We start from the raw sequence: 122,209 nt of genomic DNA, 5'->3' as shown, positions 1-122,209 counted from the left end.
CTCTCCTCCCCTGTCTCTGATACCCTTGTCAAAACTATACCAGATATGAGTGCGTGCGCGCGCAGGTGTTTACATATCTAAGAAGCAACACAAGTTAGACCACATACTGCATACTTTCACTCGACTATAGCAGACACGCACAAACAGAAGGCACACAAATCACTCAGCTGACAATGACTCTGGGGCCACAAACTCAAAGGCCCTCAAAGCCCCAGGTTCCTTTTTTTTTTATTGGCAGGCTAATTTGATGACTCGCAAATTAGTTCAATGAAGCAGGTCCTTCAAAGTATACCTTTTTTTGTGGCTCTGTCATCTCCAGGGACCCTGTGTTCCACTGCCACTAATACAGTCAACACATATTATGCCGTCACTGCACTGGGATTACAGGGACAGTTTGACATTTTGTGAATTTGCGTTCTTCTCCAGAGTCAGATTGATATCGCTCTCAAGTCTGTGTGGTAAAAAATATGCAGTCAGCTGTCTGTGAGCTTAGCTTAGCATGAGAAAAGATGAGATGAGGAAGTGTTGTCCTTATACTGTGACGTTGCCAAGACTCCAGGAAGTGACTTCTCTTCAAGGAGCAACAAAACCAGAAACACAGCCCCCCACGACTAGCATTTGAAGTTCAAACTTCCCCCGAGCAACTCAAGCAAGATCTCATGTATTATTTGTGAGGTTTACAGGTTCTGGTGGGCAGAGTTTGCTGCCTTCAGACAGCTGCTGTTTCTCTAGTATTTATGCTAAACTCAGATAAACCAGCTGCTGGCTGCAGCCGGGTGTTTATTCTTCAGAACTGAGAGTAATTAATAGTATCAGTCCTCTCATATGGCTCACGGTAAGAAAGAGATAAGGCTGCTTTATTATCGTGTATAAACTCAGGCCGGTCCTGCATTGTATGTGTATGGGATAATGTAATCTTGGCTGCTTTCCAGCCTGGGGGGGGGGGGGTCGGGACCTTCGGGAGCGGCATCAAGACAAATCAGAGAGGTCTTGAGAAGATCAACAACAATCAAAACAATGTGTATTTTAACTCAACTTTCTCAAGAGTATCTCTTGTACATGCATCTGTGAGAGGAACATCATTCTTTGGTTGAACTGCTCGCATCTCAGCGATGACATTTGTCCTAAAAAGACCGTGACTTTGGACGATTTCAGTCGTCTAATTCAAACTGCTGAAACCTCATCAAATCAGCTTTAGATAAACTGTGAAATATAGTTTTGCACAGAAGGAGGGTTGTGGACGTGGTAGCTCTTCCCATTGTCGTACTGTATACCTGTACGTATGAAAAGCAGGAAGGACGACAGCATCTAAATCCATGTTCACGTGGGCTCATGATTATTGTTCCAGAACATAAGGAACCTTTATCCTAATGTGAGTAAACTATATATGAAACATAAAAGCACAACATCAACTGACATAATAAGGGCTTTAAAGTGAGCTTAATGTTCTAATGTTGGCACTTTTGTTTTGAAGAGGGGTTGGTATGAAAAGTGTTAAGAACTGCTGTTATTTTAGGTTTCCAAATAAGATTCAACGCAACTTTAAAGCAAGAATGCACACAAGATGCACCGGCTCAAACTCTTTGCATAGGATTTCTTCCACCATCATTTGTGCGATTTCAAATTTGTGTTGAATGCATCAGGCATTGTTGCTGGTGTGCTTGTAGCCGAGGTCTGGTGACAGATGACGAACACCTTTTGAATCCCCTTCCTCACACTAGACCTGGAACATAACAGGTTCAAATCTTTGTGTCTGTCATTCACACGCAAACCTCCTACACATAGCATGACCGTCCCAGAGGAATTAAAGGCACAATTTGTAATGTACGTGGAATCCAAAGGGACACCCCAGCAACTGAAAGCAAATTTTATGCTTAAACAGGAAAATCTAGTCGTATTTCAGTTCAATACACTCGGGGGTTTTGCTTTATTTTTTTTCCCGGTGCTGCTGATCTATCATGAATTGATGCTGCGTGTCCTTGTTGATGACAGTTAGGCTACGGATTGTGCCTTTAATTCCTCTGGTCATGTTATGTGGAGGAGGTTAAATATTTGTAGCTGTCACGTTCAGGTTTGATGGCTTAAAAAGCTGCTGCTCGTCATCATCTCCCATCTGTCACCACAGAGGATGGTGGAAGAAATCCAATGCAGATGTTTGAGTTGGTTCACCAAACACACAATTACAACTTGAATTAATGCAGTGAGTCTGTCAGGAACATTACAGCTATCGCAGCTAAATGCTATTAACCATTATGCAGTATAATCTTATTTTACTGGCATTATTTCATAAAGCTTTATGATGCCTCTTTGGATGTTTTACTAATATTTGTTAGGATAGTTCTTTTTATAGTTTGGATATTTGTGGTAATTCTACGGTATTTTAGGATATTGTATTAATATTTTGGTGGATATTTATACCCGATGTAGTTTTATGATATTTTAATTCGATGGTTTGGTTGTTTGAATTATGTTTTTAGTATATTTTAGCGGTAACTCTTGGATATTCTGTTATTATTTTCAGATATTTCACAGTTTTTTAGATATTTCTTCTTTTTTTTTTCAAACATTTAAATATTCCTAACATATTTTTATTGGAATATCAGGAAAGCACTCCACAAAATGTGTAAAACATAGGATGAAAATTGTATAGTATCTCACAAAGTATGATGATTTTATACAGAAATTCAAGGGTTGCATTAACAGAGTGCAGAGGAGTTGAAACTCTGGGCGGACCTGTGCAGGTTGTTGTTGTTGTTGTTTTAAGCGGCACACTTCCTCTTCATAGCTGCCAAGTGAGAGGTGACTGTGCAGTTCAGCAGTGAACATGTAGCAGAAGAAAGAAATGTCTTCATGCATGAGCACAAATGATAAATCTCTGCAGAAAAGGGATCGGGCCGCTAGTTAAGTTCAAATAATGCAAATGATCTTCTCGCTGCTTCTGACCTGCTGAACAGTTTTCCTCCTTATGTATCGGTTTGTCAGCCCATCGGTGCAAATTCTCTACAATACTGACTTTAAAGTCATCAATAATATGCTTTTTTTAAAAGTATAGGTAAAGATGTTTTCGGTAATAATTAGAAGGAAATCAAGAGGGTCAAGTTAACAGTGTCGGTCAGTATTACTCATCGTCATCATAGAGTTTTTCCTTATCAGCAGTTCAACGGAAATCTTGTGGTGTAGATTTGTGCTAGCCGTTAATATTAATATCTGTGGGAAAGAACTTGAACTGACTGAACTGTAACTCACGTAAATCATCCTATTATGTTCTAAATATGTGTCAAGTTTAACTGTAAGTCCTCTTGAGAATTACAACCACACTGCAGGCCACATTTTAATTTGTGTGTGTCACGTATGACACTTTATTAAGTAGGCTAGTGTGTACTTAAAATGTATAGTGTGTACTTAGAGTGAGAACCATTTGGAGGCACTTGGATTTTACTACCCCACATAAATGTTCCACTTTTATTTATGACTACATTTATTAAACAGCTATAATTACTTAAAACAATTAAGATGTTAAAAAAATAAATATATGAATAGCTAATAAAGTAGCAGCTAATAAAAACTGTGTGTGTGTATATATATACTTTTAAGCATGAAATGCTGTTAGCATATGAATATAGTGGAACTAATAATAAACAATGGAAAAAATAACATGTTCTATAGTTATGTATGGGGTATAATTAGTGATGCTTTTTTTAAACTAACGCATTAATAAATCACTATCACAAATGATTTACGACTTACATTTTGAGATCCACAAATTGCATTTTAAAATATCTACAGATCAGAATTCTTATTTTAGAAACATAAAGGTAGTCCGCTATGTTCAGGTTTCCTGTGTGGACAACATGGAGCTGTTGATCAGCGAAGTACGAAAGTAAAAGTAATAATACCACATTATAAATATCGAGAGAAAAAAGTATTGCGTTCGAAATGTTACTTTATAAGTACAGTATTGTATTTTACCAATGGTAGAGATATCTTTATATGCAGAACTGAACCTGTCAGTGTTTTATTGCTTGATTATCATTACTGCAGTATATGTGAGTGACACGTTAGTGCAGTTGTTTGAGGTGCAGCTAGTTTTAACTACTTCCTCTATTGTTGGTAGTTTACACTATAACAATCAGGGCTGAGCTCATGTTTGGAATCAATAATTATAGTTGTTAAATAAATGGAGTGGGGTATAAAGTTAATTTCCCTCTGAATTGTCAATGAAACAGTTGTATAAAATGGAAATACTAAATTAAAGGAAAGTATCTTTAAATAGTACTTAAGTAGGCCTACTTGGTAAAATGTATTTCATAAATTTTGCCATGGCAAAATAAAAAAATAACCTGCATTAAATAAAAGTACATTCACTCTATAATTGAATAACATTTTAAGGTACTTAGACTTTGGGACTAGTTCCACTTTGTACTTCTTAATAGTTTTACTTCATGACTTAAAGTTATTAGTATACAGCTGTTAAAGAAATGTAGTAGAGTAAAACATAACATTTCTTTTCTGAATTGTAGTAAAGCGGAAATGCAAAGTCTTGCATGAAATAGAAACAGTGTAAGTACCTCAAAATTGTACTTAAACACTTAAGCAACAGTAGTTTAAAAATAATGTATTTTTAAATTCAGCCTGAAAAGTAGTTTTGCCTGTGTGCGAGGGGGCATATCTTCTTTTAAACTTGAATATAGCGCCCTCTTGTGGTTGAATAAAAGAATGACAGGACAGGTAGCATTTTAGATACGGTTGTGTAACAAGCAACAAGCCCCGCCCCCCTGCCCGCGTCCTATTGGTCCGCGTAAGTTGCGGACCCGGAACTGAATGTACACATGAAAATATTGTATAAGTGTCCTGCCTCCATCCTACAAATCAGTAAGTACAAGTCTTCACCCGCTAAATGTTCCTTCAAATCACGTCTGAGGCTGATGAGTGACTGTGTGAGGCGTGATAAACATTTTCATTCAAACTGTCTGCAGTTATGCCGACGTCTCCCGTTAATACGCGGATCCCCCTCACCAGCTTCGGTCATCTCATAACAGAGGTGAAGGTAAGGGCAGGGCTTGATTCATGCATGTCCAGTCCGCAGTGGTGGGAATTAAATTAAATAAGCATTGGTGGATGGACGAAATTCAAATGTGTCTGTTTTGATTTTCAAAAATCGATTAATTTAGCACTTTTGATTATTTGCACAAAGGTTTATTGACACATCCCTTTTTCTCTTTTTCCTTTATTTTTTTTTAAAAACATTTTTTCTCTGATAATGTGACTCATTAGGTGGAGCACCTTTCACCGCCTGAAACAATAACTTGTTTGGCTTGATCATAACAAATAACATATATAAGATGGAGGTGATATTGATCTCCAAAGTCACTTTTACAGCATTACAAAAAATTTAAAGTATAAATATGTGGAGTGTATAACATGTAAAATAGCAAATTGCTACAATCCCCGAACCTGGCTGGAGTTTTAAGTAGTGGTGCAACAAATACTCAGATATTATACTTTAGTAAAAGTACTCCAGTGCAACTGAATTAGAATTAGAAAAACTGTATGGATCCCCGGAGGGGAAATTGTTGCGTCACAGTTGCTCTGATTTAAAGAAATATGCTCTCATTTGGAATTAAAATTAAAGTACTAATGTAAACGTTGTACATGATAAATGTAAATGATGCAATATACACAATATAAGATAAAGAAAAAAATATGATATCCCAATTGAATTGTTGACTTAAATGTATTGAAGTAAAAGTAGAATATGTGCTACTGAACTGTATCAGAAGTTTATAGATAGCAGTTAATAGAAATATGCATGATGAAATACAATTACCTCAAAATTGTACGTAGTTATTTTCCACCACTGTTTTTAGAGCCTTTCCACTGGAAACAGCTGCGTCCTATCTCATCTACACAGAACCCTCAACCCGTGATCTCATCTGTGTTTAAGAGTCTTAACAGAGGTGTCAGATGTGCTCGTTATGACATTTTTATCATTGCTAAATTCTTAATAGAATCAGGTAAAAAAAAAAACAACAAGTGCACCAGCTGCTCATTTCTAAATGATTTAAGCTGCCATCCTCCACCACTCCATCATGCTCCAGTCAACAACGTGGTTTCACTTCGTTAAATCTCTATCAGGCTTAAGGGGAAAGAAAGGGTTTCCTCTCTACTCGGCTAATACCAGGAGCAGAATAAATCAGCGCTCTACCGAGCAGAGCAGCCTCGTCAGCACTCTGCTGTCGCCCCCGGCACACTCCATGCAAGTGTAATGTTCATAATGGCAATTATTCCCCCTCATGGAAACTGGAAACCAGATGTTCCATATGAACACTTCACTTCATGGATTTCAGTGTTTTTGAATTGAAAGACACAATGTAAGAAAATGACCACGGCACTTTTTAAAGGGAGAATTAATTTTTTACTGTCATGTGGAGCACAGATTAAAAAATGCACCTTTTTGTTGATGCCACTCTTATGTCTGTAGACAGTTAGCTTAAAGCAGGAGGAAACAACTAAAAGATAGCTTTGCACACAACCTCCTCCAAAACTACAACTTTATTTTACAGGAGGTTATGTGCTGAGCTTTTTTATTTACAGTATTTTTTTTATGCATTTACCAAACAAGGTGTAATGTGTTAATATTGAGGTTTGGAGGTGCTAGCCAGGCTAGCAGTTTTGTCCTGTTTCCACTCTTTATGCTAAGCTAGCTGTCACCTAACATGAAGGCGGTATCAATCCTCTCCTCTAACTCTTATCAAGAGAAAAATGACATCTATTCCCCAAATGTCATCGTTTTCCTTTAAATCTGAAGCTAGGTTAAATGGTTAGCTTAGCTCAGGATAAAGACGCAGAAACAGCTGCGCAGAGCTGCTAATAGTTAAATGTATAGCCTGCTGTGAAACCACAACTTAGAATTGAACACTTTGTTTCTTTTAATGAATTAAACACTTGAGCTTTATAGGTGCTCGACAGAGCCAAGCTGGCTGTTTCTTCCTTTTCTCAGTATGTATGCTAAGCTAAGCTAAAGGTCTCCTGGTGCTAGCTTTATATTTGCGGTGAGTGTGCTCGTCCATTATCTGAATTTCTCAAAATGTCAAACTATTTCTTTCTCTGCCTCGTTATACCAAGCCAGTTTTAAATGTTTGCTTGAAAAAGGCGTGAACTTTAAGCACGACCATCGTTTGTAACATCATTTAGATAAATGTGTTTTCAACATCGTGAAAAAGTACATTTTCCTGTCGGTATGTGCAAACAGCCTGGCTTTCATGTACTTTGTTGCAGCTATTTGAGAATTGGGATATTTTGTTAATACATTTCAGCATATGCATTAAGAGAAGAAAAAAAACAACATTCAAACTCTTCAGCCCAAAGGGAATTACAGCTAAGCTTTTACACAGTTAAACTCTCGTGAAAAGAAAAAGACCGTAGAGTCTGTGGAGAATGAGTCCAGCTGATTAGCTGGAGCTCTAGCTGATGAATAATTCAGTTTCATCTAATTCAAAGCTTGTGTTGAATGTGATTTGCATCCCCATAAACCAGTTTTGTTACCTCGGTCCTGCCTCATCATGCCACTCAACAAACCGCCTTTTTGAACATACAAAAAGTATTTTGTGTTTGCAACAGTCTTTGGCACATTTTGTACCTCCTTCCTGAAGTGAGTGCCCTCATCAAGATTAAATTAAGCCTTATTAATTGTTATTGTTGTAATTGTATACAGAGATTGCATGTTTCCGTCTTATTGTTTCACATTTGTTTTGAACATGCAGGTTACAGGCGATATGAGCCGGGCAGTGTCACATTTCTTTCCCTTAATTAATGTACAATTATTTGCCCGATGGCACACAGCGACGACAGAGAAGTCTGCTGGAGCAGTTTGAGGTTCGGTGTCTTAATAATCAAACAGTCGACCCGACGTTTTTGCTTTCATTTTCATTTTGACGCGGTTCATTCTATTTACTTCTTTTTTTTTTCAAATATCTTTGAATGCACATTGAGTTTACTTGCAATGGAATGCTACAGTATTTTATCTTTAATCTCCTCAAACACATGTTCTGTATAATGTTGTTGTCACGATATCCAGCAGTGTGGTTGCACTGCTTCCTCTTGTTGTTTTTTGTGCATTTCAGAAGCAGCTGTTTGGCATCGAAGCCCCGGCTTCTGTGAAACTGACTGGTTTGAGGAAATACTTTAATAGCTACACTCTGCAAGGTCGCAGAAATGTACATAAGACACACACCCACGCGCACACACACACACACACACACACATCTATATACACACAGGATGCATTTCATGTGAACATTGATTTAAGTCAAATCAAATGTCTTTCTCCGCTCTCTTGCAGTGTGTCTTGGTTACTTATGGGATCGTTGCTGTGACAGCAGCGGCCTACTGGATGCACAGACAAAACAAAAAAGAAAACCAGGCGTCCAGCTCCACGGTCTGAGACGTCGGCCTCTTGCAGTCACGTTCATGTTCTCTGAGGACGAATGAAGATGAGAAGAGTCCGAAGGAGACGATGTGACATTTCCTCCGAGTGGGAGAGAGCGTTCAGCTGAAATGTACTTCATGCCAATAAATGTTTTGTTAATGTTAGAAGCCGACTGATCGTTGCTTTATGATATTATGAGAAGTCACACTGGTTACCATCACAGAGTGTGTGTGCAGTTTGATTATTTCCCCACAAGGTGTCCATCTGCCTCTGATTGAAAAACTGTAACCAAACCAAAATGATATATTCCATGTATTTATATACAATATTATATTACCCATATGAAGTACATGTCAATCACTAAAAACATACAATTTTGTTGTTGCTTTTTCACATTTTGGAATGCAACCAAAACCATATCTGAGCTCGTAGACATTGTTTTAAGTTATGATCTTTTGGGTTGTATGCCTTTTGGTCGTGTGTGTGCGCGCGCGTGTGTGTGTGCGTGTTTGTATGAATGTGTGTGTGTGTGTGTGAGTGTTTTCTGCAACTTTTTCTTCTTTCTCTTGAATAAGCTTCAGAGATTTTTGCATTTTAAGGTAAAATGCATACAAATCCAGTAATCTGTCACATTTAATGTATTTCTGCATTCAGTTCTACCCATGAAGGAGCTCAATACATTTCATTTAGCTGACGCTTTTATCCAAAGCGACTTAATAACTGGATTAAACCGAGTAAACTCGGAACAAAAAGAATCAGAAAAGTACAATTTCTTCAATAAAGTCAAACTACAAAATGCTATCGGTAAGTGCCATTGTAGTGCTACAACTGTGCTACCTTCCTTATTCAAGCTTAAACTGTATCAATAAGTTTATAGCATATAAATTAGGTTTAAAGATATGTTTGTTAAGTTTGAAGTGTGCAGCGTTTCACCTCTTTACAGCATGTATATTCTAATGACATGTACTAGATATTGATGATCATCAATGTCTGATCATTTACTGTTTCCCATTCATTTTGGCGGAAAGGAGCAGTCTGCATAGTTCAAATGATTTACTATCAAGTTAAACGAATGAAAAAAACAAGCATTCAATGCATGTTTGCTTTCTTTGTCATTCGGCATTTGTATGCCACAAACGAGTCGAAAGAGGTGCTAGTATCAAGTGAACGGTTCTACACGCACAGAGACACACACACACACACACACACACAAAAAAAAAAAAAAAACGCGCACGGGCTGCATCACGTGATTTAAGAGAATTCGCCTGCAGAACGAAAAGCGAAAGTAAAAATCCACAAGTGCGTGTTTTGTTCGCGCGCGCGCGCGCGCGTATGCACGCCTGTCAATTCAAAGTCTCGTGGTTGAGCAGGCGATAAGATGTAGAGCTGTCACAGAGCCAACATGTCAGACCGTTTGAAACAGCGGTCCCGCCCCCGTTACCGGACTTACCTGAACCGAAAGTAAGACGAGCGCAGTCATGAAGAGCTGCGACCTCCAGCAGGGAAGACGCTGACTGCCTCTCCTGCTGCGACTCCTCACGGCCAGGTTGGTTGTGCAAAGTAAGTGAACTCTGTGCTTCATGAAAGCATATTTTACTGGAGTCGGCATTCACCTGTACTCAAAAGATACGAGACTATCATGACACACACACACACACACACACACACACACACACACACACACACACACACACATGGGCAGGTCTTGCTGTGTGTAACTTTAATTTCAATAATTCATTTCATTTAAACCCCTGCGAGGTCAGCTCAACTTATATGTTTACACCCGTGTGACTACCACTTCATATCACCTTATTCACTCAGGTTTCAAATAACAGGAAGTATTGCTCATGATAGATGCAAAATATTAGTTTGTTTCATTTTTTCTGTGACATTTCTTTTTTGTTCTGAACTCTTCTGCGTCAATATTTGGACTCATTGTCACACATTGTGAATGTAGTTGTGATGTTTCTAAACTGCGGCACATTGGCCCTCATGTGAAACCCTTATTATTTCATGTTTATGTTTGAATAACTTCACATTTAATGCGGTCAGTGATATTAAACTTCTGGGTTTTGACATCCACGTTGCACGGCGGCACGGCTTCAAACGTGTGAAACTTCAAACTGAAAGTTAAACTTCAGAGTCATTATTTCATTACAAAGTGGAGCACAGAATTAAAAAAAACACAATGTGCTGCTGTTATGCTGCCTGCCCTGTGGGACACTGTGAGAAAAACACGATCCCAGAGTGACTCAATATTCTGTAAACTGATAACAGTTAGACGCAGACTTCCTCCACACAAATAGACTACAATCATAAGATTTGAGCTGAAATTGACATATTCAGTAAAGCAGTAAGATTACGACTCGGTAAGATATTTAGAGTACAAATCAATTTCCATCGTTTGAGCAAAGAGGTGAAACAAAAGCAGACGTTAAGAAGTATACTAAGTGACACAACAAAGTGAAAGAAAGAACACAACATTTGTTGGAAACAGTCCATCTTCTCGTAAAATCATCCACATTGAACTTTATTGGAACAGCACGTCTCCAAACAAAAGTTTGAAAGTGCTTTTAAACATAGAAGTAAAAACAAGAAAGAAAAACAAAAGACAACAAACTATACTTATATCTTTATATACTTAAGTTTAAGTATTATTAGGACCTTTTTTTGTACTCATGTCCTCATTTGTATTTTAAATCTGCTTATTGTATCGTTTAATTCAAGGCCCTTTGTTACTTTGCACTGGAAATAAGCTTCATAAATACACTTGAGTTACTTTTAATGAAAACTAAAGGCTGTTGCATACTAACGTGTAGGAAAACTTTTATACAAATGATCTTGGAGAGCGGCACTCGTATTCGTCTCGCTTCACTGTGAAAGTGAAAGTGCGTTTTTTTTTACAAACAACTATTTAACAGCTGTCCTTCCCAGTGATTAATGATAACGCAACATGTGGTTTACTGTCAGCCACACCACCTGAATAACACACACACACACACACACACACATTGGATTGCATGTGTCCAGTATGCAGCGAGGTTAAAGCGCCTCAAAGAGATATCTTCACAGTGACACTGAATCAGATGAAAGATGTGAAAACAATGTGAAAGAGGTTGCTCATTGTGATGAACCTACAGCGAGTAACTCATTGAATCTGCAGCTCCCCTCCGCTTTACGGAGATTTATAGTGAGCTCATTGTTAAGCTGTTCGGCTCGCAACTTTTAAAAACCCACACAATAATACCCGCTCACACAATAGTGTCTCTTGCTGTTGGACTTATGGAGCCTTTAGCAGCTGAGGAGCCAGACCTTTTCCTGAGGGGTCGCTGGAGGCCCAGCACCGAGATGAAAGAGAGCGAATAATTGTTTATTTTTTAAACTATTACATTAATCTGCAACTTTTTGGACCGACGAAAGTGATCTTATTGGAGCTTCTTAAAGCGGCTTCCTCAAAGATCTTCCAAAGAGGCAACTCAATAATGATTAAGCCTATAAAAGATTTTTAAAAAACGCCAATATTTATATATTTGTGGTTTTCTGCATTGTATTCACACAATAAAGAAAACTATGCACACAATTGTGAAACGGAAATCCTCAGGGTGCACAATTAGAGCGTGAATATTTTGTGGTTTCTTTGCCCCTCTGTGTCAGTAAACTGAATATATTTGAGTTGTGGACAAAAAAAAAGGACATTTTGAGGACGCCATCTTGGGATTCAGGAAACACTGATCCTCACTTTGTTAAATCTTATAGATCCAACAACTTGATTGAGAAATTAATAGAGAGATTAGCAACTGCTCGATGTGTAAATAAGCTGTTAATATGTCGATGTTGGGATGTTTCTGCTGCCCTCTAGTGGCCAGACACACATCAAGCCTATTGCAGGTTTTAAGGTCAATTCGATGAAAGTAAAATGCAGTCCAGTGGAATAAAACATTGACGCTGATTGTTCGCTTTTCTGTATTTCAGCTCATCACATTCTTCAGTGACACGTTGGACAGGTCCTGACTCCTCTCCCCTCCGGAGGTTGGTGATGACGTTGATGAATCTTGACGCTATCCTCAAAGTGGCTATCTGAATTAGCATGGAGTCTGAAAGAGGACCGAGCAGCGGATGACCGGCCAGAAAGGCCTCAGTGATGGAGGATCTGCCAGTGAAAAGTGGAGGAAGCGGTGCAACGGGTGGACAAGAGGAGGATTCTCCTCCTTTGTAGGATGGTTAGAGACAATCTGGATAAAACAGTAGTGCAGAGCAGAAAACAGAACCGCGCGGCCGAGACGCAAAGTCAACCCCCCGAGGAACCCGCAGAACCAGAACCAGCCCAGAGGCCCGAGAGCCGAGAGCCCACAGAGAGCCAGCTCGATGTACTGCAGTGGAAAAAACTGAACTTACACGAAGAGCCTGAAACCTGGTGCCAGGTTAGAGCTCACTGTTTGCTCAGTTTGTGGCTTTCATTGCTTTGGGATATTGTTTTTTGAAACAGTGCACAGATGGCTGGAGCGAAACAGTCGAAATCAAACACCAGGATTTATTTTTAAATTGTGCATCCATCAGTGGAGGAAGTACTCAGAGCTTTTACTTCAAGTAAAAGTAAATACACAACAGTGTATATAATACTCTGCATTCCCAGTCGGCTGTAGGCATTAAAATAAACGTAAAGTGCCAAAAGTAAAAGTAGTCTTTATGCAGAATGTGATTAATGTGTAAGCATCACTTTGATGTTGCAGCTGCTAAAGGTGGAGCTAATATCAACCCCTTCATATATAGTTAACGCTCCTTTAAAAACATTGGTATCACAAATGAAGGACTTTACATATTTGGGCTGAGCAGTAAGAGGTTTTTGTTTTAGCCTAACACAACATAACAGCAATAATTAATACTATTGATTTGTTATTATGCTGTGTTTTGTATATGAATGGAGAGCCAACACACACAAAACCTGTGGTTATCAGTGTGTCATCGTTTTGTAGCTCAATTTAATCTGCAAACGTTTATCAGTTCTACATGATTATGATGTATACACTTTAGCAATCCTATAATAATAACATATTATATATATATAAACTTTAGTGGGATAACTACAAACATTTGTATAATACACAAACTTTACTTTAAATGTTTTTTTCTGATCGTTTTGTATTTATTGAACTCTGCTCTGCTTCTCTGTGACTGTCGTCATCGATAACTTGATTTATTTTAACACCACTCGTTTCCGACGACTTCTCTGCTGCAGCCGATCACTGGAGCCGACGCTGAGGGCTTCCCCACGCACCTCCGTCCGTTCAGCAGCGCCGCAGAGTACAAACTGGTGAAGCGCACCTACCAGCAGCTCCAGCACAGTGGTTACTACTGGGGATCGATGGCCATGGAGGAGGCACACGACATACTCTCACGGGCGCAGCTGGGGACCTTCCTCATCAGGTAAATCCGCCGCTACAAGGCTTTGGTGTTGCCCTATCTGTTGCTTTCCCTTGTTATACTGTTCTCTTGGTTTAAAACATGAACGGATTGTATTTGATTATGCATAAAAATGTGTATGTCTTGCAGTTTCATTCGTCACAACCTTTGATGAGTCATATTTTGTGAAAATCAAAGTCTGATCATGACATAAATCTATTCTATTTCCCAACATTGGACACACGCACGTAGACATAGTCATCTTCTACCCTTTTCCCTTCACTGCACACCCGATAAAAAGCACTGGACACTAAAATAAACCACATCAAGTGTGCACAAAGTGACCGTACGTGCCGTGTCGTTGCAGAGACAGCGGCCAGCCAGATGTGTTCTTCACCCTGAGCTACCAAAGCGACGACGGCCCGACCAGCGTCCGCGTCCAGCTGGACAACCTGCTCTTCAGCCTGAACGGCAGCCACCGGACTTTTGCGTCACTTTTCGCTCTGCTCACTTATTACACCGGCTCATCCTGTAAGCTGACGTCGCCGTATCGCAGACAGCGTCCGGAGCGCCTGAAGCAGATGTGCAGGAGGGCCCTCGTGGGCTCAGACGGAGCAGAAAAGATAAGCACCTTGCCTGGACTTAGCACTCAAGTCAAAGACTACGTTCAGGCGTACCCTTATTGTATATAGAGGCCTGTGTGTCCGTCGCTCTGTCGGCGTGTCGTTTGTATTTTTAAGTTAAACAAATACTCTCCATTTGAGTGTTTGATCTGCGAGTTGTTGAAGCCGTATTTGCTTTATTTATCTATTAAACTATTCATCTGCATCTCAAATAGAGATACATGTGTAATATACTTCCTGCAGTCCTATGGAACAACAGACAACTGTACGAATGTGTGACGCTTTGCAAAATGTTGTTGAAGTTGAATAAATTAAAATCTTGAAGTTGACAAGTAATAATGCATGTACACACCATGAGGCTGAACCACTAAGCAGGAAATTGTCCTTGTAATAAAAACAGTGCACTGTGGTAACACTCCGGCTCGACGTCGTCATGATATCTGTCGCATGCTGACATTACCAGTCAGCTCAAAGCACCGCCGTCCCCATAAACGGCCTCATCGAGCCGCGATATGCTGCGAACGCCAAGTCTGTATCATAAACTCATCTTTATCGTCGACTGATTTTGTAGCTGGCGCACCAGAAAGCAGCTCACTTTAATGTGTCACACAAACAGGAAACTACACAGTAAGTGCGCTTTTGGATGTCAATCGAAGCGTGACTTCCGAAGGTCGCTGCTTTCCAATTGAACCTCACGAGGATAAACAATATTTGGTTTCAGGAGCTGCCTTTTCTTTGGCAGAACACTTAGAATCAACCCTCTTTTTAGTGCTACATACATGCACATTGACTTTGTTTGTATACTTTCATAACACTACACTCAAAAGCTGGCATTGGGATGCAACTCTACATTTTTTACTCTCAAATACAAAGTAAATTGTGGGGCTAAGAAGGAAGCCCCGTAGCGGGTTAAACCGGCCATGTATGAAGCTGACTCTTAACAAAAAAGATATCTGCCATTTCAATTAGATATGTGTCATTACACACATAAAACTTGCTCATATACACAGTTTGATTAAGTACCATCCCTCTGTCATCCACTTCCTGTCCTAAATCTGATTGTCAGTGGCCCCTTTAGTCTAAATTAGCCCTTCATCAGGGACACACACACACACACACACACACACACACACACACACACGCACGCATACACACTTTTCCTGTCTTTAAATTATCCCTGGCTCATTAACCTTAAACAATGTTGATGTAAAAGCATCACCACAGTGACACATATTGGGGCGAGGTCAGTTTAATTGTGTAGCACCTTTAAACAATGAAGCAATTACAACTTCTTCACGTTCAACGTGTGTAGGTTAATGAAGAACATAAAGTAAAAAATAAAATGCACACGCAAAAATGGAAAGAAAAGAATAACTTGAAGGAAAGAAAAATAAAGGGGAGGATAGAAGAAAAAAAAACATCTCCAGAGCAAGATGTGAATGAATAATTCCAGTTTGAATTGAATTCGTGAAGGACAGCGTCAGTGTTATGGATCAGATGTGTGCATCTGTCTCACGGGTCTGCGCGATCCCGTCCCTCCCACTGTCCCGCGCACTGATTGCGCCTCTTGCACGCGACTCAGTACAATTTGTATGATGTCAAACGACCTCTCCTGACTTGTCCGCCCGCACGCGCGCGGAAACACGCGGACTGGGATTACCACAACTGGAGTGGCGCGCGCGCACAAGTATAGCTCGTGTTTATGTAATGCCATATGTGACTGTGGATGTGCGCGTATGTGCGTGTGTCTCCGTGTGTGTGTGTGTGAGTGTGTGTGTGTGTGAGTGTGTGTGAGTGTGAGTGTGTGTGTGTGTGTGTGTGTGTGTTTGCACGCCGGAGCTGGCGCGAGCTGGTCCAGCATCGCAGCGGCGACAGCGGTCACACGTTCAAACATCCGCGACCCGCGCGCGTTATTCTGCGGATTGAGGGCTCGTGAGATTTCAGGGGTGCGGATTTGACCCGGTGTGTGTGTGTGTGTGTGTGTGTGCGTGTGTGTGTGTGCGTGTGTGTGTGTGTGTGTGTATAGGAGGGCGCTCGAGCTCCACCGGCACGCACACGGAGACCCGGTGAAAATCGTCACGCGGAGTGGAATCTGTCACGAGTGTGTGTGTGCGCGCGCGCGCGCGTGTGTGTGTGTGAGTGAGTGAGTGCGTGCGTGCGTGCGTGCGTGCGTGTGTGTGTGTGTGTGTGTGTGTGTGTGTGTGTGTGTGTTCCAGCGCGGCCGGAGAGCATCTCTGCAGAGAGCGAGGTCCTGTCGGGCGGGCGGTCGGTCGGTTCGCTCGGTAAGCACCGCGTGGAGGGGGAGGGGGAGGGAGGGAGGGTTTGGGGGGGGGGGGAGGGACCGCGGGACGTGCGCTGGACCCCTGGCCGAATCGGAAGCATCCCACTCCCGGCAGCGTCAATCCCTCCGCGCGCCTCAGCTCCAGCGGGAGGCCCGGAGCGGCGGCAGGATGTAGCAGCGGATTAGCGGAGGAGAGAGGGGCGCTCAGAGGAAGAGAGCGGGACCGAGAGGACCGAGGCGGGACGGAGGGGACATGGGGAAGGACCAGGAGCTGCTCCAGGCCGTGAAGACCGAGGACTTGCTGACAGCTCAGCGGCTTCTACAGAGACCTCGGCCAGGGAAAGCCAGTCAGTATCCCTCCATCCTCCTGTCATACACACAGACACACACACGCACGCACGCACACACACACACACATACACACACCCGTCATTACGAGGTCAGGACAGTGCAGGCTAAATCGGATGTGATGCCATTTAACCTAAATGTATGTATGTATGTGTGTGTGTTTTTATTTTTCCTGCAGGTGTTTTTTTTATGTGTGTTCAGCTGTGTGTGTTTGTGTGTGTGTGTGTGTGTGCTATGACGTTGAATGTGTGATAGTGATGACGTTGCACATGTCTGAGAACAGTCATCAGAAATGAATTAGAGATCAGGAGGATGCTCGCCACCCATTTTCCTCCATTGACGTTTCTGTGTGTGTGTGTGTGTGTGTGTGTGTGTGTTGCTGCATGAATGCACGGAAATGAAAATGTGTGTATGTGTGCACACCAGAGAGGATGTGCGTACTAGTGCGTGTGAGCGTGTGTGTGAGTGACAGTGTGTGTTGGAGAGAGAGGGAGGGAGAGAGAGGGGTGCAGTTTAAGGTCCTGCACCGCTCTCGGGACAGGCGGATTAGTGGTGTGTGAAGATGCCAGATGTTAGTGATAATAATGTTCCTACGAGTACACGTGCGGACGTGTGCACCAATGTGGCGCTCATGTGTGCACATGTATGTGTGTGCGTGCGTGCGTGTGTGTGTGTGTGTGTGCGCGGGTGTTTGACGTGGAGTCAGCTGGGACTTGAGGTGATAATTAGATTTCAATTACAGCTTTGAAACAGCTCTCCTCCTCTCCGATTTCATCACCAGGCCCCTCTCGATTCTCTGCTCTGAATTTATCTCCTCCTCACTACTCCTCTCCTCCTGTTTCCTATCCTCTCCCCTCCTGTTGCCTTTTTTTCTCTCTGTTACTCTGTCCTGCCTCCGCTATTCCTCGCCTCCTCTTTGCTCCGATGTCCTTTCACGTCTTCCCCTGTTTTTCTCTTCCTTCCTTCCTTACTTTCTATACTTTTTTCTTATTTAGCATCTCTTCCTCTCCTCTTGTCTCCTCTAGTCCCTCTTCCTCTCTTATCTCCTTTATCTTGTCTCCTTTCCTACCCTCTCCCCTCTTCTCCTCTTGTTTCCTCTCCTGTCCTCCATCCGTGTCTCCTCACCTCTATCTTTGCCTCCTCTCCTTTCCTTTCCTCTATATCCTTGTCTCCCCTGCCCATCATTTCTATGTTCTATCCTTTTCTCTTCTCCTCCCCTCTTCTCACCTATTGTTTCTTCTCCTCTTTCCTTGTCTCTTATTCTTACCTCTTTCCTTGGCTCATCTCCTCTCCTTCTCCCTCTTCGCTCCTCTATCCTTGTCACCTCTCCCCTCCTCTACTATCTTGTCTCCTCTCTTGTCCTCTCCTCTTTCCTCGTCTCATTTTCTCCTCCCTCTACTCTTGTTTCTGCTCCTCTCCTCTATCCTTGTCTCCTCTTCTCACCTATATCATTGTCTCATCTCCTCTCCCCTCAACTCCTCTCCTACCTTCCCCTCATCCTTGTCTCCCTTCTTCTCTTCCTCCCTCCACTCTATCGTTGTCGCCTCTCTCCTCCTCTCTCCTCCTCTCGCCTCCTTTCTTCTCATCTCCTCTCCTTGTCTCCTCTCGTGTGTTTGTCTCTGGACATTCCAGCAGTGCCATGAAAAAGAAAAATGCTTCTCCTCAAATGCCAGAAGAGATCAGCTCTGAGTGCTCAGTCCACTGCACACTGACAAAGAGAAAGGGGGAGGAGGGTGGCGGGTGAGGGACATGAGGGGTGAGGAGGAGGGTCGGCATGGGAGAGTAAAAGAGTGAGAGTGCAGAACAGAAGGAGGGAAACGGCGAGTTATGAATACAGGATGTAAAGAGACAGGAAGTGATGGAGAGAGGTCAAAGGTGAGCTGTGGAAGGTGTGTGTGAATCAGAATGAGTGTGTGTGTGTGTGTGTGTGTGTGTGAGAGAGAGAGAGAGAGAGAGAGAGAGAGAGAGAGAGTGTGTGCGTATGTGTGTGTATGTATGTGTGTGTGTTCGTGTATGTGTGTGAGAGAGAGAGTGTGTGTGCGTGTATCTGTGTGTGTGTGAGAGAGAGAGCGAGAGAACGTTTGTGTAAGTGTGTGTGTGTACGTGTGTGTGTGTGTGTGTATTTATGTGTGTGTATTTATGTGTGTGTATGTGTGTGAGTGACTGCATGAATCCAGGTTTATGATTGAATAATTAAACAGGAAGCCTGGTTTCTCTGCTGGAGAATCTCACTCTCACACACACACACACACACACACACACACACAAAAAACACCTCGAACGCACACAATTACAGCCAAGATTGCACGGAGACACACCCGACACATCAGGTGTTAGCCATGTGCCTGACTGCGTTTTTCATTATTAACAGTAATGATGTTCAGAGCAGCAGGTGAGAGGAAGTTGCCGTAGCGGTTGTTTGCTAAATGTCACATTTTGATGGAGGAGGGTTTTAGGACTTGAAGTGGTGGCAGGACGACGTGAGGCCACTTCACTTCCCTGTCTGTCTCGCGTGTCACGCAGCAGAGCGTCTTCTCCATCTGACTGAAGCATTAGTGCAACATGGACGCCTCTCTCATGTTCGTAGATCTCCGGCTGGAACTAGCAGTGGGCTAGCTTAGCTTAGCATGAACACTGGAAACAGCTAACTTGGTGTTGTCTGTAATCCAAATCTGCGTATAAGCAACTTTGCAGTGCAGAACTTTAAATACCTTTAAATCCTTCAAACTTTAAATCAGTCACCTCCTGTCCAGATACTTAAAAAAATGGGGCAAATCAAATTATTGTCAAAATATGTGAGAAATAAGGTGAAAAAAATGTCTGTAAATACAACTTAACTACAGTTCTGGCACCTCTACAAGAGAAAGGAAACACAAAGCGTTGCCTGTCAGCATACAGGGTGTACTACTCTTGTTAGCAGCACAAATAGGTCCAGAAGTTACAAAATACACACAAATAAACATATTTTAATTACGTGGCCCAGACTACAACTACTGCCCCAAGGAATTTGTAGTTGCCTCAAAACTACACCAAATGGCTCAGTCTGAAATTATATTTCTTTGATTTGTCAACAAGATCTCATGAACTACAGAACGTTGTTCCTCCCATAATAAACCCACATTAAAACCCAATTAATCTGTTAAATAGAAAATCCGGTTGAAATCCCTTCCTCGTTATGTCGAGGGTAATGTTTTTGTCATATATTTTGTATTTCTAACTCATATTTTGGAAGGTGTGCGTTATTGAAATAGCTTTGAAGATTATGCTAACGCTATTCTTTGTACTCTAAACAAATCCCGAGAAGAGACCACGAGCAGCAGCGTGTTCGTCCGTCTCTAAATACCTCCACTTCTGCGTCTTTGAGGAATAAGCTGCAGCGTTATCAGCTTTGCAGACCACACTTGTAGACCGATCAATGCATTGCTGGTTTGGGACTTTCTGTGGGGTTCGTTGACAATGAGAAAACTACAGATTGTCACCAAATCCATCCGTTAAATTCATAATCCCGCTGTAATCAACGGGCTCACTGATTTTGTTGAGCAAAGTTTGAACTCGTCAGCTCAGACCGAGCTTTCCGGTTCACTTTTAAGCCGAGGACTTTAAAAGCCAGTGGCTTTTTAAGGCGTATTTCTAAACCAATTGGTAATGGTTCCCTTATCTTCGGCACAGTCGCAATAAAGCTTTTCATCTTAGAGATACGAGAACGTGCTTATCATATTTGTACTTCTTTAATGTTGTGGTACGCGACTGTAATGGACGCTAAGTCATTACGGAGCTGTGTCTGTTGTGCCTGTTGATCACGGTTTGGACTCAGCCCGATAGTAATAAGGACCGGTATTCCCACAACATTAAATAAACAACTGTATCTCAACAGTCTTGCAATAGACCAACAGTAAAGCAGATGAATTATTAAACATTACTACTTTTCATTTGTTTTTGTTCCTCGGCTGGGGAGCAGCAGGATTTGCACATTGATCAAAAACACTGAGGTGGTCTGAAATAAAAGTAAAAAATGGAAATCTCAGTTATCAGTGACTCATCAGCAGCACAAGAGACCATAATAATCCCCAACAAGTGCAGTATACTGTAACCTTGGGGCCGTACAAAATGTGCAACTATATTTTAAAAGCGAATGAATCACTTTTCAAGCAAAAAAGCTCAAAAGAAATGCAGTGATTCCAGATATATTCTGGTTTGGGGCTGTTAATAACATGTCAACTTCTGGGAAATCAGTGTCAATCTTAATTCTTATGACATTATTTAGATAAAAAATGATCATATTTAACAGGCTAATCAACACCGAAAGTAATGTACGCTTAATTGTGTCCTATCCGTAGCCACAAAGATCAAAATGTAGATGAAGGATGTGACGAAGAAGAAGAGGCATTGTCCATTGTTACATGTTTTGTTTTTTGATCTTTGAAAAAACAAATTGCAAGTCCAGCTGTTACAGAGGAAATAACAATATCACCATATATTAATCCGGCTCTTGTTGGATATGTGCTGTATTCTGTGTGCAGGAAGAGGCTTTTATGAATACTCGCGTTTTACAAAAAGTAGTTCTGCAACTATAAAGGTAGAGTTGTGTCTTTTTTACCCAAGCAAATGTTTGTAAGTAAATTATCTTCAAATCTTTGCTCTCAATTAAAAAAATTGCTCTCCAAAAAAAAAAAAAAAAACGCTCTCAAAACTAAAATAATTTTTTTAGAGCAAATTCTAGTTTTGAGAGCATTTTTTAGAGCTTTTTTTTTTTAATTTTGAGAGCAAATTTTAGTTTTGGGAGTTCTTTTTCTTTAACCGTTTTTTTTTGTTTTTTTTTAAGAGTAATGTTTTCAATTGAGAGCAGAGATTTGGAGATAATTTACTAACAAACCAGAAATTTGCTTGGGTAAAAAAAAAAAGACACAAATCTACCTTCATATGCAACACAAACACTAGATACACGACAAGATAACACCATTTTCAAAAATAGCATGTTTTTCCTGATCACTGCCCCTGCACCACTCGTCACATTGCCGCGTCGACCTGTCGTTGTGTACTCCTGGTGAAAGTGTGGCGTCGCTCCTGCACCATCAGCACGCTGTGACCTCTGAGGCCGCTGAACACACGCGTGCAGCCGTCTGGAAGCCGAGCGGCGCCGAGTTTGTTTTAAGGCGACGCGTTACACTGAAACTCTGGATGCGTGATGGCAGGCGGAAGTCAGCAGAGGGGAGCCGGGGGGGGGGGGGAAACTGGACTTCAGAAGATTTCTGGTAATGAGAACCCTCGAGAAACCCTCCACTTCCACCCCGGCTCCTCAAAACCAGAGGGCTTTCAGATCAAAACCTGAACGATGAGGATTTCACGTCGACAATAAACTTAAAATGAACTCTTTAAACGGCTATTTTGTGGGAGATGCGGCTAACATAATATCATAGTAATCCCTGCCGAGGGATTGACAGTCTGTGAGGATGGCACATTGAGGGGTTACTATGGTAACAGGGGCTCGGTTGCAGTGTTACGCCTAAAATGATCATTGATGGAAAAAAAAATGAGAAAAAAAGAGGGGGGGAAATGAACCCTGCTCCAAGGACACCATCAGAGAAACATTATGGTAATGCGCCTAAACAAACATGCCAGAGAAGGAAAATACACACAGAGAAAAACTCACATTTAGGGTTAAAATAAAATGGAAGTAAAGTGTGAGTTTTGAGGATGAAAATCAGTTTTGGAGAGCGATCACAGAGGGCAGAGCTGTAACCAGTAGTTGACAGCCGCATCCAAGTATTTGATTAAATATACCGTGTGGTTATTAAGTGATGCCGTGACCCAGACTCCGTGTCAGAGGAGACGGATATTCCAGTGAGGAACACACAGATATATATATATTTTTATATATATATATATATATATATATATATATATATATATATATATATATATATATATATATATATATATCAATGATAATGAAAAATAATGTGTTCATCCTCTCCAAAATTGAATGGGAATTGAATCAAGTTTTTAGGCGATTACTTGATATAATCAGACAGAAAAACTAACCGGAGCTGGTTGTTGTGGCTGTCGGATGCGGTGGCGTTGCCATAGATGTGTGCTCGGGTAGGCGGGGTCATGTGGCGCCCTGATGGTGACACAGATATCTGCACTCATTGATTCATCTGCTGTGGCGGGGAAGGTTGGGAGGAGGGGGGTTAATCCAGATAGATAGATGGGTGTGTGGGGGGGGGGGGGCTACACATGCACAAACACACACACAAACACACACACAAGCAGCAGAATGATGTCAGCTGCAGAGTGTAAACACAAAACAGCACAGCTACCAATCATCAGCACGCGCTCTTTAGCAAATTACAGCGAAAATTAGAGTGTGAGAGCAGGATGAGGGGATGAAGTGCAGATAGAGCTGCAGAGAGAAGGAGAAGCTTTCCCCCAGATTACAGACCAGCTACAGATTACGGTCCGTGGATTATGAGGGTTTGACCAAAAAAAGAAAAAAAAAAAATGGAGACAAACAAGCCGCTTTTTCTGTGTCCTTTTCTGAGAGTTGTGTGTTGGTTTATGTGAGTGTTTGTGCCTGTGTGATTGTTCCCGCTGTCTGATTCCTTTATCTTTCTGATTCACATTCACATAATCACAAACACAGGCGCACATTTACGCACATTTATCTACGCAGGATTTACCCCAAAATACTAAAAACATGCTCCACGTACATTCAGTGGAAGTGAAATCAATCTTTGATCTGAATCTTTTTCCCTAAATAATATTCCCTCGAGTGTATTTGTTTGCTCAATAAACCTTGCAGACATGAAATGCAATATTTAACACACACGCATGTGTCTGGTGCGTGATGATAATTATATTTTTGATGACGTGACAACAACTGGTGTCCAACCTCATGATCAAAACCCACCGACTCACTCAAATTGATTGACAGGTCTTTTAATAAAAGACATCAAACATCTACTTAGTCAACGTTATTCATGTTTAGGGATGTAATAGTTTTTGTTTTTTTTAAGATTAGAGACACCGGAGGACTAAAAGCTCATATTGTAATTATTATCAATTGAGAAATGTCTAATATTTATCTTAAAAAACATACTTTTGCCTCTGCACTTCTTCTTGACCTCTGCTGTTTGAGCTGTCACAGGTATAACAGTGTAGCTGTCTCCTCTGCCAGCGGGGAGTGAATTATTATAATATGTACAAGGAGAGAGAATACATTAATCACTGGATTCTGCATAGATTATATTTTGGACTGTTTCTGCCATGAGTGTGTTTCTCTTTGCTCTCTCATCCTCTCGTCTCTCGTCTCTGTTTCAGAGCTCCTCGGAGCAGCAAAGCGAGTGAACGTCAACATCCAGGATGCAGATGGGTGAGCGGCTGCAGCTCTTCTGATTCACGTTGTCCTTGCTTCTATTCCACATTGCCACCATCTGTTTTACTTTCTGTTTTCCCCCGGTTCTTCTTTTTACCTTCTTTCCCTCGTTGTTTCCTAGTTTCTTTGCTTTCTTTCTGTCCCCTTGACATCACCTCATGACTTTGTTGTTCATTATGTTGCATTGTAGCTGAAGGAGGTTTGATTGATATCACATTTTAGATTAAATTAAGATTCGGGGGAAATAAACTCTGTGCCAAACGTTTCAAATCATATTTACACGTTTTTTTGTTCAGCAACATATTGATTTTTGAAGCTTGAATGCAATCAGCAGATGTGAAAGCCAATAATGTTTAGCTATAAAATAACTACAACCACGGGAGCACGATGGCAATCAAAGGCGGACTAGACGGCATGAAGATGTTTCGTTGTCTCATTTAGCCACTCAGAATTCACCAGAGGGGTATTTTTTACTAACAAAACTTTAAAATATCTTAAGCTCGCGTGAGAGACATACCTTATTTAAGTCATCCAACCAAAAGCCCACAAAAAACAACCCACTGGCTTTGAGACAATGGAACTGTAGGTGCACAAAATCCTCTAAATGAATTTACGTATTTTAGGGCTCTTTCCTGCGGCGCTTACAATTTAGGACAGCGCTTCCTAACTTGGAGGTCAGACCACCCCAAGGGTTTATAAAACGTAACTTGAATCCATATTTTTATACAAAGGACTAAATGACGATGTGAAGCGGTCGCTCGTATTGATGAACCGAATTATCGCCCAAATCTGCAGCTCCCGTCTGCTCTTTGAGAGCTTTAAGTTTCAGCTCGGTGTTGATCTGTGAGTCAGCTGTTGGTTCACTCTCACAGGTCTCACAGCAGAAGGCAGCTTAAAAAAAATAATAACAAAGAAAGTTAGCAACTATAACCGGCAGCTCGATATTTCCCTCAGGAGACCAAAAGCGTTAAAGTTAAAAGAGTGACTCACAGCAGGCGGTTCACTAATAAGTTACTAATAAAGAGCATCTGGGAGATCTATTGCAGGATGGCATACAATATGCATGATATGTTTCCTTTAGTGTATAATCAGAATCAGCTTTATTGACTTCTTTTCTTTTGGCAATATACAGAGAAGTAGAAATATAAATAACAGCTAAGGACTCAGGCAATAAAAGGACAGATAAAGGTAAAAGGAAGGACTGTTAATCACCTGAAACTAAGACTCAGTTGTGTTTTCACAGAGCGCGTCCCGCTCATGAAGGTCCCCATGTCTCAGTAGTTCATTCGAGGCTCGATTAGAAGCCCAGAAGAGACAAACAACTCTGGTTTGAGAGAGGGCCTTTCACGTTTTCATGTTACCCGAAGTCCACCGTAGCTCTCCGGCGCCGCTAGATGTTAGCGCGCGACCGCGGCTCAGTCGATAGCAGATCTTTCCTTCAATCAGAGGCTCGGTGGTTCGGGCCCCGGCTCTGCTAGCCCTTGAGCGAGACACTTAACCCCCGAATTGCTCTCCGTTGCTGTGTCTTCGGTGTGTAGAACAACGTAAGCCTCTTTGGATAGAAGCGTCCGCTAAATGAAATGTGGATGTCACAAAATCTATCACCCGGTTCCTTTTACACGCTGTGAAAAGCTAGTTTGTGCTGACCTCCTTGTCCTGAAGTGCTGTACCTGTTAACTCCAGCACCCCGTGACGCCCAAACTCCTTCAAGCCTCTTCGACTTTATTCTGTAGCTGACATGCAGTTTGATCATCCAACCCATGAAGGAAAGCAAAAAGGACATAATCAATCTCTCTTCTCTCGACACATTACACACATTACGCTCATCTTAAATCTAACTTTGAAACATATATCCAGCGGAAGGCTGTAATTGCCTTCATTTCTCGGCTCTCAATTTGCTCGGAAATGTTCCCTTATCAACTCTGAATGTACAGCTATGGATGTTTGGCTATATTTAGACTGGTGAGTGGTTAAGCTTTTTATGTGCACATGCTTGGGTTGCGATTGTGTTGCGTTCGGCTCCATCAGATACCGAAGATCATTTTATGATGTTGATTGAAATCGGATAATTGGACTCAACTCCTTGTGTAATGACGAATGATTCGTTGACTTGACTCCAGGGCCCGGCCCTCATATTCACCAGGGATCCATTAGACACACACACACACACACACACACACACACACACACACACGCGGGTGAGTTGTGTGTGCGCTTGGCTCCGGGGTAGAGAGATTGCTTATTAATGGAAGTAGGTCATTTGCCCCCTCCCGTCGCTCAGACAGAGCTGAGGGGCGGAGCTGCACTACGCTGAAGATTATTTCAGTTATGCTCCGGTTTCACACTATGTATGTGAATATGTGTATTTTTAACCCTAATCTGTGTCTGTGTGAAGGTTGGCACCGCTGCACTTTGCCGCTCTGAGTGGTAACAAGGAGCTGATCTCTCTGCTGCTTGAGGCCCAGGCAGCAGTGGATATTAAAGACCATAAAGGTGAGGACACACACGGATTTCACTGTCCTCACAAGTCGCTATGTTCACATGAAACAGGTACAAAACACACACACGCACACAGATGGCCAGAGAACAATCACACAGGAAAACAGAAATATTTCCGGCTTTCCCTGCGTGACCAGTGATACCGTCTCGTGTAATAACGTGGAGCTCGTTTGAAATTGCAATAAACATTCTCTCCGTGTCGTATACGGTGTTTATGAGAGGTGACAGATTTGTATGCACAGCAAACAATTGACAATAGAAGAAGCTTCACGGCTGCAGGAACGGGAGCCAAGTGGAGGCAGGGCGGCAAATGTCTCCCGTCTTATACTGGCAGAGTCGAGAAGAAGAAGAAGGAGAAGAAGAAATCTCAGGACAGATGGGAGATATAATCCCTCCAGGATGTAGGCCTACTGTCTGCACACTTCCAGTCAGCTCAGTCGTCCCCAGTATGGCTCTAAGTAGAGGAAACTGCCAGGAATCCCGACCAGGTGGTCCCACCCAGTCAGCCAGCACCCTCCGGTTCTGAAAAGCCAAGCCTTGAACTTGCCTTTTCTCCGCTGGTTGCAAAAAGAACGTCAGATTGTATGGAAGTCTGCGAGAAAATGACCGTACTCCTCACTTGATTTATTACCTCAGTCAACAGTTAACTCTCCATCGCTGTCCTTGAACGTCTTCTTCAATGCATTCATTTAGTAAATGATGGTTAATTCACAGTAAAATACATCCGGTTTGCTTTAGAGCGAGCTTAATGTGATTGACAGGTCGCTAACAGGGCCAGGGTCAGTTTCGTTCACTGATGGTTAAAAAAAAAAACAGATGGCGGTTTCCAAAATGTCACCAAATGGCAGCTCACAAACCTCTTGGGGACGACGACTGTGTTCACTTCTGAAATGGAGACTATGGTCAAACCTTCTCAACTCTTTCCATGGAGGACGAAGGGAAACCTTAAATTATTCCTTCGGTGCCCAACGAGCTCATGGTGAGGACTAGAAACCTTGACTCAAGCTAGATATGTTCCTCAGGAGTTGTTGTGGACCCAAATGGAGCAAAAAGGAGAGAACGCTAACGTTGCTCTGTGTCTGCTGGATGAGTAAAGAGGCCATTCAAATGTTGTGCGTGCAGATGAATTATTAGAAATGAAAACGTGTGACGAGACTCAAAAATGAAAGTAAAGTCACGGCGGTGCACTTTCGCTGCGATGGGGATGTTGTTTTGGACGCGCCTGCAGCACACCGTGATGGAAAAACACAACGATTTTAGATTGCAGCAAGCACACCACAGGTCACGTGACAAGAACTAACCAATCAACAACACACACTTCAAAATAGGATGTCTCGCTACAAGTTTGGGTTGCTTCAAGGACACAAGGAGGAAAGCGTCACAGCTGTTTTCCAAGCGTTCATAGGCGCAATATGCTCAAATTTGCGATGTAATATGTTGTTTCTGCCGTACTCAAGTAGCCAATAAATGTGTTATTGCAGGTTGTGGATGCATCGCTCACTCCGATGGGACACGGGGAACTGTTTACTTGGAAGTTCTGATCCTCATTTAGACGTCACGTCCGTCTACCAACTGTTGTTGTGCAAAGATGCCAACTTAAGGTCACTGACCTGGACATCCTGCAGGCCTGAGCCGCTGGAATTGATATCCTGTCACACACAAAAAATTGCAAATAGAAAAAGGGAGCAAGCAACTCTGTGTTAAACAACTCTGCCCGGATACTTCTGGGAACACAGTTCAGGGAATTTCCAAAATCAGAAACCTCACTTGATTGTGAGTTTCAAATGTCGGTGAGGCCTTTTTGATCCTCATGGTCCACTGTTTTTATGATCCGCTCACACGTTGAATAGAAATGGGCTCATATCAGATCCGGCAACTCCCTAAAAGAACCTCCTGAGTTGAGGCGGTGTCAATTACGTCCAAAAAGTTTCCAGAGTGCTTCCCCCGATGTTCAAACGAGTCCGGCGTCTCTCTTTCCCTGCGCAGTGAAGTCCTCTCTTGTTATTTGCACACTATCTGGAAGATGTTTGAGGCGGCCTGAGAGTCATTTTCCATCACATCTCTTCGTAGACTCAGGCTTAAGCTTCTGTAACTCCTACAGCTGCTGTATCTCTTTATCCTGCCAGCACCTCTTTTCTGAGTCAGGACTCCCTCATGCCAGCCAGGCCTGGAGGGCCTCTTTATTCAGCTCGACGATGTGGCTCATCGCTGGTATTAGGACTGAGGGTCTTGGGTCGCTGCCACAAAAACATGCTTACTGGTCCTTGCAGCCACTAATAGAAAGTGGTGTTTAAGGTTTTCTGGTTAGAGGCGCTAATAATGATTCAACGGTGGTTGTTTCGTGCTGTGCTCAGCCAAATTTGGCGTCACCGCGCAGCTCCTGCGTGGCTCGCAATGTCCAGTTTCCAGCATTGTTCTTTTAAAGTCTGGTTCAGGGGATTTTTTTTTCTTCCTTCTTTTTTCTTTTGCCCTTTCGTCTGAAAGCAGTTTGTCTGTGACGTCCCACGAGTACGACGTTCGCACAAACAATTCTCCAAACGGTCACGGGAGGTCACAAGCATGTCACCAGCAGTGCGAGTGCATGTCCAGGCAGCGCACGGAGAGACTGTGCCTGAATCTGTTGCTACAGTGAAACCGGTATTACAGAAATGGTCGCCGAAATTGCATTCGCATTAGGCCTAAAATTAACGACTGACATTATTTTATACCCTTTTGATTGTTTTCTTGATTAATCTATCCATCATTCGGTTTACAGATTCCCAGTGCGCCCTCCAAAAAATGTCTTGTTTTGTTAAACCAACAGTGCAAAACTAAAAGATATCTAGTTTACCGCTCCACTGCTCGGTTTGGTCGTGAGTCGGTTTAGATTACAGGGAAGTCGGCGCCGCTAAAACGGTCGCAATGGCGACACACAAATGTCAGCCGCTCCGATCACCATGCTGTGCTGGTTTGAATGGGAATTTCCCTTCTACTTCTATGTCATTTCTATGCAAATGACAAACAATTAGGTCACGATTATCGGTCTAGCTGCTAATTTCTTTTCTGTCAGTTGACTAATTGTTTCAATCTTTCAATATTAGCAGCAACACTTTAGTGTTGCGTTTGATGGACTTTAAATGAGTTTAGTGATGCTACTAAAGGGGATTTTCACCTGCTGGACGGCCTCTGACAAACTGGTCTGTCTGGAAACAACAAGAACAGAATGTGTGCGTTCACATGCATTTATGTGTCTTTATATCCTCATGTTCTTGTTTATATCTGTGCACACGGTCTGTGTTTGATTGTGCTGTCAACTTTGTGTGTGTTTGTGTGTTCCGTGTAGGGATGCGTCCTCTGCATTACGCCGCATGGCAGGGGAAGACCGAACCAATGAAAATGCTGCTGAAGTCCGGCTCCTCAGTCAACGGGCAGTCAGATGAAGGACAGATCCCTCTCCACCTATCAGCTCAGCACGGACACTATGACGGGGTAACTGTCTTTGTGTGTGTTTTTAGTGCGTATAGTAGCCCTGTGTTTTGGTGTGTATAGTATCTGTGTGTGTTTTAGGAGCCGAGTTATGTGTGCCCGAGGATGAACGCATGATTTGTGGTTGTTCCAAGCTCGAAAATTCAAAAGCGCCAGTAAGATTTGTATGTGTGTGTGTGTGTGTGCGTGTGCGTGTGTGTGTGTCGGATGCAGTCGGAGATGTTGCTACAACACCAGTCCAACCCGTGCATCTCAGACTCAGCTGGGAAAACCCCGTTGGACCTCGCCTGTGAATTTGGTCGCGTCGGAGTGAGTAAATTTATCTGAAAACCAAAAGTTACATAAATATACTTTTTTTCTTTTTTAACCTTTGTGTAACCAGGAAAGCCTCTCTTACTGTGACCGTGATGCTTAAACGCACTACCAAAATAAAACACATGCAAAGAGACAAAACACCATCGTGTTCATGAGGTTTAGAAAAAAGAATCGCAAACTAAAGAAAACACACCCAATACAGACAAGCTGCAACAATGGCTTTCAGACTTACAAGATAGATAGATAGATAGATAGATAGATAGATAGATAGATAGATAGATAGATAGATAGATAGATAGATAGATAGATAGATCATATATATACAACATAAGACAGTCAACACAAAATATGCCTTAAAATTAAACATCAATTCACCTGTAAAATCATGAACAAATTACCTATCAAGGATTGCCTTAAGCAGCACCTTTAAACATCCCATCATGCTCTTAAACCACTAAAATAAGTGTGGCTAATTTAACGTTGAGATCCTAATTTATTCCATAACATCGGCAGCCAGAAAAGAGAGCCACATTTTCTGCAGCAAAACAAATTTGAAATGGAACTTGGCCAAATTTTGACTCTTGTTTATGTAGTTCACAGCAGCATTTTGGGAAACTGTTAAGAGAAATGAGTGTGTTTGTTCGCCTGTATTTTTAGGTGGTCCAGCTCCTGCTCAGCAGTAACATGTGTGCAGCCATGCTGGAACCGAAACCCTCCGACCCCAACGGAGTGTCACCTCTTCATCTCGCCGCCAAGAACGGACACATCGATGTCATACGGTCGGAAAAAACTTTGAGTCTCAGTGTGTGTCTGTCTTCAAATGTCAATCTGTCTGTCCATCTGACTCGCTCATCTCATCTGACTTCAACCCCAGAATAACAATTGTACTCGGAAATCATCCATCACGCTTTAAAGCACACATCGCTGGGTTGAATTTCATCCGTGGGGACGTTTTTTAAATTCTACAATGCCTCTTTGCATTTTCACTTAACTGTCTTTTATTCTATGTGAGCACTTTGATGAAATAATGTCACAGAAGCTGCTCTACTAACGAAGGTTAATATTGTCATCATTCTGTGCTGCAGGTTGCTGATTCAGGCGGGTATAGATATCAACAGACAGTCTGAGTCTGGCACAGCGCTGCATCAGGCGGCCCTCTGTGGGAAGACAGAGGTAGTGCGCCTGCTGCTGGATGTAAGTCCATCTGTCCGTCACTCCCTCTCGCTGTCCGCCTGTTTCATGTGTTTACAAAAGCACCTATTGTTAAAGCTGCCTCGCTCTCCTCAGCCGAGCAAGTTTTACACCTCGGCGCTCGGCATTCATCCCACCGAGCTGTGTGATGGCGCCCGTGGGATACGTTGGCTTGTTACATAAGTGGAGCAGAATGGCCAGCGTCCGACCTGTCATCCAATATCTAAAGCGGTATCCGCTTTTGTTTGGTAACCCTTTCTGATGTTGCCGCTGCGGCCGGCACGCACAACAAATGTTAGCGGCGGGCGTGCACGCGCAGCCACGACGCAACCCTTTGCATCCCTGGTGTGTGAACGTCGCATCTTCTCCATTCCCATCCAGAGTGGCATCAGTGCAGGGGTGAGAAACACGCTGAGTCAGACTGCCCTGGACATCGTTAACCAGTTCACCACCACGCAGGCCAGCCGAGAGATCAAACAACTACTGAGAGGTGAGAGGGAAAACACAAACTGACACTCAATTAAGTCTCACAGTCCAAAACCAACACATACCAGGGCCGGAATCACCAATACAGACACTTTTTTAATACAAGTTCATTCACCAAATAGTCAAATTATTCCTTATGACTTCATTCTGTGGACCTTTGCTGCCTTCCTCTCATTGTCTTCTGCTCCCTCTTGACTTTCTGCTCTATTGACCTACATGTATGAAACTTGGTACGCATATGTAACACATCTAAACATAAAATAAAGTCTCTTGGGACCATGCTCTAAAACGTACAGGAAGCGGATAGCGCCTTCTAAAAAAAACTCCCTTTTTTTTTTACTACGCTAGCCCACAACTTTCGCACGCTATGACCGATTGACCTGAAATTTGGCACACATGTTTGGGTGGCTCTTCTCAACAAAACACGGATCGAAACCCTTAAGCTCCGCCTCCTTAGATTTTCCGCCATTTTGAATTTTGTGAAAAACAATTTCTTTCCCCCCCAAATCTTCCTAAACGCTGTGTTCAATTCTCACAAAATTCTCTGTGGATCATTACTGGTTCAATGTCATCAAAACATATCAAAAGCTTGTCGACATGCAGGCGTCCCCGACGAGGGCCCGCTCACAGCTGCTCGCAGCTTTAATACTCTTCATACTCTTGTGCCGCAGATGCCTCGGCTGCGATGCAGGTGCGTGCATTGAAGGATTACTGCAACAACTACGACCTTACCAGCCTCAACATCAAAGCCGGAGACATTATCACGGTACGTAGATCTGATAATCGGAACAAAATATGGACACGTTTCTCAACTTGGTCTTCGTAGATGTACGGTACTGGACATAGACAGTTACAACATATCTTAATAAGTTTGAAGTTTAGCCAAGTTATGATGCAACTAAGTGATTCGCATCACTAAATTAAAACGGTTTGCACCACACAGACCAGTTCTAGAAAGACTTAAAACAGGTGCAACTGCTGCGTAGCTAATTAGGCTAACGTTAGCTTGCTAATATGTGACTCAATTAGATTGTACAATACAATGATATAATATGAAATATGGTCAACCTTTCTGTACATAGCTATGAACATAAGAGGTGCAGCACAGTTACAACAGGTTATAATCATATGTGTGTGTGTGTGTGTGTGTGTGTGTGTGTGTGTGTGTGTTTTCAGGTTTTGGAGCAGCACGCTGATGGCCGATGGAAAGGCTGTATTCATGACAACCGCACAGGAAATGACCGGGTGGGCTACTTCCCCTCCAACATGGTGGAAGTCGTCAAGAGGGCAGGTGACCACCCACATCACAGCTGTATGCGTGCGTGTGTGTGTGGGTAGGAGGGTGTGTGTGTGTGTTTTCGCATGTGTGTGTGAATGCAGCAGCTGTTCTGCAGCTATAGCTGATCATTAGCCGTAGCTAGCTGCAGCATCATCGGCCTCTTTAGTCTGTTTTCCCCCGACCTGTCAATCATCTCCATTGATCAATACTGTCCCCTATCGGCTGTCAACCTTCCTCTATATTTCTGCTCCTTCTGTCCCCCTTCCTTTAAAAAAAAAAGTCCAACCAACCCACTCCGCTAGATCGTGATTCTTCTGTTCATTTTGTTTGTTTGCTTTGTTACTACCTTAGTGATATCATAATTTAAAGATATATATATTCCCCGTGGATATATGGATGTATTCTTTTCTCATATTTTGATTTTATTCAGTTATTATTTCGTACATTTTCAGATTTGATTAGATTTGTTTTGTTTCAAGTTGACTGATCAGTTGTTGTTGTTGTTGTGTTGTTGTTGTTTTGCACCTCCCCCCTCCTGGCTCGTGTCCAGGTCACTCCCCCTCCCAGCAGTGCCACACCCTCCTGCTCCGCAGGCCCAACCCCTGTCCCATTGCCACGGTCAACGGACATTCATACCCCCCCTCCAAACTCCTCCCCCTGCATCTGCCTGCCCCTCCTCCCCTTCACCCCAACACACTGTCCCTCCCTCGGTTCTCCTCCTTCGGGTACGTTCCTTTTCCCATCTCTCCTCCTTCTCTGTCTACTCCTGCTCTGTCCACTCCTCCTCCTCCCCCTCCTCTTCCTCCTCCTCCTCTCTCCACTTCTCAGGAGCAGCAGAGTCAGACAGGTACATACTGTAGTATCACTTTAAATCACAGATAAGCATCCTTTCTACGCTGTTTGACAAGACCACATATACAATATATCATGTATCTGCCTGTTATATTTATGTGTGAAATGTATGTAAATTATATATATATATTATATATATACATATATATGTTCTATATATGTAAATATACATATATATCCTCTCTATATATGTGTATATATATACATATATTTATATATTAAAGGATCAGTTCACCCTAATGACAGAAGATTTATGTTTTCCCACTTTCTCCTCGTAGCTTTGACAATAGAGTTCTGCCGCCACTTTATTTATTATTTATTAAACTATTTGGATAATGGAATCCAGAGATACATCTTTTATCATAATCAACATTTTCTTTTCAGTATTTAAAACATATGTTTTCCATGTGGCATCAGTTTACTTTCACTGGACTGTAATAGCTTTCTTGTAATTTGAGTGAACTGACCCTTTAACTTAAATATTAAATTGAAGAGCACCATTTATATAACTTCAAATTCTGACACATCACGGTGTATCAAATCAGAGCATTTTTCCAAATGTAAAAACATGGTCTTATCATTTAGCTTGAATAATTTTATGTTTAATATAGAGTAAAGTAATTCTGTTTTTTCACAATGCTTATATAATTGTGGAGCTTTACAAGTCTCAACATCATTACACTTAGAGGTGGTGCAGACTCGATGAATAATTACGTGTTTATGAATGTGGAAGTGAGTGTGTGCATCTATGCGACTGTTTGCTGGTGCTAACCACATTTACAGACATAAAAGCCTTCATATATGGAAATAAACAACACATACAGCATAATCATATAATCATATGGGCTGTGAAGCTGCATAGTTTAGATTAGTTTCTACATTTTGGGGGTTTTAGGAACTTTTTCCCCCCCGAAAATAGGGTGAAATAGCAGCAGTCGTAAACATGTGTGTGTGTGTGTGTGTGTGTGTTTGTGTGTGTGCGTGTGTGTGTGTGTGAGATAGGTTCGCGGACCGCAGAGCTGAGTCCTCAAGGGTCTCCAACTCTGGGACAGCAGAGTGGCGCCAACGAGGACATTTGGGTGCTACGCAAACCGCTGGGAGGTAAACTCACACGCGCGTTGTTGAGTAACTGTGTGAAACTATGTCTTTGAGGAAAGTTCTCCAGATAATAAATACTGCATGCTGCAATGTGTGTGTAGTCGGCGAGCGCAGCGGCAGTGTGGGGAGCATCGGCAGTATTCGGTCAACCAGCAGCTTGCAGAGTTCTGGAAACACACACGTCCTGACCACGCCGGCGCCCAGTCCACACCCGGCGTCCACACCAGGAGTCAACACACACGGGCTGAACGCTCCAGGCCTGCACGCGCAAGCTGAAGGGGTGAAGGTAAAGACACGCTCTGCAAATGTGTGTGTGTGTCATCAGGTGCACTTGCTTCCGTTACGTTGCTGCTGGATCTTTACAAAACAACAAGCACGCCGTTTCTGGGAAACAGCCAAACATTGTCAGGAAACAGGTTTGTTTCCTGACAATAACCAGGTTAACCACAAAGATGCTTCCTGCTCAGTTTGTTCTTCCGGTGGAGAGATTAGTATTTGAACAGTATGAACAGGTGCATCAAGATGGTGGCCTCCTAGTTTGTCTTCTTTTTTTTTAATCAATCACACAAGGAAATTAAGCCTCTCAGTGCCAATGTTAACCTTTTCTGCCTGGATAAGCTGTAACAGCTAGACTCTACGTTTTTTCCATGAATATCTTTTTGCACCTCCAGGTGTATGAACAGTATCTTAAAATATTCACGTGAAAGTTATTCTTGTATTCTTGACTACAAGCTCAAACATGATGGGCTTAGCATCAGCTACACAGAATGTAATTATACTTTTGGTAACCTTATACTCTTGTATTTCATATTAATTTGTCAGATATATGCAAACATCAACTGTTGTCATGCTTATTTATTTTTTTAAATGTGCATGGTATTTGAGCAGAAGTATTATTTTTTTAAAGAAACAGATTAATCAATATCACATGCAGTTGGTTCCCAAAGCAGCATAAAACTTGCCCGATAGGTTGAAGTGTCTTTAGTGTATTTTATCACCGTACAGGATGTTTTTTTTTCTTCCATTGTCTGGTGTGCTTTCATTTTATAATCTGTGATGTCACCCTGCAGGTCTGCTCTCTAACACCTTTAGCAGACTCTACATTTTATTTTACCAGCGGAAATAACTCCTTTATTTTTAGCTGGCACCTTAAAAAAAAATAGTAAATCAGCAATTAGCCAAATTGGATGGTGTTTCCACATCACGCTGGAAGGACATCGTCTATTTTGAGAAGTATTTATTCAAGGATTTCTGTTTTGCTAAACTGCAGGAAATGCATTCGGAAGAGGTTCAGAAGCCAGAATCTATGTGCACTTAGTCCACTGAGCTGAGTCACAAGCGACATCTTGGATAGGATTGATTATGCTTGAGTAAATGCTTCATTTTGAGCGTGTGTGTGTGTGTGTGTGTGTGTGTGTGTGTGTGTGTGTGTGTGTGTGTGTGTGTGTGTGTGTTTTAGCTGCTGGCCACCGTGCTTGCCCAGTCGGTCAAAGCCAAGGAGCATCTCTTGGAGCAGTCGCAGTCTGTTGAGCAGTCGGCCAGTAAGCACACAAACTCTTTAAAAAAACACCTCATGAAAAGCTTTGGTTTTACTTGAATTGATGATTTGTGCCATTTTCCATTTAATGTAAAAGTCAGTTGAACTGCTGCCTTGATAAAGGACAGCATTGACTCAAACATATCCAGCAAAGTCAGTCTTTCTTTCATAATACAAATAATTATACCACTTGTGATACTTTTGTGAAGCACTGTGTTTGTAGTACAGGTACAACACTTGAACAAGATCAAGGCTGTGATCAAACAGACGCCTCAGGGATTGTTCTGATCGCTGCTTTTATGAATCATTTCTTCCTTCATTTCATTTGTCAACCCGGCCCTTTAAAGACCACCGGTCTGTTCATATCAAACACAATCGTTTTTTCCCTCAATTCTTGGGATTTTATTCATCTCACTTTGACAAAAGCAAGAAATTAGCATATTTTAGTCTGCTGTCATTCGACTGCTTTAAGTGATACGTGGGAAGTGTAGTGTTCAAACAGCGCCGCAGAGCCAGCCAACTCTGCACACTGCCAAAATGATTATGACGGACTACACAGGCAATATGAACCAGGCTTAATCTAAGTCCTCCACTGCTTCTCGTCTTAAAAGACTGCAATTGATCGCTAGATGACTTAATTACTTGGCTTTGCAACCGGGAACCAGTTCAGTTTCTTTGTTCCTCAAGTTGTTAGTCATTTACTATATCTAATAATTATTATTATTTTCAGAGGAGCACAAGTTCATACAAAGTTGTTCATTTTGCAAATATTTAACTGGCATTAACTGCAAAGGTTTGAGCAGAGAATGACATGAAAGAAATGGTGAACAAAGAAGTACATGTTTCTTTAGGGAAACTTTGCTCTCAGACTTTGCCTTTGGGCAAAGCAGGCGACCTGAGCCTGGGGCACCAACTGCAGATGTATTGATGCTTTCATTTGAAAAATACTGAACGTTATGTACACTGAAGAGCATTGTCCTGATAATGTCTCTCTTTCACTCTTTTCTTGAAGTAAAGACTGGAAATCAGGACTTTAACTGAGCTGTATCAAAAGTTGTATTATTAATAGTTAATAGTTAATTAGTATTTCTTTCATTAACAAGAGTAGTGATTGAAAGTACTTCTTATATCACTGCCAATACATTCCCAGTTAAAGAAAGTCAGTTAATAAATATGTAACTGTGTAGTCTGCACTTTGTTCTACATACACCTGTTAATGGTTATGGTGCAGATTTAGATTAAAAAAGAAATATATATAATAATTAAAATATGATTAATTATTATTCATTAAACTATTCAGCATTGTACGAGAATTGATAGCTCAACCTTGAAAAGAAATTATGTAAAGGCAAGTGAGTTATATTGGCTGACAACCTAAATCTCTATTCTCTTGAAATAAGCATTTCAATGCAGGACTTTTATGAGGTAATAGTTTTAATAATAAATAAGCCATTAGCTATCCAGTTGGACACCCACGGCGGGCTCAGCTGAGTTATTAGCACTCATATTAGCATTAAAAATGAGTGTGTCAACAGACCTACAGTTTGCATTGCAATGGCAGTTCCTGTGTAGAGTGTCCGCTGGTGACTCCAGAGACGTAAAGAAAAGTTTGAATGTAATATTTTCTATTAGCAATGCAGCCGTAGCATGCTGTATCCAGCATCCAGCGGTGCAATCAAGGAGCCAGGGTGAAGCTCACGACATGCTCGAGCCAGGAGAGCCTGAATTATGCAAAGGACACACACACACACACATAGACACACACATAAAACATTTTGCTATATGGTATAGATAAGCCATGTGGCATACTGAGGGCTGGAGTGCATTTATACAAATTGAAACCAATAGACACGCTACATACAGAGTAATAGCTAAATGGTTATGGAAACATGTATTTTAACAAAATTACAAAAAAATGAAATCACAAAATTCTACTTTACTGCTGAAGTTAATATATTTTATTCTCTCCCCTCTTGTCACCGTTCCACCTCCACCCGTAGGCTCTTCCAGTTGCACGGCTCATGAGCAGCGGTCCTTTGAGCGGAAGGCAGAAGAGGATGATGGGAAAGTGAGTTCTTGGATGGCAGCTCGGTTCACTCCGGAGCGTCCTCTTTCCGTCGCACTCGTTTCCTCTCAACCAGTTGCTTTGGCTTTGAGAGAAAGACATCCGCAAGGGTGTGTTCAGGGGGGCGCAAGTGAGGTCGTCCGCCAGGGCGGCCGCGTCGAACCTGAACAGATGACACCCTGAGGATGGGCATGCAAGTGTGTCACCATGGAGACAAGGCAGAGAGACAGACGCGTCGAGGAGTCGGTCTCTGTCTCGCCGTCTGTCCCTCCACCCACCCCCCTTTTCCTCACGCCACGCTGAGACACCACGCCCCCACATGCTGCCGCTCTGTGCGCTAGAACCGGCGCTGTGTGATCTGTGAAGCCGAGGGTTCAATTCTGTGTGTTCTAGAAGGAAGCATCCACTGGTTGCCAGGAAACAGCTTTGTTCTGTCAGAGAAGAGACAGCAGTAGTGCGTCTTGATTGGTTGTTCTCATTCAACATTTTTTTTTTTTATACTAAATTAATTCACAAAATATAGCAAGCATGCCAGTGGTTAAAAAAAAAACATCAACCCAAAAATATGACTTCTCACTAACTCTTAGTGATGGAAATTCATTGACAGTGATTACTACTGAAGACCCGCGAGGAATATTACTGCGCTATGTTTGAAACAGTTATGTTTTGGAGCATAAATATCGGTAGTATTGTTCTTGTGCTGGCATTGTGCACCTTGGTTATTGGTCTGTACGCTACAGGAAAACTGACATGTTCAACAGGTCTGCCATTACGTGTAACAGGTTCCCTTTCCGGTAACTTCTCTACTGACTTGAAAAGAAGAGGCTGCTACGTTATGTTCTGGAACAGGATTCTCTCCCATGTTCTAGAACAGGCCGCTTTGTTGAGTCCTACAATAGGATTCTCTTGCAAGTTCTAGAACAGGCTGCTCTCCTAAGTTCTAGAGCAAGTTATGTTCTACAATGTAGAACACATGATCTGCTCTACAGTAGTCTTCTCTCATGTGTTCTAGAGCAGGCATTGAGGTCTATAATAGTGGAATATGTTGAGTTCTAGAATAGTCTTCTCTCATGTGTTCTAGAGCAGGCGTTGAGTTTCACAATAGTCTCCTCATGTGTTCTACAGCAGGTGTGGAGTTCTAGAATAGTCTTCTCTGCCGTGTTCTAGAGCAAGCTGCTATATTGATTTCTGCAATAGTCTCCTCATGTGTTCTAGAGCATGTGTTGAGTCTAGAATAGTCTGCTTGTGTGTTCTAGAGCAGGTGTTGAGTCTAGAATAGTCCCCTCATGTGTTCTAGAGCAGGTGTTGAGTCTAGAATAGTCCCCTCATGTGTTCTAGAGCATGTGTTGAGTCTAGAATAGTCCCCTCATGTGTTCTAGAGCAAGTGTTGAGTCTAGAATAGTCCCCTCATGTGTTCTAGAGCAAGTGTTGAGTCTAGAATAGTCCCCTCATGTGTTCTAGAGCAGGCGTTGAGTTCTAGAATAGTCCCCTCATGTGTTCTAGAGCAGGTGTTGAGTCTAGAATAGTCCCCTCATGTGTTCTAGAGCATGTGTTGAGTTCTAGAATAGTCCCCTCATGTGTTCTAGAGCAGGTGTTGAGTCTAGAATAGTCCCCTCATGTGTTCTAGAGCAGGTGTTGAGTCTAGAATAGTCCCCTCATGTGTTCTAGAGCAGGTGTTGAGTCTAGAATAGTCCCCTCATGTGTTCTAGAGCAGGTGGCTATGTTGTGTTCCACAATAGTCTCCTCATGTGAACAGGTCTGTGTTCCGTGCTCTAGAAGAAGCCTTGTGGACTCTTCTAGAAGCAGGCAGTAGTGTTCTGTGTTCTGTGTTCTAGAAGCAGGCAGTAGTGGCGTGGCTGGGTGAGTTTCAGCTGCAGTTCTACACCACCCACTTCCTCACCGCGGGATATGATCTAGACACCATTAGCCGCATGACCCCTGAGGTAAGGTCATGACCCCTGACCCCCTCACGCCCCGCCCCTTGTCTGTCAAGGCTCCGCCCAGCTCAGCTCTCAAATCAGCTACCCACTGACGTGGATGATGTCATCATGACCCTCCTGTCTCTGTCACCTGACCCCCGGTGTGAGTCCTGAGCCTCAACCAGTCACTTCTCATGCTCTGTCTGCTTCATTTACATACCTGTGTTCACACATGGCCGTGTGTTCCAGTCTGTGCTATAAACGCTACCCTGTGTTTGTCCTTGAGTGTGTTTTTAGTGCCAGTGTGTGTGTGTGTGTGTTTGTGTTTGTGCATCGATGCGAACACAGTGGTATGACATAAACCCCCTAGGGGCTGGGGACACTCATCAGAGATTATCAAAACAAAATAATCCTGCAGGCATATCACACGCAGCTCCTGTACAAATGTCAAACGTACGCATTAAAATGTTTTTCTATTTAAGAGACAACAACAAAAAAAAACACCAACTGTTGTTGTGATGAATTCCTCATGTGACTAAGTGTGCTTTGCGTTGAAGGACCTCACGGGAATTGGGGTCATGAAGCCTGGACATCGAAAGAAGTTAACATCAGAGATCAGCAAGCTGCCCTCCACAGACTGGCTGCCTGACCACAAGCCTGTAAGGTTCTCCAAGTATTACACAATCAAGAAGAAAGGGGAGATGTTGAGCTTTGGCAACTGCAAGAACAATGTTTTTACACATTCATATACACATATAGACATGCAGCTCGTGCCAAAATGCAGTGGAATTCTTCTCTGTATCTTAAAATCTGTGCACAAGCTTTCTACATTGTGCCCTTTATTGTGTGTCCCTGTGTGTGTTTTAGGCTAATCTAGCAGACTGGCTGTCTCACCTCGGTCTCAGTCAGTACTACCAAGTTCTGGTGCAGAATGGGTACGAAAACATTGACTTTATCTCCGACATCAGCCTTGAAGATCTGCAAGAGATTGGAATTACTAAACTCGGTAAGACACAGCCACTTTATTAAGATGGGGAATATAATATTAAAATGACACGGCATGTAGAGATACAGAGCCTTTGATTTTGTTAACTGATGAATAATAAAACAAATGTCCATCGTAACATCGCCCTACTTCTTAGATGACGTGTTGCTATAAAACACATACAATAAATATAAATTCTGTTGTATCCGGAATATTTGGACTGAATTTATTTAGCTGTTGTTTTTTATCAGCCACAGAACATATTTTGCTAACGTATCAAACCTTCATAGTACAAAATAATAAATACAATGTATTTATTTACAATTAAAACTTCCTACCAAATGAAACTGAATCCTATTATTGCGACCCAGTAGCAAATGTTCTGAGGGCGAGTATTGGTACCCGGGTATTGGGAACCTCTGTGTTAGATGTTCTCATTATCGCTGCTAGTGCAGAATGGGTCCCCATTATTTTTCCAGGAAATGTAAAGGTTCGACTTCATGGGTACTTTTTTTTAATATAAGATAACAGTAACAAATAGTCTCTTTTAGCTTTAAAGTCTAAATATGCTTTTATTTTCTTCATATTGCACAAAAAACGTCCCTCTTCTTCGCCCCGCTGCCTCACCTCAGGCCACCAGAAGAAGCTGATGCTGGGAGTGAAGAGACTGAAGGAGCTACAAAGGGGAGAAAGAAGCTCAGAGTCTCCTCAGAGCCCCTCCACACCTCCATCCAGCCCGGGTGGCAGCACCGACTCGGAGCCCCGGAAGGAGGCGAGGAAGCAGAGGGACGGCGCCCCCAGCCCGCTGGCCAAACCTCGCCCGGGTCTCACACATTCACAGACCCCTCCCAACACGCCGACGCAGACGCCACCGCAGACGCCCCCGCACGGCCGGAACCAGCAGGCTTCTCCCAGGGCTCGGCCGCGCCCCTCCACCCAGATGGCGGCGGCGGATCCCTCGGTGCCGCTGCTCCGCCTGCCCAGCGTGGAGGAGGAGCGACGGAGAACTCACAGTCTGATTGGCTCAGAGTCAGACTCCAGGTACGCCACTGTGTGCCGCAGCAGCTCCACACACGCCGCCCCGAACGACGTCACCGTTAACCGCAGCCAATCGTCCGTCACCCTCCGCCCCCGACGGAAAGGTCGACCCCCGACGCCACCTAAGCGGTCCTGTTCTTCCATCACCGGGGGTGACGGGGAGGGAGAGGGACAGGTGGAGGGGCTACTCGGCCTGCCGACCTATCGAGAGCGGCGAGCCAGTGACTGCGGCGGCCTGGGATCAGCGTTAAGATCTCAGGAGTCAGCGGGCCTGGAGAGATCAGAGGGGGCTTCCGGGAGTGTTCGGAGCCTCGCCGCCATGCTGGAGACATCCATGGTGGGTGGAGCCAAAACCTTGCCCAAGAATCTGGGAGGCAGCACCAACTACCTGCAGGTGCGTGTGTGCGTCTTTGTGACGGGTTGGTTTCAAAATGTTTGTTATTATGTGTAACGATCATGTGACCTCCAGGTGAGTCCGCCCGTACTTCGCCGGCAGCCAGGTGCGGGCGGTCTTGGATCGGAGGAAGACGACCTCTTGAGTCGGCGCCGGACCATCAGTGGACCGGAAGGCCTCCCCGCTGAGCAGATCGACCTCTTACCCCGGCAACCAGCCCAGCAGCGTCCAGAGCCTCGGCCCCGCTCCACCATGGTCACCGCGGCATCAGAGGTCACAGACGGCACAGCGACGCTCCGACGGAGGCCGCGTCCCACGCCGACCGACTCCGAGGCGCCTCCGTCCGGGGACGCCAACGCGGCGACCGCGCCGACAGGCTCCGACACCGTACGCAGGAGACAGCGCGCCTCCGACCACGCGGAAAGTGTCCTTCAAAGCAATAACCAATCGGGCTCTCCCGGCAGTCAAACGGACGGTAGCCGGAAAAACGTCTGCGACCCGCAGCAGAACGGCGCCGTGGTCCTGAGGCGGAGGCCCGTGTCGGAGGTCTCCGACAGGACGGAGGCCAACAGAGACAGCTGTGAGTGGATGGAGGCCAGGAAGTCTCTGAAGCCGCCGGTATCGCCCAAACCGTCCACTGTCACCACGAGGAAGGCTCAAGCTGACCCCCCAACCCCAACTCGCAGGGTCCCCATACCCGGGCCGGATAGTACCGAAACGGCACAGAGCCCTGGTGAGATATACACACACATGTACACACTAAACTGAGGAGTTTGCATGTAGTCATTGAGTTTAGCTTCTCATGTATATGTGGAGAGGGGGGATAACATGCAACAAGGCATGCGTTTTATCTAGTGGGGCCGCAACTAATATATTAAATTACATTTTTAAAGTTGTTTGGTCCTTGACTCGTTGGGTCAGTGATGTGATGCAGAGGCTTTTACCTGATGAATAATCATTTATTGTCAGTATTAGTGATTAGCCTGTTGGTCTGTGAATCCGTTGATTAATTGAATCATAATCAACAGATTGTCCGATTATCAAAATATTCATGAGTTGCGGCCCAACTTTAAAGCAATAATTTGAAATGAGTTATCTGTTGTGATGTAGTTCAGTCAAGCTGGTTTTATCCAGCACTCGTAGCTATACCTATGCAAAATAATGTGCCGTAATTCGTAGATATCCCACAAAGGCCACATCTAGGAGAGTTGAAGGATGTAGGAAAGCGGCCAAAAGAAATGGGGAGTACCTTTTTTCTGACATATCACACGAACCGTTGTCAGAAGATACGTTGAGTTAGTTTGTACCCAAATGCAGGACGCAGACTCGGAGGTAGGTGAAGGCTGGGTAATGGCTAGCTGAGGGCGCGGGGCGATGGTGGAAGACAGACAGGTGAGGAGCATCAGCAGGCCGAGGATGATCCTGAGGCACAGGTTAGAAAAAGTAAGCCATCGTCAGGCAAGAAAACCAACAACACGTAGGGTCACACTGCAGCTGAGTCAGTGAAGAGCTGGGGGTTGATGAGTCGATGGGTTCGAGTGCAGCAAAGAGGCGGGAGAGTGAGTGGAGGAGCCTCGCCAACACACACAGACATGCTGCGATGCAAATTGCATACTGTTTCTTTTATCGGTTGGAAGATGCTGCAGCTGGCCTTACAAAGTACACGCTGTTGAATGCAATGCTTTGTTTTCACATGGCACATTGAACTATGACCCATTTTGTTCAGAGAGGATTGTGTGTCTAAGAATAGTCAGAAAAACAAGCCCAAAAATGCAACCAGATAGCCGAACTTACATCCTGGTATTTTTGGAATTTGACATGTTATGTATCGGGACATACATTTGCACTGTTGCCTCAACTAAATATTACTTACCAGAGCTCTTTCTTTGACCGAAGATGATCTTCATTTGGGAAATGGATACAACTGACATCTTTCTCTCTCCTCATCTCCTTCCAGAGCCGAAGCGTGTCCCTCCTCCTATATCCCCGAAACCGCGCGGGCCTCCAACGGCACCTAAACCAGGCAAAGCGGCGTCGGCCGCCATGAGCCCGAGTCCAGCAGCGACCAGCCCGGCTGCAGCCAGCCCCACCCCGGCCACAAAACCCTCCTCTCCGCTCCCTGCCTCCCCTCTCCCAGCCCCCGACACCTCCTCCGCTCCCTCCCTCTCTCCGGGACTCCCCCTGACTTCCCCCTCTCCGGCCCAGAGTCCCTCCACGCCCTCGCCGCACCCCGTCAAACCTCCACGCTCCTCCATCGCCGGCCTCTCCATTGACCTGCTGGGATGCCGGGAGGAGGAGGAGGAGGAGGAGGAGAGGAAGCGAGAGGAAGAGGAGAGGAGGCGAGAGAAGGAGCACAAGAGGCACAAGGCGCAGGAGGAGAGGAAGAAAGCAGAGGAAGAGAATCTAAGGGAGCTGGAGAGTCAAGTAGAGGAAGCAGAGCAGGGGGAGGAGGTGCAGCATCGTTTGGAGGAGACCAGTGCCTCCTTGGCTGCAGCTGTGCAGGCTGTTGAACATCAAATCAAAGAGGAGGATGCACAAAATGAGTGAGTATTTATGAGGGGAATCATGGGATTTTGCCATAGAGAGTACCATTTACATCCAACTACAATCTCTCTGGGACATTTTTTGGCATAAATATAATTAAATTTTATATAGCGCTTTTTTAAATACTCAAAGACATACAAAAGACACATAAATGGGCTTTTCCTCACACAAATTCGAGTTGCAGAGTGAGAGGAATTTTTTGAAGTGTTTCGTGGGATGAAGTTAAAGTCCTGCTCATCTTAAACTATGTTTTGTGACTGGCAGTAGGAGCACCTCCAACATTAATAATAATTATTATTATTATTATTAGGGCCTTCATGAGAATGCCACACTGTATTTTGCAGCACATATTGTTTGTGTGTGTGACAAATACAATCTAAAATCATAAAGCAGAAGTGTAAACTAAAAAGGTGTATTTTAGGAGAGAAGGGTAATTTTTATGGGGAAGTGCAACTGTGGCTTCGTGACAATGGAAAGAAAAACCTTTGTCCAGCAACAATACATATATTTGTGTTTTAATCTCCGCCTCAAAAGGAAGCAAATAATTGAAATAAAACTCCCTGGAAACAATAAATCCCTGAGTTTAAAGCCAAAGAGGACACTGTATAGAGCCCTGATGAAACATGCTGTGTTTCAGATCACGTTCTGGGTCAGTGGCTCAGTGTTTTGTCCTCGTTTAAAACCATTTTCTCATCGCCGCTCTGTGATTTGTTCCTCTGGCTGGCGTCTGTGCCACAGCAACGGTTGCCAAGGCTGGTGCATACTGTTGTATTTAAAGCCCTGTGTCAAAACAAACAGACGGATACAAGGTTGGGGTATTTATAACGACTTCCGTGTCGTTAACCATGGTGCATTTTGGCAACAAAAAAAAAAAGCCTTAGTTGCTGTGGTAACCGCAAGTGCGTTTTAATACTATGGCTCTGAACCCATCTGAGCTGCAACAGAAATACAACTGAAGAGCAACGGGTGTGTCTGTTTACAGCACAAACAAGCGAATACATGTCAGTAAAAGCCTTGAGTGTGAAGCAGCGGCAGCCGGACTGGTATGAGCGGTGCTTTCGTGCAGCTGTAACGCGTCGTAAAGAGCGGGAACAGGAAGCTGCGATCGGCCCTTTCAATTCAGCGTGGATGGCTGCGCCGCCTCCACTCAAAGCGACCATTAACAGAGACATTAAAGCCGATGGATGCTATCAAAAAATGAGGTTGGATTTCGTGTAAATTGTTGGGATAATGAGTTTGACAATGTGAACGGGGGTCTCTCGTGGTGTTGAACCTACAAAGAGTTATTATCTCAATCTACAGATCTCGTCGGCTTCACTGAGCTTTAGAGGAGGTTGCGTGTCATTGTTGGGATTTCCGGCGCGTAACTGTTTAGGTTCCCTCACTGTGGTTCAAAGCTCTAAAAACCCGGCTGTACAATACCGGCTCAGCCCCGAACCGCAGACAGACACCGTCATCACTAGCTGGTGAACATAGTGGAGCATTTAGCTGCTAAAGAGCCAGATATTACTCTGAAAAACTGAGTTAAAAGAGTGGAAGGCCAGACTACAAATTCATGATGATGTTTCTCGATAACTGCTGCAAGCAAGTGTTTGCAAACAAAATTGCCATCTCAACTTAAAGGCGAACACTGTCAGTTAATGTTGTGTCCACTACCTGTTTCCACTGCCGCAAAGCAAGTAAACAAGTATTACTCATATGTTATTACTCATACGCTATTTTAATTACTGCTGTGCATCTGTCTGGAGGAACATTGAGGTCATCATTAATCATAAAAATATCTCTATAATGCTAACTAATAAAACCATCTTACGCTTCACTTCACTTCACGTCTCTAATCTTCTTCTGTGTCTGCCTCATTCAAAACTTGACTCTTCCTTTTTTTTATCATCTAATCCCCAGCTCTCCTTCCAGCAAAAAGGCTACAGTCTCCATCTTGGACGACATCGGCAGCATGTTTGACGACTTGGCAGACCAACTGGACGCAATGCTCGACTGATCCCCTGCCCACGTCTCATCTCCAACAAGCCCCCTCCCCCCTCCTCATCATGTGTAGGTGTATCAAGAAAACTCTCCCAAGGCTCGATGCTGGCGCTCACAGAGTGTGTGTGTGTGTTTGTGTGTGTGTGTGTGTGTGTTTGGGCGCGTGTCCCTCCTGCGTGAGCGCTTCTCATGTAGCCTTGTACAGTAATACCGAGGAGTGAGTCCTCTTCGTCTGGTGCAGTAGCTCTAGAACGCCTCCCGGTGCGAGGAGGCCGCTCCCACACAACCTCTGACCTCTGCAGCCCAGCGAGTCGCCGGCGCCCAAGCCTCAGACGGCTGCGTGGACCCAGAAGCACAATCCTTCTCCTCATCCTTTTATCTCTACAGACTCTGACAGAGATGCTAACTCGGTCAGAAAGGGAGGCAAACAGATAAGCATATTGCTTGCAACAAAAAAAAAGAAAAAAAAGAATAAGCACACAAACTGACGGACAGACAGGCAGATAGATAGCTGGATAGATAGACAAGATGCAAACAGGTGAGATACAGGGGAGAGTTTTTAAAAGCACATGGAAAGACAGGCCGCTTTCTGAGTCTGTCCCACTCCCTGCGATGTCAAAAGGATGCGTTTTTCCGGATGAATCGTAGCCTCTATTTCTCTTCTGTATGAGTGGAGGATTGTGGTTAGCCGGACTTCCTGACTTGTGTGTTGTCTTTCTTCATGTTGTTGTTGTTGTTGCTGTTGTTGTTATCGTTGCCGTTGTTGTCGTTACGAGTGTGTGTAGTCCCTGCTGATGCTCATGTCAATGTCCTCCCACTCGTACAGTAGTTATTCTAATGATCAGACCGACAATATAGATGTGTGTCCATGGATTTTGAGACACTTGCATACACACACACACACACACACACACACACACACACACACACACACACAAACGCGCACCCACACTACATTGGTTTTAATCTTGCTGGTGTTCTGCTTTGTTGGTGTTTAGCTCCATCTATGGAGGTTTGCTTGGAAATGAATCTCCACATTTACATACATACATTTACATACAGACACATATACAAGCACACTCATGCTGTGTATCCTTTTGTCCTGCTGCAGTGAACAGTGTTTTAAAAAGATAATCCTATATTTCAATGCTTTATATAGTACATCCAGTATACATAGAGTTTATAATATACCTGGGTATTTCAGCTGTTAGAGCTCCCTCTAGTGTTGGTTAGTGAAACTGCCTCTAATCTGCCCACCTTCTATCTTGTCTCACCTCCGTTTTATCTCCCTCTGTGTCCGTTTTGTTAACTCTGCATCTATCTGTGCCTTGGTAGTGTTTGTTCATATATTCAAAATATTTTTTGATTTTATTTATTTATTTTTCATTCAAACATCTTTAATGTTTTTTTTTCTCCCCAGGTTCCTTATGAAACCTCACTCCTTATGTGTCTGTTATGTCAAAAGTAGCTTTTACGGTTGAGTTGTGAGTCCTATGTGATCCCCAAAAATCATTCACCCTGTCTGCAGTCCTCCTGTAACCATTGAGAAGCCTTGTACGAGCCCATAGAAGCCTCCTCTGTAAGCTGTAATAAATTGGCTCTGCTCCTCCTCGGCTCCCCAGTTTCCAGTGGTCCCCCATGTAGGCCAGACAGTGGATCAACCACCAGTGTTCATCATAATGAAGAGTCCAATTGTATTTTTATGCTCTTTAAAAAACAAAGATATATTTGAGAGACAGATGGTTCTATGTGAATAATAATAATGATGATAATTATAGACATTGAATTGAGGTGAGCTGATTGAGCCTGTACATTTATGGTTGAGTTCTGAATGTGTTGTGACGGCTGTTGTGCCATGGTTGGGTTTAGGTTGTGTTTCCGCTGTGACGATGCATTCCTGTACAGCTGTGATCGGAATAAATGTATAAATTAAACCTTACACGTCTCTTGAAGTGTTGTTATTTTAGACCTAATCTTTCATTTTAGACATTTTCTCTTTCGCAACCCTAATTCTAGATGAATAAAATCATTAACTTCCACATTTTTTCATTCAGTCACAATAGCAGCCGAGTATGATTAGGTTAGCAATAAATTACAGGGCTATCTCCATAAAATGTATAATTTATATCTCAACAAAAAAAATGACAACCAGAATGATATACCTGGCAGTTTAGGGCTTTGAAAAAACATTTGACTATAATGTACAGAGATACTAACTAAAGCAAATATAATTGGACAATTAAATGAATACATAACATAATCTAATTCAGTGTCTTTTTGAATCCTCAAAACACTGTATGGGGTTTGATTGTTCTCCTGTATCTACTGTTTTCCCTAAATATAATTGTGCACTGTAGCGCTACTCTTGGCCTTTATCTGCACTAAAAGGCCTAAACACGAGCCCGCTAGACTTTGGCGTAGCTTCTTCTTCTGAGAGATGTTGTTGGTGAACGCTAATACAATCCTCGTTGTTTTATCTTTATTTAAACTGACTATTTGTTCAGTTCGTATTGTCCAGTACAGCAAGAAGGCTCAAAAACACGGCAAGAAAGTCCCGTAACGACGTCTCCGCTTTACAGAAAGTCCGACAAACGTAGCAAGTGTAGCAGTTAGCAATGAAGCTATGTAGCGGAAAAGCTAGGCCAGAAAGAGGCGGGACTTCCGTTCGACGGAAGCCGTATAAGTACATTTCCTCTGACGCGCCAGCTAACGCTTCACTACAGTCTGTGCGAGTCAGCAGCAGATTGAGCATGGAAGAAGAGACACTAACTTTAGGCCCTGGCAGCAAAAAGAACCAGAGCGGCTCTGAAAAAAAACCCGACCGGTCAAGAAAGTGAGTATTATGACGCTGACACGCGGAGGACCTTGTGTGCTGCTCTTTAACTTACAGCATTGGTTTAAACGGCAGCACGTGGATGTCCTGCAAAGGCCAGAGCCACCACGTGGGGCCTCCACCTAAAAAATAACTAACAATTACATTTAGAATCCTAACTTTAAAAATAACTAACTGTTACTATAATTAACTTGTTACATTTGTCCGAAAAACAAGTCTGGATCACTGTTTGGCCCTAACTTGGTGTAATTATCTTTTTATAGGAATATGGTGGTGTTGCATAATGACTAGCTACATGAATTTGGCTTTTCAACCTCCCTTTTTATTCCAGTTAAAATTATATTTCTGAATAGTAGAGGCTGGTCTATCATGCTAATATAGTTACAAGCATAAGAGTGCCTATTAATGTTAGATCAAAGACTCGCCATAAAAGCATGTTTTAAAGTTATTTTGTGTGTTTGAATGGAATCTTAAAATGGTCACAAAAGGTTAAAAACTGCTGCTGGAATAAATAAATTACGCATTCCCTTTTTTCTTTCCAGTAAGTCACATGGAGGCCTGCTGCAGTTGGCACCTGAATGATGTGCATGAGGGTTGAAATCCAGGAAATGAATTTGCCTTGAAGATGGCCGTCCCTGGACACTAGCAAATGTGAGTATCTGCATCCAGAACTGAAACTGACAATTTAATGTATATGATGGGACTGCCATTTGCTTTGCTTGCTAGTGAGTCTATGCAGTGTGTTGGCATTATAACTTGTAGTTGTCAGTACTTTTCTGACACCTACTATGAGAGCTGGTCTCCAGCTCCTGATTTTAGATTTTTGCTGAGGCTCCTACTGTAGATGCTTATGAACACATTAGTAGCTTCTTTATGTGACTTCTGATACTTAATTGTTTTACAGACTGGAGAAATGGGGAAAGTAACTACAGGATCCTGTGACAACTGGTGCTCTAGCTTATTTTAATGGTAAGTTGGGCTCTGTTACGTATTAATATTACAGCCAATGATGACATACCAAAATTCTTTTCTGACACCTCGTATGAGAGCTTTCAGCTCCTGATTCTAGCTTTTATCTGAGGCTCCTACTGTAGATGCTCATGAACACATCAGTAGCTTCTTTATGTGACTTAAAACCAATACTTTATTTTTTACAGACTGAAGAAATGGTCCTGCTGATGACTCATGCTCTAGTTTATTTCAAAGGTAAGTCTGTCTCTAGATGTTACACATTAATATTACAGCCAATGATGACATACCAAAATACTTTTCTGACACCTCGTATGAGAGCTTTCAGCTCCTGATTCTAACTTTATTCTGAGGCTCCTACTGTAGATGTTATGAGCATGTAGTTTCTTTATGTAAATTAATACCAGTACTTTATTTTTTACAGACTGAAGAAATGAGGAAAGTAACTACAGGGTCCTGCGACGACAGGTGCTCACTTTATTTTAATGGTAAGTTGGGCTCTGTTACACGTTAATATTACAGCCAATGATGACATACCAAAATTCTTTTCTGACACCTCGTATGAGAGCTTTCAGCTCCTGATTCTAGCTTTTTGCTGAGGCTCCTACTGTAGATGCTCATGAACACATCAGTAGCTTCTTTATGTGACTTAAAACCAATACTTTATTTTTTACAGACTGAAGAAATGGTCCTGCTGATCCTGGTGATGACTCTAGTTTATTTCATAGGTAAGTCTGTCTCTAGCTTTTACACATTAATATTACAGCCAATGATGACATACCAAAATACTTTTCTGACACCTCGTATGAGAGCTTTCAGCTCCTGATTCTAACTTTATTCTGAGGCTCCTACTGTAGATGCTCATGAACACATCGGTAGCTTCTTTATGTGACTTAAAACGATCATGATTTTTTTTACAGATTAAAGAAATCGTCCTGCTGATGACTGGTGCTCAAGTTTATTTCAAAGGTAAGTCTGTCTCTAGATGTTACACATTAATATTACAGCTGATGATGACATACCAAAATACTTTTCTGACACCTCGTATGAGAGCTTTCAGCTCCTGATTCTAGCTTTTTGCTGAGGCTCCTGCTGTAGATGGTTATGAGTATGTAGTTTCTTTATGTAACTTAATACCAGTACTTGATTTTTTACAGACTAAAGAAATGGGGAAAGTAACTACAGGATCCTGCGACGACTGGTGCTCTTGTTCATTTCAAAGGTAAGTCCGTCTCGAGCTGTTACACATTAATATTACAGCCGATGATGACATACCAAAATTCTTTTCTGACACCTCGTATGAGAGCTTTCAGCTCCTGATTCTAGCTTTTATCTGAGGCTACAGTGATAAACATTTCCATGTTGTCCATGCATTGTTAGTTCTGGTCTGATCCGTCTTTGTCTCTTTTCAGGAGCCCCAGCACCAGATGACTGTCTGCTGCCCTCAAGCAAACCTGAATGAAGAACTGAATAAAAATGTTTGCTGTAATGGCTTTAATAATATTCCATCCTTTTGTTTGAATAAAGGGTAACTCTGAACTGCTTTCTCTCTGGTCTGTTTTGCTGAAACTGGCAACCCGTTGTATCTTTTATGCATTTCTGCCCCGACAGTAACACTAAGTATAATGTATGTAGATGGTTTGCTTGCCCGAAAGGCTTCAACTGAAGGTGGGGCCATAATGTACATAAACTTTGCCGGATATTTGATGTGAATGTCGGCAGTGCAATTCATCCAAATAAGCCTACTTTGCATGTGAGCACAATTTGTTTGAGCTGCCCATAGATTTGTGTTTTGCAAAATAAAGTTGGAGGGCTTTTCCAGCACTGGTGCAAAACCATTTAAAGGTTTCATAGGACAATGTAAATCTTGCTGTCTTACTGGATTGTGCCCTTTTTTAAAAGCAGGGGGACCTACAGAGATTACACCACATTTTTAATGTTTAGTCTACACAATAGATTTGCAGTACACTTGTTTGTAGTGTGGTGTATAGTTTGTCTGCACTTCACTTTATATTCTATTGTAAATAGGTTTCCATGTATTGCACTGATTATCTAATGCATACACCACCCACCAACACTTACTTCCTCGTATGGAAACATATCTGGCGATGCATTATTCTGAATACATCTCTGTACTTAAAGCAACCAGGGATAAGACCTTTTGTCCCATCTCGTATTTTTCTTACGACGTTGCTCTTTAACCTCATTTCTAATTTTAGCACATGTCTCAGGGGGCATCTGTGGTCTATTATTACCGCAGAAACCGGCACATCCGGTCAGCGGAATACTTTGCTTTTTTCTTCAAATCTCAGTTTGTTGTCCCCTGAGGAGCGTGTCCGCTCAGCCTCTGCGCGTGTCTGTATTTCCATACAGGTGCGTCTGCGGCTCCAGCCCTCGTTTGACTGTCAAACCGGGCGGCGTGGCTTCCTCTCTCTCCGCCCTGCGCATCCCGCATCCAGTCGCTACCAGAGAGGAGCGCAGGGGAGTGCCCTGCAACGCGGACAGCCGATACACACACACACTCACACACTCACTCACACACAGCCTCCTCCTCCTTCCTCCTCCTGCACTGAAGTCGGACTCCTCTGCTCTGCCGGGCAAACCTCCACCAACTCCCGACTCCCAGCTGCTGTTGTCGCGGCCAAAGCCCCGTCTGCGTCTTCCATCAGCCGGCTGCGCAGAAACATCGACCCGCGGTCCTCTCCGGTAGGCCTGACGGTAAGAGCGGTTGTTTGTGTATTTGTATGAGCGTGTGTGTGTGTGTGTGTGTGTGTGTGTGTGTGGTTGGGGGGGGCGGTATGCGTTTCCATTGACACACAATCACGATGTATATGCGTTTGAAAAGACGTTTTCGCGACACGGGGGACCAGCTGTGCTTCGCTTCACTCTCCTGCGCGCCGACGTTCACGTAGGAAAAAAAAAAAAAAAAGCGACTTAATCTAAATGTAGATTTGCGATCCGCAAGACTGAGATGTCCCAGATTTGCTGAGCGATGGAGGCTGGTGTCACTGCTACACATCGGGAGGATGTTATAATTAAATGATGAAGGCCTTTTTATGGAACAGCTGGGCTGCTGGAGGGACAGGCGGGTGGATGCTGGTGGAGGAGACGGGCAGCGGCGGCTTACTGAGATCCATTAAGGAGATGAAGAGGAGGAGGAGGAGGAGGAGGTGGGGGAGACAGTTTCCAGTAGAGAAGACTTAACTGATCCCTGGTCGGCCTGAACTCTCATCTGGGCCCTCTCTCTCCCTCTCTCCCTCTCTCTCTCCCCTCTTCCTGCTGTAATGTGGCCTGTGGCAGGGTGGGGCACACTTTACAATAAGTACAAATACACAGCCAGCCTGCTTTGATTTTTAATCTTAAACCTTAGAGTAATTTGGATTTGCATTTGGATGAATACTGTACTCAAGTTGAGCATAATCACCTCTTGAATTATACTTCCGATAGGGCTACCTCTACAGCCGTGCAGTCGAGGTATATTTCTACTTTAGTGTTTCCATTTGGGGCACGATTTACCTGAAAGTGACTCTGCAAGTGCACAGTAAGTGTGCACCCCGTTTACTAGGTACACCGAGCTGAAACAACAGCTCTATGATAAATACATGAGAAATAAATCATGCATGAAGGTTATAATGTTGTTTGGTTGAAATGAGTTTGGTATTTTGAGAGGTGGAGGCTGTAGTTTGATGTACTGCTGAGCAGTATTGCGTCATACGTAGTAGGTATGTGTCGATCAATCATAAATACATGTGACAAACCTCGTCGTATAAAACAATGTGGGTCAACGGCATCATAAACTGGGGCGACATGGCCTAAATAAATGAATAGTTCATGTAAAGAACCACATGTAAAAGCCATTTCTTTGTGCACTCCTGTGCGACTGCTTGAGATGTTATTCAAGAACTTTAGCGCAAAATCATCATATTTTTTGGAGAAATTCAAATCAGTATGTGCTTGTTATATGTCCACAAACTAAAACACTTAACAGTCTCAACTAAAACTGAACAATTGAAACCATCATGTTGGATTTATCACAGTACTGTTGCATCAGACTGCATTAGTTTAATATGTATATTTATTTAGGGACCGAACGCAACCTGTAAGGATGTTAACACATCAATATAATGAACACCGGTTCTTTACTACAGATATATTACTAGCTAACACTTTAGTACGTTTGACGTAGTAGAATATTCATTGACGTAAAAGTATATTCCTTGTTTTTCTTTGGTCTAAAAAAATCCAACAGAAATACCAAAACCAACAATGAATATATTCCTCTAACGAGTCTGTGTATATTTATTATCCCTCCGTGCAGTGAAAACTGTTACACACACATTAGTGAACACTCGGCTGCACCGGCTGACATGTTCCTTCATTACCATGAACACGGACGCTTTAGTTTATTCAGAGTAAAGAGCAACCGAGCAAAACGTAAACGTGCTATTCATGACAATAAAGAACATTTTAAAAATCTACTCTCAACTCCAATGTTACTGAGCTGTTTTCTTTCAAATGAAACAATATATTTATGACTGTTTTACACAAGTGGAAAGTATTCAGAGACGGACTGACATTGATGGTTTTGGTCTTTTTATGGGATTTGCTGGCGAATTTTAAGTCAAAGGTTCCACATCTTCCCTCAAAACACCAGGTGTTCATATAAATAAGACCATGTCCTTGACGAGAGGTGCTGACGCTTGAGGAGTTGAACTACTTCTCCCAGCAGGTTACTTCATGGGCTCGATCAGTGGCTCAGTGTTGCGTTTTGACAGCGACCATCTCGAGATGAATGTGTCCCGTTCACTCTTCTCTCCCGAGAGGCTGCCATCTGGTCTTAAGAAGGTTTTCGTCATAAATCTGTCAAGAACAGAAGTGGTTCCCACCGAGGGGGTCACAAGATTTATCTGAAGGGTCACACAAGAGAAGAAAACAAGAAAACTTTTCAGACTAACTTTCCGCCAATCTGCATGTTTCTCCTCTTACTTCTTAAGGGCCCTTCAGGATTATTTAAATAAAGTGAAGGGTAAAGTTTTTGGAGGTTAGGGACCACTGAAATAAAGTGACATCTTGATTGTACCCAAATTAAAAAGTATCTACTCAAACACTGATGGACTTTAAAAGCTGTAATGTGCAACTTTTCATCATTAAAATGTCAAAACAAAGCAACTAGACTTAATTGTTGAGTTGTCTGAAAACTGTCATTTTAATCAATGCGACTGTTTCATTTGGTCGCCTTTCAATGGCGGCATTTCTCCTCAGCGTGTACGTCAAAGTTGTGGTCGTCTGCATAAAGCGCTCTTAAAAAAAGATTTGGATCCAGTTTTTAGACACATTTTTAAAATACACTTTTGGGATCTTATATTCAAATGTTTTGCTCAGTTCCTGCTGGACGTCCTCTGCACGCAGAACCATATCGAAAAGAGACACATTTTAAAAGCAAAACTGCTTTAATCTGTGTTTTCACTGGTCCCGACGATGAACACAGAAGGAACTGGAGGAAAAACTCCCATGATGCCTCGCTAAGTCGCGACCCCACGTGGGATAAAAATGACATCGTGTTTTTAACTGTAGAAACCGCTTTTTTCCAACAAAACATGAGATAGATCTTGATTTCCACCTCTTTTTCAATGTGAAATGTGTCTGAACTATTTGACCTACTCAAGTCTCAATGTGTTGTGTGTTTCTTGTGTGTGTGTGCGTTTGTGTGAACAGCAGTAGCATCATGGAGGAGTTAGACGTTCCACAGATGAGGAGAGAAGTGGAAAGCCTTCAGTATCAGCTGGCAATCAACAGAGAGAAATCCTCCATCACCGTTACGGAGTGAGTGTGCCGTCCAGACACACACACACACACACAGACACACACACAGTTAAGTATTGAGGATCAGATACATGCTTACAGTGTTTTTGTTTTTTTTCAAGGCTGGTGAAGTGGATCGAGGGTTGTGTTTGTGAAGATCCATTTCTGAACCCTGAGCTGATGAGAGCTAACCCCTGGGTGGAGAAGGGCAAGTGTGTGATCCTCTAATGATCACACACAAACACACCACACACATGTAGACACACACACACACACACACACACACACCTATAGACACACAATCACAGATGCATATAAACTAAAGAATCATGCACTCCCTCGCACAGTCACGCTGCACTAAGTCACTCATTCTCTCCCCCCCTCTCTCTCTCTCTCACACACACACACACACATATATTATTGCTATTATTATCATGTTTATTTATTGGGAGACTCCTGAATGCTTTTAATTTATGTAAAGACTCCTGTGTGTTTGTGTGTGAGCGTGCAGCACTGAGTAGCTTTCTAGAAGTTTGTTTTCATGGACTGCTGAGAAATGTTCAACAACACGTTTTTATTGGCTCTTTACACTGTCAATCAAAATAAAGACTGTTTTGAATTTAACAGCTGGATTTTGGATTTATTGATGCACTTACATATAACATACAGGCAGTTGTGTGTGTGTGTGTGTGTTAGAGTAGTTCTCGGATGTAGACATTGCGTCTGACGGCGTTGGACATGCCCTCGTTGAACCGGAACCACACGTCACTGTTGCCCACCGCCGTGCCCATGGAAAAAACTGCACCCTTCTCACCTGCAGAGAGAGAAAGAACATTATTTTCGGGCGTTTTATTATTCAGAATCTGGTTCATTGTCAAGTAGGATTTCACATGCAAATCTCTCCAGGTGTTATGGTGCTTTTAACGACTACTAAAAATGTACTGCACAAGTCATGAATCACAAATATGAAATATAAATACAAAATAATGTGAAAGCCATGAAAAGGTAATAAGCTAAGTTTGATAGGCCACAAGGCTAATTAAAAAAGGAGTGGATCCGTTCGTTCTTACATCTTTTCTCACGTGACCTCATGACAAATCAATCAATAACAGCTAATGAAATAATCTCTGGCTGTGACTAACAATTATTTTTATGAATTAACCTGACGGTGGTTCGCTCAAGGCATTAATGAATATCAATTATAATAAAACAATTATTTATAGAGCACTTTATAAGAGCATACGTCACAAAGTGCTTAGAGTAAAATATATATAACCGACAAGAAATGCTAAAAACACAAAAATGTCAGAAATCACAATTTCCCAAAGCCCATTATTTTGTCTGAACCTCAACAAATATTCAGTTTAATTTCATCAACGAGTAAGAAAACCTTCAAACACATTTTTAGTATCTGCAACGAGGACGTTTCTGTCATTTTAGCTTTAGACTTAAACCATTAATTGATTGTCAAAACTGACCCGGATTATTTTGATCAACAAAATCGATTCAGCCCCTAATCTAATCCTCTAAAGAGGAAAAAGTCATCACTTCCCCAGCGTGAGGATTTGAAGCTCTCTCATATGATTAGAGAACCTGAACACCTTTCTTTCCTCACCATTTCACCCGTTTATCCGCTTTTGGCTCCGACAACTTGCGACGAAAGAAGAAACTGTATTTTCTGTCTTCTCCGAACTAAAATAATAAATAATGAAAATGAGCATCAACTGGAGTCAGACTCACAGCCAGTGAGCTTTGCTGCGCATCAGCGACTTAACTCGTCCTTTCCCTCAGCCAGCGTTCGACTCATCTCGCCAAATTAACAGGAGAGCGACGAACCCTTGCGGTTGATCCGACTTTGACCTATAAAACCGGCAAAGCTCTGCTTTTCCATCCCATTGATCCAGTAGTGCGGTGCTTTCAGGAACTTTTTCCACGCTGAATCCTGAGTGTTGACGACTGACTATAAAGCTACAGGTATTTGAGCAAAGCATGTTTTGAGTTGCGATTACAGTAATCCTCCACCTGCACACCTGGGAGCCAGACAAATATGATGACTTTGACGTGGCCTTTAGCTTAATATTTGTGAAACCTGTTCTTCCTCCACAGTGACAAGTTGCTGCCGTTGATGTCCATGCAGTAAATGACAAATACTGCAAAGGAACAAAAAGCAATAACGGGAGGTTTATTAATGGATATTATCACGTTTGGTGCACTTACTCACTGCAAGCTAATGTGGAAGCGACATAATTCTGCTTTAATTGTTCGCGCAAATGTGCCACGTATGTTTAGTGCGAAGCTGCGATGCCTTTAAACACAACACACTGGTTTCCAGTAACACAAAGCTACTGGCCAAACCAGAGCAACTCTCCAAACTCAATGAATACATGGAGCAAACTAAGTGTACAAGCAGCATTATACATGTAGTAGAATATCTCTATTTTCCTAATCGTATTGGCTGGTGTCCAAATATAAGAGACTGTAAATCCACTAATCTTAGTCCTTTTATGATGCCAGTAGAAATATGATATTGCAAACATTATGGGGCTGTTGACAGTCCGGAGGCCACAGGAGCTCTGAATTTGAAGTGTTGCGTAACACACATCAGTTGCCACCTCTGTTTGTGTTTGGACCCGGTGGGCCTCACTGGGTTTTTCTCCCCCTGAACAGCCCGTGGTCTCACAGGACGTGGATAAATGAAGCCACGCTGGTGTCACGTGGGCCACAGTCTCTACAGTACCTGTCTCTGAGGTGGGCTGCGGTCTCGGGGCTTTGGGGGCAACAGGTCGACCGAAGAAATCCACCTCCGGCTGCAAGACACGAGGACACAGAGTGACGGTGAGAATCACGTTAAATCGGGGAAATGCTGAAACGCTGTCCTCAATAAGGAGGTCAATAACACACACACACAACCACACACACACACACAATCTCTCATTAGCCTGATTTCACAGTTTCACCACGAGGGACTGCAACCCCGTGGCTTCTCATTATCCTCATTTCTGCCCTCTAGAGGTTCCACTCGCTCTATTCCTGAACCGCTATAACTGCAGCTCGGCCACAGAGGCTCTGGTGGTCAGAGCCAACAGCTACTGGCTCCACCTGCAGGCGCCAACTAACACATAACCACCAGGGGAAGCTCAGCACTGGGAGGGCTAGGTGATTAAATAACCAACAAGACAAAATGCACAAAACTAAAAAGAGTAATTGCACACCCTGTGGGAACAAAAAAAGTGCTACTGCCTGAATGCCTTTTAGTTTATAAACCCATGCAGAGCAGCAGAGCACACCTCCGCTGCAGGTTTGAGATGCACAATGGATCCGTGGTGGTGACATATCGAGCTTGAAACGAGCATATGTATGCATGTTGTATGGGTTCAAAGAATGTATTTAATGACGTAACAAATCAAATGAACTAATAAACATCAATATTTAAAGAGTAATATGACATTTAGAGTGTTAATATAGGATAATATGTGCTATGTGAAGATATAGTGGAGTAATGTCTCCCTGACCAGAGGATGAAGTCTCTCTCTCACTTCTCTCTCAGAGCCATCATGTCACTGACCTTCACTGGAGCAGAACTGCCCAATTAACAGATATTTTAGTGTGTTATTGTGTGTGTGTCTCACCCTGATCTCCACTGTGGTCTGTTTGACGATGGTCTCCAGCCTCTGCTGGTGGTTCCTGGTAGATGTGGGACCGGCGCTCTTTTTGTTAACATCTCTTTGCTTGACACAGACACAGCAGATGACAAACACGTTAAATTATTGATTTTATTGTCTCCAGGCTGAGCTGGATGTAATAACCCTAAAAAAAAAATCTCTTCTCACAGTTGGAGGGTTTCGCTGCAGCATCAGTTGCTCAGCTCTCCTCATCTTCTCTTGCTCCATCTCTCTGCTGACGGTTTGTTTGGCCTGATACGTCAGCTGACGCCGCGGCGGCAGACCCGGAAACCTCACCACATCCTCGATACGCCTGCATGCACACACACACACACTAAGTGAATGGCTCTACACAAACCACACACATAGTTTAAAACACACTCAGTGAGTAACTGACACAGAGGTCAACCTTGTTAGATGACAAACAATAACTTTTAGTTTCCCCTTTCAGTGCCACAATTTATGTTTTCCACAATAAGACCCTGAATCTCTAAAACCTTAATCCTCTTATCGCTGATCTCCATCACACACACACACACACACACACACACACACACACACACACACACACACACACACACACACACACACACACACACACACACACACACACACACACACACACCTTGCAAGTTATCGCTATAAAATATCTGCAATATTACCACCAGAACAATCTCTATAATTAAGGAGCTGATTGGATGGTCCAACATGATGGATTACATCTATGCAGCTTATACTAAGTAATTTAATCTTTAGCTCGCACATTTACAGAATACAATTATTTTTTAAAAAAAGCACAGACAACCACGTATTGTCCTATGAGATAGAGAATCTATCCTTTACTGCAAGTTAGGGCTGGTCGATTTGGTCAAAATCTTTTCAAATAACAAAAACATATACGTGTATCACGATATTGCATGCTTTCTGGTCATTCAATAAATAACTAGTCTATATGTAATAACCATGTGGTGACGCTTATTTTTGTTTGCTTCTGTGTGAATTAAATACTTGACAAATGAAAGTATTGAGAGTATTTTCTCACTTAAGAAATTTAGTGCAAAATGAACATCGGTTTAGTTAAGTATAAATACAGAAAAAATATATATACTTCCAGCTCTACAGCGACTATGTTTACATGCGTGCCCACAAATAATAGAATTGAGACAATAGTTTGACTTAACAGAGTTCATTTGAGTGTGTTTTTATATTATCAATCTAGACTATAATGGTGTATGACGATATCTCGATATGTGATTTCATCACAATACGGTTCCTTTGAAAGACAACGTCTAGCCCCAAATTATATACAATTTACACTAAGTAAATCCGAGGTACATTTACTGAACATTAAGTCACTTACATTAAACTGTCTTAGTGTTTTATCTTCCATCATATTCACATAAGGAATAGTAGAAGTATCGCTGCAAATATTCCACAATAACAGACCTGAGAGAGAAGTTCCACAATCTTTTAAAGATTGATTTGTAATGAATGAAGTTCATCTTTACTGCTGAACCATCTGAACCACCGATAGCCTCCAAAACCAGACGACGTTTAACAATTCTGCCACAGTCTGACCAATCAGCAAATGCTGTCAAAAAAAACAGAGCCGTCCAATCAAACAGCCCCGTTGAGACTCGGGGCGTATCTGCCGTCTATGTCGGTTACGTTTATTCCCACAATTGTGTTCCGAGACTTCGTCCATGGAGACTTTCAGAGAGAGGTGTTGTGGTGAGCCAGAGACGGCAGGTACAGGAAGGTGTAGACCAGTAGAAGCAGCAGCAGAGCCAAAACTAGAGGCAGGCACCAGTCGTTGGTGACCAGCACGCTGTCACAGCGAGCCTGTAGGAAGGAGGCCCTCTGGGGGCCCGGCATGACTGAGACGTACGTCTAGTTATCTCATCCTACCAGACTCGCCGTCGTCCTCAATGAAGGTCCAAGATGAACGAAGGTCTCACAAGTCAAAGCCCCGGAGTTCTGGTCCTTTGGGTTTTAATCTTGTATTTCGACATGTTTCGATATTTCTGATTGTCTCTTCCTTCCTCCAAAACGTCTTTCCTCCTAGTATTACGGCTCTCATAAGTCAAACCTCAAAAACGCATCCTTTCACCAGCTTACTTCTCTGCTCCCAAACCACTAGCATCAAACACACACACATGCACACACACACACACACACGCACATGCAGCAGGTGTTAAGGGGATTACTCTCTAAGCCTCCGTGCAGAACACCACAGTGTGGACAAGAGCGGTGACCTTCAACACCCCGGGAACACACGCCTGTCCTGCATGTGTCCACATGCAACATACAGTAGAGTGCAGGGGTGCGTGTGTGCGCGTGTGTGTGTGTGTGTACTCACGGCTCTAGGATGTATGTGTACTGCCCCTCAGGCGTGCGGTCCTGCCTGTATGAGAGGTTGTATGCCAACATGGTGTTGATCAGCTCGTGCATTTGCTCTTTCTCTCTGCTGCTGAACAGCTGTGGATTCACCTGGAAAGAGAAAAACAATAGTGTGAGCCTCAATGCCTCATGTCTATTACGCCAAACGTCTTCGGTTGTCCTGCCTCTCTGAGGACCTTGATGGACCCCCCAATCACGTTAAGGATGCACGGAAAGAAACCATTCACATTTGAAGATTGGCCTCTAAATCTTTTTATAGAGAAATAGTAAATTAAACCATTCGATCACACTGTCAATCAAAACTGAAAATACCTTTTTTTTAATAGAAAAGGTAGAATTCATGGCTTGGCTATTATTGGATTAAATTAGATCTTACATGTGTTGAAATAACCAGAATGTTACTAAATGCTTAAATGCAGTGCCATAGGAACAAATATTTTTGCACAGCTATATTAGTGTCTATATAAATATGGCCGTGTGTTATTGACTGGTCTTGAACAGATGCAGAGCTGCAGAAAATGGGATCCACGTTCCTACATTAACACACACACACACACACGGCTTTACTGAACATGGTTCTTCATACAGGCCGTAGTTTGGGAGAGATGATGTCGAGGAGAAGTGTGAGGACGTCGAGGGACAGGCTGAGGTGGCTGATCCTCGTTCTGATGCTTGCTGGGATGTCGGCCAACATGGTGGACAAAGCGTTCTTGCTGCTGAGGAGCCGGGAGGAGGCCTGGAGAGGACGCAATAATCTCAGTCATTATCTATCATTCAATCATCATGCATCAGTGCATGTAGCTGATGCGTACCTCGTACTGGCTGTGGGGATAGCTGATGCGGGGCACTTGTGTGTGGGCGAACAGGAAGTGGAATGTGACGGACAGGAAGGGCAGGTATCTCATCAGGGTGAAGTTCTGCCCGTGCATAATCACATGGTTCAACCTGTCCGAGAACGACAGCCAGTCCAGAGCCTCACACACACTCTGCATGTTGGGGTCCCTCGATCGCATGGACAGATAGTTTTCATACAGACCCTGAGGAAAAGAGACATACGAGACCTCAGACATCATAATGCAGAGTTTTAGATAAGCTACTGTTGTATGTAAAGCATGGGCCACTGCTTTCAGATTGAGATTATAATAAAAGATCTTGAAAGTGTGTTTATTACCTGGGAGACCTTCTCAAACTCTCCACTAGACGAAGCTAAATGTAGAATGTGCTGGAACCTCTGAGCTCCGCCTCCTGAACCCGGAGCCTCGTCAAAGCCCTCACCGATACGTTTCCTGAGAACACATTTGAATGTTTAGTCTACATCTATTTAGTTAGGACCCGATAAACAGAGGTATTACAGATAAGATTGTGAAGTTACAGATAAGATTGTTTCGCTTGTTGTGCCTTTTTAATTGTGCTAATGATTGTGTTATCTTGTGCTGACCTTTGATCAGTGACCATGAATGAAACGATGCCACGAACAAGAGAAAGGAGAAAACTCTTTGCTGTTTTCTTGTTTTGAGCCTAAGTTAAATCGAACACTTAAAGACGTTGTTAACCCCTCACGGAATGGAATTTAAAAGCTGTAAAACCTGAAAAATCAATTAAAAACTAAACTTGAACTTTGAACTGCCTCGAGTACCTGTGGCAGCAAAACAATTACAATTTCACGAAAGCCTCTGGTGAGGCACCCTGTACCGTTTTGTACGTTGTAACTGGAAGATTCCCTGCCACAGATGGAACAAGCCTTTGTTCTGGTCCTTCTGCCCCACAGAGACATTCTGGATGGTCTTTGAGTTCACCTGCTTGTGGCCGCGACCGTGGAGGAACTGTGCAGACAAGCGCCCATATTGTGATATAATCATACTGTATGTTACTGCTCATGCAACACGCACAACTTTTCCTTTACGCCCACCTGCAGAGTGTTGATGCAAGACCTGATGTCGTTGTCCGTCTTCTCACACAGCGACAACAGAGTACCTGTGTCTACCTTCATCCCCTGCTGGAGGGAAATCTGGAAAGAAAATCTCAATGTAAACCTCAGCAATCATGTGTGTGAGTGTGTGCGTGTGTGTGTGCGTGTCCTGACCTCTCCTAGTCTCTGTGTGAGGCGGGAAGGCTGAGTCTGAGGGAACACCAGAAGGAAGGCCTGCAGCTTTAGTGGTCTGAGAGCTGGAACATATCTTGAAGAAAAAAAAGAGGTAAATCAGATTTAACGGCTGAAAAGAAAACACAAAATCAACACACATTGAGCGAGTTAAAAGACTTCTGCTTTAAAATTAAATGCACTACTTCTACGTCGCCTTACAGGTCGTTACAGATGCAGATGATCGGTCGAAGCAGGAGGGACTCCTTCTTCTTTTTCTTCTTGGCAGTCTCTGCCCCAGCGTCCCCGCCGTGTCCATCTTTTCTGTTCAGAGCCGCTAACAGGATGTTGATGGCAGCCTGTCGAAACACCAGAGATGAAGAAAAACACGAATGACAAAGACTGAAGGAGTGCTTTAACATGATTTGTAAAAACAGATTTTGGGTGTCTGAAACATACTGCAGGTGCTCCGTCAATCTCATCAATGATGAGGCAGTTCGGCCGCTCGTTGGCTCCCAACACTGACTTCATCTGCGTCGCTGTGTCGATACGTTTCTGAAACACCTCCGCACTGCGATCGTCACTGCAAAAAAAACACACAACCACAGCCACTGAGGTCACAACAGGGAACCTATTCACGATTTGCTGATATTATAAATGTCATTTTTTATTTGGTTTGTCTCACCTGGCATTGATTTCCACCACGTTGTACCCAGCATGCTTCGCTATGACATGGGCCAAGGTGGTCTTTCCCAAACCTGGAGGGCCAGACAGCAATGCCACCTAGAGAAAGACAAGTAAATGATATATTGTGGAAAACTAACAGTCATTACACTGAAATTGCACTGATTGGGTATGCTGGTGTGGTTACCTTGAATTTGGGTCGTTTGTACTGGTCCAGTTCGGCCTCCAGCAGCTCCTCAGTCACCTCAACCTTGCTCTTGAAGCGATTTGGAAGCTGATTGGGTTGATTGGGTTTGAATGAGATGTCCTGGTTGGGAGCCTGTCGGTCGGACCGGACGGGGCGGGACTTCCTCTCTCTTCCAAACACAACGGTGTCCCAAAGTTTCAACCACTTGAGCAGACAGCGGTTGGTGAACTGCAACGAAACGGTAACACGGCTGGCATCAGAGGGAGATTCTCAAACCACTGAAAAACGGTTTAGTGGTATTTAATAGTGTTGTTCTTGGGTTCTGGTTCAAATCTTTTACTCTTTTTATCCACATTTTTAGTGCAGAGTATTTAAATTTGACATCTTGTGTGTGTATATATATATATATATATATATATATATATATATATATATATATATATATATATATATATATATATATGCATAGTGACTGCCCTCTCCTTTAAACACAACTTTTACAATGCACTTTTGCTATTGGCTGATCTGGGCCAGGTGGCCACTTGGAGCGAGCTGCCTCCAGTCCTTCAAATTAATGCCTTTAATTAAATTAGAAAGACGACTGTTGCAGCACTATGGAGGCACTTAAGCTGAAACTCTGGGGTTTTGTTACAGATTTAAAGTGATTTCATTGACTCAGAGTATTGATGCATGTGGACATACACGGAGACACCAAACACGACTTACATCATCACTGAGAAGCTCTGTGTAGTGTCGGGGAGAGAATCTGTCCACCCAGAGTCGAGAGGTTCGACCCTCTGCGTCTTGAGGGTCGTCGTTCTCTTCCCCTTCTCCACTTTCAGCCTGAATGCGCACGCCGTTCACACTGCTGGAAGGTGACACAAGTCAAAAAAATAACAATGTGTCACCATATTCTCGATGTGACAGTGTGACGGAGACGGACGGTGAGTTAGTTACCTGGTGAGCGGATTTGAGAGAAGCTGAGATTCTTCAATAACCTGCTGTAGGCGCTGCGAGAATTCAAGGAAAGAGAAGAAAATTAACAAAAACTATCAATCTCAACAGAGAGTTCACTCATGCACGACCAGTTCACAAAATATCTGCATTTGTTGATCTGAAATACATCCTGTTGGTACATACTAAGCACCTAACGTCATTCACTAACACTATACATGAAAGGGGTCACTGATGTATTTTATTTTTGTTTAAATTATCAGCTTTAATCCACATCTTTCCAAATTACTGTACGCGTAAATTAAAAATCAACTCAAAGGCTTCTATCATAATACAAATATCAAACATTTGCAAATTTTCCCAGGTAAATAAGCATTGTTGTGTATTAGACATGTAAATAATGCTCATATATTTAATTCAGATATAATCTGCTTGTATGAAAATGGTTGTTTTGTTTCTCTGTATTTGGTTGATAATCAGCCGATTATTCACAAACAGCAGCAGCCGACTCACCCTTTCTGCCTCTTGCTCTCGCAACACACCTATTGGCACTACCAGCAGCCCCAGTGCACCCTGGTAGTTTGGTGCCGCTCTGCAGTCCACTAGCTGTAGACAAAAAAGGTAAATGCAAATAAATACATGTAACAAATACAGGCAACTGATGTGCGTTTTGAAAATTAATCCGTATTTAGGACAAACTGCAGACAAACGCCTGCAGTCTAACAGTCAAGTTTAACCTTATTCCCTGTGTCCTCCGTTTGTCTGAGGTAGACCCGATTCCCCGATGAGTCGGTCACGCTGACGTACTCTCCCTCTAAAGGAGGCCGCTTAAGCACACGCAGCGATGCTGGCGCCGCTGTGGGAGGTCGCCTGGGCGTCTCTGGGATTGGAGCAAAGCCACTTACATCCAACACGGCTGGGATTGACCTAGAAAGAAGAAGAAAAAAAATAGATATATTGTTCCATCTTTCAAATGTGAATATTGATAAATGTCCATCACAATGTTATGTCTTTGGATTCATACGTTTTGGCTGAGCAACAATTAAAAATGTTAGAAAAAACAAACAAAAATCCAGCAAACCTTTGGTATTTTTACTCGATATATTGTTGGAATTATTAATCTAATTACAATTGTAATCAACTATTTTTCTGTTAATTGAGTGAATCATTTCAGTATCGAAACAAGCAGTGCCTGAAAACCACCAGAATGCAAATTAGGTTGTTTGAAGTGCTCAAAAGGCAGATGAAAAAGATCAACTTTAAAAGAAGAGAACAAAAAGACAGGTCTACACAGGTGACGTGTCACCAGCTGCAGCTCTTAGATAAAGTGGTTCTGTGTCTCTATATATAGCAGACCGCCATGGTTTATCCTTGTGATGTTTTGCTTTTAAGTGTATTGGTTTTTGATCTGAGCGTCTGCCTTTTGCATAAAAACGTCTTTTGTCTTTTAAAATGTTCTACATTCCCAATAATGCACACGGTATAAACCAAGTAATTTGTGTAAAAATATCTAATGCACAAAGCGTCTGCCTTCTTCTGATGTCTTCCACTCACTCCATGTTTAACACTGACCCGTTTAAGTCTCCTACCTGAGGTTGCGAGGCGTTTCATACTGCTCCGGAGAGGACGGCGGTGTGATGTCATCACTCTGGGACGAGACTGTGCACGCTCCAGCCTTGAAAAGTTGCTTGACCACCCCTTCCTGCTTTGTCCGCTTTGGCGCTGCGGGTACAAAGTCAGATTCAATGGACAAAACGTAGAACAACCGTCAAATGCAACAAGGACAGAAGATGCCAGTGTTCTCGCTCAGGGTGAACTCACTGAGGGATTGAGCATGCAGGAGCTCTACGTCAGGAATGCCGGTTTCTGGACCCAGTTTCTGACGTTTCCACTTATTGGAAGATTCCCCTTAATCAGTCAAGAAAAGATAAACACATAATTATTGTGATTACTGTGATGGGCTGGTTTTACTCCCTTCTAATATTATATGATTACTTAATCAACATATATAAATACATAAACAGACAGCCCAGAGTTGAATCACTTTGTTACTAAGAGTATGACACATATTGTACAAATAACACAGACATCTTATAACAGCTAAAAAATCTCACTGTCTTCGGCTGTATGCAGCCACAAATCTATTAAAACCCACAAAACTTAATTTTGTATTCAATTGAAAATCATATATATATATATATATATATATATATATATATATATATATATATATATATATATATATATATATATATATATATATATATATTCTCTGGCATTGTGGATTATTTTTATTCCTCCAATCCTAATAGATGTACTTCCTGACAGAAATATAATTATTGATGCCCCGTGTGTACATCACTTTAATGTTGCAACTGGTGGAGCTTATTATAACAAATATACAAGATTATAAATATGAATATATATGTATATATTCCACTAATATATATGTATTCCACTAAAATGTAGTAGAGTAAGCAAAGTTACGTAATTTTGCTGATAAATGGATGTACAAGTACAGCATCTCCAAATTGTACTTGAATGCAGTACTTGAGAAATAGTAGCCAATCACAGGTCAGGTGTAAAAGGGGTGGAGCTTAACGTAACAGGTAAAACCTAAGAAACGTTGTTTGGTAGCATAGGTTGTTACATGTTATTGTAATGTCCTGCTTCAGTGTGTGAGCCGCTCACCCTCCAGCTGAGCCAACGCGTCCAGCTCGTCGGCGAACTGGTCGTCAAACTCGTCCTGGACGTCAAATATTGCGTCATATTCGTCCATATCGGCTGTGACAGGCTCACGGGACACGGAGATGTGTTTAACCTGAAGACAAACGCACTTTCCTCATTAAATAAATAGTCCCTTCGCGACTCCAGCAGCCGCTTTGACGGGGCAGCAGATTTCCCGGCAATTTTTTTGTTGTTAAGTATCACTTCCGGGTTACGCTTCTTCTTCTTCTTCTTCTTCTTCGTTTTCTTCGTTTTCTTCTTCGTGTACATGTTGGCAGTGTAAAGACCCGTGTTACTGCCCTCAGCAGGATTTTAAAAAAAAGTGAATCGTCAAGCCACAATTCATATTTATATAATATAATATAAATAATATATATATATATATATCTAATAACTGATACTCTCTGACCGAGGTGTGACGTGACGTCACTCCAAGAAAACATGCCTCACTGTTTCAAGATGTCCACAACCACATAGTCCAGTGGCCAGAGTGTGGAAGTGCTGGTTTAAGCCTCAGTATCCAATAGTCTCAATCAGCACAAATTAACTGAGAAACAGCGCCTTACTTTGCTCTCTTTTACCCCATCATTCCTGCCATTCTTTTTTGATTCCCTCCTTGGTTATTCCTCTCAGCCCAACTCTCCTCAGAGGTATATGTAGATCTATATATTATCTCCTTTTGTCAGGGTTGATTTTCCTATTTCGTTACCCTTACCTCCAGCATGCCAACTGGCATACAGTGCCAGGCCTCTCTATTTAAAGGAAAGCAGATAAGATCTCATGTATACAGTCAGGTTTCATCTGTGATACTGTGACCCATCTTACTTCCAAGCTGAGCGTATAGTACAACTCAAATACCCGCTTTCCCAGGCTCTGGGTCCCTGGAACCATCTCCGAAAATATTCAAAAAGGATCCTGCTGCTCTGTTTAGATTGCTCGATTAAAATCAGTGTCAAAAGGATTCAGATAACAATCCCACATAGTTTGCTGTGTTTGCCTGTCCCATTCTCAATTTCCAGTCGAAAAATGGTGTGTCCATGATTTTGCCCCTACAATCCAATGACCCTGGCAAGAGAATTCTAGTAGAAGTCTTTATGGCTTAGTTAGAGAGAGAGAGAGAGAGAGAGAGAGAGAGAGAGAGAGAGAGAGAGAGAGAGAGAGAGAGAGAGAGAGAAACTGTGGTGCCTCTTGGCTCAGAACCAGCTGCCGTTGCCAGTTGGATCATAGTCATCTTTTTCAGTGTTGAGCTCCTTTGGTCTGTTCAGGGACTGTTCCACAGCTTTCTGATGGCCAGCTGGGGCCTCGGCTTTTCCACTTCATTGGTTCCCAGTTGCACTTCTTTAGCCTCTTGCTCTCTCGCTCTTCTAGTGCCACCTGGGGGTGCCTCTGGCTCCAAAACAGCTGGCACTGGCTTGTCGCCAGTTGACTCCTCCCCCCTGGTTGACCACTAGTTGTGTAACTAACATTTACACATTTACACAAGCATTTTTTGCTCAAGCTTGTACATTGCTTTGCCAATGAAATTATTATTTTGGAATGTAATTTGAATACATTTACTATAAGATTATGTCAAGCTATTCCCTAATGTAATTTGTCTCAATGACTTACTGTATAGGCCCTATATGCTTTATACATATTTACATCTCAGTGTATTCAGATTTATACTGCTGTCTATTTGTGCTTATACCTTCACTTTATATTTTGGTAATAGCTGCACATGCACATTGTATATCATAGTACATTCATTCTTTTTTTGTTTGTTTTACTTACACAAAACCTTTGTTCATCTCAAGGTTTTTTTAAGAAAGAAAGAAAAGATTAATGATGATGTGTGTGAGGTCAGGATGTGTCCATCGCCACCATCTGCTCCTCACAGCAAACACACACTGGCCATCAGTTTGTGTGTGACACTGAGTTAATTTCACATCAGGAAGCACAAAAGCAAAGTCGACTTAACCGTTAACTGTCTCTTCCTCTCACAACGTCACTCTGTCACAAATGCGCACAATGTGTTGAGAGTAAAAAAGTACATTAAAATCACACTTCTGTACCATGTAAAATACGTAAAACGTTTTCAGCTATTCATCCTTCACCATGGTGGTATCTACGGGTGTTTCCAATTAATGAAATGAGGAGATTTAACATTTTTACCGTGATAAATATATATTGTTGAAAAAAGTTGTGATATTATATATGTATGCTTTGAATTATCATTTGTGTTCTCCTCATTCATCCTGTTAAATCAATTAAATGTAAATTTGGTATATAATAAAACAGTAATACGGTATATATATATATATATATATATATATATATATATATATATATATATATATATATATATATATATATATATATATATATATATATATATACACATATATAATCTATTTTTCTAAACTACATCTACTGTACTTTTCAGACTCTGCTGCTAATCTCATCTTATTTTATTTTGAAAAGATACTAGTAATGTTGTTTTATGTTGTTTTGCAGGATGTATTTTCAAGTGAAATTTTAAATTGTAAACTTAAATACTAACCTCTCCATCTCAGGAGATTTAACCATCTGGTACTGTGAATAAATATGTTCAAATGTTTCTCAAGTTTAAAGTCTGCGCATCATTTAGGGCTGTTGTAATATGTCCAACAAGTAAATATCATAAAGAACCCAGAGCATTTAAATAGAGCAAGTCATGCAAAAAAAAGCCAAGAATTCATTCTTAGATTATTTTATAGGATTGATTTTCTAAAAAAGTATTTGTGTCCTTCATCAGTCGATAATACAAAACCACAATCTATCCTAGAAGATGCAATGATGTGAAGAAATGTCTTCAAAAAAACAATATGTGCCCACATGAAACACTTTGATGTACTGACCGATTCCTTCCTAAAGGTTACTCAATTAAACTGTTTATCTCAGACACACACACACACACACACACACACACACACACACACACTCACTTAAACAGACCTACTTAGCACTTACCAGCAGATGTTTTTGTGTCAAAAACACTAATGATTATATATATATTGTCATCGCCAATCATTGACCATGTGTGTGTGTGTGTGTCTGTGTGTGTGTGTTTGTGTGCATCAGCGTGGACTCTGGTCCAGGAGAGCATCTGCTGTAGTCCACTGCTCACCCACACCGTGCACTCCATTATCCCCTAGCACAGCGTGTGTGTCAGCGCTGCAGGTGCCACATTAAGGTGATGTGTTTAATCATCAATTTAACTCAGGGACGGCCCTCTTCACATGTTCAAGAAACACAAAACACACTTTCTGTAACAGCTCGGTCAGCAGGTAGTTCGGCCGAGACAAGTCTTCTTCCAGGGTTGGAGTGTGTGCGTGTATGTGTGTGTTTTTTTTACTGTGTGTGTGTGTTAATGTTAGTAAGCTTTTGGATATGTGTTGGAGGGAAAGTGAGCAGCGTCTGGCGGTTTCCAACTTGTTTTAGGGGATGTAATTGTGTTCATCTTTGTGTGCAGGGTGTCTACAGTGTCGGATTATGAGAGGCGGTTGATGAGAGTTACTGCACAGGTGTAATTTGACAGGTGTGTGTTTGTGTGTGCGTGTGTGTGCATGTGTGGCTCCAAGGAAGGGGCAATACAGGAAGTGGGGGTTTTGTGTATTTTTTTAAGTGTGCGCATTGCCTTGAACATTGAAGATGTCAAACTCCACCATCAACTTCTACGCCCTGAGTCAGTCCTTCAGCTCCTCTGACATTGTTGTCATAGTCACCTACTTTCTTCTAAACATCGCTGTCGGCATCTGGGTGAGAGTCAGTGGTGTATAAATACCACATACATATGTGTGTGTGTGATGTGTGTGTGACGTTTTCTTTCTGGATGCTCGAGTGTAACAGTGTTCTCTGTCAGTCATCATGCAGGGTGAGCAGGAATACTCTGAGCGGATATTTCTTGGCTGGACGGGACATGGCGTGGTGGCCGGTAAGTTTTTGTGTGTGTGTGTGTGTGTGTGTGTGTGTGCGTGTGTGTGTGCGTGTGTGTGTGTGTCGTGATCTGCTCTGTAACATCTCGCCTTTTCTGCTAAAATCTGATCTGCAAATTCCAGTAAGCTTTGATATTATACATATATACATATACAAAATACATATTATTTTGTGTACCCGAGGTGTAATTTGTGGATTCAATGTTATGATACTTCTACTCCACTGAAGTTCAGATCAAAATGTTGTACTTTGTAATCTGTTCAGATTAAGAATTTCCTTAAAAAACAAATTATAAATGTATAAAATACAACACATTGATGAAGATTAAAGTTCCCACAGGTTTTGGGGTCGTGACCTCTTACAAAACGAAGCAATGTCTGTTTGAGGTTTCTTATGGAGAGTCTGTCATATGGTTTCATTTAAATAACAGCCTGAGACCCAAAAAGGTTCAGATAAATTTTATTCTATAACCACTCAGATTAATCTTGTAAACCACTGGACTAAACCAACTTTAAATAATGTAGTTAAAATGAGCTCCACAACTATTTAATATGATAATATATTATCCACTCTTCTACAGAACCAGTACTTTTGATACTTAAAGTGCCTTTCAAGTAAGCGTATAAATGCAGAACCTTTACTTGTGAAAGAGTATTTTTCTTAAATTGCTGTATTGCTACTCATTGTTACTTGAACTGCCTCACTGGTGTGCCCAGATTGGAGCGTCTCTCTTTGCCAGTTCAGAAGGCTCGGGTCTGTTTATTGGTCTGGCCGGCACCGGAGCTGCTGGAGGCATCGCGGTCACTGGTTTTGAATGGAACGTGAGTGGACGAGCGCACGCCACACACCTGATGTCATGCTTCTCTATCTATTGGAATGAAGCAGAGCGAGTCTGCTAATTAATGTCCATTATGTTTTTTTTGGATGTTTTAATAGGGCTGGAAAAAAAACCAACCCACATGCAGCTTCAATAACTAACCTCTCATTTAAAGTGATATTACCTAATAACCTGTCTGTCCAGACCAAAGATACTGAAATTAGTTTTGCACGGTGCATTTGAGTTTGAACCTTCTTCAACAGCTGTTGCAGGCAACTGGCTGCAGAGGGCGGCAGCAGAGCATTTTTTAAGGCTTTAGAATATTATTAGTTGGTGGTGCAGGACACAAAACACAAGTCCAACAAGGCTTGCACGTGCAGAGCACTTTAAAGATGTCTCTCAGTTATACGAGAGAGATTTATCATATAATCTGTTCAAACCTCTCTGTCCTCTTTCTGCCTCCTTTCCTTCTTTCTTACAGGCCACCTATGTGTTGATGGCTCTGGCCTGGGTATTTGTGCCTGTCTACATCTCCTCAGGGGTTAGTTTGCATACACACACACACGCACACGCACACACAGATCTATTTCTGCTTGTTAAGGCTGGTTCAGCAGGTACATTTAGCTGCCAAGAGACATTCCCCACCTTGAACATTCCCCAACAGGGTGTTTCACCACACAACACACACCAACTGTCAAACAAAGAGCGTGAATTACTTTATTTGTGTCTGTTACGTCATCATTTTTAAAGTGTGAACTTGAATCCAACAAGTCCCTCATAAAAAATACTGAATATATACAATAAAACAGCAGAGCGTATATATTGAAGTGGATATAAGTATATACAGTGACTACACAGGCTGTTGATGTTGAAAAATGTGTGTGTGTGTGTGTGTGTTCAGATCGTGACAATGCCAGAGTACCTGGGCCGTCGTTTCGGAGGAGAGAGGATCAGAACCTACCTGGCTGTCCTCTCGCTGCTGTTGTCCGTCTTCACAAAGATATCCGTACGACAAAGTCACGCACGCCTCGGCGGCGGCACACTCACTATCTGGCAGCCTTGTCTTCCCAGCGTTGAACTTCACCTGTTGTGAGATTTCATCTTGGTTGTGTTTCTGTCTCCAGACTGACCTGTACTCCGGAGCCTTGTTTGTTCAGGTGTGTCTGGGATGGAACCTCTACCTGTCCACTGTCCTCATGCTGGTGGTCACTGCTCTCTACACTATAGCAGGTACACAAACAACCACACACACACATACATCTGCTGAAACTCATACGTTGGGAAACGATTCCCACAACACACACTCGGTTCCTTTCAGGTGGTCTTGCTGCCGTCATCTACACCGACACTCTCCAGACATTCATCATGATTATAGGGGCCATCATCCTGACAATCACTGGTATGTACGATCATCTCCATTTATAAACCAACACAACTGCAGTGATGTTTAAGGATTGTGTAGTTGGAGTTCTGTTGTTACCCCTGTCCACAGCCTTCAACAAGATTGGCGGCTACAGCAACCTGGAGCATGTGTACCGCATGGCGGTGCCCAGTAAGATCATTCCCAACAGCACCTGCCACCTGCCGCGTGAAGACGCCATGCACCTGTTCAGAGACGCCGTCACTGGAGACCTGCCCTGGCCCGGCATGACGCTGGGGCTCACCATACTGGCCACCTGGTACTGGTGCACTGACCAGGTACACAAACAAAACCATGCAGGAAACACCGCTGCAGCATAAGGGTCTCATAACGCAGTTCCTCTAACGGCCACTAGAGGCTCGCCACATGAGCCCTTACTAAATTAATGAACCTTGCTCTCAAAATAAATTAAATAATTGTATACATTGTGACAAAATACAGGCGTTAACATCTTCTGATATGTGTTATTTAAGTAGTTAAGTTGTATCTATTTAAGTTTTGGCATTTTTTGACCGACAATCTAAAAATTGGTGAAGCTGGCATGAAGTAATACCACTGCCTTGCCTCACTGGATTTACTTGAATCCAATGGTTTATAGTTGAAAATTAAACAGAAAGTCAGTAAACTGTCCATGCATTTAAAAAACAACTGTGTTCACTCAACCACAGGAAGTAAGGTCGGTCAAAGTCGAACAAGGAAGTTGTCCCAAGCACAGTTTTGGTAATGATCTTAGTTATTCACTTCCCTTTCAGTATGCCAAACTTTCCCTAAATATTGAAATCTTGGCACCTAACTGTCAATCCACCTGAACTGGTTGAGGCCACAACAGAGCTGGGACAGCTACAATTTGTCTTTTTATTTACAGCATTTCACTTTTGGTCCAACATCAGTGTTTAAAATTGCATATATATATACCAGTTATCAACACAGCAGCCCGACCCTAACATCATCAGTAACCAATCACAGTGGTATCAACACCAGAGTATGACTCTTCTATCCATGCGGAGACACAATTGGGGGTTTGCATGTCGCAGATACACTCATTTTTCTATATTTACAGTAAACAGTTCTGAAAAAGAAAAGCAGTTGAGGTAATTATGAAATATTTGTTCAAAGGATTAGTAACAAAATTGAAGTGTCTTGAGTTGGCACTACAACATACACTGCCTCTAGTGGAAATCTTGAGGGATCCACACTCAAAGGGTTTATTTCCTCCCCCTCCTCTACAATGCTTTTTATCCTATGACACTGAAACCATCCAGTCTGAAGCCATTAGCATTGACGTGTAGATTTGGAATGTAACGTGATTAATTGACAGACATTACCTCTTAAAACATATTAAATCAAACTGCCAATTCATGTTGACATAGTCAAAAAAAAACATTGAATAGTCCTTGTAAGTTGAGCCTTCGAGGGTTTGATAACAGGAAATGAAACACATGCCAGAGATGGAGACGATTCCACACGGCAGTCATCAGCGATGCTCCTCCTGTCCCACAGTTCTACCTGTCAGCTTTGCTATTTTGAGACGCTTTCTTCTGCGAGGCTCCACCTCGTGCCCTCAAATGTCTCAAATTGCTCAGTTTTGAGAAAGATACTCCGAGTAACCCGGACGGGTTCCCTTGCTGCTGTGCAGAGGCCGGATCCGTCCTCCTGTAACTAGGGCTGTGGCGCCGCGGCGAGCGGCCGGAGCGTGTCTCTGGGCGCAGCTGGCCCGAATCCGTCTGCAGCGTTTGACCCTGCCAGTAACGGTGTCCTCCGATCACCTGGACGTCGGCGCGGGTGGGGCGGTGGTAACTTCCTGGTTTGGCGACGATTACTTTCGGTCCTCTCTGGTGCGCGTCGCGACCCGGTGACTTGGAGGTCCGGAACAACTAGACGGAGAGAAGAGTGATGAGTAGGACATCGTGGAGGCCAGAAGAGCTGCACGTGGTGTTTATTTCTGAGGCTACAGGGGACTGGAAACCCTCCACGACCCATTTTACACACGGAGTACCTCAGGCATCGATCCGCGGCCCTTTACTTTTCTCTACCTACATGCTCAAATATGACATTTTTATGCATTTAATTCACAAATCTACTTTTAGTTTGATTCAAATGATGCCATGAGACTGAGCACACTGCAGAACTTCCTACAGTTATAACAGAAGTTATAATTAGACTTTTCTGTCATATTTCTAATTCCTTCGAATATGTTTCCTTTTTAGGCTCATAGCTGACATCTGGGTGTGACATTTAATAATAGTTTAAAATACCATGAAAATAGAGGACAGTGGACTAACAGTAGATATCTATATAAGCTTCCGCAGCTTTCTGTATGAAAGCTAGTTGGTGTTAAACACATGATGGGTCCATTGCCAGAGCTATGGGGAGGTTGTTAAAAATGGCTACATGACCACAAATATGTCCATAAAGGTTTTTATCCTCTTTTGAAATATGGAAAAAATATTCACAGTAGCAGCTGTATCATCGTCATCATCATAGTTTCACTTTGTTTACACAATACAGAAAACTCAAACCTTAGTTTGACTTTCCTTTTTGATCATCATGTGAATTCTGTTGTCCGCAATTTGCAACGCCCGGAAACTGTAATCACTGCTTTTATTACATTTGACAACAGTCCAACCTATTTAGGCTTCAAACAATAATCTATAAAACCCCACAGAATATTGTATAGACCACTAATTTAGCACCTATACAGCGTTTTAGTCTAGATTTTAAAATCGTGATGATTTTTCAGGATTATATGGGAACTTGCTTGTGAATATAATTCTGCTCTGCTAATCCCTCTACTAAAAACACATTATTTTAGAATCACATTTAGTTCAATGGTTTTCATTATGTTCTTTTACTGCAATTGTTCTTTTAATTTTATCTGTTAAAATGCATTGTATTTAATCTATGTATATGTTATGAAAACATTAGTTTTCTGGTTTTAGGGTTTTGAGAAGCGCTGTATGAATAAAGTTAGCACTATTGTTGTTATTTATGTTTCTTTGTGTGTGTAGGTGATTGTACAACGGTCTCTGTCTGCGAAGAACATTAGTCACGTGAAAGGAGCATCAATCCTGGCTTCATATCTGAAGTTGCTGCCCTTCATCTTCATCATCCTCCCTGGCATGATCAGCCGAGCTCTCTATCCAGGTGCGTGCACACACACGTGGGCTGACGATCACGCCTTTTAATTTGGAAAAAGGAATGGCGTGTTTGCTGTCAGCGGGTAGTGGCTTGCTTTTTACCCGGCTGCTGAAGCGCACCCTTTTTCGTGGGATTCATAGACGTGTGTGGGAGAATGTCTGTGTTTTGCAGAGTAAGACTTATTGTTCATAACAAACACTACTCTTTGGAACCTCTGGCCTCGTTTTTGTCAGTGATTACTCATTTAAATAACACGTTTAAAAGATTAAGACAAGCATTGTGTCAACATATTGTCAGTTGAAGGCGACAACTAAAAGACATAAAAAGATATAAAATTTACAATTATATGACAGAGAAACGTGCATGTTCTCACAACTAAGAAGCAAAAAGAACTTTTTAAATTGTAATTTTTTTTGTGTCAATTCATTGACGAATCATTTCACCGCTACAATTAACTTTACCTTTTACTATAAAGTGAATCTGGTGATTGTTTCAATTCACCTAACCGTTTAATTTTTTAGTCTGTAAAATATAAGAGAAGGGTAAAAAAATGTCATCACAACTTCCCGGAACAGGTTTTGGATCAACGCTCTAAAAAAAAAAAAGACAATTATTTTTATGAAAACTACCTAAACAAGCAAATACATGTAATTTTTGCTTGATTAATGACTTAAAATCGTAATGAATCTCATGAATTATCGGTCAACAGACTAAGCGATAAATTATAAATATTGTCCTATATATTTTAAAACTATTGTATATATCCTATATAGTATAATACCTGTCCTATGTGCCTATGTGGTGACTGGTGTCCATGTCGGCGGAGCTGCTGTGATTGGCGGATGAGGTCAGTGCCGTCTTCTGGCTGGCTGGCCGGCCGCAGATCCAGCATGCTCTGGGAGAAGCGGGCCATCATGTTGACCCCGTCTCCTTGGCGGTGCCCGCGCCCTGACCCTGTCGACGCTCCGTTGTTGATCGGGTCACTCCGTTCCGGCTGGGAGCAATCATAAAAGTCCTCCTCTGACGCTGTGGAGTTGCTTGAGGGAACGTCGTCGACCGCCCGGTCACACAAGACCTTGGTGCTGTCTTGGCTGCCGTCACCCGTGCTGCCAGAGTCCCTGCCGCCGTCGTCCTTTGATGTTAGGCGGCCACGCGCGGACGCCGGCTGCTCGCGGGTTCCCTTTGTGTTGAAACCGTCGAGACTTTCCAACTGGTCCATTTTCATCAAAGAGACCTGTGTTGGGCCCGGCTGCTCCGAGGAGGTGGGGTCTATGACTAACTGCAGAGTGCGGCGCTTTGGAATAGGAGGCGCTACAGTCTGAGTCTCCGCCGTTTGTTCCTCATTGTTTGTAGGCTGTGAATCAGCAGTAACATCGGATGGTGACGGTGCATTTGTGTGCGTGTCTGGTACTAAAGGGGCATTAGGCTGCTGAGGGGGCCCACTGGAATCTGTTGCATCAGTTTGGTCTTTATTCAGAGCTGTGTGCGTTTTCTCTTCGGGTTGTTTGTTGGTTGGACTCACAGGAGTAGAGACGTCCGCACTTGTATTCCCAGAAAGATTTTCTGCTGCTCCTGCAGCTTTTGCATCCCCACCTGAAACAGGTTCCTTAGTCTTTGGTGAGAGCAAGGGTGAACTGAAACGTATAGCCTGGCTGGTCTCAAACCTCTCCGACCTCTGTAAGTGAACCTGATGGGCTCGCTTTTCGTCCCTAATGTTGATAAAGCCAATCACGTCGCTCGGTGGGTCTGGCTCCGGCCAGGTGGGCAGGTACGGGATCATGTACGCTTTTTCCAGGTGGGCTAATCCCGGATGTAAAGGTGGCTCTTCAAAGACATGTCTAAGAGGTTTTTTCATAAACTTAAGCCCAGTTGGATGCTGGGAGTTCTTGTTGCTGGAATTTTGGTCAGAAGAACCGGGACTTGTGTGGGTTCCCGAGGAAACCAGGGCGTATTTGGGATTGATGAGCTTCCTGGCAATCGCAGCTGACACCGGAGCAGGAGCCACATAGAGGACCGGGTCGGGGATCGGTTCATCGACCATGGGGACCTTGTGTAGAGACACACCTCTGGACACGAGGTAAAGGTCACAGAACTGCAGGTCGAAGGTCTCCACTGCCTGTCCCGTGATCACAGTGATGAGGTTACGGTCCAGACGAGAGGAGGACCAGGTGAAGCTGGAAGAACAAAGGAAACATAAATTGCCATTGTTGCAACATGGCCAAGGAAAATATTTTTCTCTTGTAAATACGTTTTTTGTTTGTCAGAACATGAAACAATATTGGTAAAAGATGCTGTGACCATGTAGCCATTCATCTCAATGTACCAGATGTAACTATTTGTTCAACAGTTCTCACACATCCAGCAGACATGGAGCAACACATTTATAGGAGTGTTTTTGGCTGCCGGACAAATATTCTCTCTGACGCTAAGTTGGTCTCTCTGCTGTTTGGTGCTTAGCAGGCAGTTTAACTTCGGCTTTTTAATGCTTTTATGCTGAAAACTGCTGCTGGAAACTGGATGAGAGCGCCAAGATTGAACAAAAACAGTAAAGTTGTGGAGCCAGAAAACAAAAACAGTGAGCTGAAAGATACCAAAATACTCCTTAAAGCTCTGTTGGGGGTTGTGTCTTTGCCTCTTACAGACATAATATCTGTGTTTGTATAAAAAATAATGATTCAAGCAATATAGTGCTCACCTGTATGAACCAGAGATGGCTCTGTCTCCGTCTACCAGGAGGAACTTCTGGCTCAGGGCTCCACGCACCTTCTGTGCCGACCGTGTGAAGAACTCCACACCTCCAGAGCAGCGTACGCGCATATTCTACACACACATGCACACACACGGTTAATGTTGTGTAGAGAGAGGGCTCTTGGGGATTTAGTTTTGTTGGGAGGAAGGATATTGGTGAACAAAGGGGAAATAAAGGCGACAACAGAGTACGGATACAGAAAAAAAAACGAGAAACAGTTCCTCTCTATTAATACCACCTTAAATTTGTGTTGGTTGACTCTACAGGTTGGAGCATGGACTGTATTTGCATGCTTGTGTGACACACCCTGCAGTGTTTGTCTTTAGCCCAGTGATAAGGGTGTGGTTGCTGGCCGAGCGTTACCTCGTAAGTAAACGCTCCGTGCGAAATCTCACAGGGGACGCGGTGCACAAGAGTCGTAAAGGCTCAAAACAAACGGCCGAGATCGCAGATAAGAAAAAAATAAAAAGGTGAAGAGAGAGAGAGGCGAGGCTTGGCGCGTTAACGCTTGGAGGAACGAAGAAAGAGAAATGAAAGAGAAACATGTCGCCGAAAGTAAAGTGAGAGTGTGAATGGTTTATCTAATTGTCTGCAGCACAGACAGGAATGTGCTGACTGTTTGTCTTGTCCAAGACATTTGAGAAAAAGCCCCAATGAAACGTTAAGTGTGTTCGGTCACTGCCTGGACCAGTTCATCTCAGAGAGGCAAAGAAAAACAAACGCATTCAGCCTGCGGCCAAACAACTAGCTGGTGCATGCATCCTTGCAGTCAAAAACCTGTTTCACTATCAAGCTAGTGACCTTCTTTTAAATATTTACCATGTATTGTAATAATCTTCTTTAACGTTTTTAACGAAACATGTTTTAGTTAAAATGTCGGACCTGGAACTTTTTTTAAATGTACAGTTTCCTATTATTATATACTCATCAGGAGTAGCTGTCTGTCCACCTAGTTCATCATCCGGCGTATCAAAACATCATCTGTGTGTGTGTGTGTGTGTGTCTGCATGCATACCTTTAGGTGTCCACGGTGCATATCAGCTCTGCCACACATGGAAAGAAAGCAGGGGACTGAAGCTGTGTCAATGATAATGTACACAGGAACTTTGCGTTTGTAGGCTGCATCCAGCAGGTCTCGAAAGATATCCACATCTGTAAACACATCCATCACCACGGCTATTACCTACACACACACACAAACATACACACAAAAACACACAGAGGAAACCAGAAAAGGCGTTAGTGTTTCCTGGGCTGTGAGGGTGTGTTTGATAGAACAATATTAAACACTCATTAAATCCGGAAAGAAGGCTATGCACTTGTGAGAAGTGCGTCTAAAAAGTAAAATCAAAATCCTGAAAAGAAAAATAATACGTATGAACATAGATCTCCCGTAAGGAGACGGCTTAACAAAAAACAGTGCGGTGCAGACTGGTGATAGAGTGTGAAGTGTCTGGATACTGTGTGTTATGTATGTTCAACAATACATTACTAGTGAGAACATGCTACTCTTCACACGCGTCGTCTCTGCACTTTAGATCCAGTTAAAAAGGCAAAAAACCTCATTAAGCCAATAGGCTCATCAAGAAAATAGTTTAGTTGAACAACAGCTTTTGAAAAAAAAAAGACGGTGGCGTTGTTGTAAGCAGTGTTTTCACTCTATAATTGGAACAATTCATCTAAAGTCTTTTGTTGCCCCGAGGCTAAACTAGACTTATGAATGCGCATGTGCCAGGTTTAACTTGAAACAGTAAAGGTTATGTATATAGTGCAGGCATGTGACCTATATTCGCTGACGTCAGAGCATATTTTTCCTCTGGCGTGGCGAGATCAGACTTGTTTTATTGGAACGTTGTTGTGTGCATGTGCAAGTGTGTGTCCCACGTGAGAGGAGAAGGGGACAGGAAGAAAGTCTGTCGGACAACACCGAGGCGGGTGATGGTGTGTAAATTAGCAGTCCAAATTCACGCCCCTGTCACATTACTTTTGGTGGATGCGATTTAGCCTGGTGTACTGCGATGCTGTCAGCAGGGTTTATGGGGGAAAAAACAGCAAAGAAAGCAAACTTAATAAGTCAGTGATTTAACATTAAACACTTCACAAAACCACCTGACAGACATGCAGTTTACGATCGCATGCGACACACAGAGAACTGCAAATTATGACATTGGCGAAGCTGCAACCAGCAGGATATGTTCGATGTTCTTGACTTGTGACCTTTTTGAAGCTTTTAAACGTATTTTCTTTACTTTATAGTTTGTGGTTTTGTGTCACTGACCTGCATTGGACACTGAGAAACTAGGATTTTAAAAACCATAATGTATTGAGCTGAAATAGCACTGCAATATGTAGAAACTTTGGTTTTTATGATGACTTTCACTGTGGTTATTTGCAGTAGCCTACATTCACTGTGGTGTTTTGTACTTTATTGTATTATATTATGACGTGTTTTGTCCACCACATTTACATAAATAGAGGAGCCAAATATATCTGACACTATAATGTAATACAATAAAACAACACAAGTGTGATCTTCCAAAAAAACAACTGTTGAGTCAACACTGTTGAGTCAACAACACCTAACAAGTTACACAAAGAGAGCAAGCTATTGTACTGTACTGTAATTACAGTGTTTTTTGGGAACTTTAACTTCTTGTTCAATAATCACTACAATTTAGAAATACATAATCATCACCATCATCATCATCATCATCATCCTCTTCACTGCCTACCCTTTGCGCTGATAAAATGCTCTTGCGCACGACCTCCTTGATGTGCGTGTGTCCCTCGGTTGGCGGTTGCGTGTACACGGTCACGCGCGTGACCCCTCGGTATGAGATAGAGTCGGGCCAGCCGAGGTCCAACTCCGCCACTGAGCCCTCGGACCGATCGGGCCAATACTGGAGCGACACCTCGCCGTCTCCTCCGAAGTCCAAGGACCCCGGCGCGAGGGACCCCGGCGTGAGGTTCCCCGGCGTGAGGTTCCCCGGCGTGAGGTTCCCCGGCCCGGGTGTCTCTGGCTTCTGATGGTGCTCGTGCCCGGGCCGGTAGGCCTCCGCCGTGTGCGCGATCCGCTCGAGCTCCGAATCCGAGAGGAACTCCCGGACGCCCTTCTCCCGGACGAAGTCCCTGAAGGCATCGCGGCCGTTGGTGACGAGGACCTCGAGAGCCAGCCGTTGGTCCTCGCTGTAGAAAAACTCCGGTTTCCCCTCGCTCACGCGCGAGTTGACGTGGTGGTTATCCAGACATTGGATCTGAGACAACGCCATGGCGCCCAAATATATATGTATATATCCACCGGTCAACAAATAGTCAAGCACCAAAACCAACCTGACCCAGTTTCCACGGGTCAAACCTCGAGGTGGTGTGATCTCTCATTCCGGTCCATAACGTGTGCGCGCGACCTGAGCTCGTGAGGCGGTGAACGCGGAGGATTTCATCTGAAGGAGACACACCGGTAGAACCGTTCCTGAGTCAGGTTACTCACACACGTACAAGCGCGCGCACACACACAGGTGTCGATCGACGCCCAGAGACACGCCTTCACCTGACAGGGGGCCGGAGGAAGCCCGGTTCATCCACTCCAGCCGCGGGGCCCGGCGGCTGTCTGCCAGTGAGTCAACCCTCGTAAAGACACGTCCTCGAGATGGAGAGAGACACGTTCATTAATCCTCGTTTTTTTTTTTTTTTACAAAGTGTTGAAACTTGTTGGTGACTCAAACTAACTTTTGCGCTGACGAGTTACTTCTTTATTCTACCTCCTCTCTCTTTTTTTGTCGACTCGCTGTCTGTTAAAAGCACAAAAAAAACACGACGACTGTAGGATTCCCCGAAAGACAAAAGTCTGAAGTATTAGTAACGTGGCGCGTACGTGTCTCACTCTGTCCCAGTCAACGTCGGGTTTTCTTTCCCTAACTTTCCTTTTCAAAACGTTCCTCCAGACAGAAAGTTCATCGAGGACTCCCTTCGCAGCGGAAGCTCTGTCACCCGGGGCAGAAGGGCGGAATGTCCGGCGGCTGGCTGGGAAATGCAGGCTGTTAACTCCGCCCTCCTGCCGGAACACAAGGAGAGACAAATCCGGGTTTTCTTACAAAAACAGAACCTATAAGACAGCGTTACAACTAACTATGGAGCCACCGTGTTTTTTTTCCCACTGTGATATAATGTACTCTTCCCATAGGAGCTTAATTATTGTAGTATAAGGGTAGTAAAGTAAATACAGCAACAACAAAAAACATAAAATAAAGGAAAACAATCTTAACAGGGAGAATGTGAGGTGGGGCCAATTTCCTTTTTAGGAAAAGCACCGCAGTTACCAGACTTGTGATTCCTGGTTAGTGATGTGTAAAGAAATTACTCACGTCTGGATCAGGGTTAATATAGTTCAAGATTAAGGGGTCATGTTTAGGGATACCAAGATAAAGACGCACATAACAGACTGGTGACACATTTTCTCATCAGGAATAGTTGAACTGAGAATTTAAAACACTAGAAAATATAGTATAACTACACAGTGCAGCCGTATACAGAATGCAGATCTCAGGTGAATGACAGACAGACACGTCTCTTCATGAATCTGATGTTGAGTGAAATAGTGTGTATTGATATTTCACCGACCGGGGAGGTATTTCCTGTGTGGCATAGTTTTCCACACACCCACAGGTTGTTTTTTTACATGCACATACTTGCTCATTGCAAAAAATTGAATAATAATTATACATGCCCAGCTTATGTTTTTTCAGGTGACATGTTTCCTACATTATGATTGTAAATAGTGTAATACAAGGAGAACATTCTGTCATCTGTTGCATATGATCTGCCCAGGTGGAGCCATATTTAACTCATAGAATTTCATATAAATAATATAGTTAATTTAGATGAAAGTACTTTTCATTTTTCCCAAGATCCTTTATCTCACCTCTGTCTCGTCTTCCACCCTTTTCTTTTCAGACACTGTCGGATGTGTGGATCCAGAAGAGTGTGTGCGAGTGTGTGGAGCCGAGGTGGGATGCTCCAACATCGCCTTTCCAAAGCTAGTCATTGAACTCATGCCAAGTGGTGAGATTTCTGTTGTTTCTAAATGCGTTGACTGCTCTTTAAAAAAAAAGAAGAAAAGATATCCACATGCGTGTGTTCATCTGTGTTTTGTATTACAGGCTTGCGTGGACTTATGATAGCGGTGATGATGGCCGCTCTGATGTCATCGCTGACCTCCATCTTCAACAGCAGCTCCACACTCTTCACCATGGACATCTGGAAGAAGCATCGCCAACGGGCCTCGGAGAGAGAGCTGCTACTGGTCGGCAGGTACGTCCCTCCCAGACGGAGGGTCAGAGGTCAGAGGACATCTGGATGGTTCCAGCCGTCATATGCACACTAACATCAGGGTGAATAAAGAAAAGATAAACTTAAGGTGAAAGAGATGTGTTTTGTTCCAGGATCGTGACTGTGATTTTGGTGGTGGTGAGTGTGGTGTGGATCCCCATCCTGCAGTCGGCCAACAGCGGCCAGCTGTATGTTTACATCCAGTCAGTGACGAGCTACCTCGCTCCGCCCGTCACCGCTGTCTTCACCCTGGCCATCTTCTGGAAGAGGACTAATGAGCAGGTAACATACAAACACGTTTTTTTGGCTTATCTATTCATGGTTTTGTCTTTAAAATTGTTTAAAATGCCCTCAAACGGTTCCTTTGATCACAATCCAATTGGATGTCTGTAAATGTTGTCTGATTAAAAGCTAAATATATTTTATAAGCACTAATTCTTTTTTAATTTAATAGATTTCTTTGCATTTTTGCATTTTAAAATGACTCAAACAACATTGGTATTCCATTAGTTTGGTGATTAGTAATCTATAAATCAACTGATCATTACTGCACAAATTACTGTCAAAAACAAATAAGTACAGTAGTATTTAATAATGTAAATAAACCTAATTAAATCTTATTCCACAAACTTCTCTAGAGCAATTTCAACGCGCACAGGAAACATTTAATGTCACACACATAACTAAACTCAATGCAAAGCCAAACTGTACTCATCAAAGGTTTCCCTGCACTGTTTGTCCCCTCTCCCACACTGTACTGGTGTTCGGTTTTATCAGCCTCACATGGGATCCAGCTGCCAACTCCCCTCGTGGCTTGGTGTGGAGCCCATGTGTGTGTGCGCACTTGAATGTCTTTGTGTGTTACTCACTTGTTCAATGAAGTGTATTGTTTCTTATTTCCTCAGAAAACCAGCGTGAGTGTGCTGCTTATTCACTTGAACAGATGAAAGTGTTTTTTCTGGCTGATAACAGCGTGCAAGTGAGAGAAAGTGTGATTATTAGAAGATAAAGGTTAACAGAGGGAGGTAAAGTAGATAACACTGCTGTCATAAAGGTGCGTTTCAGCCCAGGGCTATAAAGTGCGTGTTGAAAATTTCTCTGACTGCAAGTAAAGACCAGTCCGATGGGTAGTCAAGATTTAATCTCTGTTTTAATAGAGCACATCCAGGGTGTGTCTGCTCGCTGTAAACATGCTTTTAACTACTAAAATAAAGATTTATTTGTTCACAATGAAAGGGTTTCCCCCTTTTACTCTAATATAACTATCAAATTTGTCCAACTCTGAATGAAGCTGCAAAGAGTGTATTTTAGTTGACTAACAACAATAAACCCTGAGTTGGCAATTTGTCATTGAAATAAACGCTAGCTAACAATTTTGAAATTTTATACAGAAGCCGACTGACTTTGGTGATACACCAGCAGATAAACATTTAATGACATATTATGGCATCGTATTGAAAAAGAAAAGAGCGTAACACTGCAAAAAGGCAAGATCTTCTTTTTTTTTGCATAAACACAGTGAACATTCTGCTGAGAGAAGCTTGATGGCGTTGACTCACGAGGTCAAAGGGCACACTTCACCACGCAGGATGTGACACACGCTGACTAGTCTGACACGGTAGAGAGCAAACAATCCAAACCATTTTATAAGGGAACATGAGCGGTGCATTTGAACCAGAGCGTCAAATGCAACTTGTAAACATATCAATTAACCCTGTAATTAGTGTCATCAAATCGAGGCACATTTGGCGTCTGCTTTTGGAGTAATAATGTTAAGTAGAAGGGCAGATGATCTGCGACACAGGGATTTTTCGTTATGTGCGTTAAGTCGAACGACATTCTTTGCTGAAGGCTGAACAAAGATGGACAGAGAGTTATTTGTCTCATGTCACACAGGTATATTTAACTGTGAAGTGACACGGAGTTGATAGATTATCATGGTGGGAAAGTGATAGTGACAAGACTGAGCACACCCAAAATACTGACACTTTCAGGAGCAGGAAGTTAAGCATATTAATTCACATTAAGATGTCATGTAATCTGAGTAAATGTGTTTGTGTGTTTTGTGTGTATTCAGGGTGCATTCTGGGGCCTGATGGTGGGTTTGGTGGTGGGTGTGTGTCGGATGGTGCTGGAGTTTTCCTTCCCGCCTCCCAGATGTGGAATCGTGGACTCGGCACCTGCAGTCCTGCGCAGCGTCCACTACCTCCATTTCGCCATTCTGCTCTGCGGCCTCACTGCGATTGTTGTCGCTATCGTATCACTGCTCACACCGCCGCCCAGCCACGAGCAGGTGTGTAGACGCAGATACAGTAAATAACAGACAGAATGTGGCAGCAATGCTTATGTGAGTATTTTGCTGTTGGTACACCTGTAATGTTATCTACTAAACGTAACAAAAAGAGTTGAATCTGACGTAAATGAGTAGGTTTTATCTGAAGGTTGGCCTCCGTGTTATATACAATCAAAGAGGCCAAACCTATCTATATCCAAAAGATCAACAATCAAACAAAGAACAAAATCTTAAGTACAGTAGAGCTATTGTTGCACACAATGTAGAGATCCTAAATATTTGAAGCCAGTGAGCCATTTGTCACATTTGACATTATTCTGACCTATGACCTCAAAATGCAAACAGCAGCCGCTCTAAACTCACGACACATTTCAAAAAGATTAGTCTGAAAGTCTTGGAAATGTATGTAACCTCCCTTAAACACATATAGAACTATTGACAATGCTTGTTATGTACATAAAGAAATGCAGAACATCCACAGTATCACAGTATGTGTCTTGCCAACTAAGTGTAAAACATGTGAAGTAGTTGGGAAATTTGCTTAATTTCTTTCTTGATGAGGATTAGAAGAAGATATTTATACCACTCGCATGTTTGTCTATTAATATGCAGCTGCTGATTAGCTTAGCTTAGCATAAAGACTGAAAATAGAGGGAAACCGCTTACCTGGCTCTGTCCATTGTAAAAAAAAAGAATCCACCTACCAGCTCAGCATTTGACATGTGTCTTGTTTAAACATTTATATCTAGCTTTAGAGGTGAGTGTAGATTATGTTATCTTTAAGCCAGGATAGCTGTTCGCCACTGTTTCTTTATGCTAAGCTAAGCTAACAGGCAGCAGCTTCAGATCTTCTTACCAAACTCTCTGCAAGAAAAAGAATAATCATACTGTCAAACTGATCCTTTATGCCAGGATATTGCAACATGCACATACATGCCGCTTCTCTCCTTATAGTGTAGATTGTAATTATGCCAAACTGCATTTGCTAGTCAGTCAATGTTGTTACATTTCCATTTTCTAATCTCCCAGTTGTGTAACCTGACCTGGTGGACTTTGACTGAAGAGCCACCGAGAGAAATCCCTCTTCAGAAAGTGTCCTCTGTCAGCCACCGTAGCTCCCAGGGTAAGAATATGCACACCATCTGGAATCAAACTAGACATCATGTGATAAAGACTCATCAACACACACACACACACACACTGCTGTAGTTATTATTTGACCAACTTCCTGTCTGCTGTGTGCGTGTGTGTGTGTGTGTGTGTGTGTGTGTGTGTGTGTGTGTGTGTGTGTGTGTGTGTGGCAGGCTCTGAGCCAACCCGACGGGGGACATGTGGTCGGGGAACAGGATTGTGTATCTCAGCGGCGCGGCGCTCAGAGGAGACTCCAACTCCCAGAGTTCAAAATGTTAAAGAGAGTGTGTTCTGGTCCAGGTTCTGCTGTGTAAATGCCATTCTAGTGGTCAGCATTAACATTTTTCTCTACGCATACTTCGCCTGATTAGAGGATGAGATTTAACATCCTGTCTCAACCTCCTGTTGACCTCCTGTTTTTTTTTACTGGTTTTACGTAAATCCTGCAGATGTAGGCTCACTTTTTAAACTAGAAAACACAGAGAGAACACAAACCTCTCACCACAAACCTCCAAACGAAGACAATGTTTAGAATCATCTCCATCTGGATCCACATCCATATGAAATTACCCATAATGACAGATAATTATGATTTGGGAGAATTTAGAAAGCACAAAAGGTCACAAAAGATTTTTTTTTTTTTAAACTAACCTGGTTTTAAAGTTTGAGACGGTTATTGTACAAATTACAATGAAGCTTGTGGCTTGTAACAAGCTAACAGGAAGGACATCTCAATAAAAGGGTGAAACCCATCATCTGATTATCAATATCATCAAAATATATGGTCAGAATACATCATGTGGTTTAGATTGAATGTTTCCTGGATACCTTTTTTGGTCTATATATGTAATGATATAGTTGCGTTTATGACGTTATGTTCGTCAAGGTTTTGTGAACTCTCAGTTATCGTTCTTGTGTTTTCATGCTAGTTAGCTTGTTTATGTTGTATGTAAATCTAAATTTCTCAACCGTTTTAATTTGTCATGTAAATTTCAATATGCACAGTTTGTGTAGTGCATTTGTAGCATCTAAATGATATAAAAATAAGAAGTTTTACAATTTTCTTTTTACACATTTATCAGACAGATTACAACTTACCAGAAGATCACATTGTCTTTAACAACAGACTCCCACAAGGGGCGTTGACCCCAAGGTTGAGAAACATTGCTGTGCTTGTTTTATAGTGAAATTCATCAAGAAGAATTATTATAAAGGACCTTGTGTTAATCAAAAGACAAGGAATCCTGACAGTTTATACAACACATGTTTATTCTTGTGATTTATCAAATAAATGTAAAGATATGTGCATCAAAGCTACAAGTGTTGGTCCAGTATTTGTAACCAGATAATATCACTCTTTGTCTTGTTTAGAGAAGGTTAGCAGCACAGACAAGACGGTAAAACAAAGGTGAAAGGAGGTCATTGAGACTTAAAGGGCGACTCATCTATCAATTCATTTGGGATTTACTGATAAGTCAGAATAATATGAAACCCACAGAAGATAACGTCTTTGAGGTGAGATCAACAGTCCAAATCCCCAAAGGTATTTTAGTTATTAATGATACAGGAAAGAGAAAAGAAAACAACTTCTCAAATTTCACTGGCAGGAATCCGCAAATATTTGGTATTTTTGTTTCATACTACATAAATGATTAAAGGTTGCTTAAAATCTTAAAGGAGTAGTGCATACGTTTAACTTTGCACTTATGATGGACTAAATCAAAATCAGTGCAGCAGAACAAAGATAGATTGTATTTTTATTCCAAGCATTCTTCTTCTTTGTCAACACCTGGTGTCTACATTACCCACAATGCAACTTGGCCGTTGACATTCGGGCATGCTATGTGCTAATGCTAATGTAGCCTTGAGCCGCCAGCCTAAAGCAGAGATGAGGAGCGAGCTACAAAAGTTAAATACAAACTTTCTCATTTAAAAATTCTTCGGCCCAACCGATGCCGACTCAAGTGACATCACTTGAGGAAATGTAACGGCTTTCTCTGGGGCCACAAAAGGCTTTATACAACTTGTGTAAAGTGCAGTAGTTATTTCCAATACGCTTTAAGTATTTATTTACAATATGTATATTGTATTAATGGTTAATGTTGGTAAATATAAAAAATTTCCCATTTGAAATTACAAAAACTGTGAGCTGATTGAGAATTACACCTTTGGGGCCTTCAATCAATCTCGAAAATCGGCGTCAATGAATCCTCCGTCAGTGCATTGATCGATAAGTATATTAACTGTTTCATTAATAGCTAGAACATTGGATAAGTAGGTCAAGCCACTGCAGTTTGATATGTCGTCAGTGGTACAGCGGCTGGACGTATTCTGGCGGAAATATTCCTACTCGGCCTCGACAGCGCCCTCTCCAGGCCAGTGAGCTCGAGCAGTCCAGCAGGTCGATGACGTCACCACGCAGGAAGTGGAGGTGGGCGGTCTGAGGTGGGGTGTAGTCGCAGAGCGCGTGAGCCAGCCGGGGTTTCTGCACAGAGACAGAGCGCAAGATGTCAGACAAACAGCCGTGTGTGTGTGTGTGTGTGTGTGTGTGTGTGTTGTCAAAAGAAAGCTGTTCATGATGTGCAGCCATGCTCACCCCCGGTTCGGGGACGCGATGGGAGGTCTCTCTCTCCGGGTGAGGGGGGTGAGAGAAGAGGCGTGCTGAGGTGGGGGACTCCTGAGAGTTGCCTTTATAAGGGTTGGGGTAGGGGTTGCGTTCAGGTGGGGACGGCGGGAGAGGGGACGAAGGAAGGTCCCTGAGGCGGACCACCTTCTCCGCGGCGATACTGTGAGTTCTGTAGAAATCCACCAACCGGTTGAGGGAGCGGAAGGACTCGTCCCAGATGCAGTACTGACCGCCGCCCTCCAGCACCCGGAAATGCTCCACCCTCTCGCCGTAGCTGCAAAAAAAAAAGAGAGAGGTGGGAAAGGCAAAAGGTGACAAAGGCAGGTGTGCGAGCTCCTTCATGCGCCAAACAAGCCAGTGTGAAGAATGCGTTGTTAGTCTTCATTCCTTCATTTCTCTGCTTGGAAATTTATACAGGCGATGTGCATTCCTCTGTCAGTGTGGGAAATGGTACCGATGCATCACAGGAGGTTTTCCTGTCAGCTTACGAGTCTCATATATCACACACACACACACACACACACACACACACACACACACACACACACACACACACACACACACACACACACACACACACACACACACGAATAATCAATCAACCTGCTCTGAACTGTTCTGCGACGCTCTCGTTCAGTAGCGAGAAAGTACTTTGCCTCACACTGATATAATAATTGTTCACTATTTAGTTTATTGATGGAACGCTTCAGTCATTTCTCAAATGTAAAATGTTGTAAGAACCTATATATTTCTGGGAGTGTAATATCTTTTATAAAACATATCAGCTATGATGCATATTTCACCACATTGGTATTTATTATGGAACGAAAAGAACACAATAGTACTTTTCACCATGACAACTCTTTTCATATACTTTTTGGTCGATACTGTGCTGGTTTGTTGGGAGTAAATGTGTTTGTATAATTAGTTAAAGACTGAAGCGCATTACCATTCAAAAGAAACAGGCACGATGTACTATTACACTCCTTCAGCTCGTCCCTCCCTTACACACCTGAAGATAATTACTTCATGACTCCACTAACAGGGCTTGTTTGCTGCCTTGCGTCAGGGTTTTGTTGGTAATAAATTGGGCCGCAAGGGTTTTCCTCACAACAAGAAGGTTCTGAGATTGGTCCCGTCTTCCTTCTCCGTTTCCTCCCACAGTCAAAAAAAATGCGGTTGTGTGAGTTAAAGATTTTAAATTGCTTGTGTGTGTTTGGCTTTCCACTGCAGCGTCCCACTGAGGTACTACATGGGTTTAGAATATACCGCAATAATGTTCAGTTTCCTGATATTTTACAGTTGGTATAGAAGAAATCAAAGTGCATTTCATATGTTTGAATGCTAACATACGAAACTCCTAACCCCTCCGCCATGTTTTCTCGTGGCACTGTTTCACCTGATTAAATTAATTAAAATAGTAATTACATTACATTTTTTTTCCAGCTGTAAGAAGCTCCACCGTTGTATTTTTTGCAATAACAACTAAACAATAATATTGATCAAAAGCACACGCAAAAATCAAACGTTTCTTTTTCTGTTATGTTATTTTTCCTGTTTTCACGAGCTGTATAGGGATAGCATGAAAAACATGTTGAGACGCAAAAGCAGGTACAAAGGATGGATACTTGAGAGGAAGTTCACCTGCTTTGTATCTCACAAAATACATAGCTGAATTTGTCACTACGCAATTATGTAATTATGACAGTTTGCAGCAATAAACACATCCGTTATGACTCCTATGAGCTGCTCTTGAACAGCATCGCCCTCTGTTGATCGATCTGAGGATTACACCCTGTGCACGAGTTTGAGTGTGTGTGCATAAACAAAGCGAACGTCTTATCTCCCATCCCCTTGCAGGCAGACAGATGCTGTGCCTTCAAACATATGCTAAATAATATGTGTGTGAATGCACGTCTGCTGCACGTGTCCGTTGCATAATGTACCTGTGTTTAATTCAAAACGGAGCGGTGTTACGCAACGCCCTGATTATTGAACACATTTAATTTACCCTCGATGATTAAATGTGTCCCACGTCACATTGGTGACCCAAATTACACACACACACACACACACACACACACACACACACACACACACACACACACACACACACACACTTTCCTCTCTCTCTGTGCAGCTATTCTATTTTTAGTGCAACGGGTTGGTACAACATTTTTAAATAGTCTGACTCTCCACCAGCGCTAACACACACTCAAACACACTTTGATGCTGCAACTTGCTAATGTGCTCAATGTGACGGAAATCCAGCATCCAACTGCACAAATGGCAAGGAGATGCTGCTGCCTGCATGTTCCAGCATATTCTGCCATTAGCTGTCCTTTTGAGATCAGACCCAAGGTGCAGATGCAGCTCTCTGGCCGTTAAAGACACGCAGGGTTGGTTGAATGGGAAATCGCAGCAGTGCAGCAGATTCAACACACGCACATGTAGAACTGCGGCAGCACGGCATCTTTAACATCACCATGCGGAAACAGGCAACAGAGGAACGTTGCATCAGCCTGCTGCTTGAGATTGGACAGACCCGTCTCTTGTGTTTGTGTCTCTTGTGTTCACTGACCTGACAGAGACGGAAAACTCTCCGGGAGCTGATTCGCTCTCCCTCACCAGGAACACTCCGGTGTCCTGCCGGTGGAGAAGCTTCTCAGCCTCGAGTCTCGACACCCGTCCGGCAAACCACCTACAAAAACACGCAGGCATTAGCTGGCATAAGTATATTTTGAATGAAAACTCAGTTGTGTAGCTCAGTGGTTCCCAACATGGGGGTCATGACCGTAAAACGGGTCTCAGATCAACTGAGGGGGTGGGTCACATGTTTTTTTTTAGACTTTTCTCTGATAGTTAGCCTGTGAATTAAGACTTTCTCCTCTTCAGGCCTTAAATTCCTCCAAAATGAAACAATCCAAGCAGAATATTAAAAGTGGACTTAAAGTTTGGAAACCACTGATGGTAGTTAAAGCAATCCACATGTATAATATTATATTTGCAGGAAATAATGTCTGTTTTCTATCCTGACTTGCTTTGCTGTATAAAATATGTAGACACATTTTTTTGTTTGTTTTTACGGATAAGGAAGGAGGGAGATGTAGTTCTCTGGCACGTAGCCACGCTTCCCCTGGATCTCTGCTGTGACCCAGCAGGAATCCTCCTCCATTTCTGTCACCTATAAACACACATGCACAATTACTCTCTCCATGTGGTCATGCAATCTTTTTGTTCACTTTCAAAAACCTCCAGATCCTGCCCGCAAGATGTACACACTCACACACACACACCTTGATAATGTCCCCTTTCTGAAAACAGATCTCGTCCGCTCCCGATCCTGCGAAGGAGAAGAGCGCCACCGCCTCCATCCTGAACGGTCGGCCGCTGAAACCGTTTTCACTTCATGAATGAAGAGACTGAATGCAGCTGTGTGAATGGAGCCCTGCAGGGCGATGAAGCTCTTTTACAGGATGAGATAACCAGTGTGTGTGTGTGTGTGTGTGTGTGTGTGTGTGTGTGTGTGGGCAGTCGCTATAACATCCTGCTCATTAGTTAATGAGGAGAGTTTTCTCGGCGCGTGTGTCCTCCATGTGACTGAGTTACAGAGTGGGTGAACACGTGGAGGTGGCGGCCGCCCTCTCCTGCTCCATCTCAGATACACACTTTAAACTCTGGGGCTTTAATGAAGCATCTCCATGAGGGAAATCAGAGAGGAGCGAGGCGGGGGAAGGAACCAAAATAACCTAAAATAGAGCGCGATGACCTCAAGTGTTTATGAGTCTTTGCAAAGGTTAAACAAGTGCTTCCAGCAGGTTCGGCTGACAAGATAGTTCATGTGCAACTGACATTTTTTGATTTGCGAGGCAAGCCGTGGTGGAAGAAGTAGATTATGTAACCAACACCAGAGTGTAGAAATGACCCATTAGAAGTAAAGGTCCTTCATACATCTATCAACATATGCGTATACACACACACATTCATATATAAGTATTTAAAGTACAAATTAAAGTAGTATGTATATTATTAATCTTACATTTTTCCATGGAGCTCACCTTGTACACGGACAAAGGCTGGTTTGAATGTGAAGTAAAACACAAATCTGAGAACGTGTTTGGCGAGTGAGGCCGCAGTTGAATCGGCCTGGTGCACTGATGGTGAGTAATGGGAGGAAATAAAGCAATTAAAATATAGATTTGGCTCTCAATTTTGACCGTATGAGAGACAAGTTGGGTTGTAGAGACTCAGGCTGAAGGTCTCAGTTTTATTATTGTTGAGCTGTGACTGACCTGTGCCGGAGGTGACGACGAGTGCAACTGCATTTCATCACTGCATCTTCAAAAGCAATAGAGACATTACAACAAAGAACAACAAGTTCCTGATTGGTATTTATTGAAATTATAATATTAAATGGGTACAAAAATAATCTACAAACTGTACCCGGTTGTCATATTTAAAATCGACAGCGGACAAAAGAAAAAGAAAAATGTTGCAACATTAAAAACAGCACACACGTATCAATGAGTAAAATCAGGGAAACTCCTCTTTTACTTAAGGAGCTAAAATATCACAAAAGTACCCCGAGTTGAAACTGTGTTGTTCATCACTGATAACGAAGCAACATAAGGCCGAGTGTGTGTGTGTGTGTGTGTGTGTGTGTGTGTGTGTGTCAGTAGCAGTCCACGATGACCTCTTCCCCCGGCTGTGCGTCTGGGTGAGTGTGAGCGGCGCTCGCGGTCAGTATGTCCTGCAGCAGAGAGAGAGCGGAGTTGTGGACGTGGTCGCTGCTTTGAGCGAGGACGTCCAGCCGCTGGTCCAAACCCAGAGACCTCAACGCCTCGCACACGCTCACGCCGTCGCCTCCCTCGTCCCCGAGCGTCTTTCTGATCTCCCGGCCCCAGCCCCAGACGGGCAGTTCGCAGGATACCGCCGCCGCGCCCGGCGCCGGAGGGCAGACCGCGTCTCTGAGCGTCACCAGCAGGCGACAGGCCCTCAGACCCACGGGCCTGTCGCAGTCGACCAGACCGCTCAACAGCGCCGAGATGACTCCCAGCTCGACCGCGCCGGCCAAATGTGACTCTGCGCCCTCTGCGTGTGCGCAGGTGTGGTCAGAGACCACGCCATCGGGGCGCGGCAGGGCACCTGAACGCTTCCCGTAACCCTGATGACCTGAAAAGACATCGGCCAGCAGCAGCTCGGCCAGCTCCAGCGTGTGGACTTTGACCTCCCAGTCCAGATCGGCGCTGCCTCGCGAGAGGACGGAGCGCACGGACTGCATCAGCAGCGAGGCGGAGGAGCAAGAGGATGCGGATGGCGACGAGGACGAGGAGCACGAAGAGAACCAGGAGATGAAGTATCGCACGACAGCCCTCCTGGGGAAGCCCTCCGTGTCCTCTGAGAGGATTTCAAGCAGCCGGCTCACTATTTCAGTCTGGAAGGACGGAGATTCACCAGTAAAAGTCAAGTTTACATTCAAACACATTGTTTGTCATCTTGTTATTTTTTTTATCTGTCGAGGCCCTGAACAACGACACGGGTTAGTGCGTTCATTTTGAGTGTCAATACATAAAATAAAAAATAAAAAAATGAAGACCAAAGGAGAAAATGGTAACTGTACAAAATGAATAAACAAATGTATAAAATATACGGTCAAACAATTATCTCTCGTAATATTTGAAAATGTTGAAATAAATTACAACCATTTTACAGAAATTACAGGTAACCGTGTCATCACCCTTTTTTTTTTTTGGAAATAGAGCCACAATTTTGCAAATCTGTGTTGTGTGTTAAAATATTTTGGTTCAGTAAAAATTCTTGCAGCTGCATTTTGGACAAGTTTTTTTTTGTAATGCTCCAGAGAAGCGGAGGTTCTCTGAGAATAAAAATGTCTTCATTTGAATATCGGTGAACTCTGAGATGCAAGCTAATATGTCAGAAACACCACGACGAATGGAACATAGTTAACACAACCCAGTGTGTGTGTGGAAGGTTGGGCACAACCAAAAGACATGACAGACTGTAACGTGGTCCTAAATGTTGATCCTAACTTGTCTTGGTCCAAAGAAAATAGCGGCTTGTGTTAAATTAGCCAAAATCTCAAACAACTGACATCTGACACACTGCTTTACACCACAGCGCGTTCTTCAGCGTCGTCTTGTGCCGACAGTCTCTTTTCCTCAGATTCAAATTAAAACAATGTCCGCCTACCTCCTCCTGACTGAGCGCTGTCCCCTGCTGCCAGCTGTGTGTCCGCGTCTTTGCCAGTGCACAGATGGCGCTGGCTCTCACGTAGCTCTCCGTATCCTGGAGCGCCTCCTTCAGGAGAGGAACGGTGCAGCGGACGCCCAGCAGGGCGCCGGACGCCTCCGAGACGCGCACACCTGCGAGGTGTCCCAGAAACTCCACCGTGGAGTCCCTCACCTCCCAGCGCATGTCACACACGCGCTTCTTCACTACGTCCACGAGATCTGACACCGGTATACACATACGTTTACCTTCAGGGACACGTTGCTGTGTATTACAGCCGCATGTATGCAATACGCTGCTGGTGAACCTCACCTTGTCGGAGCTGGTCTGTTACGACGGACGCGTCTGTGGACACACTCGTCCATTTCGCTAAGGCCTGGTAGGATTTGTGGAGCACCTTAGAAACACAGAAAGACTCCTCAATGATAGAAAACAGCACTGACTTACAGCTTAAGATTAGAACCCTTAGAAATAGACTGAGACTCTCTTTGTAACTTTAAATCTGGATTCAATGTGGAAAGCTTAAAAACAGTTAGTAAGTGGACATTTAGTAAGGATTATGATGTCATACTACTCACCTTTGTCCAATGGCCAAACGGCTGAATGTTTCATATTGTACCAGACACTCAATAGTGTGTGTATTAATAATAGTGTCTATTATCAATTGACACTAATAATCTAGTGTCTATTGCTAATAGTGTGTCTATTTGCTACACTCACCAAACAATGTTTGTTTGTCTGGTGATTGAAGTCAGGTATCTTACCAGCATTTGACTAAAGGATAGTATTTATTTTGTACCCTCATACTTCTGTTCCACTCTCAAATACTTTGCTTCTATACGTGACAGAATGCACACATCAGTATGGAGTATGAAAAAGTACGTCCTGTTCTGAAAGTAAAATATTCTTCTCAAAAAGATAGATTGTATTTTTTAAATATATTTTAACAGGTTAAGATCAATCGGTGAGTGGTGGCGTCTTCTTCTAAGTCACTGCTTGTCAGCAGAAGTTGAACGTCGGTGACAAAATAAACGAGGTTGCAGTTGAGCAGAAGACAACAGCAACACACACACACACACACACACACACACACACACACACACACACACAGACACACTCAAAAAAACTTACCGTGGGATCAGAATCAGGATTGTTCAGATATTGCATCAGAACTGTGAACACTTCACTCATCAACTCCTTCGCTCCTGAAACACACAACATGGAGGACACATGCTACATGTTTTAATCTGAAAAACACTTACTCTCACACACACACACACACACACAACACATAATGTTCAGATGCTGCAGCATTTGTTTTTGTGTCAGTAAAAGTTGTAAAAGTGTTTGGTTAAAGAAAATAGAACAGTATTTCTAACAGGACAATCCCACATAGACACTCAGTGTTACCTGAGCTGCTGTTGAGAGCCGTCAGAGCCTCGAGTGCACATTTCTGAACTTTGCCACTGCCGATTACGTTCCTGCAAACCTTACTGCAACCAGTGGACGAAGAGGAGACGCCGGTGCAGATCTTTAACAATGACAGAACTGCAGTGACAATTAACTGTGGAGGACAGGGGAGGACGTCGGAAGGCTAGGAGGATAAAAAGAGAGAGAGAGGCAGTGGTGTCAGTCTGCTGCACATCAATACAGTCCATCTCCTCTGGCTGTCTTCACGGCCTCACCGTGAGTGTGATCTGCGGTGTGTTTGTCAGACAGACACAGATCACGGAGATGCAGGAGCTTTTGCACTCCAGCTGCTCCATCACTGAAGACTGATGCTCATCTGCTGCAGGAACAAAAGTACATCTAGTTATAAAGATGCTAAACATGCTTTATAATGATGTTTTCTGTGTATATCTGTGTGTTTTACCAGTGGTGTCTGCGCCCAGCAGTGTTTGACCAGTTACAATGTGGAGGGGTAGCAGTAGTATTCTCACGGCCCGGGCTGTGTGGACAGTATCACTGCTCAGAAGAAGAAGAAGAAGAAGAAGAAGAAGAAGAAGAAGAAGAAGAAGAAGAAGAAGAAGAAGAAGAAGAAGAAAATAGCACACACGGGTAAATTAATTGATTGTTTCTGCAACTTGAATGTCAGAAAGCTGAGGTCGTGCTGGTCATCCACTGGTGACAGTGAAGACTGGCGAGTGTGGCGTCGTGCTGTGAACAGATGCTTACTGGTGACCCCGGCGAAGAAAAGCGGCTGCAGCATGAATGAGGTCAGCGGGTTTGTTAACGCTCAACATGGACGACAGAAGACGGCTCACACGTTGGTCCAGGGCACGCTCATCAGCGCCGGAGCGGCTGCAGACAAACACGTTTCACTCGATCAATTCAGCTGGACGCCATCATCACAGCGCATATTCCCCTCTCTCCTTTTACTTTATGTTTTTGCAGCATGTGCTCTGTTAGCACACTAGAGGTGGGAGTCAATGCAGCTTCTAACTATTCCTTTAATTCAGTAACTACTGATAATACATGGAATGGAAATATGTGTTTTTCTAATTCTTATAACAACTTATCTACAAACATCTTTTCATGCATTTTCCTTTAAGCACTTGTTGTTCATCTGCATTTTTCTTCATACTTTCTCGTCAATGGGTTTGCTTATATGTGGCAGTGATGTTAACGTATTATATGTATGTGTTTGTGTTCACATGGAGAGACAGTCGACCTGTATGCAGCCAGAATGACGTCCATCAGAGGCAGCGTGAGCTGACTGCAGCCGGCCGTCACCAGTTCCTCCAGAGAGTTCGCGACTGTCTGGAGCAGCTCTTCCCAGAGAGGAGGCTCGGCCCGGGCCAGGAGCAGCGCCAGCAGTTTGAGGATCTGCAGACTCTGACGGAGGTTTGTGTATTTTTTGGGAACCAGCGACGCCTTGAGGTACTCTGAGATCGCCGTGAGAGCAGCCGTGTACTCTGCGCTGGCATGCGTCCTGCCGTCATCTTCTTCTTTCTTATCTTCGCCGTTACATCCCAGAGAAGAGGCTGGCTGAAAGAAGAGTAAGATGTGGGCGAGCATTTGATTGGCAGCTGAGGCAACGAACAGACTCGGGTCTGTCTGGAGTTGAAGGAGCGGGTCAATGAAATCTGTGAGGAAAATAGATTGTATGAATTAAGTATTGCCTGCTTTTTTCTCATCCAATTGTCTTTTAGAATATACAACATTTTAGGAGAGATGGTCTCATTTCCAAACATGAAAAGTCACCTGATTGCACAAAGAAGCTGAGAGCCTTTGGGTGCTGCAGCATGCTCCGTAAGCCCTGGATCCAGCCGATCCGTAAGCAGGGATCCTCCCAGAGTCCAGCGTCTTGCCAGCGCTGAAGGTGGAAAACCTGGTTCAGAACCGAGCGTTCCTGCAGGCGGCAACGTCACCAAAGTCAGAATTTGTTTCAACAGTTTGGTAAAAGTACACGGAGCCATTGACTCGACCTGAAGCCGCTTGAAGCCGTCCTCAGTGGCAGCCATTAAGCCGGTGAGTCTGAGGGTGAAGGAGAGGACGCCGGGGTCTGAAGCCGTGTTGTGAACCACAGTGGATATGAATTCGAGCAGACATGGGCAGGCCTCCAGCAGAGATCCCCCTTCAAGAGGAGCAAAGGTGAACATGAGACACTGGCACAGATCTATTACACATCCTGGGTTGGAATAACCTTCAAGGCAGATCCTCCTGTTCCCCTCACTCTTTGTTCATTCATATGCTTCATTTTGGCAGACTTTATATGACAGTTTTGTTCTTATGGATATAATTATTTAGGAATATGTACCATGCATGTATTATATCGAGACAAATAATAATAATAGGGTATCTTTTCACACTATTCAAATCACCTGCTGTACTGATTCATTCATTCATCTACTTTTTTCATTGTGTTGTGTGAAATACATTTGTTTATAGTTTGTTTCGTATTCCCATATGTCTCTTGTTTTTGTCCCAGTATTAGAGTTTGGCTGCAACGCTGTTTTATAGACACATTTAAATAAACTGATGATCAAAACTGGTGCTTTAGTGGTGAATATCCTCAAACAAATTAAATAGCCAACTAATTAAACAAATGAAAGGCCAGGCAGTGGAGCTTGAGTGTTCAAAGTGGCCTCTCAGGGGTCATAGCCTTATATCCTTCCAGCTACCTGGCTGTGACATGTCTCCAGTTCACCTGACATCCAACTACAGGAACAGCAAAAAGCCCCTGAAAGCTCCACCTTGAGAGGTCTAAGATGGAGGAAACCATAAAGAGAAGAAGGCAGGAGGAATGAGGACAGAAAGCGGAACCGTCCCACCATGTTCGGTACTAACCGGCCTCGGTGAGCCCTGTGAACCAGTCCAGCAGTTTCTCCAGGCTGGTGTCATCGGGCAGAGAGCTCCCTGAGGCCGCCAGCACCTCACACACACCGGGCAGCAGCGACACACACGCTGCGTCCATGGTGCTAACGTGTCTGTGTGTGTGTGTGTGTGTGTGTGTGTGTGTGTGTGTGTGTGTGTGTGTGTGTGTGTGTATACACTATTTAATTATGCACAGACTAACTTATCTGGAAATACAGCTAGACGCTATGTTGTGTAGCTGTCAAAATGTTGCATTTAAGCTAAACGTCCATCTCGCGGGAAATCGTTTCGGATCCACCGGGTGCGCGTGGCTCTCCTCTTCTTTCGCTGCAAAACGTAACAAGGACGCCTGCGCTGTTTACTGATCTGTAAACTATTGGACGGTAAGCTACACGCGAGGGTGCAGTCGTGGACCTCGGTCCCTATGTTTTACACCTCTACTTCCCGCCGCTGCGCTTCCTTTCCCAGTCGAACTGGTTCCGGTGTCACGTTTCCGTCGCGTCGTCCATTTTCACTGAAACCGCACATGGTGCCGCGCCGGTCGAGGACCGTCAGCCTCTTAATTTTTGGGATTTTGCTCCGTAGTGGCGAGAAATCTTTCTCGTAACAGCCGATAAATGCAAGACACGGTGGACATGGTGGACGACCCAGAGTATGACGAGGATGAGCCCTCCTTCAGCGACCCGGAGGACTTCGAGGATGACGTCGAAGACGAGGGTGAGCGGCCGCAGGAAACACCCCGGCTTTCTGGCCTGCTGCTAACCGTTAGCTATGAATCGCACTAACTGAACTACAAAACGCTATAAATCCACACAACTCGTCACTTTGTCAAACGGGCTTGTCATGTTTAAATCTTGAGATTTTATTAACACAAATATCAAACAATATGTTATCCTACATCGCCATTTTCCTTATCGTCATCCGTTCGCTCCGTGTTGCGTTTCACGGCTATGGAAAGCCTCAGCCGGACACCAAGCTGTGGCCTTGTCGCTGTCATTGTGAAAATTACAACAGCGGACTAATGAAAAGCTTTGTATATTAACTGGCTGAGTTAATGTTGAAGGCCAAGACCACTACTGCGAGACTCCAGTCTGTGGTTTTGTGTGAAGCGGCTGGTAAACGAAGCTTTCACGTCAGATAAACGTGGATGCTGAGTACACAGTGCTCTCCATGTCTGCCAACACAAACGTGAACAAATTACACATCAGTAGGTTGAGTAATACTCAATGAAGACTAATGTAACAGCCCTGCAGTAAAATATTTACATGTGAAGTAGTATGAAGTGTTCAGTTTTCTTGGTTGGTTTCTTTTTAATCTTTATGTCCATTGCGGTGTTGTAGTATTGTATTACGTTACTCAGAGTACATTTTTAATGTAATGTTTGTACAATCGTTGAGGAGGCTAAACATTAAAAACTACAAATCCCCAAATATAACAGTAGAGTTAAATTATCACCTCTCTAAAATATCAGATGCATTAGTTTAGGCTGTACTTATTTAATTGACATCAGGGTATAGAGTACTTTACAAAATCATTTATGTTATTACTTAATGTTTTCATAGTGTACCACCTTTACCTGCTGACTGGGGGTACGGAAATATATAAATAGGTGGCAAATTAGTTGAGCCTCATATTATACCTGTTAAATCCCTGATCCAGTTTTATCTTAGAAGCTTTTGTTTGAAATTGTATTTGTAAGCAAAGTTTAACACAGACGGATCAGATAAGTGACTAGCGTCAGTGTTGCCCTCCCTAATCTTCCCGCTCCTCATTGTCTCCCCTTTAGAGCTCATGGAGGACATCCTGAGGGAGAAGCCCCAGGAGGCTGACGGCATCGACTCGGTGGTGGTGGTGGACAACGTCCCTCAGGTGGGCCAGGAGCGTTTGGAGAAACTCAAGAACGTCATACACAAGATTTTCTCCAAGTTTGGCAAGATCGCCACTGAGTTCTATCCAGAGGCTGATGGCTTGACCAAAGGGTACGTGATCTGGTCCATGCACTTGTTATGGGAGTACACTTGCTTTAATGTGGAAAATAAGATGTAAAACAAACCCATATCTCATGCAGATATATCTTCTTGGAGTATGGTGGTCCTAACCAGGCCCTCGAAGCGGTAAAGAACGCAGATGGATACAAACTCGACAAGCAACATACATTCAGAGTCAACCTCTTCACCGACTTTGACAAGTGAGTGTGCGGAGTCGGATCAGAGGTGGATCAAATATGACGGCAGATGAATGTGAGACAAGTAGATTCATTCTGTCCGTTTATTTCCCCAGGTACATGAACATCAGTGATGAGTGGGAAACTCCAGAGAAGCAGCCTTTTAAAGATTTTGTGAGTATTTTAGAAGAGATGGGAGCTTTTTATCCGGTGAAATCCTTTCAAATACGGTACTGAATTTCAACAAATGAATATGCCAAACTGTCTGCCTGTTTAGGGAAATATGCGCCATTGGACTGAGGACCCAGACTGTCGTGACCAGTACAGTGTTATCTACGAAGCTGGAGAGAGGACGGTCATTTTTAACAACGATGCTAAGGATCCAATCATATCTGAGGAGAGAGCAGTAAGTAGTTGCTCACACTTTGAACTGCAGCGTTAATAAAGGTTGTAATAAATGTAATTCAACGTTACTTGTTGGCTTGCAGACTAATGATGGTTTTGTATCTTGATGCAGCGCTGGACAGAGACGTACGTGCGCTGGTCTCCTAAAGGCACCTACCTGGCCACCTTCCATCAACGTGGTATTGCATTGTGGGGCGGCGAGAAGTTTAAGCAGATTCAGAGGTTCAGCCATCAGGGCGTGTCCCTCATCGACTTCTCACCGTGTGAGAGGTAATCAATATTGCTGTTTTGCCCTACTTATAGCCACTTTCGTAGGATTTAGTGTTGAAGCGTTCATGATGTGAACTGATGCACTTTTTAAAATATATTTTACATGTTCCAACAAGATTTTTTGGCCATAATCTAATTATTTTGCTAATACCAGGCCTAACTGTTGATGAAAAATGTATCTTGACACATTGAAATAATAGCTATAGGAAATACTGTAATTCTTATTCATATGTATGAAACTCATCAGCTTAGTTTATCAATAATGAACTATGGATAATATTAAATAAAAAGTGCCGTATCTTAAATGCCACTTGTGGTTGTGCTGCCTTTCAGGTATGTGGTGACCTTCAGTCCACTGATGGACACGAAGGAGGACCCACAGGCCATCATCATCTGGGACATTCTGACCGGACACAAGAAGAGAGGTTTCCACTGCGAGAGCTCTGCACACTGGCCCATATTCAAGTCAGTGTTTTGGTCATGAAAGATTTTATGTCTCCAATTGACTTCTATGTTGCGCTCACATCTGTTGCACCTACAGTAATGAATGTATTATAATGAAGCATATTGATTCCTAGATGGAGCCACGATGGAAAGTTCTTTGCCAGGATGACCACAGACACGCTGAGCATCTATGAGGCTCCAGTAAGTAAAGCAAAGACAGCATAAAGTTGTATTTGTTAAAGTGTGTATTTGTTAAAGTGCTGACTTTTTTTTTTCAATTTGTCTCTTCCTTCTAGTCAATGGGCTTGCTGGACAAGAAGAGTCTTAAGATTTCCGGGATCAAGTAAGAAAGGATACTTTTCTGACTTTGTTTCTTGCAGTTGGAATGAAACAAAGTCTTTTGTTGCAAAGAAACAAAGTATTTTTGCTTTAAATTGGGAAATATTGAGAATAACCTTTTTGTTTATTCACAGGGACTTCTCATGGTCTCCCGGTGACAACATCATAGCATTCTGGGTACCTGAGGACAAAGATATTCCAGCGCGAGTGACTCTGATGCAGATCCCTACCCGCCAGGAGATCCGCGTCCGAAACCTCTTCAATGTTGTCGACTGCAAACTGCACTGGCAGAGAAATGGAGACTACCTGTGTGTGAAAGTGGACAGGACTCCGAAGGGAACACCGGTAAAGAGAAAGCAGCGAGAAACCGCTGACACCTCACTGTGAGGGGGGGAAAAGAGGGGAGGAAAAAAAATGCTCAACTTATTTTTTTCCCCTTTTCCAGGGCGTCGTCACCAACTTTGAAATCTTCCGCATGAGAGAGAAGCAAGTTCCTGTCGATGTGGTGGAAATGAAGGGTAAGCACATAAGAAAAAAACTCTCAAAGTAACTTGTTTTCCAAAAGAAATGAAAATCTAGATGCATTGTTGTGTTTCTGTCTTTGCAGAAGGGATCATAGCGTTTGCATGGGAACCCAACGGCAGCAAGTTCGCTGTTCTCCATGGAGAGTCTCCAAGAATCAACGTCTCCTTCTATCATGTCAAAAACAACGGCAAGATAGAGCTCTCGAGTGAGTAGATCAGACCGACGCACTAACTGTCTTACTGACTCTAGTTTGCACAGTCTAGAACAAGCGATAACCCTCCACTGACTGTGACGCTTAATCCTTTTTTCTTCAGAGACGTTTGACAAGCAGCAGGCCAACAGCATCTTCTGGAGCCCCCAGGGACAGTTCTTGGTGCTGGCTGGACTCAGGAGGTTAGTTAAATCTGTGTGTGTGTCAGTGACGGCAACAATAAGCCGCTGACGACCAAACTAAATAACTTTTCTGACACCTCGTATGAGAGCTACGCTCCTTTTTTTGATTCTAACTCTGATCTGAGGCTCACAATATTACAGATTTATCTGTTTTGATGATGACGACGTTGTGTGCGAGTGTATAATCTTCTCATCTCCTGTCTGTGTTCAGTATGAATGGTGCTCTTGCCTTTGTGGACACGTCCGACTGCACCATGATGAACATAGCAGAGCACTACATGGCCTCTGACGTAGAGTGGGACCCCACCGGCCGCTATCTCGTCACCTCCGTCTCCTGGTGGAGCCACAAGGTGCGTGCTGCCAACTGACTTCACGGCTACTTAGCTTTTTCTTTCCTACCAGACCAATACACCGTTAACAACATATTAAACATGGCATCCTTTTCCTCCACCTTTTTTTGATGTTCAAAGGTGGACAATGCATACTGGCTGTGGACGTTCCAGGGCCGTCTTCTCCAAAAGAACAACAAGGACCGCTTCTGTCAGCTGCTCTGGAGACCCAGACCTCCTTCCCTGCTCAACATAGAAGACGCCAAGGTACTATTATAGTATATATAGTATATATTCTGTGTATGTGTTTGTGTGTGGAGCCAATGATGACGAACTAAATAACTTTTCTGACACCTCGTATGAGAGCTGCTCTGCGGCTCCTGATTCTAACTCTAGTCTGAGGCTCATATCTCGAACAATGTCTTTTAAATTTGTGGTTTTGGAGCCATCCAATTACAGTAATCATCCTTCTTCCTTGTGCAGCTAATCAAGAAGGATCTTAAGAAATACTCAAAGATCTTTGAGCAGAAGGATCGTCTCAGCCAGTCCAAGGCTTCTAAGGTTTGACATGTTCATTTCTTTAACTGATGAGCTTCCATACAATAAACAAACAAATAATGTATTGATAAACGATGCCTGTTATTCTGTTTTGGCACTAAATGTTTGACGTGTTTGTGAGTAGGAGCTGGTGGACAAGCGCCGGACCATGATGGATGATTACCGTAGCTACAGGGAGACGGCGCAGCAGATCTATCAGGAACAAAAGAGCGCCCGCCTCGAGCTCAGAGGAGGTGAGAACGTTCTCATGTTCAGTACTCGCGAGTCTTCGACTTTACGTAAGGAAATCACTGACACCTGTGTGTTTGTCCTCCAGGAGTGGACAGCGATGAACTGGACAGCAATGTGGACGACTGGGAGGAGGAGACCATTGAGTTTTTTATCAGCGAAGAAATCATTCCCCTTGGAGATCTGTAGTCCCCTACGCAGGTAACACTCACACACATTATACATGAAAACTAGATTCATGCAGTTAAATCCTGAATAGTCTTTATCGGTCCAGTCAAATGCAGAGGATTTAATAAAATCCTTCGGTTAACTATGCTCCTTGTTTTTTCTGTTTCACTGTGAAATACGTGATAGTACAGAAGCGAAAGATGCTCTAACTTCTGTTTTACTGGACTTTAAGGATTATTGGACAAAACTTTGCAGTCAGTGTTGGTTTTGCCTTATTCATATTTAGCTCCTGCAAAAGGGTCACATTACCAAAAAAACTATCTCCTAAACATGTAGTTAGCATAGATAGTGTCTTATGTGCTTAAGGTTTTAAGATGGAAATTTGTCCAAAATGGCGGTGATTATCTTTTACGATTTACTTAATGGGAAACTGCGGCCTTTTGTAACTGTTGATTCTTCGCGCAGCTGCTGAATTTGATGAATGAAAGTTGTTTTGTGGTTTAAAAAACTCGACAACATCTGAGAAAATTTAGGGACATCTGCTTTCTATAATGACTTCACTTTAAGACCAGGCTTGGCGTATTATTCCCTCTGTCCCTCTTTACGCCGATAACATAATAATCTGTACAATCGCTCTCCCTCTCTCTTTCAGTCCATCCGTTTTTGTGTGGAAGGAGGAGAGAGGAGCTGCGTCATTGATTGGAGGACGACGACCACATTGTGAATTTTGGGGTTCAAGAGCCTCAACATTCATATTTAGTGACATCATCAAAGCACGCCTTACGGAGCAGCAGCCACATCCGAGGACAAAAGAGGATACTTTGTATTTCATACTTCTCTTTGTCTCACACCATTTTTTTTTCAGTGGAACTTGGTATTTAGTAATACTGCTTCCTTTTTTTTCTATTCATCAATTGGAGTAACTTGCTCCCTAATCTCAGCCCCATCTCTTATCGGACCTTCGTTTTCCAGGGGTTGTGTTATGAACTGGCCTCACCATGCAAGTGTGTTATTACAGGGCAGCACAGAGTGCCATACCAGTGGGGGATGATGGTGTTAAGAAGAAACGAGTAGCCTTCGTTATAAATGCGCTGATGTGGCACTATAGTGGCCTGTATCCTCCTCCTTTCAGATTAGGCTTTCACACAGGGAGGTGGTGCGCAGTGGGAATAACTTTAAATAAACATTCAAACACAATGCTACCTGACTGTGTCTCAGTGTTTGGTTCTTTATTGGCGAGGGCGTCGTCTGTTCTCCGTGCTCTTCAGCATCACCAACCAATCTTGATGATGTTTCAGTCATTTATGAAACAGAGAAGCGACACGTGCTCTGGTTTCAGCCGCTCGAGTATCAGGACTGGCAGCGCTTTTACTGGTTTATATCACTTTCAATTCATTATATTTCAGCTTTGGACTGACGATGGTACAAAACAAGCAATTTTACGACATCGCCTCCAGCTCTAGAAATCTGATAGCTATTTATAGATTATAGACTTAAATTAATGAAAATACTGATTGCACTGACAGAAACATTTTTTAGTTACAACCCTGTATACAGCTCTAAACACCCATGATCTAATGAGCATTGTGTATAACCCAGTAAAAGAAATATCCAATCTATACAACAATAGATGATTTGCTGTTCTATTTGAAATAAAAAACAATCCACATAACATTTTAATACATATGTTTGTTTTAGTCAGCTGGTTAGAAGTTGAGGTGGATGTTTCTTCGGTCATTCACTTATCTGCAGTTTATAAATTAAGAATGCTGTAAACCTTTTAGTGCTTGTAACAAATCATGTTTGATAAACCGATAAACTATCCTTAGAAGCTTCAGTTTAAAGCTCAGCTGAAACTGAGGTCGCTGCGTCTGAGGTTTAAAAAAAAAAAAGGTTTGCTAAATTGCGTTTAAAGTGAAAAAAAGTTCTGCTCGGATGATTTTAATCTGACATAAATCAAAATCTTTCACTGCTTCATATCTGCTATGTATTTTATGGTTGTTAAAGATTTTATGGAGCCCAGATCACAGAGTTCTCTTTCATCTCCTGAATCGCTGCTCTGTCATTAAGGTGAACGTCCTCGGGCATCCATCGAGTCATCCTCACCGTCTGACTGGTAATTTAATCTGCTTGGGGAAAGTAAGATCCTACAGTATAATTTCTTTTGTGTGGAATAAATAACGATTGCGAAGAAGTAAATCAGGAAGTTTTCCTAACAGGTTTATTTGACCGATGTCCGTAAATAAAGTGCAATTGTTGGTTTTATATCCAACATTTTGCCTCACAGTTTTCAGGACAAACTAAATCTGCAGTCGACACAGAACGGTTAGTTATTGATGCGCCATTTAGGTTCATCAGTTAATCCCTAATTCAGATGAGTGTTGTTCCACTCTATATGTTGACTCTTTTGGCGGCAGACATCTTTTACCTCATTAACCTTAAGACCTGATGTATGTACAGATGTTCACTGGGAACAGAACAGTTAAATAACAACTCATTTGAGACTTGACTTCACAGGTAGGAACATTGTGTGAAGTTGATGTCCTCAAATGTACCGTCTTAAATGCTCACTGTCTAAACCAAGACTCAGGTTTAACAGGCCTTTTTATTTGGATTAAGTAAAAGTAGAAGTACTTGGGGTGGAAGAATATACTATATGTAAAAGTCCTGAATTAAAAATGTTACTTCAGTAGCTGTATAATAGTAAAAGTATTCAATATGGAGAATTGCTTGTGTTATATTATTCCCTTTTTGTCACTAATAAAAAATGTGAATGTCTGCTAGCTACATACTTTGTGTAGTGGATTAGTATGATAGGCCTTGTTACACATCATACATAAGCATATTATATGTTTTTTTATATCAAGCAATCGGCATCAAATTGTTGTAGGAGATTAAAAAGTCAGATATTTCCCTCTAAAATGGAGTAAAATAGAAGTATAAAGAACATAAATCTGAAGTAAAGTGTCATAATTGTATTTCCTTACAGTGCAGTATAACATCACCGTGTATTGAACAGCTTGATCAGACTGAGCTGGCAGTGATTTGTACAAATATTGATCTACTTGGTCCTCAGTGTGAAGGGTCAAACAAGCTGCCACTGATAAACCTGCTGCGGCACCGTCGATGCCTTCGCTGAACTGTCGCACTAAAGTAACAGGATGCTTATGGTCTCAACGTCTTCAGTGCACTGATGCAGCTCTGCATCAGTCTGGTCCTTTTGATGTGGAGGCTGCAGCCGCCCCGTCATTTTCCCATCAGCTCACAGATGTTGTAAACACTCATTAAGAGACAGCTCATGCATTCAAACATGGATGATAATATGTTTGGACTTTTATGAGTTCATGAAAGAAGACGGCATAAAAACTAAATAGAAACACCTGCAAAGTGATGCAATTCACTACAACAGCTCTGCAGTAAGTATCTCCTTAATAAAAATACTTTGGTTGTTGATTCTTTCACTCCACTTTATTAAGGTTATGATGGTTTGTCGATCTGTATTATATTGAAAGGTGTTGTCAATATTTTGTACACCTTTTTTTCCTCATGTGGAGAGGAGTCAAAGAGTAAAATAAAAATGCATCTTAATACGTGGTAGCTATATGGAAGGAGCTTTATTAGTATTATTATTGTTGGCCTGTTCAATGTATATAAAATAATATGTATGTGTAAAAAAAAACTTAGTTGCTAAATTATAACTAATTCGTGAATTAAACAAACATGTTGGATATGTGACCTCGGGGCTAAACGGAAGTACAAAGAAAGAAAAATGTTGGAAATGAAAATACTCATGTCAAAAGTCAAAATGCTGAAGTATTATGTAATCATGTTAATGGTTATGTTTTACTTACTTTCATATAACAACTTAATGTCCTACCTATACTATTGATTTACTATCTCATGATGTGCTATTCTATAGGCCTAATGTCGAGTATTTTATGACGAAATATCTAATTATTTTGACAGAGACTTTCCATCTTGCTCGTTTTGCCCTCGGCGTAGGCGGGTTTATGGTTTCACAGCCTAAATCCGGTCGGCATGTGTGTGTGTGTGTGTGTGTGGCTTGTAAAACGGGAGCGTGTGTGCGTGTGTGTGTGTGTGTGTGTGTGTGTGTGTGTGTGTGTGTGTGTGTGTGTGTGTGTGCGTGTGTGTGTGTGTGTGTGTGTGTGCAAGTACCAGAACGGTAGCTGGTTCCTCCCCAAATATCGCGAGACGTCGCTTGACTATGTGCAGCGCGTATAGACCGCCACAGTCCCGTCGTGCCCACCCGGTCTCCTCACCGGGCTGACGGACAGACAGCGAGCGGGGGACAGGCGACAAAAGGGCTGACCGACCGGCACCATGGAGCTCATCTGCCGGGTAAGACAAACAAACCAAACCCCTGGTTCCAGGTGTATTTGTCGGTGCTTTCCAGGGTGACGTTCAGACGCGCTTCATTGTCGCCGTGATGCTCCCCGGTGCATGAAGGGCATGAAGGGAAACAGCATTCGGCTTTCTTCGCACCTCAAAGAGGAGCACGATGAAGGGGGCGCGCGCGCGCGGCGGAGGGAGAGCCGAGGGACACCGGAGGAAAAATAGGTCCAGTCTTTCATGTCGTCGGCCGCTGCACGCGGGGCAAAAGCAAAGGGCTCCGTTTGCGTGAGAAAGGAGGACAGTGACGCTGAAAGGGCGCATTGTGACCTGTGCACTGGATACATTGAGGAGGTGATGGCGAGCCCACAGGCAATATTAACCTGGAACAAAAACAGCAGACGAATTATTATATATGTTTGTTTTTTTTAATTACAAAGTTACTTGGTATCACTGCTAAAAACGTAAACTGCAAACGTGTCACTGAGCTTCACAAACACTTTTAAAGTTCACGCAGGAATTTGCAATGTTTTCTTTTTTTTTCTTCCTTCCTTCTTTTGCGTGTGTGTGTGTGTGTGTGTGTGTGTGTGTGCGTGTGTGTGTGTGTGTGTGTGTGTGTGTGAAGAGAGTCTGTGGATGTTGATTTCTCTAAATAGGCCCCTCCAGTCAACGTGGAGTTTAGATTTGAAAACCAAGTGGAAAGACACGCCGCAGGAAAAAAAAACTATAATTTTCTATGAATATGAGCTGGGGCTTCTTTTTTTGTTGCTCTTCCACTGTCTGTTCTTTCAGGGGGGTTTTCTGTTTTTTTATAGGAGGGTCATTTTTCCACTATTTTTCCTCCAACAGCAGATGTTTTTTTTGGGACAGACAATAAGGGGCTCTGGACCGGAGCGGCCTCCACCCCCACTGCCCCGTTTGTTCACGTCTCTGTGACAGCTGAGCGCCCCGGGAGGAGCCCGAGGTTCCCACGGCCCCTGGTCCAAATTATTTATAGCACATACTTTAACAAAAATGTCCTGTTTATTTGGACTTTAAAATGGAAAAGATTATTGATAACTGCAGTCGCTAACTGGATTCATTCATGTCTTATTTGTTTGGCTACATCCCAGGAAAGAGGTATTGAGATTTTAAACCTGAGTAAAAAGGTAATAGTACATCATAATATACAATTAGTCATGTATAATATTTGTTTTTAGTTATATTAGGTATTTAAATGTTCAATGCAATGAGTAGGCCTAATTTTTATGATGAAAGTTAAAGTGAGTTAAGTCTTTTAACCACCATTATAAATGTCAATTGGGCTTTAAATATGTAAACAATATATAATTTGTATCAATTTTGCTTCAGATTTGAAGAAGAATGGAACAATAACTTAATACGATTGTAAGAATTCTGCAGCAAGTATATATATGACCCATATAGTCGTTGCTCATTAGGTTTTCTACAGTAAACCTCAATACTTAGAATTCTGCATTTCCATTGTGAGTGCATTTATATTGATCACCTTTCACATAATAAATATACTAAATGAGCTCTCCACACGTTCACCTGGAGAGCTCATTTGCAGGAAGTAAAACTTATATTTGATTTCTTTTCAGTTTAGTGTCGTCATGTAAGTTGTTCCATTTTTCGATTGTTATTGGTTTCACTGAACCACTGAACCTGAGTTAATGAGATATGCTTCTCGCTGTTGCCTTGGTAACCGGGCAGCTCATACAATGTAGCATTGTGTGTCATCTTCTGTTCTGGTTCTAAGTTCTAATAGAACATTCTTTATGAAAAGTCATAATGTAATTGATTGAAGAATTGTTGTATTTATTGGAAATAATAATATTATTTTTTACTGATGCTTTATAGATCAGTTTCATGTCTCTGATGACGGGTTTGGCAGTTTTGATGCTCCTTATGCCTATTTTAAAGTCTTTATATACTATTATTTTTAAATTCCTTTCATAGTTTATAAGACACTGACTACATATTTTCTTTTAGCTGATCCACAAAGCAGAAGAAAAACATCGGGCCATGCGGCTTTCAGCCAATTCCCTCCAAGCCAAGAGCGGTGGAGGAGAGCTGAACATAATATTCTTAAACTTTAACTCAGAACCCATCTATTTAGTCTGGCTTTTTATGTCGTGTCTTATAATGCGGTGGCTCTTTAATTCATGCTTATTCTCATATCTTATTTACTCTATTTGGTTTGCTCAACATTTCACTGTTATTATAATTTATTCTCTTCTATTTCATGAACACTACCACTTTTAACATCCTATGCTTATTCAATCGCTTGTAAAGCACTTTGACGTGCATTTGATTCATATCATATCCACTTCTTGTATTTTATAATCAGTGTGTAGTTGCCTTCATGATGTTGACCGTAAAAGAGGAAAATGGGTCTCAGTTACATTTCCTGTTTCTTTCAGTTGCACTTGTCAAGCAGGAAGTGTTTCCTTCCTCGATAGATGGCCACCATGGAGCTGAGATAACCGCTTCCTCTTTCCCCCAACAATAACGGTTCCGGTTTGAGTATAACCATGGGAACATGGCGGGGTCTACGAGTGGCGTTTGCCCTCGGTTCTTTGTTTATGATCCTGCTGATCATCGCCTACTGGGACGACGTCGGGGGCTTCAACCTCTACCCGCTGCAGGAAGCCAAACACGAGTCACCCCACCCTCGGACGACTCCGAGGCCCTCGCACTCTACGTACACCAGCAGATCCCAGATCAGCTCTTCCTCCACCGTCTCCACTACTGCTCCAAATACAACACTAGTGCCCGAGGAGACAGCTGGAGCAGCTGAGGCGCATACAGAGGAGGAGGAGAGGAAGAAAAAACTACTACAGAGGGAGGAGGAAACAAGGGAGGATGAGGAGAGCGAGAGGAGTCGTAATTCTGAGGACGAAAGGGAACAGGAGGCGAGGAAGCAGAGGATCAGGGATATGTGTTCAGGAAAGGATGCTGTTGAATTCCCCGGAAGGACTCGGGCGTTTGAGCAGATCCCAAACAGGGAACTGGATCACCTGATCGTGGATGACACTCACCAGATTATCTACTGCTACGTCCCCAAGGTACAGCTGCCTGTGTGTGTGTGTGTGTGTGTGTGTGTGTGTGTGTGTGTGTGTGTGTGTGTGTGTGTGTGTGTGTGTGTGTGTGTGTGTGTGTGTGTGTGTGTGTGTGTGTGTGTGTGTGTGTGTGTGTGTGTGTGTGTGGTAGTTTAGCTCACTTTGTGTGGATGTTAATGTGAGAAAAATAGCAAGAAAGACAAAAATAACTTAAAAATCACAGTTCTTCATTTCTCCAGCATTTGGCAAGAGTCACAAACACGTGTTCATGTGCCCTCTTTGTCTTTTCAAACACGCCTTGTTTTTCCCTTTTTCTCTCCCTCCATCGTTGTTCTCCGTTCAGGTGGCGTGCACCAACTGGAAGCGCGTGATGGTGGTCCTGTCTCAGTCTCTGATCTCGCCCTCTTCAGGAAAACCGTACACTGACCCGGAGGCTGTGCCTCCTGACGTCGTGCACAACTCCTCTCTCCACCTCACTTTTGCCAAGTATGACACTCACACTCACACACGCGAGCCGTACATCTTGTACATCTAATATTACACACTTGTGGGTAAACTCTCTCGTGCGCACTACTTTTTCTCGGAGAATGCAACACTGCTGAAATCGGCAGGAGAAGTGCTAGCTTGGGTTAGCTGTTAGCCGCTGGTGGGTCACATTAAATTAACATTGTCTGAGGTTGCATTGAATTACATTATGATGCCGTCAATATATATTCAGTAAAAAATGAATAATGTGTGCTATCATGCGCCATCACAATATTATTACAATGTTATCATGATATTGTGATCTTGTAAAATCTTGTCTTTTGGTGATAAACATTCATTATTACAGCATTATTCAATAGATGTTACAGAGGGATTCATGACTTATTTAACTTCCTAACACTCGCTATAAGAAAGAAACAAAACTCATTTATTTCCGAGGCATTGAATGAAGAAAAATTGAGAATGACACCACAAACATTTATTTCTTTTAATGAACTGGCGGCAGACACGTGGAAGACAGATGTGTTGCATCTCTCAGCTTTCATCAGCATTTAGGCAAAAGATGAGGAGTGCTGCTGAAATACGCAGCTGGAGATTAATGAGAAGAGCCCTCTATGTTGTATTTTGTATATTTGAGCTATATCTCACACAGAATACGTCTTCACAACAACATCCAGATTATTTCTGCCGGAAAAAGCTTTGAATTTAAAAAAAGAAGAAGACACGTGGGCAACACAAACCAAATTCATGTGCTGAGAAACCAAAGCCCAGACAAAAAAATGTCTTTAACAACGCAGTAAAAAACTTCCAAGAATTCAACATGGAAAACAGAGAGACTAAGAAATGTATTCAACCACACACACCTCCAACTCACAAAGACAAGAAAGGAAAAAAATCGACCAATAAATCAGGATGTCTGTACAAAACGTAAGAAACTGTAAGGAAACTCTGATTTTTCTCTTCAGTCATTCTGTCTCCACTCCTCCTTAAAGAGGCGTTAATTCATGAAAAGTTACACGGCGTTCCTTTTTTAGAAAGCGCTCCTAAAATGCTTAAATATTCCGTTTGAGAAGCAACACGGGAGCTGAAGGAGTTATTTACCGAGTTGACACTTGGAAGAGGAGAGTGGAAAAGACGGGCGGGGGGGTTGTGTGCAGCACAGTCAGACCTTTCTCCTCCCCTCAGGAGCTGTCTGTGCTCGGATATACATCTGAACATGTGTTTTTTCTTTCTGCATCCTTTTTTTTTCTCGCTTCAGGACTCATCAGGCTTCGCTTTCAACTCATTTAGTGGCCAAATGTTTTCAGTAGTGCACGAGAATAAACAGCTTCAACTCAAAAAGCTAAACTACGGATCTGCTCTCATGGTTGTCGTGTGCCGTTTGTGTCTCTTGCCAGGTTTTGGCGCCACTACGGTTCTCTGTCCCGCCACCTGATGGCACTCAAGCTCCAGCACTACACCAAGTTTCTGTTCGTTCGGGATCCTTTCGTGCGTCTTATCTCGGCCTTCAGGAACAAGTTTGGAAGGTGTGTGTCTGGTAGCGGACGGTTGGACAGAGCGGGGTGTGTCGCAGTTTTAGTTGGGCTTCACCTTCAACCGCGGTCCTATCATTCTTGCTCTGTGTGTTTTTGTGTTTGATTTTAAGGCCCAACGAGGACTTCTACAAGCAGTTTGGCTCTGTCATGCTGCAGCGTTACGGCAACGTGTCAGGCAGTTTGCCGGAGACGGCGGCGGAGGCGTTTGCAGCGGGCGTCAAGCCGTCATTTCAGCAGTTTGTCACATACCTGCTGGATCCAGAGACCGAGAGGGAGAGTATCTTCAACGAACACTGGCGGCAGGTATTTGTCTCACACGTCAGTGCAAAATCCACTTGATACAGTTTGAGATTATTTCTGAGATGACAGGAAGGCGTGATGTACTTTATTTACATTACACCTTCCTGTTGTTTGCATTACCCTTCTACAGCATGTTTTGAAGGCAGGTATAGCCCTCTTCTTAAATTCTTTTAAAAATATTGTTGTTTTATTATATCTAACATACTCAATTGGTAATTTAGGTTCTCAAGATTACAACCCTGGTTTTACAAGACCAAGCCGCTATAAATTTGAGCAATTTCCTCTTTAAAAATGATTTTTAAGTGAACACATTTTAGCTTGTGGACTACTTTATTGTCTTGGCATGTTATCCCTCAGCTCGGAAACAAGAATATAATTTATCTTTTTGTGTTTTCGTTTGTACTTATCTCAGGTTTTATTCTTGAATGTGCTCTATATTTTCTGCCTTTGCATTTATATGATTCTGAGCAGCGCAGTGCAGATTAAAAACATTTGGGTCAATAAATACAGAACAGGAGTAAAAGGTGTGTGACCTGTTTTTCATGTATGCCAATACACACATCGAGTAAAAAACAGCCATGGGACAGAGTCAGGTTATGACAAACAGACGCACAAACGGACGAAGCTCTAAAATTGTGCGCTTGCTTTGTATGTGTTTCAGGTGTACCGTCTGTGCCATCCATGCCAGGTGAAGTATGACTTCATCGGTCGACTAGAAACCCTGGAAACAGATGCGGAGCACCTGCTGAAGCTTCTGGAGGTGGATCATCTGCTACGCTTCCCTTCAGGGGCTCGAAACCGCACTGCAGCCAGCTGGGAAAGAGACTGGTTTGCGCAGATTCCCGTAACAATGAGGAGAGAACTGTACAAGCTGTATGAACCAGACTTTGAGATGTTTGGGTATCCCAAACCTGACAGCACGCTCCACCAGTAGACCCCGCCGAGCCAAAGGCCTGGGCGCTACACCGTGTGTAGAGCCCACACCTTAACTACCTGCGCCGAGCCAGCTAATGCCTTTGAAGACCAACCAGTCGATGATGCTGTTTGTTTCATGCGCTTTGTGCATACCTCAAATGACAGAAGTGCCTGCCAGTGTTATTGCATTTTCTTTTTCATATCTGAAGCACACCTGCTTACAAGCGGCATTATCCCAGTCTGTTATCCCCACGTAAAGGCACTTTGAATAGTATTTTGTTATTAGTATTTTGGTAAGTCATTGGGAAAGGACTGAGGCTGACATCTCTGTGAAGGGAAGTATGTTGAAGAGAAATAAACATTTTTGTATATGTGACTTTCTTTTGATTGTGCATGTGGAATACATATTTAGATCTTTTAATTCAGTAAAAGTGGCAATACCACAATGTAAAATAGTTAAATGTAAGTAAGGTCTGTTTAATAGTCCAGGGAGTACCACATAAACATAACATAAACCTGTTTGTTTGTTTTACTTTATCCTAAAGTTGTCCCACTACTTTATATATATATATATATATATATATATATATATATATATATATATATATATATATATATATATATATATATATATATATATATATATATATATATATATATATATATATATATATATATATATATATAATGTCTTATGTAGTTGTGGAGGACCTTCATCAACTGGAGGCTTGGAGAAGTCTAATTTCTAACAAAAATCTCAAGAGACTTCTAAATTTTAAAGGTTAAAGCAACTTTTGGCAGACAGATTAAAATATGTGGGTGTTTACCAGACATTGAGGTTTTAATGAAAATATGCTACTGCTACTACTTTATGGGTTTAAGGATCCAGCATTTTTGGAGCAAGATATCAGAATTTATTTCATTTTTACCATTCAAAATTCAATCTAAGTGAGTATTACAACTTTATAAAAGTATTGGAGTGCATCTTAAAGTAAAATTAGGCTACAACAAAAAGTACTCGAGTATCAATAGTAAAAGCACTAATTATAATGAACCCTTACAGAGCGTAAACTTATTATAAAAGACACTATGAAAGTAACTCAAGCTCTCTGACAAATGTAATAAATGGAAAAACTCCAACATTTGTCTCTAAATTTTAGTGAAGTATGAGTATCCATACAAGGAAGAAAAGTTTGCACTCAGAAATATAATAGTGTAAAGTCTAGTTCCAGAAAATGGAAATACTCAATTAAAGAACCTCAAATTAGTACTTAAGCACAGTACTTAAGTAAACGTACTGCATTCCACCAGAGCAG

At 42.8% G+C, this 122,209-nt stretch overlaps 10 protein-coding genes, 2 long non-coding RNA genes and 8 other non-coding genes across 26 annotated transcripts; 16 read left to right on the top strand and 4 right to left on the bottom strand.

The window, feature by feature from the left end:
- The first annotated feature begins 4,802 nt into the window (after positions 1-4,802).
- LOC137793105 (uncharacterized) lies at positions 4,803-8,723 on the top strand. The gene is made up of 4 exons (XR_011078186.1): positions 4,803-4,872; positions 4,977-5,047; positions 8,124-8,216; positions 8,342-8,723. It is a non-coding gene; the product is annotated as an uncharacterized lncRNA (long non-coding RNA).
- Positions 8,724-9,929: 1,206 nt separating this feature from the next.
- LOC137793214 (suppressor of cytokine signaling 1-like) lies at positions 9,930-14,847 on the top strand. Its single transcript, XM_068589236.1, has 4 exons — positions 9,930-9,988; positions 12,401-12,849; positions 13,665-13,852; positions 14,196-14,847. The coding sequence occupies exons 2-4, from the start codon at positions 12,646-12,648 to the stop codon at positions 14,518-14,520; spliced, it is 717 nt and encodes a 238-aa protein (XP_068445337.1). The 5' UTR covers positions 9,930-9,988; positions 12,401-12,645; the 3' UTR covers positions 14,521-14,847.
- Positions 14,848-16,803: 1,956 nt separating this feature from the next.
- On the top strand, positions 16,804-48,206 carry si:dkeyp-9d4.3 (caskin-1). Of its 3 annotated transcripts, none has more exons than XM_068588783.1 (21): positions 16,804-17,079; positions 24,401-24,452; positions 26,851-26,948; positions 30,277-30,422; positions 30,633-30,728; positions 31,392-31,513; positions 31,820-31,928; positions 32,307-32,415; positions 33,083-33,177; positions 33,588-33,702; positions 35,545-35,643; positions 35,742-35,926; positions 37,100-37,181; positions 39,178-39,245; positions 41,081-41,185; positions 41,719-41,820; positions 42,029-42,167; positions 42,779-43,578; positions 43,654-44,311; positions 45,536-46,121; positions 48,025-48,206. In XM_068588783.1, the coding sequence occupies exons 1-21, from the start codon at positions 16,986-16,988 to the stop codon at positions 48,119-48,121; spliced, it is 3,957 nt and encodes a 1,318-aa protein (XP_068444884.1). In that variant the 5' UTR covers positions 16,804-16,985; the 3' UTR covers positions 48,122-48,206. The 3 variants fall into 3 exon arrangements, with proteins under 3 accessions (XP_068444884.1, XP_068444882.1, XP_068444885.1); XM_068588781.1 differs by having other exon boundaries at positions 41,078-41,185; XM_068588784.1 differs by lacking the exon at positions 41,081-41,185.
- Positions 48,207-50,739: 2,533 nt separating this feature from the next.
- On the top strand, positions 50,740-53,446 carry LOC137793249 (uncharacterized). The gene is made up of 9 exons (XR_011078200.1): positions 50,740-50,938; positions 51,481-51,589; positions 51,843-51,907; positions 52,096-52,144; positions 52,332-52,395; positions 52,584-52,635; positions 52,828-52,876; positions 53,065-53,129; positions 53,320-53,446. It is a non-coding gene; the product is annotated as an uncharacterized lncRNA (long non-coding RNA).
- LOC137793370 (small nucleolar RNA SNORD60) lies at positions 51,940-52,023 on the top strand. The gene has a single exon (XR_011078214.1). It is a non-coding gene; the product is annotated as a small nucleolar RNA SNORD60 (small nucleolar RNA).
- LOC137793369 (small nucleolar RNA SNORD60) lies at positions 52,181-52,264 on the top strand. Its single transcript, XR_011078213.1, has one exon. It is a non-coding gene; the product is annotated as a small nucleolar RNA SNORD60 (small nucleolar RNA).
- On the top strand, positions 52,428-52,511 carry LOC137793362 (small nucleolar RNA SNORD60). Its single transcript, XR_011078206.1, has one exon. It is a non-coding gene; the product is annotated as a small nucleolar RNA SNORD60 (small nucleolar RNA).
- LOC137793368 (small nucleolar RNA SNORD60) lies at positions 52,672-52,755 on the top strand. The gene has a single exon (XR_011078212.1). It is a non-coding gene; the product is annotated as a small nucleolar RNA SNORD60 (small nucleolar RNA).
- LOC137793363 (small nucleolar RNA SNORD60) lies at positions 52,913-52,996 on the top strand. The gene has a single exon (XR_011078207.1). It is a non-coding gene; the product is annotated as a small nucleolar RNA SNORD60 (small nucleolar RNA).
- LOC137793361 (small nucleolar RNA SNORD60) lies at positions 53,166-53,249 on the top strand. Its single transcript, XR_011078205.1, has one exon. It is a non-coding gene; the product is annotated as a small nucleolar RNA SNORD60 (small nucleolar RNA).
- An 843-nt stretch (positions 53,447-54,289) lies between the features above and the next one.
- gng13a (guanine nucleotide binding protein (G protein), gamma 13a) lies at positions 54,290-58,333 on the top strand. The gene is made up of 3 exons (XM_068589221.1): positions 54,290-54,625; positions 57,623-57,730; positions 57,832-58,333. Exons 2-3 carry the CDS (start codon positions 57,633-57,635, stop codon positions 57,935-57,937), a joined length of 204 nt encoding a protein of 67 aa, XP_068445322.1. The 5' UTR covers positions 54,290-54,625; positions 57,623-57,632; the 3' UTR covers positions 57,938-58,333.
- Positions 58,269-70,594, bottom strand: chtf18 (CTF18, chromosome transmission fidelity factor 18 homolog (S. cerevisiae)). Its single transcript, XM_068589219.1, has 22 exons — positions 70,368-70,594; positions 69,498-69,584; positions 69,266-69,398; positions 68,414-68,603; positions 68,190-68,282; positions 67,680-67,732; positions 67,449-67,590; positions 66,723-66,950; positions 66,537-66,634; positions 66,311-66,434; positions 66,074-66,210; positions 65,855-65,948; positions 65,681-65,779; positions 65,464-65,594; positions 64,943-65,057; positions 64,584-64,808; positions 64,358-64,507; positions 63,731-63,861; positions 61,540-61,684; positions 61,339-61,437; positions 60,447-60,516; positions 58,269-58,523 (listed from the first exon to the last, which is right to left on the bottom strand). Exons 1-22 carry the CDS (start codon positions 70,453-70,455, stop codon positions 58,402-58,404), a joined length of 2,754 nt encoding a protein of 917 aa, XP_068445320.1. The 5' UTR covers positions 70,456-70,594; the 3' UTR covers positions 58,269-58,401.
- Positions 70,595-74,325: 3,731 nt separating this feature from the next.
- Positions 74,326-92,529, top strand: slc5a10 (solute carrier family 5 member 10). Its single transcript, XM_068589145.1, has 14 exons — positions 74,326-74,355; positions 75,074-75,178; positions 75,656-75,715; positions 76,076-76,180; positions 76,299-76,404; positions 76,493-76,573; positions 76,667-76,872; positions 79,603-79,738; positions 87,432-87,539; positions 87,638-87,788; positions 87,920-88,088; positions 89,884-90,099; positions 91,129-91,222; positions 91,404-92,529. The coding sequence occupies exons 1-14, from the start codon at positions 74,341-74,343 to the stop codon at positions 91,595-91,597; spliced, it is 1,746 nt and encodes a 581-aa protein (XP_068445246.1). The 5' UTR covers positions 74,326-74,340; the 3' UTR covers positions 91,598-92,529.
- On the bottom strand, positions 77,450-86,487 carry fam83gb (family with sequence similarity 83 member Gb). Its single transcript, XM_068589139.1, has 5 exons — positions 85,214-86,487; positions 83,497-83,664; positions 82,428-82,552; positions 80,514-81,906; positions 77,450-78,468 (listed from the first exon to the last, which is right to left on the bottom strand). Exons 1-5 carry the CDS (start codon positions 85,748-85,750, stop codon positions 78,097-78,099), a joined length of 2,595 nt encoding a protein of 864 aa, XP_068445240.1. The 5' UTR covers positions 85,751-86,487; the 3' UTR covers positions 77,450-78,096.
- On the bottom strand, positions 92,479-98,279 carry LOC137793151 (GRB2-related adapter protein-like). Of its 2 annotated transcripts, XM_068589146.1 has the most exons (7): positions 98,149-98,279; positions 97,915-98,010; positions 97,153-97,246; positions 96,943-97,040; positions 96,438-96,557; positions 93,827-94,130; positions 92,479-93,715 (listed from the first exon to the last, which is right to left on the bottom strand). In XM_068589146.1, the coding sequence occupies exons 1-7, from the start codon at positions 98,184-98,186 to the stop codon at positions 93,536-93,538; spliced, it is 930 nt and encodes a 309-aa protein (XP_068445247.1). In that variant the 5' UTR covers positions 98,187-98,279; the 3' UTR covers positions 92,479-93,535. The 2 variants fall into 2 exon arrangements, with proteins under 2 accessions (XP_068445247.1, XP_068445248.1); XM_068589147.1 differs by lacking the exon at positions 98,149-98,279 and having other exon boundaries at positions 97,153-97,304; positions 97,915-97,997.
- A 249-nt stretch (positions 98,280-98,528) lies between these two features.
- Positions 98,529-104,956, bottom strand: brat1 (BRCA1-associated ATM activator 1). Of its 3 annotated transcripts, none has more exons than XM_068589140.1 (12): positions 104,396-104,956; positions 103,534-103,682; positions 103,310-103,457; positions 102,777-103,191; positions 102,281-102,406; positions 101,979-102,073; positions 101,791-101,894; positions 101,516-101,699; positions 101,237-101,310; positions 100,418-100,502; positions 100,067-100,326; positions 98,529-99,290 (listed from the first exon to the last, which is right to left on the bottom strand). In XM_068589140.1, exons 1-12 carry the CDS (start codon positions 104,520-104,522, stop codon positions 98,529-98,531), a joined length of 2,529 nt encoding a protein of 842 aa, XP_068445241.1. In that variant the 5' UTR covers positions 104,523-104,956. The 3 variants fall into 3 exon arrangements, with proteins under 3 accessions (XP_068445241.1, XP_068445244.1, XP_068445242.1); XM_068589143.1 differs by having other exon boundaries at positions 101,791-101,891; XM_068589141.1 differs by having other exon boundaries at positions 101,979-102,070; positions 104,396-104,954.
- On the top strand, positions 104,785-111,442 carry LOC137793149 (eukaryotic translation initiation factor 3 subunit B). Its single transcript, XM_068589144.1, has 19 exons — positions 104,785-105,139; positions 106,209-106,401; positions 106,491-106,610; positions 106,703-106,760; positions 106,864-106,992; positions 107,104-107,261; positions 107,595-107,726; positions 107,840-107,906; positions 108,002-108,048; positions 108,179-108,389; positions 108,490-108,562; positions 108,652-108,774; positions 108,884-108,962; positions 109,174-109,312; positions 109,433-109,558; positions 109,775-109,852; positions 109,974-110,082; positions 110,166-110,278; positions 110,898-111,442. Exons 1-18 carry the CDS (start codon positions 105,040-105,042, stop codon positions 110,264-110,266), a joined length of 2,043 nt encoding a protein of 680 aa, XP_068445245.1. The 5' UTR covers positions 104,785-105,039; the 3' UTR covers positions 110,267-110,278; positions 110,898-111,442.
- LOC137793364 (small nucleolar RNA SNORD60) lies at positions 109,003-109,091 on the top strand. Its single transcript, XR_011078208.1, has one exon. It is a non-coding gene; the product is annotated as a small nucleolar RNA SNORD60 (small nucleolar RNA).
- LOC137793367 (small nucleolar RNA SNORD60) lies at positions 109,610-109,697 on the top strand. The gene has a single exon (XR_011078211.1). It is a non-coding gene; the product is annotated as a small nucleolar RNA SNORD60 (small nucleolar RNA).
- A 3,067-nt stretch (positions 111,443-114,509) lies between the features above and the next one.
- LOC137792786 (carbohydrate sulfotransferase 12-like) lies at positions 114,510-121,356 on the top strand. Of its 2 annotated transcripts, XM_068588496.1 has the most exons (6): positions 114,510-114,604; positions 117,019-117,663; positions 118,001-118,143; positions 119,541-119,669; positions 119,789-119,981; positions 120,640-121,356. In XM_068588496.1, the coding sequence occupies exons 2-6, from the start codon at positions 117,130-117,132 to the stop codon at positions 120,910-120,912; spliced, it is 1,272 nt and encodes a 423-aa protein (XP_068444597.1). In that variant the 5' UTR covers positions 114,510-114,604; positions 117,019-117,129; the 3' UTR covers positions 120,913-121,356. The 2 variants fall into 2 exon arrangements, with proteins under 2 accessions (XP_068444597.1, XP_068444598.1); XM_068588497.1 differs by lacking the exon at positions 114,510-114,604 and having other exon boundaries at positions 116,477-117,663.
- The last annotated feature ends 853 nt before the right edge of the window (positions 121,357-122,209 follow it).

The sequence above is a fragment of the Clinocottus analis genome, unplaced genomic scaffold (assembly GCF_023055335.1).
Source record: "Clinocottus analis isolate CAN_PGR_092001 unplaced genomic scaffold, fCliAna1.0.p SCAF_22, whole genome shotgun sequence".
In the NCBI taxonomy this organism is placed as follows: Eukaryota; Metazoa; Chordata; class Actinopteri; order Perciformes; family Cottidae; genus Clinocottus; species Clinocottus analis.
The sequence above is the reverse complement of the archived record's forward strand: the minus strand, read 5'-3'. Positions and strand labels throughout refer to the sequence as shown.

What these genes read in the sequence shown, in the direction of transcription:
- LOC137793214 (XM_068589236.1), top strand. Translation starts at nt 12,646, where the DNA reads ATGGTTAGAGACAATCTGGATAAAACAGTAGTGCAGAGCAGAAAACAG. An exon ending in AGCCTGAAACCTGGTGCCAG is followed by an intron (nt 12,850 to 13,664) that starts GTTAGAGCTCAC and finishes TCTCTGCTGCAG; the next exon opens with CCGATCACTGGAGCCGACGC. An exon ending in CTGGGGACCTTCCTCATCAG is followed by an intron (nt 13,853 to 14,195) that starts GTAAATCCGCCG and finishes GTGTCGTTGCAG; the next exon opens with AGACAGCGGCCAGCCAGATG.
- si:dkeyp-9d4.3 (XM_068588781.1), top strand. Translation starts at nt 16,986, where the DNA reads ATGGGGAAGGACCAGGAGCTGCTCCAGGCCGTGAAGACCGAGGACTTG. An exon ending in GGAAGTCGTCAAGAGGGCAG is followed by an intron (nt 33,703 to 35,544) that starts GTGACCACCCAC and finishes TGTGTGAGATAG; the next exon opens with GTTCGCGGACCGCAGAGCTG. An exon ending in GCAGCACCAACTACCTGCAG is followed by an intron (nt 43,579 to 43,653) that starts GTGCGTGTGTGC and finishes TGTGACCTCCAG; the next exon opens with GTGAGTCCGCCCGTACTTCG.
- gng13a (XM_068589221.1), top strand. Translation starts at nt 57,633, where the DNA reads ATGGAGGAGTTAGACGTTCCACAGATGAGGAGAGAAGTGGAAAGCCTT. An exon ending in TCCTCCATCACCGTTACGGA is followed by an intron (nt 57,731 to 57,831) that starts GTGAGTGTGCCG and finishes TTTTTTTTCAAG; the next exon opens with GCTGGTGAAGTGGATCGAGG.
- chtf18 (XM_068589219.1), bottom strand. Translation starts at nt 70,455, where the DNA reads ATGGACGAATATGACGCAATATTTGACGTCCAGGACGAGTTTGACGAC. An exon ending in CGGAGGACACAGGGAATAAG is followed by an intron (nt 68,283 to 68,413) that starts GTTAAACTTGAC and finishes TTTTGTCTACAG; the next exon opens with CTAGTGGACTGCAGAGCGGC. An exon ending in ATCTGCATCTGTAACGACCT is followed by an intron (nt 65,949 to 66,073) that starts GTAAGGCGACGT and finishes TTTTTCTTCAAG; the next exon opens with ATATGTTCCAGCTCTCAGAC.
- slc5a10 (XM_068589145.1), top strand. An exon ending in CCGTCTTCACAAAGATATCC is followed by an intron (nt 76,181 to 76,298) that starts GTACGACAAAGT and finishes TTCTGTCTCCAG; the next exon opens with ACTGACCTGTACTCCGGAGC. An exon ending in GGTACTGGTGCACTGACCAG is followed by an intron (nt 76,873 to 79,602) that starts GTACACAAACAA and finishes TTGTGTGTGTAG; the next exon opens with GTGATTGTACAACGGTCTCT.
- fam83gb (XM_068589139.1), bottom strand. Translation starts at nt 85,750, where the DNA reads ATGGCGTTGTCTCAGATCCAATGTCTGGATAACCACCACGTCAACTCG. An exon ending in TGCACCGTGGACACCTAAAG is followed by an intron (nt 82,553 to 83,496) that starts GTATGCATGCAG and finishes ATGTGTGTGTAG; the next exon opens with AATATGCGCGTACGCTGCTC. An exon ending in GCCATCTCTGGTTCATACAG is followed by an intron (nt 81,907 to 82,427) that starts GTGAGCACTATA and finishes TTGTTCTTCCAG; the next exon opens with CTTCACCTGGTCCTCCTCTC.
- LOC137793151 (XM_068589146.1), bottom strand. Translation starts at nt 98,186, where the DNA reads ATGAAATGCAGTTGCACTCGTCGTCACCTCCGGCACAG. An exon ending in ATCTCCCTCCTTCCTTATCC is followed by an intron (nt 96,558 to 96,942) that starts GTAAAAACAAAC and finishes GTGTTTTTGTAG; the next exon opens with GTGGTTTGCCGGACGGGTGT. An exon ending in ATCGCGTCCCCGAACCGGGG is followed by an intron (nt 93,716 to 93,826) that starts GTGAGCATGGCT and finishes GTCTCTGTGCAG; the next exon opens with AAACCCCGGCTGGCTCACGC.
- brat1 (XM_068589140.1), bottom strand. Translation starts at nt 104,522, where the DNA reads ATGGACGCAGCGTGTGTGTCGCTGCTGCCCGGTGTGTGTGAGGTGCTG. An exon ending in CAGCTTCTTTGTGCAATCAG is followed by an intron (nt 103,192 to 103,309) that starts GTGACTTTTCAT and finishes TTTTCCTCACAG; the next exon opens with ATTTCATTGACCCGCTCCTT. An exon ending in TTTCTTCGCCGGGGTCACCA is followed by an intron (nt 102,074 to 102,280) that starts GTAAGCATCTGT and finishes TCTTCTTCTGAG; the next exon opens with CAGTGATACTGTCCACACAG.
- LOC137793149 (XM_068589144.1), top strand. Translation starts at nt 105,040, where the DNA reads ATGCAAGACACGGTGGACATGGTGGACGACCCAGAGTATGACGAGGAT. An exon ending in TGAGCATCTATGAGGCTCCA is followed by an intron (nt 107,907 to 108,001) that starts GTAAGTAAAGCA and finishes TCTTCCTTCTAG; the next exon opens with TCAATGGGCTTGCTGGACAA. An exon ending in TCAACATAGAAGACGCCAAG is followed by an intron (nt 109,559 to 109,774) that starts GTACTATTATAG and finishes TTCCTTGTGCAG; the next exon opens with CTAATCAAGAAGGATCTTAA.
- LOC137792786 (XM_068588496.1), top strand. Translation starts at nt 117,130, where the DNA reads ATGGGAACATGGCGGGGTCTACGAGTGGCGTTTGCCCTCGGTTCTTTG. An exon ending in CTCCACCTCACTTTTGCCAA is followed by an intron (nt 118,144 to 119,540) that starts GTATGACACTCA and finishes GTCTCTTGCCAG; the next exon opens with GTTTTGGCGCCACTACGGTT. An exon ending in TCAACGAACACTGGCGGCAG is followed by an intron (nt 119,982 to 120,639) that starts GTATTTGTCTCA and finishes TATGTGTTTCAG; the next exon opens with GTGTACCGTCTGTGCCATCC.